At 42.2% G+C, this 144,179-nt stretch overlaps 1 protein-coding gene across 1 annotated transcript; it reads left to right on the forward strand.

Annotated features, from left to right (window-relative positions):
* Positions 1–14,462: 14,462 nt before the first annotated feature.
* TIM (triosephosphate isomerase) lies at positions 14,463–90,343 on the forward strand. Its single transcript, XM_086814327.1, has 10 exons — positions 14,463–14,510; positions 14,593–14,822; positions 15,478–15,504; positions 53,628–53,697; positions 53,918–54,041; positions 54,212–54,296; positions 54,429–54,561; positions 54,696–54,869; positions 55,011–55,093; positions 89,974–90,343. The coding sequence occupies exons 2-10, from the start codon at positions 14,625–14,627 to the stop codon at positions 90,028–90,030; spliced, it is 951 nt and encodes a 316-aa protein (XP_086670453.1). The 5' UTR covers positions 14,463–14,510; positions 14,593–14,624; the 3' UTR covers positions 90,031–90,343.
* Positions 90,344–144,179: the final 53,836 nt, after the last annotated feature.

Here is a 144,179-nt window from a genome sequence, read left to right on the forward strand (position 1 = left end):
TCCAGATCTTCCCCTGTAAATCAATCCCCTTTTCAGAATAATAAAAGATCTTGTTTCTACCTGTTTTGGCCTAGAGAGAGAAAATGTTCTAGAGAGAGATAACTCAATTTTTAGATATCTTTGGATGGAAAAATATCCTTTCTTATTAAAATAAATTCCTTCAAAATAGAAGTTTAAAAAGAATTTCCTAAGGTGCATTAGAAATAAAGTATAGCCTAAGGATCCAGATTTTCTGAAAATTTTAGATTAAGGTTCTGAGGGGCCAATCATATTAATCCAAATGTAGGGAGGAGATAAATTGAAGAAATAAAGAAAAACTTCCCAAAAAAATGAGTAAATACTCACATAAGATGAAGAGTGGACTAAGGACCAAACAAAATACTAAAAAAATAAATTTTTGACACCTCAAAGTGGGGATTTTCCCTCATGAAGGAGGCGCCTATTTCACATGTGTGGAGGAGTTTTAAACTCTCAAATAATGAGATATTTCATCTCTCCTCTCTCCTAATTCAATTCTAGTTCCAAAAAGTAAGCTGAACTGACCCAAAAATGGTCAAAAATTGACCAAACTGATCTAGAAAATTCTAGAATCAGTTTGCTTGGTTAGAGGCTCACTTTTTCCTATAAATAGAAGCCTCCCTCTTTGTAAAAGCTTAATAGTGTTTATGCACTGTTACTCTACTCCTCCCCAAAGCCAAAAACATTGAATTCACTTGATAATTCACTTGTTTTTTACTAGCTCCTCTACAAAGAATTGGTGGCCACTCTTGATCCAAACAAGAGTAGAACCCTCAATCCCTCAAGCCAAAGGAAAGCTCACAAAACTCCATGTAAGTTAATAATTGTACTTTTTTTTAATTCTAATCTATGGTTTTTTGAATTCTTTGCTTTTTAATGTGAATATGGATGCTAAGCCTTAATGAGAAGACTTCCCCCTTCTCTTCATTAAGAATTGTAACCTTTCTTTATCCTAAAATGAGAAACAAATAAACTAAGTTAAACTTTTCCTATTGATTACTCTTTAGAAGTGAAAATTGATTAGATTAGCATTAGGAATTTTTTGGACCCAAAGAGGGCCTCTTGGATTAACTTTTGATTAGGAATAGACCAATAGGAAGAGGGCTAGGTGCACATTTTTGACTTCTTTGACCCTAGGGGGCCTAGGCTTTGGTTTGCTAATGGGACCTAATTACTACTCTTGTCCCCCTACCTCTTGGGCCCAAACTTAGAGGTCCCCCCACCTAGAATCGTGGATATGAAAAACCCTAAAAATTGAAAATTTTTAATTTTTTTCCCAAAAGTGTGTTTTCCCTCTCAAACTTCCCCCCAACATACTCTAGGTTTGGAAAGCTCATTTTGAACCTCTTTCTTCCTCTTCTAAGCTCTCCATTGCTCTGCAGAAACTCCATACCTCTCAAGCTCTCCCTCCTTGTCAAGCTCCCTCAGTCTCAAGCTCCCTCTCCCTCTTTCTTCCTTTTCTAAGCTCTCCATTACTGTAGAAACTCCATCCCTCTCAATTTCTCCCTCCTTCTCAAGCTCCCTCCCTCTCAATCTCCCTCTCTCTCTCTCTCTCTCTCAAGCTCCCTCCCTCTCCATTGCTACAGAAACTCTATCCCTCTTTAGTCTACCCTAGGTTCAGGAAGCCTATTCTCAAACTCTAACCCTCTTTTAAGCTTTCCATTGCTGCACTGAAAACCCTGAACTTTCTCTCCTCTCCACTCTTCTGTTGTAACACAAGCTTTTCTTTTCCCTTCTTCTCTTTTCTTACCACCATGGCCTCTTCCAGTAATGTGAGAAGACCTAGGGAGAAGGTGGAAGAGCTTGTGCTGCATAACACAAGAGATGAGAATGGAGTTTGGGCTCCAACAAGATTCAAGGTTGGGGCTTGGGTCTACATGGAGCCAAGCTCTAAGGGACCACATTGATGAGTGCGTCAACTGGGGAATATGCTACATCATTGGAAGGGGCGGCTACAAGGCTTCAAGCATACTAAGAAACATGTGTATACCCTTGGAGACCTGTACATTCAACGCCAACGACCAAGGTTTCCTTCAAATTGTCAGTGTAACATAAACACAGCTTTAACAACATACTAATATTGGATTTTTTGTTTCAAATTTTCTTATAATTCTCCATTTTCTTATGTCTCTCTGCACATATTTTCCCCTCTAATTATGTTGAGGAACAACCACTACAAAGCCTCATTGGAGTTTTCTATGCTATGCATGCATTCCTTGGAGAGGCAATTTTGTATCTCAAAGCCCAAGTGATCTTGTACAGAACAATATCTTTTTCTTTTCTCACTCATATTTTGTAGATAAAAAACCAGGTTTATTTTGGCAAGCTAGAAGAGATCCCCAACCCCCCTCTTAACAATCCTGAATGGCCTAAACCTGATGCTTGGACCATCTTATGCTTAAAGTTTAAGATGGTAAGTGATATCAAGACATCACTCAAGTTTTCAAAGGCATCTAGGTCAGTATGGATAAATTGGTTTTGTCCTTTACATGTTTTTGTGCACATGTTCAATTCCATGCCAATGCACCAAACAAAAATAATGTATATTTGTAAGGAGGTACGGTCTGACCTCATTCAAGGATTACTAGGAGAGGATTGGGAGGTTAATGAGGGGTCACATCAAGGTGATGTGTATAAGTGCAAAGTAGTAGATTCTACAGTGTCTTTCAGGTTCTTGAAGGCACGCTCTATTTTGTACATGCGTCTGCACTACCAAAGATGGATGCAAAAGCATAGGACATGGATCCCACTTCAAGCCTCAGAAGAAGAAATTATACCTATTGAGGTAGCTGTGATGATGCAAAATGGATGGATTGAGCGAGTGGCAAGAGCAAGCAAGCATTGGAGCCTAGCAGACCTGCATCAACACTTTAGCATCATGGGCTTTGAAAATGTGGAAGAGTCAAGTTTCAAGTTGATGAGAAGAAAGGTATATCTGATTCCACTACATGTCTAGAGTTAACCCTTACACTTTCTGATTATTGTGCCACTTTCTATATTTTTACAGATTTGGAAGCGTAAGGAGGGGACAACCATGGTCTCAAAATCATGGCAAATAGGGGACCTTGAATTTTCAGCAGCAGCAGCAAGGTGCATAGCCCTACCAACACATAGTAGGCATGTGGAAGAGCTTGAAGATGAACTGAGTATATGGGAAAATAGCCTCTATTCTGATGCACATGAGGGGCAAGAGTTTCAAGATCGAGGTGAAGGCAATGACAAGCTTTCAAGTCAACAAGGAGATGGATATCAACATGAAGTAAATGTCACAAGAGGGGCAAAAAATGAAGACATTATAACAATTTTAGATTAGATGACATGCTTGTAATTTTGTAGCAGGCTCTTTTTTAACCAATCTTTATTTAATTGAAATCTGAATATTTTTGCAAACTATAATTTTTTTGTCTAGCGATCTAGTGTGAAAAAGCCAAACTTTAAATTTTAACTATAAATAGCCAAAGGTGCCTTCTTTCTCATTTTCACACGATAGAAACCAAGCACGAGCTCACAATATCTCTTTGCATTCACATGGCTACCCACTTTGACAACTTCTGTGAGTTCCTCTCCACCACCCCGTGGGCGGGCAAGAGCGAGCTCTTTGTCATGTTCTCTCGTGAAATCGACTTTGAAAAGTCGCTCGCCCTTGCGTCCCAACATTATGAGACGCAGATTGCATACATGGAGCAATACTTGGCTCCCCACTCCATCTCCTTTCCCCATTGCCCCAATGATCGATGGGTGCCTGTTGAGCTGCTTAAGTACATTCAACAATATGCCTGCCCCTACATCCAGCGCCTTGAACGCTTCATCGACATCTGCATCCCCGCAGGAGCTTACTGTACCTTCAATAAGCAGGAGGTGAAGAGGTTGGGGAAGGGCAATTTAGGAACTAGGTTCCTCTCGTGGCTCACCACTTTTGCGTTCCTCATCAGCGACATGAGGATTCGGATGAGGAGGTAGAGATGCCTACATTGCAATTGGCAGGGTATTTGAGGGATGACAAGGAAGTGAAGGCAGTAGGAATGAGTGCTGGTATCGAAGAGTAGCTTGCATCAGAGCACTTTCCAGAGGGTGCACAATCTGCAGCTGAAGAGCCCACTGTAGTAGAAGATGCGGGGCTATCTCCCCCACACCAGGAGAGCAAGGTGCTGCCAAAGCTTGAGATCAATCTCTTAAGCACCATTGTGGTGGAAGGTGAAGAATACTTATTTCTTCATGACCTTGAAAAGACAGCTCGCTTGAGAATGGATGAATGCCTGGGAATTATATGCATGCGATGTGAGGTGAACCTTGATACGTCCAACCTCGGTCCTCACCTAGATAGTGCTATATTACCCCTTGGAGAATCTATTGCAGAGACAATTGCTTTGGTCAAGGAAACTGTGGTTGAGACCGTGGAGCAAGCCCTAGTTCCAGAGGAGGAATTCACAACCTTACAAGCTAGAGGCTGAAAAGGATACCCCTGCTGGAACAATGGAGGAGACCAAAGCACCAAAAAAGGATGAGGCTAAGTCCTCGATTGACCTCTCCACCCCCACCAACACTTTGGCAAAAGAAGACATTGAGCAAGAGGTAATAATCGACCTTTTACAACCTAGAAACATTTGTAATTATGTATAGGAAAATATTTTGATTTTTCCTTTGATTGCAGAGGGTGGTTGAAATTGATGCATTTGCTAGGAGAGGCGGTGGCCGCAGAGACCAGGCCAAGGTCCATGGACATGATGCTGCATTGGCGCATTATCTTGGTCGACTTCCTGTGGATGGCATTGCCATTATCCATAGGGACTACACCCCTCTCACTCTCTTCTTTTTGAAAGCCCTCTCTAAGGTGCTCTGTGTAGCCTCTATGGCACAGAGCACCAAATGTATAGTTCTAATTTAAAAATCCCTTGCCTTCAATGTTTTTGGTTCTGGATTTAGGGGTAAGCTTCTTGCTCGTATAGGTATAGCCAAAAGCATAGGCATAGAGGATCCTCAAGAAATAGCCCATTCACTCCTTGAGCACACTCTGCCCAATAACAAGAGAAGGAAGCTCAATATTGTAAGAAAGCTTTTGTAAAGATGATGTATCATTTCTTATTATGAATACAACACAATTTTTGCAAACTTATTTTCATCAAGTATATCATTGTTTTTTTTAGTTTGTACCATCGATATTTTTGTGAATGCATCAAAAATGACCTTGGGAGCCTGGGGGAGTAGTGCTAGAATAACTTTCCCAGCCCTTCAGGAGCAATTCTGATGCATTCTATGATAAATAATGTATTTTTACACATGATTAAAGGTATTTTTATCTTGTAAATTACTGTTTCTCATAATCAATGTACTCAACTTGATTATAAATGCATCAAAAATGATTCTGAGTGGCTGGGGGAATAGTGCGAATTTTGAGCCTGCACCGTTGCTGTAGAGCCCAAATTCGCACTATTTTGGCATAGCTTCCCTAGGCCTCTAGGAGCAATTCTGATGCATTGGATGATGACAAATAATGTATTTTTATACATGATTTTTTTATTTTATAAATTACTATTTTTATAATTAATGTACTCAACTTCATTATGCATCAGAAATGATCCTAAGTGGATGGGAAAGCAGAGCCAGAACAGTGCGAATTTTAAATGCATCAGAAATGATCCTGAGTGGCTGGGGGAGTAGTGCCAAAACAGTGGGAATTTTGAGCTTGCACCGCCATTGCAGAGCCTAAATTCGCACTGTTCTGGCATAGCTTCCCCAATCCTCCCCAGGAGCAATTCTGATGCATTGGATGACAAACAATATAATTTTACACATGATTAAAGCTGTTTTTATCTTATAAACTATTATTTCTCACAATTAATATACTCAACTTCATAATAAATGCATCAGAAATGATCCTGAGTGGCTGGGGGAGCAGTGCCAGAACAGTGCAAATTTTGAGCTTGCACTACCGATGCAGAGCCTAAATTCGCACTGTTCTGGCACAAGTCCTCTAGGAGCAATTCTGATGCATTGGATGATAAACATTATATTTTTACACATGATTAAAGGTGTTTTTATCTTATAAACTAATATTTCTCACAATAAGTGTGCTCAACTTCATTATAAATGCATCAGAAATGATCCTGAGTGGCTGGGAGAGTAGTGCCAGAACAGTGCGAATTTTGAGCTGCACCGCCGCTGCAGAGCCTAAATTCGCAATGTTGTGGCATAGCTTCCCCAGTCCTCCAGGAGCAGTTCTGATGCATTGGATGACAAACAATGTTTTTATCTTATAAACTGCTATTTCTCACAATTAGTGTGCTCAACTTTATTATAAATGCATCCGAAATGATCCTGAGTGGCTGGGGGAGCAGTGCCAGAACAATGCGAATTTTCAGCCTGCACCGCCGTTGTAGAGTCTAAATTCGCACTGTTCTGGCATAGCTTCCCCAGTCCTCCAGGAGCAATTCTGATGCATTAGATGATAAATACTATATTTTTACACATGATTAAAGGTGTTTTTATCTTATAAACTACTATTTCTCACATTTAGTATGCTCAACTTCATTATAAATGCATCAAAAATGATCTTGAGTGGCTGGGGGGAGCAGTGCCAGAACAGTGCGAATTTTCAGCCTGCACCATCGTTACAGAGCCTAAATTTGCACTGTTCTGGCATAGCTTCCCCAGTCCTCCAGGAGCAATTCTGATGTATTAGACGATAAATACTATATTTTTACACATGATTTAAGATGTTTTTATCTCATAAACTGCTATTTCTCACAATTAGTGTGCTCAACTTCATTATAAATGCATCAGAAATGTCCTGAGTGGCTGGGGGAGCAGTGCTAGAATAGTGCGAATTTTGAGCCTGCACCGCCGTTGTAGAGTCTAAATTCGCACTATTCTGGCATAGCTTCCCCAGTCCTCCAGGAGCAATTCTGATGCATTAGATGATAAATCCTATATTTTTACACATGATTTAAGATGTTTGCTAATCTCATGTCTCAATCTCCCTGACCATGGACTCACATTGTCACTACTAGATGTCTCATGCAGGCCAAACATACTAGTGGACTCCTCCAAAGGTAAGTGCCCATCCTCATTTGCATCAATGTCATCAATCTGACTCTCCTTTTGCTTAGTCCTAACCATCATCCTCAAAGACAAAAGAAGATTCATCCCAAGACAACTAGTACCCAAGAAAAATGTAAGATTCAAACAAAGCTTCAGTTGAGCAGCCCCTAGGAGCCTGTTTTTCCAATACATCACCCTTCACCTCCCCTTTTTGAAACCATATTTTGACTGTTGGTCTATTCCCTCTATTGGTCAAGGCAACAAAAATGTAACTTGCTTGCTTGACCTACTTAAACCATCTCTTTGTTTTAGGTCCATATCTAACTAGCTTAGCATTCACCCTGCAAACTAGCACACCACATCATTAGACACAGCCCAGTGTGTCACCAAATGACCCCTAGAGGAGAAGGATCAAATGATAGTAGATTGCAGAGTCTGAATCAACTGAAATAGTTCATCCCCACTCAACCTATTACCAAGCATATAGACCAGCACATACATATACATTTATGAATCAATACAGTAACGTCAATTCTTGTATCACAAGCTTTCTGAAACACAATGCAATTTCTAGAATTCCAGATCTCCCAGAAGCAACGGAACCCAATAATATTAAAGATCAAATGAACATGTCCACCATTTGTTGCCCATCTGCCAATCAACCACTCCCCTAATTGACCTTGCACCCCTAAGAAAGATCTGGAGCCATTTCCCAATCTTAACCCAGGCACCTCTAATAACAGGGTAGTCCCAAAATGCATGCTTCCCATCTTCCAAGGCAGTCCTACATCTAGGGCAACATCCACTTGTGAAATTCCTCTAAACCAATTTAGAACCCATGGGCAGAGCTCCCATACACACTCTCCACAGAAAAACCTGAGATTTAGTAGGTATTTCCATCTCCCATATTGCCTTCCACTTCCTTCTCCAAAGCTGGAGCTCCAACTCACTTTCCAGATTCTGTTACAGTAAATGACATTTTCCTCACTTACTCTCAAAGTATTGTACATAACTCTGGTTATGCCTCTATCCAGCTTAGATCCATTAAACCAGGACCAATCCCTAATCCAATTCATCCACTGCAGTCCTTTCTGCACCTCCTCCAACACATGTCTGACCAGTTGTGCTTCCCTATTAGATAAAGCAAGATCCATCTCCAATTGCTCAGGCTCCTTCCACCCCACTTATACTTCATCCCAACAGTCCTCAAATCTCCTCAAACCCTTATTATTCAATCTTTTGGCTATTATGGGGTCCTGTAGGGCTAAAGGGGGGTTGAACTTATGAGTCCACCAGATCCCTAAACACATTAAAGAGTTCCCTTATGATTGCTCTACCACAGCCATCCCAGGCCATGAATTCCAACACCTCTTTCCATTTAGTACACAACATCCTGCATAGTGGGGACCCTGTTATTTTGAGAGGGTCATGAGAGAACACTTAATCTTTCTAGCTTAGACCTTGCCACACTCCATCAAGATAGACAATTAAATAATCTACAAGTTCCTGTAACATTTTTGACTAGATCTCCTTCTGATGAAGACATTTGGGTAGGAGCCTCGCTAACAATAGTATGGGAAGGAAGATGGAGAATGCCTAACCCACATTCACTCTTAGGCAAGCTAATTCTGTCCCAAGCCAGCCAAGCCAAAGCCTTTTTGTTGGATCTAGAATTCCTCCACACAAAATCTCACGTCTGATTATCTTCTGCCAGTTCCCTTTACCAAAGTCTAGCACATGGCATAGAAACATTATATAGGCATTCAGAACTGTGTTGCATATTGCCACCTTATCATGAAAGGGGACCCTAATACCTTCCCATTTCTTCAGTTTCACAAAGAATATGTCTAATGCCTAATCTGTCAATAGTTTCTTATTGATCACATCCACCCCAAATGGAACTTATCTAACAATCTGACCTCTCCTCACCACTTCACACCCCCATCTCTCCAATTCAAAGTCATTGTCTTCATACAGAGTGATTAATTTAGACTTGTGAATATTACATTTAGGAGTAAAGAGTCATCAGCAAAACATCAGATAACCAATTGCTCCCCATTGCTTCACTTTAAAGCAATCACCCTCTCTCCAGAGGAGGCCATCTCTAGGGTCCTAATCAGAGGGTGAGAAGCAATAGCAAAAAGTAGGGGAGCAAGGGGAAATCCCTATCTCACTGATCTATTAACCTCAAATCCCCGAACTACTCTTCCATTCAAGGTGAGATGTATATGTAGAAAGACATTCTGGAGCCAAACCCCATTTTTTCCATTACACTGGCCACAATGACCAATGCACCCTATCATATGCCTTTTCCAAGTCTAACTGCATGAGAAGACATTTTTGCTTAGTCCTGAGAGCGACATCCCTACCCAGCATAGCAGCATAAATATTGTCATATATGGATCTCTCCTTTATAAAGCCATAATGCTTTTCTGAAATAATCTCCTGAAGAGTAGGGGTGATTCTAATGGCAATGACTATGGCCAAAATTTTGTATATAATAGTCAACAAAGTAATAGGCCTCTAGTGATTAAACGTGTGACAAGCATTCTCTTTAGGGATAAGTTTTACTAGCCCTTAAGTCCCTATCCAGGTTGCCTGATTCAAAGGCTTCACTGCACATTCTCCAAACAAACTCCTTAAGAGAGGGCTAGAAGCTCTTCTTCTGTGAAGAGATTCCAAAAGATCTCCCCATCTCTTTCTTTCTTGTCTACCTTCCTCAACTCTTAGTTTCCCAACCCTCCTAATTATTCCCTGCATTTCATTGGCGAACAATCTCCAAGAACCATGCACATTGCCTCTCCCTTTGAGTCTCTCTATGGCTTACTTAGTTTGATTGATAAATAAATCATCCTTTAGAAGCAAATTGTTAACCCTTAGTTTCCTAGTGGGAAACCTATTTAATTTAGCTTCTCCCCATCCTAGCCATCCTAGCACATGCCAACCCCATTTAAGGGGCATGTGGTCTGACAAAGCAGTGCTGGAATCAATAGACAATTTAAGAGTATGAGGTGCCCATGTAGCTTGTTGTGGCTAAAAAACACCCTATCTATCCTGGAAGAAGAGGACCCAAAATATTGCAGAGACTGATATATGTATGTCCAAGATCTGAGCCCTAGTCACCCATCTCCCAACCATCCCTTAAGCCTAAGTTTCCTCTTAGTCCTTCCCGCTTCATCTTTTCATGTCCCATCAACACAGTGCTCCCCCCACACCTATCCATCTGTTTCTCAACCATAGTGAAGTCCCCCGTAAGAATTCAATGCCCATGACAGTCTAAGCTAGCTATCCATTCCCACATCCCACTCCTCACCTTATGGTTGTGAGCCTCATACAAATTAATTACCCAAATCTTCTCCCCTTCAAAAAAAATCTCCACTACTAAAATTCTCCCATTGGGGTGCCTAGCTATAACATTGGGACATATACTCTTAGCAATGGTCATAACACCACTAAACCCTCCATTCACACCCCCATACATAACCACCCAGTCCTTAAACTTGTCCTTTCTCAAAAATTTTGACCCAAAAAGATTATGTTCCTGTAGCTATAATAGATAAATCCCAATCCTTGATCAGAATTGAAAAAACAGCACTCTTATTTTTATCTTTAATTCCCTTAATATTCCACGAATAACCACTAATTTTGATAGTAGAACTCATGAGAGTGCGGTCTTAGATTAATTAGAAAATTAGTGTATATTAGTATTTTCTTGTTTTTTGCCAAGAGTAGCATAATTTAAGGCATTAATCTTTGTAGTTATTGTTTTTAGAAAATTTGATTACAAAATCAATTGCATTAGAGTGTTGCTAAACATCATTATCATGTCAAAAAACCCCCCAAAAAAAATCAAGAAAAACCCTGAAAAGTATGTTTTTGGTTCTTTGAAATTTTTAGTGATTGTCAACCAAGATTCGGATCATCCACCAGCTTTCATATCACCGATCCAAAATCTAGATTGTTGAAACTGGGCAATAAGGGACTATAGTGATAAATGATCTTCATTTCCACACGCTTTAGCTGTAAAACAAAGGGTTTGTCAAGGTACTAATAAAATTTTCTCTTGTAAGAGGGTATAAAGTTTTGTAAAGACCCTTTCTATACCTAGAAAGTATATAGAAACGAATACCAGGCACCCTTTTTAATGTACTTTTGGGATCGCCTATCCCAAATCTGGATTGCTGACCCCAAAATCGTTAGATTTTAATCGTTGATCTTAGCTTACTAGTGTTTCAAATCGTTAGTTATCCATATCACTTCTAAATTTAGATCGTTTAGAATCCGGACCACTTCTCTTTTCATCTTCTCACCTTTTTTATCATCTAATTCCAAATCCAGATCGTAGTCTCCCCAATCCTAAATTTTGATTGTCCGTGATCTATATTGTTGCCAATATTCAGATCACCAATCTAATTCTCGGATTGGCTACCAAATTTTAGATTGTTCAAGATCCAATCGTCCCACTTTTCAGATAGTCATGTTTTTTGGATCGTTTGATTTTTAGGTTTCTACTAGTCTAGGTTTGTTTTAATATTTAGATCATCCATGATTATTTCAATATTTAGATCATCAATGATCTAGATCCTCAGTGTTCGAAATCTAAATTGTTGAGTTGAAAGTCTCAAATTTGGATCGCTTATTTTTTTAGAAAGAAAAATAAAATAAAATATAAAAAGTCATATTTGGATTGTTCATATGTATCGTGTTTATATGCATCTTACATATTTTCATTCATTTACCTATCAAGCTTACTCTTTCACTATAGAAAACACCTTGAAAAAATATTTTTAAAAAATTAAAATTTAAAAAAAAACTATTAAAAAACTTCAAAAATACGTAAAATACTCATAAAAAGAAAGTGATTCTGGTGTTGGATCAAGTGCTTATGTATTTGCAATCAGGTAGAATTATTGTTCAATCCTATTCTAACCCAACCTTCACATCATCTCACACATCAACTTCAGGGAGTGGTACTAGACCACGAGTTGAGTTAAGCTACCTAATTGACCATGAGTTGAGTTGACCTCCCTAATTGACCACAAGTAGAGTTGACCTCCCTAATTACACCACACTCAAGCTTAGAAGTAGACCAAGAGTTCTTCACAATGGAATAGACTAGATCTGTATTGTGGGATATAGATCCTAAAGAGCTTCCATTAACCTAACCTTTGAGTCGAGAGTGATATTAGTCCACAAGTTGAGTTGACCTCTCTAATTGACCACGAGTAGAGTTGTTTTGGCCTCCGACTAGCAACCTCAAAATTTGACCCAAAAATGGACCTTAAAGCATAAATCGCCCAAAATAGTGTGAAAAAGATCACGCACCACATTTGGGCTACTTTTTGAGTGTTTAACGACATAATCACAAAAAAATCAAAGAGACAAAGTTGTAGTACTCCAAAAATACTACAACGTTTTTCCAAATTCCTTTTGGAACGCATTAAAAAACGGGCTACGAAGCAGGGAAAACCTTTTCGGATTACACACGGCCTCAGTGACTTCCAAAATCATGGGTAAGTACAATGGAATGACCGATCCTATTAATTTCATGTAAATGTTTGAACAAAGATATGAAGCCTTTGCAAATCCAAACTGTCCCACCAAGGTACATGCGTTGAACCTTTGCTTAGTGGGAAAGGCTAGTCGATGGTTCATCACATTGATGCCTGATCAAAGTAAACTTTAAAACCTTGAAAACGGCCTTTAGAGAATTCTATTCGATTGAGCGTTTATTCGATTGAGCGAAAACAAAACAAAATTTATCCTTTGGATAAAACTCTTGGACTCGCGATGTGAGACATGGGAGAAACTAAATGATGCTCAATTGAAGAGATGTTTCACAATGGGCATAAAGAAAAACAGCTTACACAACTTGATCATTGTATCTAATCTAGAAACATTTGATCAATGTTGTAAAGAAGCAATTCGTTTAGATGACAACATGGTGGAGGATAATCACAATATGAGATGTTTCTCATCTAAACCAAGTGAAGCAAAGGCTAAGGAGAAGTTGATCTTGGAATTGTCATTCACTGAATTCTACACAACCTTGCTTTAAATCCTTAAACCAAACTATCAGAGAGAGGATGAGCCCCATCAAAACCAAACATCCTTAATGCCTCTCAAAGTGATGGGCGAAATGCCTTGTGTTCATTGCCATCACTACGTCCATCACAATCCCCAATGTGCGTATCCTAGGCCTATCTTTATGTACTACATACATTGCAAAACCTTTGGTCAATGACACACCCTAATGTCCCTATTTGCCTATAATTACCTCAAAACCTCAACTTCCCATGCCCCCAAAAAACACAATTCAAAGGGTTGAAACTACTTAAGAAACAGTTCATCCATGGTTCCATTGGAAGATTCTATCATGGTATGGTTAGATTTCCCTGTGTGGGAAGTAAGGTTAAGCACAAGCATCCTCGAGCAAGTCATAACATCATGAAAATAGACACTTGGGTATCGTTAGGCCAACCTAAAATCATCCCTAATGAAAACGGTATTACGATAGGTGCCAATGGACAAAACATTGATGTTTCAAGTTGCTTCAGGCATTCTACTCCAACCATCGATGGAAATGTGGAATTTAGATCCTATGTCACTCTAGATTCCCTCTAATATGATGTCATTCTTGGCGAAGTTGCTCTGAGGATGAATTGGACCTTAGTTGAAAAAGCATGTAGCATGCTTAAGGCTAAAAATTTATGCAATATTATGCTATGGGTAAAAGCTATGGCAACAACTATGTATATCCAAATCGAACGCGGCAAGAGGAGCACTTCCTAATAATATAACCCTTGAAGAGGCTTTCACGGATATAGAGAATGATGTTCTCATCTAAGATATTCTTGATGTTAAAAGGAAGAAGCTAGACAACAAATCCAATGTGTGTCTTGAAATTGAGAAGGGTTGTGCCAAATTAGCTGAATTTGTGTCAAGAGATTAGCAAGTTGGGATGCAACATGATTTTGGGAGGAAGGGGGATTTCCTAAACCAAACCATAACGTGACCATGCACATTGAATTCAGTTCTTATTTGGAGGAGGAAGTTGCTTCCCACGCTTATGGTGCTCGAGAACTGGGATAATTACCCTTGCCTTTGCTCATTGCCTTTCTTACTGATCTTTAGTGCCTTGGTGCTTAAAGTGCTTTATAAAGTGGAGGCAAATGGGAGAGCGACACGTTGCCAGCTGACAGGGACGGGTCATCCGATACATGCGGCGATACGTTCTCTCAGACCAGGAGCCCTATGCCTAATCAGACAACGCCATGTCAGAAATCGAGGTTCCAACTCCCAAGCGAAAGGAATAGTTTATAGTCACCAACAGGTGGCGCCACGTGCGGAGCCAACAGGGCGATCTACACGAGGCCACTGGCCATCGCCTTGAATTTCGCAGAAGAACGAAAGCTCTAGGGCTGCTGCTTCATCCCCTGTTGCCTGTTGCCCCGGTAGGGTTTTTTTCCTTCAGCACCTTTCTTTAGGGTTTCTACAGTATCGTCTGCTGAGAACAAGGGTTTTCTGCCTGCTTAGGTTTTTTCCTTCAACCTCCACCAGCTTTGGCGATGGCTTCCCCTGCCTGCATCTCGGCGTCTGCACAGCCCGCCAGCCTCAAATCGACCCCTGCCTGCCCCCAGTTCAGTGGCCTCCGTCGCCGTGGCCTCGATCAGTGCGTGCGCGTCCCCTCTTCCTTTGCAGATCTGCAACGTTTCGTGAGCGCCCGCTCCTCCAGAGGCGTCGTCACCATGGCCGGCACTGGCAAGGTATGTTCGATCCCGGCCATCTTAATCTTACCATCGCTGGATAATAATATATTCTGTGTGTTTGCTCGAGGCATTCTAATGCATGTGCGGTCGAATTGATGCTTCCTTATGCACGTAGGGTCTAAATCGATGCAGAAACCTTATCCTTTACTCATCCTCCTGAAAATCATTCACGGCTAGCACAGTTTCAACTTCAATCAACAACCCCCCTCCCTCTCTTCTCCTTCCTTTCCAGCATTGGGGAATTGGATGGGTAAGATTATCTGTCCATTCCCAAAAGTCGCCCAGGACAGGCGAGTGTTCTTCAGGTTGCTTGTGCTGTGATGTTTGTGGGTGCTTCCTAGCCAAAGGTTAAGCATCCTTTTCTACGTGGCTCCCACTGAGATCTTATAATCTGTACGGTATGGTGAAATTCGAGTTGTGTGAGTGCGCCATTTTTTCTAGTGGATCTTACGAAGAGTAGTATGCCCTCACTTGGAACCTGTGTTACGTGCAATAACTTTATTTGGCCGTTACAGACAAGTTATTTAATTGATTTTCTTTTTTCACTCATTGTAGGCCCCTATTGACATCTGAAATATTAAGCTTAATTCAACCAACCCAACTTTCAAAGGCACTAACAAATTTGTTGTTGTTGTTGTTGCTGGTTTTGCAGTTTTTTGTTGGCGGCAATTGGAAGTGTGTATGTTTTTTTCTATTCCTATAGTTCTATCTGTAAAGTCAACATTGCTGAGCAATTTTTCCAATGGACACACTTAGTTAAAGGTTCCTATTATAGCAATTAATTGGTATTTGCCTAATGAGAGTTCTTTCAAGTTTAGTGAGAGGTTAGTTGCTAGCATCACTGAGATGTGCTCAAATTGAATTGAGGGCCAGAGTGCAGCTAAGGACGTGCCAGGTATGATAGGGAAGAAACATCATCAGAGTGCCCATTGCATCGCTAGTGAACAAAGGCTGTTTCTCTAGCATTTATAACAAAATGAGTTCTGTGCATTGAGGGTAGGCAGACAAGCGACATCACGCCAACTTTGGGTCTTAGTTGCGTATCTCTATTTGATGCATACCTCTACCTCCCGTGGTGTGCCTTCTACACCTCAAGTCTCGCAAGACACTCTCGACTGACCAATGGCAATCCTCATGAGATGGGACTGCATAAGTAGCCTGGTTTCACAATGAAAGCTGCGGCTCTCAGTAAATGATTTCTAGAAGCTTTGTAGGAAGCTCTGAGGGGGACAACCATGTCTGGCTTGTGTGAAGCTGAGCCAAGTGCATACCAATAATGATGCGGTTGATCTCGTGCTGAGAGGGATAAGTGCATCTAGATTGAACTCAAACAGGGGGAGACGATCCAAGTAGTGATAGGGGAGTACCATGTAGGGTGTCTTTTTTGTGCAAGATCCAATGTGTACACATGGTGAATGTAGGTGATGGTGTGGAAAAGAGCATCAATGACCAGCGGGCATTAGCAAGTACAATCTCATGTGGCATTGATGACTTGCTTTTGATCATGGGTGAGAACATCATCAGCAATAATCTCTCTGTTCTCTTCTAGTCTACCTCTTCCAAGGAGAGAGAGAGAGAGAGAGAGAGAGAGAGAGAGAGAGAGAGAGAGAATCTACTAAGATTCAATGGGCCTATGAGACCAAAGTGATACACTAATGTCCATGGCATATCTCATCATGGAATAGAAAATAAAATAGAACAGAACGAAACTATCTCATTGGAATGATACAAAAATGTCCATGGAAATCTCATCATGGGATACAAGGAACATGAAATGTGAAACATGAGAGGAGCATCAGCCATCCAATAGATGGTATATCACTCTCCAATATATCAAGCATGGGACTAATGAGTATGGCCAAGAGGTCTCCCTCAGCTATGTCACGTGGAAAGGTAGCTCGATGGTGGTGGAGCATGTCCTGGATTTGGAGCTGATGAGTGGATCTTGGTTGTCGTCTGAGGGGCCATGGGTGCTGGGCATGTTGAAGTGCTCATGCCTAGTTTGAGGTAACTCCTCTCAGTCGAGGTGGGTCCGGAAGAGCTTGAGGTGAGTCCACGAGATCCAATGTATGGGTGTCCTTCTTGGGTCCGGAAGAAGCTGGTGATGGATGGTTGGCGAGGGAGGGGGCAGGGTGGTTGGGGCCTAAGCTCTCTCAAGAATGTGTTCTCGTGTTTGCCGAGCTCGAGTAAGAAGAGCCCTAGGTAGGGGAGGTCCGGGAAGTCAATGATATGGAAAGTGGGCCAAACTCATCATGATACAGATAGTGAAATCTCCTCGGATCTCATAGTATACTGGGCAGCGGCGACATATGTAATGCTCCTCTGTCTCAGCCTTTGTGGCATAATTGGTAGATCCTTTCCTCCCTTGTGTCTTTGTATGTGTCACGTGCATCCCGCACTTGGATGCCATGTAGACATATCTGTACAGAAGGTGTAGGACCTGGGGTGGAAAACTGGTCCCATGTGAGCCTAGTCCGGGACGAGTCAGCCAGGATTCCCGATTTTTGATGAGACTAAACCACCTTAGCTTGACTAGGAGGGCAAGGAGTTGAAACCAGTTTTAAATATTCCAATGAGCAATGTCCATGTTTGCTCATTACATGCAAGGCTTAGAATCCTTGATAAGCTATTCAAGTTGCATGTGAATAATGCTTGGAATATGGAGCCTACAAAAATATGGGAAGAATGGTTCTATTAGGTTTGGGACAAGGAGCCACCACTGCCGCTCTACCGCCTCGCCGTCGTCGTGCCGCTACGCAATGCTTGATCGCTACTCTCTCTCTCTCTCTCTCTCTCTCTCACACACACACACACACACACACACACACACACACACGTGCGCGCGCGCTGGAGAAGGAGATGGAGAAGATGAAGCAAGAGCACTCCTTGTATTCAACACTCAGAGAATGAGAGGTTTTAGGTTACATTTGACTTTTATATGTGACCTGGCCATTCACACATGGGTGCACACATGGTCGGTCGATCCTAACCCTCTCCAGTCGTCCAGGGTCAGGTGTGCATTGTCCTACACATGCGTCCAAGGCCAGGTGTGGGGCAGCCCACACAAGCTGCCTAGCAGCCCATAACAAAAGTGCATGCTGCACAGACAGCATAGGTGTGAATGCGCATGGTTTTCCAGCATTTAATGCTATTTGATTCAGTCATGAGGCTTTTTTCAGTCAACTGACTGGAGTAAAACCAACCGACCAGCATAAGAGAAGGGTATAAATACCCATTGCATAAATCAGTCCCACTCATCTCATATTTCATCAAGGTGCTGAAGCTAACTCAAGGGCCAGGACAGCCAAGGAGAAGCTAACACAAGGTGAAGGATTGAAGGTCAAGGGTAGAGGATTCTCCTCAGCCAAGAAGGTTCAGGTTCAGTCTTTTATTTTTCAGTTTTGCATCATTCTAATAAAAGCAAATTCACCATTTGTGGTGGGGGCCCTACAGAGGGTATTCAGGACCCAATACTGTGTCCTTTTCTCCCTCCCTCCCTCCCTCCCTCCCTCCCTCCCTCCCTCTCTCTCTCTCTCTCTCTCTCTCTCTCTCTCTCTCTCTCTCTGTGCTCGCCGTCCTTCCTCTTGCTCGCCGCCGCCCTGTTCGTGTCCGCCGCCTTCCCTCCAGCCTGTTGTTCCCCCTGCTCGCCGCCGCTGCCCTGTTCGCTTCCGCCGCCTGCTGTTCGCCCTGCTTGCCGCCCCCTCTCTGTTCGAACTTGCTGTCACTCCCTCCCGCCTGCTGCCCTGTTCGCTGTTCGCCGCACAGTTTTGCTGGCAATATGCTGGCCAGCCTATCTATCCGTTAGGCTGTGCGCTGCCCTTTCCCCACCCACCCTTGCGCAGGCCCCCAAGGCAGCAACATAACTCTCTCTCTCTCGCTTCTTCCATGGCTTCCCCCTTGCGCAACCCGATGAAGGCGACCTTTATGGTCACAAACAAGAGGATAACAAATGTGGAAAAGGAGATGAAGGAATGGAAGGCAGAGATGGAGGGATGGTGGAAGGAGAAAGCCAACTTTCTCCAAATGGTATTCAATGAGGGTAAGCGGTGGAAAGAGGAGAAGGAGGACCTCATAGCAGAAGTCAAAGACCTTCACGGGGAAGTCAATACGCTCAAAGGCGTAATTTCAGCTCTTCAGAGGGAGCTTGCAGAGGCTAAGGCAAATGGTGGACTTGAAGAAGGTGAAATTCAGCCATCCATGATAGAAGAGCTCAAGGTTATCAAGGAACAAGTACGGGCAATTAAGGAAGAAGAGAAGCAACACAAAGCAAAGACTTCCTGGATGAAGCGGAGAAGTAGATAGAGGTCGCCAAGAAGGGTAAAGGTAAGGAGATAACAACCCCTACACCTACAATCATTAACATGACTTTGGAAGAGGAACAACGAAGACGTACACGTGCTTTGCATGTGAGGATTACCGGCCTTAAAGACGGGGATGAAGTTGAAGAGGAGGTGAAAGAGCTTATGTTATTGAGGGGGATTGACAGTCCGGCACACGCAAAAGCCTGAAGAGTGGGCAAAAAAAGCGGAAGCAACGGGGAAACATCAAAGGAAAGAGCTCTCATACTTTGCTTCCCCTCTATTGAGGCAAAGAAGGAGTTCTTGAAGAGACGACCCACTTTAAAGAATACAGGCATTTTTCTTGGTGATGATCTTACTCTTTCACAGCTTGCACATATGAAGTCATGCCAGAGATTAGGGCGGCAAGAGAAAAGGGAAAGATAGCATTTTATAGAGAAGGGAGGGTGGTCATCGTGGAGCGACGCTCTACATGACGGTGCGAGACCTATGGGACCAAATTAAAGCTGGCAGCCTGGAACTGCAATGGATCCCTCAGACTTGATGTAGGTGCCTTTGAGGACAGCTTTAGAGATAGAGATATAGTCTTCTACTCGGAGACTCACCAGGCCCCTGGTCAGATGATGCCATAGGTGACAGGATACAGATGGGAGACAGCTTGCAGAGTAGGGACGAGATCGGTACACAGTAGTAGAGGATTAGGGGGGGTGGCAGTTCTTTTCAGGGAGGAGCTGCAACCGCTTCTACACATCGTTCGGAGAGATGATCAGGCCAGATATATGTGGGTGAGACTGAGGACCGACACAGGCAGATTCCTGTATATTGCCATATGCTATTTTGCTCCTAGTACATCGACATATGCAGCACCTAGAGGGCAGTCTCCTTTCTCTGTGCTAGATGATGACATATGGGAGTTCTCTAGGGATGGAGACATCATCCTGTTAGGGGACTTTAATGCCCAAACGGGCAACCGCCAGACAGCCTTTTATGATACCTCGGAGGAGATGCTGAGAGAGCTGGACACTCTGGATATGGGATTAGACAGACGCTCACAGGATGTGGAGTGCACAGAGTATGGGAGATATTTGGTAGATATGGGGACTGCACATGGGTTGGCCATACTTAATGGCTTGCAGAGGTTTCCGTCAGCAGCTGGATTTACTTGCTTTCCACATAGACATGGTGCTAGCACAGTGGATTATGTTATGGCTATGCCGAGCTTTGTTTCATGCATATTGAGGACTTCACAGTTGGATCTCGGCCCATTGGGGTAGTAGTGGATCATGCATTGTTGACATTGACTATCTCTTTTCAGTTTACCACAGCTCAGAGGACACGAGGGGCAGATCACACTCGATATACTTTTACCTCAGAGACTGATGCTGTCTACAGAGATGGGATTTATAGACGTCTGTACACAGAGGAGCCAGGGAGACCTTTGGAGGAGTTGACCCATATACTGACAGAGACTTTACAGGATGTAGCGAGAGAGGCATATCCACATACTCAGCCTGGACAGAGACAGCGTTCTGGATGTGTGTCCAGGCAGCTGGTATGATGAGGAGTGCAGAGAGACCAGAGCTCGACTGCAACGGGAGGTTGCTACTCACCGACAGTCACGTATTGCCTTCCGATGCCTTGTGCGAAGGAAGAAGTGGGCCTTCCTTGCTCAGCTAGAGCAGGAATTATACCAGCTGTTCTTGAGCCAGAATTCGAGGGAGGCTTGGCGTCTGTTTCATGAGTCCTCCCCTGCTTTGGCCATCACTTCTACAGAGGTCTGGGGTAGTTATGCAACATCTCTATATACAGTTCCAGGACAGACACCTTTTTCTGACCCGCCAGCACCATGCCCACAGACATGTACTTTCTTTACCGCAGAGATGGTAAGGAAGGCCATTGATAGGATGAAGACTGGGAGAGCATATGATCATGATGGATTGGTCGCTGAGCACTTTATTCATGCGAGAGAGATGCTGGCAGAGCTTCTAGCAGTGATGTTCAATCGTGCTATGTGCGAAGGCTTACCCGAGACTTGGAGTAGGTCCACCATCGTGCCTATCTTCAAGTCAGGGGACCCTATGGAGCCAGGAAATTATCGCACTATTATGATTGGTCACACACTAGCACGATTGTATGCATCCATTCTTGAGCAGCAGTTGAGTAGATGGGCAGAGAGAGGGCATTCGAGCAGAGGGACAGGCAGGGTTCAGGAGAGGTTTCTCTACTCTTGACCACATCTTGACTCTGCGGGCCATTATTGAGGAGGGCAGGTCGCATGGGCGACGGATTTATTGTAGCTTTGTGGACTTCCGCAAAGCATTTGATACAGTGCCCAGAGCCAGATTGATGAGGCGATTACAGGAGATGGGGGTACCCACAGAGCTCATATATTATGGCTTTATATAGATCAGTTGTTGCAGGACAGGTACGCACCCCAGAGGGGGTCTCTACTTTGGTTCACTCCACTATAGGAGTGAAGCAAGGTTGCCCGTTATCTCCATTGTTTGGTATGTATGTGGATGAGGCTTCTGACTACATTGAGAGATTGGGGGACAAGGAGCCCAGCTAGCAGGTACATGGATCCCACTATTGTTATATGCTGATGATATTGTGTTGATCTCTGACTCCCCTGAGGGTATGCAGCGTCATCTGGATGCTTTACATGAGTTTGCACATGATAGTGGATTGTCTGTCAACCTTGGCAAAACCAAGGTTATGGTGTTTAACACCACGCCACAGTGGGTTAGGCGATTAGCTTCCACATTTACATATGGGCAGGAGATCGTGGAGTATACAGATGCATATACGCATCTTGGGGTAGTATTCAGTGGCCAGTGTTTTTGATGAGGAGAGCAGCAGAGACTAGATTGACTAGAGCACATGCAGCCCGGGGTGGTTTGGAGAGGATGTGTTCGCAAGTTCAGTTTCAGGAACCTCGAACGAAACTTTGGCTTTTTGACACTCTAGTGACATCAGCTATGCTTTATGGAGTGTAGATATGGGGACCTTCAATGGGCCATCACAGCGCAGGCGGGTGGAGAGGTATGGAGAGGCCTTTGGTATCTATGATTGCTAGGATTATTAGAGCCAAGGCCGTGGTACCTCATGAGATTATTCGAGCAGAGCTGGCGGTTGCCCCTCTGGTGATTGAGGCTCTTACGAGATCAGTCTCCTACATACATGGCTTGTGGGATCTCCCCCGAGACAGATATGTACGCCTCGCCCTGGAGTCCTCCCGACAGTTAGCTTTACAGGGAGACACGGCTTGTTGGTATTGACAGATGACATCTTGGTTCCAGGCACATGGTTTTAGCATGGACAGATTGCCTCCCTTCCAGTATTCTCTGGAGGCACCCTCTCTCACTCTCACACGGACAGAGATTACCAGACTCATCCGTCAGGATTTAGTTCAGCTGGACATTAGGAGGACATGGATACAGCTGACTGAGGAGCTGGGCACGAAGATGGCTTTCTACAGAGAGCATTTTCTTCAGCTCACAGCAGATGGTTTTGTGATGAGACCCAGTTACATGGATGTACACTTGTCTCATGCAGTACGATGTGCTATTGGTGAGATTCGCACATCCTCACACTAGCTTGAGATTGAGATTGGCCGATATTGAGGTATACCAGCTGAGGCTAGGATATGCCGAGTATGCCATGGGGAGCCAGAGACAGAGCTGCATTATATATGCCATTGTACTGCATACTATGAGATACGTGGTCGTTTCCACTGTTTATTTAGAGAGGGTTTTGGACCACTTTCCAGAGTCATGGGGTACCAGGACCAGAGGTTTTTGGGATTGTTCTTGCTTGAGCTGCGGAGACATAGAGATAGCTTGCTTAGGCGCACAGAGAGCCAGACTCAGAGGCACATTACAGACTTCTTTAGTCCAGCCATCACTGCGCCAGATGGACCACAGCAGCAGCAGGACATGGATACCGCCCACACCAGAGGTACACTGATTGATCGTGCGATTGAGCTTGGGTGGTCCAGACAGCCACGACTACGGAGGAGGGCATCCCAGCATAGACGGAGGTTGCAGCGGCGGATTCGGATTATTCTTGCGAGGCATGCGGGACACCCAGTTAGGGTGCTGACCACAGAGGATATTGAGGAGATCCGCCAGCGTCCGATGCGGCACATTATGAGATGGAGGCACCTCCATAGTGTACCACATGATATTGTATCCCCTCATTATATTCCACTCACCTCCATAGCGTACCCCCCCTCACTATATTCACACCCTATAAGGGTTTCTGTTTACCTTCCAGTTCTAGTTTCATTTTCTAGGTGCCTGTAGTATCATCTTTATTTTTCATTTTCTGGGTTTTTTAATCCAGACATTGTATCAGATCCACCATGATGTAACTTTTGGTCTCATAGGTCATTATGGCCTTTTGAAGACGTTAATATAACATTTCATTTCATTTCTCTCTCTATTTTTCTCCATATCTACATTTAGTTTTGTGCGTTAATTTCGTCGCGACAAGTGGGCTGATTTTTTGCGCATTGAAGTTGCCAATCTCCCCTGAAGCTTCCGCATGTCACAGTGATATTAGAGCCTACTTCGAGTGTAAAGATTCAGTAAGAAACCATAAAAATTATCTCGCTTGTGGTTGGTTTTCAGACTCCGGTGGACCACCCCTTTCGGAGTGACTCCTATCCCTTGAAGGATGGTTGGTTTTCAGCCTCCGGAAGCCTCTCGTACACATAATGGATGATCAGATTGCGCTCCGAAAAGGAGGTGCATTTTCCTGCTATGGCGAGCTTCGACGACAAGAGAGACCAAGAACCTTGGGACCAAAGCGCACCAGGCGGCCTAGCTAGGGCATTAGGCATGAGTGTTAAAGAGATGTTTCAACAAATGATGCGAGCAATCGTAGACCAGAGTACCAAGTTGAAAGAGAGAAGGTGCAGCTACTGGCTCTGGAAGAGCGCACCTGTTCTCCAGCTCCGCGTTTTCCGTCTCCTCCTCCCTCTCCTTCCGTTTCCCAGATTCCAAATCCTCTACATAGGGACCCTCTCGAAGGGTCACGATCGCAGCCAAGTTCGATGCTTGAGTTGTAGATGCGCGCATTGGAGATCCGACAACGTGAAGACGAAGCCATGCGACGCGTGGAACATGAGCGATACCTTGCGGCTTTGGACGCAAGACTGACACCAGTAGCTTCCTCGAATCATTTTTTCGAGAAAATGAATTTCAGTAAGTATAATGGTAAACTCAACCCCACAACTCTTTATTCATGGTTGCATTAATTTGAAGCTTACTTTGGTGCAATCAGAAAGAATGGTACTGACAAGGTGATTTTAGCCAGTTCGTACTTGGAAGGTGAGGCCATTCCTTGGTGGACCCATTATGCTCATGCCCACACCAGATTAGGTATGGCAGCTTATGTTTGGGACGACTTTGTTTGTTGCGACCTTAAGTAGGGGTTTCTACCATCCCATTGCCTTGACCAGAAAGCGGAGGCAGGCAACACTGGTGGTGGCAAGTTGAGTGTTGAGGAGATTGCTCAGTACAAGGAGGAGGGTAGGTGTTTCTTTTGTCATACAAAAGGACACATTTCTCGGGAGTGTCCTAAGAAGACTACTCTTCGAAGACCGCCGCCTCAGTCTCCACGGCTTCAGTGGTGAGCCCAGCTCCCACACAGACCTTGAGTTCTTTAAATCCCAATGCTTCAGTTGGAGCAATCATTAGCCGGGAGCTTGAAGATAAGCAGAACGGCACTCATGACTAGGAGTATGAGTGCAACAAATTGCTTAAGACCTTTGGTTACATAGGTGGCTAGAGAGTCGTCTTGTTTGACAACGGTAGCACGGAGGACGTGGTCACGGAACAAGCCGCTCGGCGTGCTCGTTTCGTCCTGACTTCGGTGGACAAGCAAGTTGAGGGTTTTATCACAGGCATGACAACGAGTGTCAAGTATGAAGCTCTAGGTGCTAAATTAGTGGTTGTCGCGTGATTTTATGGTTGCTCCTCTTGTAGGCATTTAGTGGTTTCACAAGTTTCTTCTTGATGTCAGGTGGGACAAGCACACTTTCCAGATTAGTTGAAATGTGTCAGACGTCCCAGTGACCATTAAGTGTGAGCCAAGAATTTCGAACTTTCCACTCATAAGCCACTTGCAGGCTAAACGAGCAATCAGGAAAGGCGCACATTGTGCGATGATATACATCGAGATTGCCCAGACGGTGGCCAGTGCTTCTGAGAAGTATTTGGCTCTCCATGAAAAGTTTCAGAAGATTTTTCTTTGGGACAATCTACCTTCCCAGCTCCCCCTGTCCAGACCGGAGGACCACAAGATCGATCTCCTCCCAGGCTCGGAACTCCCGAGCAAGTTTCCATATCGTCTTTCCAAGGCAATGGAATCGGAGTTGGACCGCCAACTCCAAGAATTGTTGCAATTTGGCTTCATCCGTCCTAGCGTGTCGCCATTTGTAGCACCGATCTTGTTTGTCAAGAAAAAAAATGGGTTTATTCGTTTGTGTCGATTATCGTGCACTCAATAAGATGACTATCAAGAGTAGATTGTCGATGCCTCGAATAGGTTACATTCTTGAGAGGCTGAATGGGGCTAAGGTGTTCTCAAAACTCGATTTAAAGAGTGGGTACCGCCAGGTAAGAATTGTGGAGGGGGACATCCCCAAGACAGCCTGCCGTACGGAATGATCCCACTATGAATTTGCGGTCATGCGTTTTGGTTTGATGAACGTTCCAACAACATTCAACCACATGATGATGCGTGTGTTTCGAGAATTGATTGGAAAGTGTGTGTTCATATTTCTAGACGACATACTAGTATTTTTAGCTTCGGTTGAGCAGAATGACATTGATGTGGAGAAAGTCCTGAAGTTGCTGGAAAGCAACGAGCTCCACGTCAATGAGAAGAAGTCGGAATTTTGTTTGTTCGAGGTTCATTACCTTGGATATATAATTAGTGCAGAAGGCATTCGACTTGATCCGGCCAAGGTGGCCGAGATTGTCAATTTGGAAGTACCACAGATTGCTTATGACATCAGATCCTTTGTGGATATATGCCAGGCATACTCCACCCACATAGATAAGTTTTCTGACCTCTTGGCGGATCTCACCGATCTGCGAAAGGGTGTCAAGACAAGACGGCAACGGATTCGAATGACTCCACAAGCGTTGGAGGCATTCAAGAACCTCAAGGTAGCTTTGTCAGCGGCGCCTTGTTTAGCACTTGCCTTGTGGGACGAGCCATTCCAGGTAATCACCGATGCGAGTAACATCGCAATTGGAGAAGAGAATGGTCATTCAGTAGCTTACATGTCTCGTAAGTTAGAACCTGCAGAAAAGAATTACTCGGTCTACGATCGGGAACTCCTTGCAGTTATACAGGCCTTGAAACATTGGAATCATTTTCTTTATGGCTGTGACTTTGAGGTTTGCATTGACCATCAGGCATTACGCTGGATTCAGACAATGTCAAGTGCACAATGGAGTGACTGACAGCAGCTGGAGCCAGATATTCCAACAATTTGGTGGTATGATTGCGTATCTTCCAAGAAAGACCAATCCAGTGGCTGATGCTTAAGAGCAAGAAGGGACAAGTGACTTTGATTCAGACCACTAGACTCGACCTTGTTGGTATGGGACTAGACGACATGAAGCACACGTACGTGGATTCCGAGGAATTCGGTACATAGTGGGAACGTGCATTGGATGCACAGGACCATGCCACTTTTTGATACGCGATGGTTGGCTTTTTTACAAAGGTCGACTGTGTCATGAAGTCGTTCAGGGAAACTCTTCTCTATGACGCCATTACTGGTGGTCATAGAGGCATGAATTCGACTTTGGAGAAGTTGGAACGGCAATATTATTAGCCAAAGACGAGGCGAGATGTGTTTTCATATGTACATCACTGGGATATTTGTCAAAAGGTGAAAGCCCCTCGTGGGAAGAAGATAGGGTTGTTACAGTCCTTGCCAATTCTCGAGGGATCTTTCCAAGATATTTCGATGGATTTTGTCACGAATTCGCCTTCCAGTCTGGGTAAGCGTAATACTCAGTGCTTAACTATAGTTGATAGATTTAGCAAATTTGTTATGCTTATTCGATGTAGGGCCAATGTGACCGTTAAAGATGTTGCCCATTTGTTCATTCGGCATTGGTACCCGATTGGCGGGATCCCTAGGACCATAGTGTCAGATCGAGATGCCAAGTTTACCAGTCATTTTTGGAGGGTATTGTTTGATAACTTTGGTACTAAATTGAAATTTTTCAGTGCATTTCACCCACAGACGGACGGCTAGACAGAAATCTACAATCAATGGGTCTTTGATGTGCTGAAGTGTTATGTCCACGATCAGCAAGGTAAGTGGGAATTTTATTTGCCGTTAGTTCAAGCTGTTTTGAATGATTCTTTTTCTTCAGCCATTGGCAGGACTCCATATGAGGCAGCGTTTGGAAGACCATTCCAGTCGCTACTGAACAATATCTCGTCTTCAGTACCTGAAGCGAATAGATTGATGGAGTCTTACTAGGAGATTTTGGAGTCAGTAAAGGACAGGTTGACTAAAGTGCAAGAGGCCTACACTCGACAGGCCAATAAAGACCGAAGGGACATGTAGTTTTCGGTCTTCGGATTATGAAGCAAAGGTTGAAACAGGTGGACAAGCGATGCCCAAAGTTGTCATTCAAGAGCTTCGGACCTTTTCCCATCTAGGAACTAGATATCATTGATGAAGCTGAAGTTATGGTTCCAGAACAGATTCTTTTGCACCGCTTCAAGCATGGCTTAGGCCGAAGACAAAGACAGTTCCTCACAAAGTTTTAGGACCGAGGGACCCACGAAGCGGTATGGCTTGACAGAGAGTTTTTCGACGACTATCCGGCGTTATTGACGGATTATTTGGAGGCTATGTAGCTTCCGTCAAATTAAGCAGAAGCGGATATCACGTGCATCCTGCACTTGGATGCCACGTAGACATATCTGTACAGAAGGTGTAGGACCTGGGGTGGAAAACTGGTCCCATGTGAGCCCAGTCTGGGACGAGTCAGCGAGGGTTCCACTCCAGTCATTCGAGGTCAGGTGTGCATTGTCCTGCACATGCGTCCAAGACTAGGTGTGGGGCAGCCTAGTAGCCCATAACAAAAGCACATGTTGGATAGACAGCCCAGGTGTGAATGCGCATGGTTTTCCAGTATTTAATGCTATTTGATGCAGTTGTAAGGCTTTTTTCAGTCAGCCGACTGGAGTAAAACCAACCGACCAACATAAGAGAAGGGTATAAATACATGCCTTGTAGTTTCTTCCTTCTTGCCTTTAGCTTCATTTTTCTCATCTCTCTTCTTCTTATAGCAATCCTTGATTACATAGCCCTTCTTTTTGCATTAGAAATAAGACCTTGGAGTCCTAAACTTTTTCTTTTAACCATCCATCACAAAAGCTATCTCTCTTGTGTTTTGAGGGGTTGTTGTATCATTGACAGGAGAAGTAGTTGAAGTAGAGGCTTTCCTTCCTTCCAATCTTGTATACTCTATAATGAGTGAAGACGACACTGTGACAAGGGTTAGATTGGGTTGATTTGCAATGACACTAACACATTGCTCATATGCTACAAGCATACTTAAAAGCAAAATGAAAACAACTGCTACACTGACACATTGCTCATATGCTATTGCATAAATGAGTCCCATCACAATACTGTGTCCTCTTCTTCCTCTCGCTGTCTCTATTTTCTTACGCATCTACATTCAGTTTTGTGCGTTAATTTCGTCGCGACAAGTGTGCTGATTTTCCGAGCATTGAAGTTACCGATCTCCCCGGAAGCTTCCGCATGTTATAGTATGAGCTCCTTGGCTTTGAAGACATGCTCAGCTTCACTTTGAGGCGGTGGGATGAAATCCGTATACAACCAATTGGAATTTGCCTGGCATGGAGTTGATATATTTTTTTGTTTGTTTGTTTTTTTTTTGGGTAATGTCTTAATTAAAAGTCTTCGTTTGATATTATCTTTTGATTTCCTCTCATTAGTAGCTAGGTTTGTTAGTTTATTTATTTTTGATCTTTCAAATGCTTTGTTTTTGTCTTTGTCCTTCTTCACTACTATTTCTTTCTCAAATCTCTCAATTCGTAAGGTCAGATTTTTTCTGACCTTATGAAGGTATATATATATATATATATAACATGCACGTTCCTAAAAGGTGAATTTGGGCATGTTCCTGGATTCATCTAGGTATATAATTCAGTCGTATTAGCGGACATGCAGATTTCACATTGCGAAGTTTTCGTTCGAGTTGCGGCCAATTGATATTGTGCTTATTCTTTCTATCTTTAGCGGTGCATTTGCCCTATCAACTACTTACTTGTTGTACTAATTCTTTCTATTTGTTACTTCCCTTAGTGCTAGGCTTCATCATGGCTGGGTCTGCCTTGCATCTACGGAGGTTTGACAGAAACTTAGCACGAAGGGCTTTGTGTGAATATATGCTCTTATATGTGTGTGTGTGTGTGTGTGTGTGTGTGTGTGTGTGTGGAGTGCATGTGCGAGAGCATATCCTGATACAGAGTTCTACACCTACTATTGGACACTGATGACGTTAGTGGGGATGTCATAGTATCTAGTCCATACTATGCATAATGGAGTCGATAGTTATATAGTCTTGTGGGTTGACTACCATGAGTATATAACATGCACGTTCCTAAAAGGTGAATTTGGGCATGGTCTTGGATTCATCTAGGTATATATATGAACACGTCGGCAGTCCGGTTGCTGGTCAATGAGCTTGAGGAAGTGATCTTTGTAGAAGTGTATCTTTGGTGGAAGCTCCGAAGGTGTGATACATGTGCGATGGGTGTAGAGATTGAGAAGATCTAATCGGGTAACCTGGCTGGTGTCTTCGTGAGTGTAACTATTTGGCCCTCCTAGCTCTATTTCACATGATGAAACCAATGCCTGGACATCAGATAGGTCAAAGAAGACATGGGGACAGGGTCCATAAGATTTGATTAAGAAAAAGCACCATTCTTGGTCAAAAAAGCAAAAAGTCAAACAGGGTTGACCGCGAGCCAAGGGAACCATTGGAAAGAGGAGATCAAGCCGGACCAAAAATCTAAAAGGCGCTTTCTCAAAAAGCAGCTCTAAGGCCAAAAAGCAAGGCCTTAAAGCAAGAAAAGCAAAGCACCAAAAGTTGAGTAATATTTTATTAATAAAAGCAAAGGCAAAAAGAAAAAAAGCAAAGCATAAAAAGGCAAAGCAAAAGCATGGACAAGGTTTTGGCAAAAAGTAGAGCCCTTTTCAAGTATAAAAAGGCTTGAACCTCTCTTGTAGCATCATGAAGGAGATTGTGGAGTGTGTGTGGGCATCATTATGATCATGGAGGGCTTCTTCTTCGTCATCAACACCTTCTCCAACTTGCTTTTCAAATGTACAGTCAGCCCTAGACTTGTATGGGCATATGCATGGGTGATATGGACGCGTGTACGGAGCTGTACGAACAGAAATTTCAAAAACCCTAAAACTACACCAAAAACCCTAAAAACTGCTTTTTGGATGTTTTTAGCGCCCAAAAACCATTAAAACAGGTTTTATATTAGTTTTCGTGCCAGAAAGAGCTTTTCCATGGTTTTCTTCATCGAGAAGGTTGTAGGAGTTGTGGAGATTACTCGTGGGAACTTGGACTACTTGAATTTGGACATAGAGCTTGGATATGGAACATAGAGCTTGGACATGGAGCATAGACGTGAAGAACTTGGACATAGAGCTTGGGCATGGAACTTGGACATGAACATGGAACTTAGACATATAGCTTGGACACGGATTTGGACTTGGACTTGATCTGGACTTGGACTTGGATTCATTGGATTTGGATTTGGATATTGGATTTGGTACTAGCCCGGTGAGAGATGGTCTGCTCGGCATCAAAGATCTTGTGCCTAGACATCGACATCGACTTGGATATCCTACATCGGCATATCTGTTTGTTATGTTCGTGGATTGTTCCTGAATAAATTCCTAAAAGGGGGCGGGGCCTGTTTCCCGCTCAATGTGTACTGTGCAAGATCCCTATTCCCTTCTCTCTCCCCTCTCTATATCTTTATCTCTTGGACACGTGGTTGAGTCTATCATTGCACGCCCCGCTGGGCTTACAGTGAGAGAGTTGGAGAAAAGGGGAGTCCAAACTGTAGTAAAGGGGTGGGAGGTGGTCCATGTGGAGCCCATATCGTGAGAACCAACTGAAAACTTGGGCATACCATACTCCACGAGTTCTAGTTGTCTCAAGGACTCTAGGGCAAGCCTTGGGGCTTGGTTTCATAGATTGAAACCTATTTGTGGAGTCCTCACGCTCAAGTACCGAAGACTTTTGATCTCCAATACTTGTATTTTTCTTTGGTTTGTCTACCATGTAGACCCTGGCAGCAACTGAAGTTGAATGCATCAAATCTTGGATGGTATCATTCGGGCATACGTTCACAAAATCTCGATGTTGTCATGAAACCGGCATGATACTTTCTTAACTTGAAGTTCTCAGAAATCTCCTTAAAAGGAGTAATCTTGAGATATGCATCCCAAAATTTCTTGTTGTAGTGATCGACTGTCTCACCTGTTTCCATCTACTATCTTTCCCATGCAAGGTGCCATAGTTGTTACGGTATGAAAATACGATACCGTATGGGAATTTTCGGTACGATATGAAATTTTCGGATATCGTACGATAAAACACGGTTTTTTTTTTTAACACTTACAAACTATGGAGCTTCAAGCTTGAATGTGAGGGAAGGTTGGGGGGGGGGGGGGGGGGGGGGGGGAGGGGGGGGTTCTACAGTGCTTGAGGAACGAGAACATGGAGATGTGTCTCTCTCGGTTCGATCTCCCAATTGTCTCCAAAAAGGAACCTGTATGGGTAATAATACCAAAGGTCTCCCAGTGTAGCGTTTATGGCCAAGGGATCGTCATAGTCACAAGGGACGGAGGGGACGGAGCCTTGGAACGCCGGGATCTCGAAACGGGACGGTGCAGGGATGGGGACGGACGAACGTCCCTCGACGGATGTTTCTCACTGGGGACGGCGACGGGGACGGCGTAGGGACGGGGATGCCTGTCGGGGACGGCGCTGTGCGGGGACGGCAGAGAGCCGTTGCGCCTGCCGTTGCTGCGTTTTTGGCCGTTGCGCTTGCCTGCCCTTTCGAGCCGTTTATGGCTGTTGGGCCTTGGCTCTTCTAGCCGTTTATGGTTGTTGGGCCTTGGCTCTTTGAGGCTTGGCCCTCTCTCTCTTGCTTATCTATATAAGAACAAGCCTCTACAAGGCTACAAGCACACACAAGTTCACATGAACAACTCTCAAGGCTCATTGCCCAAGCTTTCAAGGCTCATTGCTCAAGCTTCTTGAATCTTCTCTCTTCCAACTTCCAAGTTCCAAGCTCTAGGGCCTAGGCTCTCACCTCTCCCTCAAGCCTCTTGAGTCTTGACTCTTCGAGTCTTCCAACTTCCAAGCCTCTAGGCTCTCTCTCTCTCTCTCTCTCATTCCTCAAGGCTCTCTCTCTCTCTCTCTCTCTCTCTCTCTCTCTCTCATTCCTCAAGGCTCAAGAGTCAAGCCATCTTCAACCATGGCATCCTCCTCACGTGCCGGGGCTTCTCGTAGAAGGACAACGGGATGGACATGGTGGGAGGAGGTTAACTACACCACATCCATTCATGGAGGCGGTTCTCGGCCATGGGTATGCAAGCTTTGCCCGTACCGGCAAACGGGTGGCGCTGACAAAGTGCGAGCCCACCTCTTGCATGAGAGTGGGCATTAGGTAGGTTTTGCACGAATGTCACGCCCGAGAAGAGACGGGAACTTCTTGACAAGCTTAGCGTCTACGAAGTGGTCGAAGCGACAAGAAGGACACCACGAGTGGCCGTGGATCCCGCGACGATGGGGAGAGGAACTCAAGCCTCTACAATGGAGTCACGTGGTGGATCGGGATCATGCACACCATCACCTTCACCATCAAGTCGGAATGTTACTCCATCCACGACACCAGCACGCTCCATCTCCACGGCCTCTCAATCATTACGTGGCCCACGGCGACAATCTAAACTTGGGGAGAATTGGAACCCCAAGTTGAAGGAGGAGGTGGATATGGCGGTGGCCCGCTTCTTCTTCCACGACCACATAATACATTGCCTTTCAAGCGGCTAGGTAAGTGCAATCGATCATTGCCAATTCATCATTCATGTTTTCATCATCCTAGTCCCCTTCTCATTAGTAAATTACTTTCTTGAATAGGTCGGAATACTTCAAGGTCATGGTTAAGAAGATTGGGGAGTATGGCTCAACCTATACACCCCCCTCATCCGAGAGCTTGCGCACTACATTGCTCGACAAGGAGAAGCGCATTGTAGAGCAAGCGGCCGACAACACAAAGCGGCAATGGGAGAGGAATGGAGTCTCCCTCATTGTGGATGGATGGAGTGACACCCGCAAGAGGAGTATTCACGGCATGGTTGCATATTCCCGCGGAGAGATGTACTTCATCTCATCTCATGATGCATCCGGCACTGGGAAGAGCGCGGATGTGCTTGTGGCGGAGTGGGCTACCACCATGGAGATCGTTGGTCCCGAGCATGTAGTGGGCTTTGTTGCGGATGGGGAGCCTTCCAATAGGGCGGTGGGAGCTATTCTCCCAAGTATGTATGGACATGTCACGGTGTCCTTTTGTATGGCTCATTGCCTAAACAACCTCCTCAAGGACATCGGGGCATTACCATGGATCAGCCCGCTCGTTGAGGAGGCCAACACCATGGTCTCCTTTGTCCTCAACCACCAAAGACTTCGGCATGAGTTCAACAAGAGGTCTTGTCTCTCTCTCCTCAAATAGTCCGACGCTCGGTTTGCCTACAACTTTCTCATGTTGGGCCGGTTGAAGGATTGTAGCGGTGCTTTGAGGGGGCTTTTCCTTAGTGACGAGTTTGTCGCCATGCAAGAGTCCCATACAAACATTGGCCAAGAGTGTAGGCTACGGGAGGATGACGCCTCTTGGTGGGAGCGTGTGAAGACCACAGATGCTATGGTGAGGCCCGTAGTCCACCTATTGAGGATTGTAGACGCTATGCAACCATGCATAGGCAAGGTCTACGAGGCCATGGATCGCATGTTGAAAGACTTCGTGCCTGACGAAGACAGATACGAGGAGATCCATGGGAATTCCTACTACTCTCCATTGCATGCAGTAGCTTATGTGGTGGACCCAGAACTCCAAGGCAACAAGCAGGAGAGCGACCGGGAGGTGAGCGCTGGATGGAGGATCATCTTGGATCGTCTTGTGCCTGATGCATCGGTTAGGCGCAAGATCAGGGACCAGCTTTCGATGTTCAGGTCATTTCATGGCTCCTATGGCTGTCATGATGCACAGGTTGACCGCTCCAAAGTTGGTGCTGCTCTATGGTGGGAGGACTTTGGTTCAAATGGACCGGAGCTGCAGCAGCTTGCCATCCGCATACTTAGCTAGGCCGTCAGCTCCTCTTGCTTGGAGCAACTTTGGAGTATCTACAGCCACATTGCCTTTAGGAAGAGGAACCGACTTGGGGTAGAGCGTGCCAATGACCTTGTCTTCGTCAGCGCGAACTTGCGAATGCTTTGCAAGAGCGTGACCAAGAAGGCAGATTCCTTCACCGAGTGGGAGATGAGTCAACAAGAAGAGCAACAAGAGGATGAGGTGCAGGAGCAGCATGCCAGTGAGGATGAGACTGAGGATGAGCTTGATGCTTCTTTGGCACAAGCTACCCATGACCATGAGGCGAGCACTTCACGTGGATGATCATTCATGGATCATGATTCATGGGCCTTACTACTTAGCTCTAGCCTCTAGCCTCTAGTCTTCAGCACTTTTTTGTCATTGACTCATTTGAGTCCGTCCATGTATTTTGCCTCCTTAAGGCTTAGTCCTGACTCTTGAGTCATGACTCATTTTGTATCTACTTAATTATTAATATGACTCAAAAGCTTACCATTTTAGTGTAAATTTGTGCTCATTTTGATGTACTTCCAAAGTAGAATAAGTGTAGAGTAGAAAAATTTAAAAAAAAGTATTTTTTGAGTGCTGTTCCCTCCCCCGTCCCCGTTCCCTACTTATGGCCGTCCCCCGTCCCGTCCCCGTCCCCGTCCCCGTCCCCCGTCCCTTGTGACTATGGGGACCGTCCTTGCACAAATACGAGTAGTGCATCTAGGGTGATAAGGTTTAGGGACTTCTCTCTAGATCAAAATGACCATGTCCAAATCTTCTCCCTCGTACATAACTTGAGGATCTGACTGTCTAGCCTACCTATACCAGGGATCTCCAAGTGATGTAGCAAGATTCTCTCATCCTACCAGTCATGTGTACACTACCAATCTACCTTGCGAGATTTTTTAGGTCTCTCAGCAATCCCATATGGAATACTAAGTGGACACAAAAGTTGCGGAGTATTGCGGGCATTTGGGATCTTCGATAAGCAAGATTTCTATATTTTTTTAGCATTTGGAATTTTTTTCTCAAGGGGGAGGGGGAACATGTACCGTACGATATCATACGGTATTGAATCGTACGGTACGAATGGGTTCGTACTGGTACGAGAAACAACTATGCAAGGTGCACATCATCTTCTGAGGTAAAAACTGATCATAAAACTGCGCCTTAAGAGGCCTTGCATGGGAAAGATTCCATTGTGATCAGTATCATAAAAAATTGATCATAAAACTAGCCATGGGAATTTTGGATGACTCCGAATTGTTTTTGGAACCAAAAACAATATCAAATTAGTGGATAAAAGTGAGGGCTTTGTCTGTGTAACGATAAGCTCCATCATATGGTGTAATGTCATGGCCCTGTGAAAATGGAACAGCACAATTGTGGGCATGGTGGTTGCAGAGTCAGAATATTGAATGATTCACATGGGGGGTGCCCGGACAGAGTTAAAGATGTGTGGACATCCCTAGGTGTGAAGGGGGGAACTAGAACATTAAACTTTTAATGTTTATAAAAGTTGCCCCTAGGCCTTAGTGGCCCTAGGGAACTTTTAAAGTTTGGGGGCCCTAGGATTTTTATGGGGAGGAGGCCACTCCACTTTTGGAGTGAGTGCTTCTCTCTCCTCCCCCTCTCTCTAGCTTTTGGGAAAAGGAGTGGTGGAGCCTTCATGCGCATGTACTCAAGCGTGGAAAAGCTGAGAAGGAGGCGGCGGCTGCTGAAGACTGTTTTGCTGCTGTTTTCTCTGTGCAAACCAGCCGTACAGCCTTGTACGGACAGGCTGCAGGTTTTCTCTTGGTCCACGCTACACTCAGGAACTGCTGCGGGTCTATCTCCCTGCTGGACAGGCTGCGCACAGACTCTGTACAGGCTGTGCAGACAAGCACACAGCAAGTACAACACTGTATGACTGCCGTACAGTGTACGGACAGTCAGGTACAGCAAGTACTGCTGCAGGCGGCGCAGGACAGGTGCTGGACAGATCTGATTACGCAGGTTCAGGTGAGTACAAGTGTGGACAGCAGGCTGCGTGCGCAAGTACAACTCCTGGCACGTATCCCGAGGTAGTGCAGACGGGTACGGGGCTGTTTTTCAGATCTGTACATTCAAAGACAGCATAGAAGTGAACACAAGGAGAAGGGTACAGACACGTACGTGCATGCGTGTGAAGCACGGTTGTGGAAACAAGTGCCTGCAAGTACAGATTGGTACCGTTGCTTCCTCCGGTGCTAATTCATGAGCTGAATTTGGTAAGCTCCGCTTCTGTTCATCTATCTCTCTTTCTACTGCTTGATGTCTGTTGCAGATATGAGTTATCTGGCCCCTTGTGAGAGGAGGGGTATGGCAGATTGACAAGGGTTGAGACAGAGTTTGGACAGCATATGTATGTATGAGCTGAGATGTTGTATCATGCATTTGAGTTATGCCAGATGTATGCTCATGGCTGCCCTGCTTAGTGGTCTTGGCTGATCAGAGGGAGGCACAGTGTGTTATTGTGAAACACAGATCTGTGTGCATAGATCCTCTGTGCTAAGAGGGAATTGTGGGCCGTCAGATTGGACATACAGGTGTAATCTCTTGGCTGATTTTTGTTGTACTCAGCCATTCATATTTTTTGGAATTGAATAAAGAAATACCTCAAGGGGCGCCAAGCTTTGGGGCCAACAGGTGTCGCTTTGTTTTCAGATTTGGGCACTCTTGCTCCAATCTGTTTTGTTTTCATATCTAGACTACAAGTGGACGGGTGACTGCTAGTCTACCGCACTCTGGTTTCTATCAGAGGCCGGTTTCAAGGTTCCGTCCCCGGGACCAATCAACTTTCTGAAGGGGGTGAGCTCGTGGTTGCTTTGAAGAAAGCCATCGTTGAAAATTTAGCAAACATGTCTGATACAGAGGCTGCAGATGTCGAGCCTTATGAGGATGTAACACAGCTAGAGGATGTACATGGTAAAGAGGATGATGATGCTCGGTTCAAAGATCGCTTGGCTAGTGCTATGGATACTTTTATGCAGCTCACACAGAGTGAGAGATTTGCTGAATTTATGAGATCTCGCACAGAGCCCCGCACAGAGCCCGAGAAAAAGAAGAAGAAGGTTCGTTCAAAGAATCTTCCTTAGGGTCATAGTGGTCCCATCCCACAGGAACCATCTTTTGGCCAGTTTCCGAATATGCAGCATGCTTATGGTGTAAACTCTCAGAGTTCCTTCTATGGACAGCCACCTATTCCTCAGCAGAATATGCATCCAGGTTATTTTGGTGGTGGCTTGGTGTTCCAATCTATGACGGGGGGTTACCCTCAGGGAGGCATGGGTATGTACGGGCCTTTTGGAGCCAATTTTCAGCCTAGCATGCAAGGGAATATGTATGGTGGTATGCAGTCCGGTATGCAAGGAAATATGTTTGGAGGCATGCAACCTAGGATGCAAGGCAATATGTTTGGTGGTATGCAGCCAGGTATGCATAATGGAATGTTTGGAAACATGGCTGGAATGTATGGTATGCCTGGTGTGGGAATGGGAAATGTTGACCCAATGATGGGTATGAATGTTGGGGGTGAATGTTGGGGGCAACAATCTTGCGAAACCACTTCCATATGATAATCTAATGCCTATGGGAAAGGCGAAGGATTACAAGGAAGGGGGAGCTGCAGTAAAGTTTGACACATTCAATGGGGCCAAGGATAAACTTAAAGCACTTACCTTTTTACAGCAGTTTGATGCTGCTTTTTTGGGTGGGAATTACACAGAGTCCTCTAAGGTGAGGAAAGCCGCCACTTTTCTCAAGGGCAATCCTTTGCAGTGGTGGTCTACTCTTCTTTTGCAGGGCATAGCACCCACTACATGGGTCCAATTCAAATAGGTTTTCTCTTCTGTATGGCTCACATCTACATTTGAGGTGGATATTATGACCGCATGGCACAAGTTGGATGCTTCAAAGTGTGATAATTTGGAGGATTATAACAAGAAGTTTTGGGAAGCTTTACTCCCAGTGACTTCTTATCGTGCGGTGCCACTGTCTGAGCAGGTAGAGAAGTATTGTTGTGGGCTGCCCAAAGAGGTACGAGATTATTGTATAAAGACAAGAGTAATGAACATGTCATAGATGATTGAAAATGCTATGACAGCTAATGCGTTACTCATTGGTGGCTCATCTGGGTTTAAAGGTAGTAAGAAATTGAGCAAGAAAGCTGAAAAATTTGGGCATGCTTCTCGTGATGCTAAAGGGTCTTCAGAGACAAAGTATAAGAAGTTGCCAATGCCCAAGAGGACTTCTGAGGAAAGACAGGCTTTGAGAGATGCTCAAAAGTGTATTTACTGTACTGAAGAGGGGCATATGTCATTCAATTGTCCCAAAAGAAAGTCCCAAAAGGACTCTGACAATAAAGGAGAGCCCAAGCCAAAGAAACCAAAGCCTTCTGCAGGCTTAGTTCCTGATCTTGTGGGGGAGGAGCCAGGTGGTGAAGCTACAGAGTTGTGCAGGGCATGGGGCAAAGTGAGAGATCAGAATGCTTTGATCTTCTTTGACATAGGTGCTAGAGCCAACTTCATTTCACCAAATTTGGCTGGCCGATTGGGGATTCGCGCAGAGGAGATGGGGCCGTTACATGAGGCTAATATGGCTTGTCCAGGGTATGCAGAACCCGTTACTCCTATCATTGGGAAGCTTCGGCTTCATTTGCAGGGTTATGTGGACAGCGAAGAGTTCTTCATCATGCCTTTGGATGGCTGTGATGTTTTGTTGGGGATGCCATGGTGCCACAGGGTACATGCGGTGGTGGATACTTACAATAGGAAAATCACTCTGACTCATAGAGGGAAAGAGCATGATTGGATGTAAAACTCAAAGGGAAATTTGTTCCTATTGTATCCGCTTCGGCGATTTCATCAGTAATGAAAAAGCATCTTTCCGCGTACTTGATTTATGTAAAGGATGCACAGGATGATGAGTCTAAGTCTAATTTGTCTATGTTAGATAAGGACAGGAGTGATTTCTTATGTGGGTTTCAAGACTGTTTTTCCGAGTCATTGCCAGGAGAACTTCCTCCTGAGAGGCCAGAAGATCATGCCATTGATCTGATTCCTGGTAGTACTCCACCGAATAGACCGCCGTACCGTGTTAGTGCAGCCCAACAGGAAGAGATTATGAGTCAGGTGTAGGAGCTTTTGAATAAAGGGTTGATACAGCCTAGCTCATCACCCTTTTGCTCACCTGTGCTCTTAGTGCAGAAGAAGGATGGTTCTTGGCGCATGTGTATTGATTACAGGGCGCTGAATAAGAATACCGATTCCCCATACCGAGGATCGATGACATATTGGACCGCTTACAGGGCTCCACAGTCTTTAGTCGTATTGACTTGAAAAGCGGGTATCATCAGATACGAATTAGACCCGAGGATGTGCATAAGACAGCATTCCGAACCACGTTTGGGTTGTATGAGTACTTGGTTATGCCCTTTGGTTTGACAAATGCGCCTGCCACATTTAACAGAATGATGGACAGGATTTTCAGGCCTCATAGAGAGTTTGTGGGCACATTCTTTGATGATATGATTGTGCATTCACAAACTGAGGAAGAGCATAGAAGGCATTTGGCCATTGTGTTTGCAGAACTCAGAAACCATAGGTTGGTGGTTAATGGCAAGAAGAGTGAGTTCTTTTTGCAAGAGATACATTTCTTGGGGCATATTGTGTCTGCGCATGGAGTCCGTATGGATCCAGCAAAGGTGGAAGCAATACTTAATTGGCCAGCTTTGAGGACCGTGCATGATGTACGCAGTTTTCTAGGATTGTGTTTATTACAGGCGTTACATATGGCACTTTGCTGAAATTGCTTCGCCTCTTCATGCTTTGACGAAGAAGGCAACTCTGTTTAGATGGGCTGATCGGGAAATTTCAGTGACCGGTAGAGCAGAGCATCCCAAAATTTCTTGTTATATTCTTCCAGATTGTTACAATCTCTGGAATCTAATCGATGCCAAGCTGTCATAACATCCACCTCAAAAGTCGGTGTCAACCATAAGGAAGAGAAGATTTGCTTGAACTCCACGCAAGTGCTAGGTGCTATTCCTTGATGAAGAAGTGTCGACCACCACTGAAGAGCATTACCCTTTAGAAAAGAAGCTGTCTTTCGTACCTTAGATGCCTCTGTGAAGTTACCACCAGAAAATGCCGCATCAAACTGTTGAATGAAGGTGAGAGCCTTCAAACAGTCCTTTGCACCACTAAAAGTATCAAACTTTACTGCAGCACCACCCTCTTTATAATCTTTTGGCTTCTCGCCTTGAACAAGATTATTATAGGGATGTGGTTTGAGAAGAGAGTTGCCCATAGCATTAGGTCCTATTCCCATCATACCACCTCCCATACCAGGCATACCAAAAGCACTTCCACCACCGCCATTGTAAGTTCCATACATACTTCCTGGCATACCTCCATACATACCTCCATGCATACCTGGTTGCATGCCATAGCTCCCAGTCATGCCCATGTTGGGTACACCCGTCATGGAATGAAAGATAGAGTCTCCGCCAAAGTAACCAGGATGAGAAGCATTGAAAGGGTTTCCATGGATAGGTGGGGGAAAAGAAGAAGAAGAATCAGGGTATGGCTGAAAATTTGGGTGGATGGGAATCGAATGTTGAGGCTTAGCTTCCTTCTCAGACCCTTGCCTCCGTGGTTTGGAATCAGCTTTGAAGTTTCGTGGAAAAAGTGAGTCCTTCGCGAGTTCCATTAATTCCTCCATCAAACTCTGCATCTTTGCTTCATAGGTGGCATCATCATCTTCAAGTTCTGGCATATCAGAAGGTATTTCTTGCTCGCTTTCCTCGTCTTCATCGAAATAGTAGTCGTCCTCTTCTGAAGATAGATCCTTCATCTCCGCACTAGTTCCATCCATAGAATTAAATGTGTCGACCACAGGCTCGCCCTCTTGAAAAAGTTGACGATGAAATCCCGGCAATGGAACCTTGAAACCGGCCTTCAGAAACTTGACAGGCGGTGAACACACTTAATCACACTTTAATCACTTTATGAACTGGAATAATAAATTTGGAAGAAAAAGAAAATATTTAAGTGGAGCTAGAGTGCTCTTGCACAAGAGACCAATTGGCCCCAAAGTGTGGCGCCCCCCGCAAGTATTTATTTATAGTTCAAAGTCGGCGTAGCCCTTGTACAACTCCCGAGAAAATTCCTCCTTGATCCACGGGGAGGAGATCTCCTACTAACTTTCACCCAAGATGTGTTGTGTTGAAACAAGAGCCTTGGCCCCCTTTTTATACAAATTTGGGGGGAAAAGCATAGTCCCCTTAGAAAAATCTACTAGGGAGGCTTTTACCCAAAAACCATCGAGTAGCTTTTCTCTTTCTTTTTTTTTCTTTTTTTAATTAAAATAAAATAAAATAAAATAAAAAATAAAATAAAAATCCTTGCTGCGCTTTAGGCTGTCCGGCGCTTTTTTCATGCGCTCTGTCCGTCGCCTTGCGTTTTGCTGCTCGGCACCTTCGCTCTTGCACATGCTTTGTTGCTGTGCCTGCGCTTGGCTGCTGTTGCCTGCGCTTGGCGCGCTGCTGCTGCCCACGCTTGGCGCCTTTTAGAAGCTAGCCACAAGTACATGTGTCATCGCCTACAGCCATCCAGTTGACAGCGCCTGCATCAGCCACGTGTGCCATGAGTCAGCTGTACCTGTACATGTGCCACGTGTCAGCTGTTGACGGGGTCACGTGTCACTACTAATTGGGCTGTCCCACAAGGTGCCTCAGCTGCTTCTCTTGCATCAAGGTAAGAGAAACACACATATACATGCATATGTACATACAAATGGGCATGAACAAACATGTACTCACACACACACACACACACACATGTATGTGTATCCTCACATGTGTACATGGTTCCAGGGTTCTGTGGAAACACTGCCTCTTCAGACGGGTTAGTGCTGCATAGCCTTGCACACAAAACCTCTGCAATGCATCAAGATGTCTTTGTAACCCCTTTGCAGAGTGAGATCAAGTCTATGTCATCTGCGTATAGCGACATGGGCACACTGTCTCAGCCAATCGTGAACGTGTTACACCAAACCTCTCTACAAATGATGGGATCTTGTCTATATACGGCCCAAATAATGTATAAGACAGTGGACACCTCAATTTGACCCCAATAGAACTTACTGGTAGAGCCTGAGAGAGAGAGAGAAAGAAAGAAAGAAAGAAAGAAAGATTTTATTAACGTCTTCCAAAAGACCGAACTCGGCCTATGAGACAAATCGGAGTACATGTATGGGGTATCCTCTGTCATCCCAACAAAATGAAAAAGTACTGAATAAAAAAGCTGAATCTGGGTGTGTAGGGGATGGAGCTCTATTACTAGGAGAATGCAAAGCTATATGCATGGAGTATACAATCATGATATGCAACCTAGCTAGCTCCATCCTGTACCATACTGGGGGTATAAAATGGTATACATCAGTGAAGGGGGTGTCCACAGCTCTCTGAAGAACATGCCTGGGTGTGCTCTGAAGCGAGCCAGTCGCTCCTCACCCTCTCTATGAAACTGAGCTCTGATCTCTGTCATCTCTCTCTGGTATAGGCGTGGTGTCCGAAAGCCAGGTGTCCTCTGTCTCCTGCGGGCTCTAAGTGTCTCTGCTCTCTGGAGAGTAATTCCCTGCCGTGTAGGGGCTGGGAGGGGTATGGATCTCTGAAAAAATGTAGTAATCTGTGTCTGTCGTCCCCCCTCTGGAGCTGTCTGAGCCTGTAATAATGTCTCTCTGTGGCGCTGTATGTCTAGAATGTATCTCCCCAATATGCGCTGGTCTGCTGCCTCAAAGATCTGGCGTAGGGAATGTGGCTCTCTGAATAAAATGGGATATCTCTCTCTGATGGCTGTATATGCTCTGCATCTGCATACATAATGCTCCTCACTCTCCACCTCCTCTCTGCACAATCTGCATACCCTCTCCTCTCGGGGGATCCGTGCTGCTCTGCCAGTCTCAATCTCCAATCGGTGTGATGAAACTCTGAGCTGACCAATAGCCACTCGGGAGCCGTGTGGTAAAAAGCCCTCCATGTATCTAGGCCTCTCTATAAATCCATCATCAGTGATACTCATGAAGTGATCTCTGTAGTATAGCATCTTCGGTGGAAGAGGCTGTGTAGGCGATATCCATGTCTCTCGTGTATAGAGCTGCCATAGATCCTGTCTCAATACTCTGTTCCTCTCACTATGAGAGAGACGGATATGTGGTGCATCCCTGTCATACTGGAATGGTGGTAGATGATCCATGTCTAGGCCATGCTGTGAGAACCAATGTGTGACCTGTGCATACCATGATCCTCTGTCTCCTGCCTCAGCCAACTGTCTAGATGCCTGAAAAGCTCTGTATGATAATCTGTCCTGTGGCATCTCTCTGAATCTGTCTAGCAGGCATATAGTCTGAAATATGGCCTCTACCATCATAGGAGGCGCAGCAAACTCTGCTCGGATAATGTCATGAGGTACTGACGGTTTGCTGCGTATCATGCGTGCCATCATGAGGGCCTGTGGTCTCTCTATCTGTGTCCACCAATGTGTAGCAAGGCCTGGCGCCCATACTGCTGCTCCATACATCAATGCCGGTGTGACTAATGTGTCAAATAGCCACCCCTTCGTCCGGGGCTCCTGAAAATGCGCCTGGTGGCACTGTCTCTCTAGCATAGCCAATGCTGCATATCCCCGTGTCAATCTAGCTCTGGCTGCTGAACCCATGGTAAAGCGTGTGGCTGCTGCAGAGAAGGCAACCCCTAGGTACACGTATGATGTCACCACCTCCACCTGGCATCCTGCGAGAGTGAATGTCAGCTGACTCCTGCCCTGTCTCGATGTATGAAAGACCATAACCTTGGTTTTCCCAAGGTTCACAGTAAGACCCCTCTGTGTGCAGAAATCATGGAGTGCATGTAGATGCTGCTGTAGACCACCGGGGGACTCAGACACTAATACAATATCATCAGCATAGAGCATAATATGTACTGAGGTACCTGCTAAATCAACTCCATCTCCGCCTCCCCGTGTAATGAAGTCAGCCACCTCATCAATGTATAACCCAAATAGCGTGGGGGAAAGTGGGCATCCTTGCTTCACACCAATGGTGCTAGCAATAGTCTCGGACATACCTCCTGGACATCTGACTCGCCCAAAAACCTGCTCATATAATGCATAGATGCCCCATGTCATATCTGCTGGTATGCCAAGAGACTGCAGGCGCTGAAAGAGCCTCTCTCGTGGTACTGTGTCAAATGCCTTGCGGAAATCCACAAAGCAGCAATAGAGCTTTCTCTTCCTCACTCTGGCCTGATCAATCATACATCTCAAAGTGAATACATGGTCAGTGGTAGAGAAAGCTCTCCTGAAGCCTGCCTGCCCTGATGAGCGTAAACCTGCTCGCTCAGCATATAAGCTAAGCTCCTGCTCCAGCACTGCACCATAGAGTTTGGCCAGCACGTGGCCAACCATAACCGTCCTGTAGTTGCTCGGATCGAGCATATCCCCTGTTTTGTGAATCGGCACAATGGTGTGCATCGTCCACTCCGCAGGCAAACCCTCTGCTAGTGCCCTGTTAAACAGGTGTGCAAGAAAAGGAGCTAAAGAATCTACTGCATATATGAGATGCTCACCCTGCAGGCCCATATGGTCGGCAGCCCGTCCATGCTGTAGGCGGCGGATAGCTTCCTGTACCATCGAGTGGGTAAAGAAGCTAGCTGTGGTAGGTCGAGGCTCCTGTGGCTGAGGTATAGGTGGCTGCTGTGGGGCATGGTATAGACCCTCTGCATATGTGTGCCATGTCTGTGGGTCTGCAATAGGTGTCGGGGTCCGGGGCTCTCTGAAGTGCCGCCATGAGACAGGGCTATCTCTACTCATGAAGAAATGAAAGATCTCTAGCTCCTGTATCTCTGCGAAGGCCCGCCTTTTGCGGCGAGTAAGTCTCCTCATCTCTCTCCTCGACTCCTGCTCTGTGATGGCTCCCAAGGCTCTCTGTATGTGGAGTCGTGAGTATAGGGCTCTGCACTCGTCATCATACCATCTGTTCTGGGGCATAGTCCCAGGTCTCGCAGGCTCTCCTGAGTGTACACGATGTGGGAAGCTCTGTAATGCAGCCGTGTGTAGGAGTGATGCGAGCTGGGCTGTAATGGTATCCATAGATGCCAGGGGATCCATGAGTAGGAGCCCATCCTCTACTCTGCCAGTGTATATGTCTGCCATGTCATGTGTGAAGTAGATGGTAGTGTGTGGCGTCGGTATGTGGGGGGCTGGTGATACTGGTGATCCGGCTAGTGAAAATGCCAAGTATGTATGATCTGCCCCAATAGGACGAGGTGGAATGGAGAATGAGGTGACAAGCTGTGATGCCTCCAAAGACCCCATAATGTAGTCTACCACCGTGCCTCCGGTCCGTGTATGACCCCCATGTGGGAAGCATGTCAGCCCTCCTGATCCCGGCCACTGTAGCATCCCGTTATAAATAACGAGACGATGCCTGGCTCCCAACTCTAGTAAGTGGTCCCCATAATGTCCTCTGTCTGGTCCAGTGTCCTCTGATGCCCGACTAGCCCCTATCTCCTCTGGATCCACAGGGTGGAGGATCTCCATGTCATCATAGTCATACACCTCACACTGTCTGCTCTGTGTGTGGGCATTGAAGTCGCCCGTAAGAAATACTTCCCCTAGTGTAGAATAATGCATAATCTCCTCTGACAGACAAGTGTATGGCGAGGCTCCTATCTCCTCCTCCTGTGGCATGTCCTCTGTAATGACATAGGAGGATCCTGATGGAGAAAAGTAACATAGAGCTATGTATATAACCCTGTCCTGTGAGAGCTGTAAGCTGATCCACATGTATCTGGCCTCTGGATCCTGTGCTACCACTCTCAGTCTCCCCTGTAGCTCTCGTCTGAATAGGACTGCTACTCCCCCCGACCCTCTCGAGGTACCCTGGCGTGTGGTCCTCCTGTATGCTGACTCCCACTGGAATCCCTCTACTCGAGGTAGCCCTCTCTCTGGGCTCTGATGTGTCTCTGTCAGAAGTATGATGTCTCTCCCCACCATAACATGCTCCAGTCGTCCAGGCTGCACCCATAGTGAACCATTACAGTTCCATACTGCTATGTGTATCTCTGTCAGTGGCCTGGTCTGTGTCCCATAGGCCCCAAACCGCTAATCCATGGGCCGGCCATCAATGATGACCCGACCATCTCGATAGAAGGCCTTCTTGCCTTCTCTCCTCGCGTGTAAGACTCGTGGCATGCAAGTTCTCCTATGCTCAAGCTGCATCCTCGTGAGATCATCATCCAAGAAAATAGGAGCTCCCTCTAAACCCCGTAGTATAACCCTCTTCCTCATGAAGGTGACCCTCTCCGTCTCTCCTGCAAACTGTAGGATGAGGGCTCGCTTGCGTGTTGAGTCTTTCCCGGCTCTCCATGCTTTGGTGAAGGGGAGAGGGTGCTCTTCCTTGTAGCCGAGCTTCATGCATAGAAGCTGTCCATCTTTCTCGGGAGTGGAGTCGGGTGTCTCGGCTATACCTGTGACTCGAATGTTGAGGCGGCGGGCATGCCTCATCTTCTCCTCCTCAATGGTAGTGTGAATGATTTGGTTTTCTTCCCTTTGAGTTTCCTCTCTCACTTCTTTACGGATGTTCTTCTTCACCACCTCGACCCATCCTGACTGCTTGGCTTCGAGCTTTCCTTCCATGTCCTTTGTGATCTCCTTGGAGATCTCTTCTTTGATGGCCGTGAGAGTGTTGTCATTGATCTCCCCTTCTTCCTTCTCAGCATTCTTGATGGCTACCATTTCCACTTTCAATGCACTCACCTCCTCCTTGAGTGCCGTGTTCTCTTGTTCGAGGTTCGTGACCCGTGCTTCGAGAGCTATGATGTGCTTGTGTAGTTTGTTTTCCACCTCATTGAGGTTGGAATCGGATGTCTTCTTGTTCTCCTTGATTAATGCCTTCATTGCCATCTCGAGGGCCTCGAGTTTCTCTTGGAGACTCGGGGCCATTCCTCCAAATCACTCTGCAGTCCTTCCCACAGGCAGGGAGGAGAGAGAGAGAGAGAGTGAGTTCTATTAACGTCTACAAAAGGCCAAAGGATCTATGAGACTGAAAGTGTTACGATGTGTCCATGAAGTGACAACGTCTTGGTAAAATATGGTAAAAGAGCCTAGCTAGAGCTGAAAGAAGAAACAACAGTCCTGTAAGTGCCACTGGTACAATGTTAGCATATTCATCCCCAGATTCTGCTCTTTTATGGTGCCCATTTGGTCCCTTCTGCATGGCCCTTGCTTGTGGGATGGCCACCCATTTTTCTACTATTTCTCTAGGATTTTTCCCAGCCTTTCTAGCATTTACCAGTCAGCCATGTCCAGTAGCTCCAGTCGGCCTGTTTTGCAGCTCCAGTCGGCCAGCCTTCCCTTACTGTAAATAGTGGGTGCTGGCCTCTCTTTTCCTATTCAGTCTTGTACATATTTTGCTCCCTCACTTATGAGACTATCTGTGTCTCTTGCTTGGGACTGTTTTGCTTCAATATATTCAGCATAGTTCTCTCTCTCTTGCACTCTGTTCAGCACATTCTAGTGCCACTTTGCTTCCACTCTGTGCACTCTTTCATGGTATCATCGCTCCCGGTTTAGCAACCTCCTTGCTGCCCCAGATTCAGCCCTGTTTTCAGCACCTTCTTCTCCTCTGCGTTTTCTCTCAGATCTACAGCCCTTGCTGCTGCGTTTTCTGGACAGCACCTTCTGGTCACTTCTCTTCCAGTTTGGCTTCTCCAATTGCAGCCATCAGGCGTTTTCTGATTAGCGTTTTTCTTCCCACTTGGAGATTGGACATAGGTGGCCTGTTTTCTTCAGGACAGCAGCCTTTTGTGCTGCGTTTTTCTCTCCAGTGGCCGTTCCCCTTTGCAGAGGGGGTTTGTGGTGTTTTAGGCTTTGGTGGCACTCTTGGTACCTATGGAGGACACTTCTTCTTCAGAGTTTGTGCTTTTTTTGAGATTGAGCCCAAGCTTCTGTGATGGCTGCACCGACTTCTCTTCATATGTTTGCTGAGTCTGCCAAGTTGGATGGTTCCAACTACACCCTATGGAAGGTGAAGGTGAAATCGGCCTTGCGTGGATCGCGTGGATCTTTGGGATTGGCTTGTTACACCAACCAATGCCACCCCTCCCACCCTTGCTTCCGGTGGTGCGACTCAGTCACAGATTGATATTTGGCAGTCGAATGATCGACCCGTTTTCTCCTTTCTGATGTTGAACTGTCAGGATGCTGTTCTCTCTCATGTGCGTACAACAGATGTTGCACATGAAGTTTGGAAGGCTTTTGCAGATCTCTATGAGATTAAGTCTCCAGGTCAGATTTTGGCGTTGGAAAAGCAACTTATGAACTTATCAGTTTCTGCCTTTCCATCTTTATCTGCTTTCATCTCGAAGATGAAAGATCTCCAAGAGGAGCTTGCTGTTTGTGGCAAGGACATCTCCACAGAGGATATTGCTATTCGGCTGCTCTCCAAACTTCCAAAGAGGTTTGATGCATACTTTCAGTCTCTTGTTTCTTCTCCTCGTCCTATTCCAGTTACTTGGGAGGAAGTTCTCCCCGTTATGCAGATTGAGTCTCGCTTTGAGAAGCGGACTGGCACCTCTGGTGGCCCTGATGGAGCTTTGGCAGCACGAGATAAAGGGAAGACTCAACAAAAGAAAGGAAAAGGGGGTTCTGACAAGAACTCCAAGGATTCCGACAAGGATAAAGACAACAAATCTTCAAAGAATAAGGACATTGAATGTCATTATTGTGGCAAGGAGGGTCACAAGTCACCCCAATGTCACAAGAAGAAGCGTGATGAAGCAGCAAAGAACTCTTCCTCAACGGCGGTGTCTCAACCCAAGAAGGATGATGGCATTCTTCTCTTAGCAGGTACTCGGTGTATACTTGCTCTTGTGACTTCTCAGTCACGGTCTTGGATTGTTGATAGCGGTGCTACTGCTCATATGACACCCCATCGAGATTGGTTCGAGGACTTCATTGCCAGATCAGGCGAGATCACTTTGGGTGATTCTTCTTCTGTGCCAGTGCATGGACATGGCACTATTCCCATCTTCCGTTCTGACGAGGACAAGAGGTACTTCTCCGACGTTTTGTATATTCCAGATTTGGCTTTTAACCTTTTGTCAGTGAGTGCTCTTACAGCTGAGGGTGCGGAGGTGATATTTTCTCGTTATGAGATTACCATTCGTGAGATAAGGTGACTGGTAGCATCTTGGCTCAGGGAGTCCAAGATAGTGGTCTCTACAAGTTGACCGCTCTGCTTTCTTCTGGTGCTTCTGCTGCTCTTTGGCATGCTCGGTTTGGCCATTTGAGCTATCAGCTTTTGCAGCGAGCTTCGAAGGATGGGTTGGTTGAGGGATTACCGACCATCAAGGCTCCATTGTCTGCTTGTTCCTCTTGTTTATAGGGGAAGCAACACTGAGCCACCTTTCCGAAGGAGGCGACACACAGATCTTCGACATCACTTTCTCTTATTCATGCAGACTTATGTGGTCCTATGAGTACCGCGTCTTTGAGTAAGGCGTTGTACATGCTTGTGATGGTGGATGATTTTTCCAGATATACTTGGGTTTTCATTCTGAAGACCAGGGATGAGACTTTTCAGCACTTCTGTGATTGGAAAGCTGAGGTGGAAAAAGAGACCGGTCACTCAGTCAAGGCTCTCAGGACTGATGGAGGGGGTGAGTTCACATCCTAAGAGTTTGAGCAATATTGCAAGACACATGGCATTCGGAGACAGCTTACTACATCATATCAAACAATGCCCTCCAAAAATGACTGGTAAACTTGGCATCTCGGTCTGACACTATGGTCCTAGGAATCCCGCCAATCGGGTACCAATGCCGAATGAATAGCTGGGCAACATCCTCGGCGGTCACATTGGCCCTGCAAGGAATAAGCATAACAAATTTGCTGAACCTATCAACAATAGTTAAACACTGCGTATTACGCTTACTCGGACTCGGAGGCAAATTTGTGACAAAGTCCATCGAAATGTCCTGGAAAGGACCCTTAGGAATTGGCAAAGGCTGTAACAACCCTATCTTCTTTTCACGAGGAGCTTTCACCTTTTGACAAATGTCACAGTGTTGTACATATGTAAACACATCACGCCTCATCTTTGGCCAATAGTATTGCCGTTCTAATTTCTCCAGAGTCGAATTCATGCCCCTATGACCACCTGTAATGGCGTCATGGGCATCATGGAGAAGTGCTGCCCGGAATGATTTCATGACACATAGTCGGTCTTTGTAGAAAAGCCAACTATCGCGTATCAGAAAACGGCATGGTCCTGTGGCATCCAATGCCTGTTCCCACTGAGTACCGAATTCCTCGGAATCCGCGTAGTCTTTGCACACGACTTTTCTCGGATACAGCACTGTGTCCAAGGCATATCGTCTTAATGATCCTCAGGCCGGTAAAGTTGTTGTGAGCCGTGATGTGGTGTTCGACGAGACTCCTACATCTTCAGAGGGGGGTGGTGAGCTTCTTCTTCCTTCACCTCCGTCTCCGTCTCCTCCTCCTCCTCCTCCTCCTGCTCCCGTTGCTTGTGTTACACCTCCCGGTGATGATGACCTTGCTCCTCCTCTGGCGAGTTCGAGCAGATCTATGCTTGGTTGGTATTATCAGACAGTTCGTGATTCTGGGTTACGTGAGCTTCCTTCTGCTCCTCCGCCTGGTTCTCTTCGGCATTCTTCCAGAGTTACAAGGAAACAAATTCATGAGGGCAACATGTTTGTTAATTATGCTCTTATGTCTACTATCATTAATGGTCCTTCTGATCCCACTTCTGTAGACGAGGCTCTTTCACATGAGCCTTGGCGTCGTGCTATCCAGGCAGAGCTGGATGCTATTGAATGGAATGGCACTTGGATTTTGGTGCCTCGGCCACTGCAGCGTAAGGTGATTGGTGTGCGTTGGATCTTCAAATCGAAGGTCCGAGCTGATGGCAGCTTGGACAAGCACAAGGCGAGGTTGGTTGCCAAGGGTGATGCTCAGCGCCCTGGTGTCGACTTCGATGAGACCTTCACTCCGACGGCCCGGATGACTACCATTCGTACCGTTCTTACACTTGCAGGACATCATAGATGGCCCGTTTTCCAAATGGATGTCAAGTCGGCTTTCCTGAATGGAGAGCTTACAGAGGAGGTTTATATTGATCAGCCGCTAGGATTTGTTGTTCCTTACGGACAAACAGGATCATGTGTATCGGCTGAAGAAGGCTTTATATGGTTTGAAGCAGGCTCCGCGGGCTTGGTACTAGCGGATTGATGAGTTCTTTCACAAGCTCGGCTTGCGTCGTTCTCATGCAAATTTGAACCTTTATATCCTCCTTGAGAGGGGGTTGATTGTTATCATTGTGGTCTATGTTGATGACCTCATCTTTACAGCTTCTTATTCTGTGCGGATCCGTTCTGTTATGGATGCTTTGGAGACAGAGTTTGAGATGATGGATCTTGGCCTCTTGCATTATTTTCTTGGCTTTGAGATTTGGCAGACCTCGAAGGGCATTTTCTTCTCTCAGCAGAAGTACACTCGGGAGATTCTCGATAGATTTCAGATGATTTGCAAACCAGTATCTTCTCCTATGGATATTGGTGCGAAGATTTCTTCACTTGATGCTTCTCCGGGGACTGATCAGGGACAGTATCGGGTTCTGGACAGTATCGGGTTCTTGTCGGTTGTTTGGTATGGTTGACCTACTCTCGATTGGACATATGCTTCGCAGTCAGTTTATTGAGTTCCTTCTTATCCAAACCCCGTCAGCAGCATTGGCGGTGTGCTCTCAGAGTTCTTCGGTACTTGTGTGGCACTCTGGATTTTGGCATCTTTTATGGCCAAGGACGCACTCTTGTTGGATGACTCAGACTGGGATGGAGATCCGGATACACGGCGTTCAACCACGGGTTGTGTTTTTTCACTTGGGTCTGGAGCCATTTCTTGGAGCAGTAAAAAGCAGCCTACTGTGGCGCTTTCCTCTACCGAGGCGGAGTACCGTGCAGTTTGTTATGCTGCATGTGAGGGGATATGGTTGCGGAGATTATTGGAGGAGCTCGGTTGTCCTCCTACCGGATCTACTCTTCTTTGGTGTGACAATTAGAGTTGCATCGCCATCGCCAAGAACCCTGTGTTTCATGCTCGTACGAAACACATTGAGATTCACTATCACTATGTTCGTGAACAGGTTCTTGGTGGAGATTTGCGTTTGGAGTATTGTCCTTCTGCGGAGAATGCTGCAGATTTGTTCACCAAGCCGGTTTCTCATACTTCCTTGGCTCCTCATCTTCGGATTCTCGGAGTTTGTTTAGCATCTGGTGCTGAGAGGGGGTGTTAGCATATTCATCCCCAGATACTGCTCTTTTATGGTGCCCATTTGGTCCCTTCTGCATGGCCCTTGCTTGTGGGCTGGCCACCCCTTTTTCTACTATTTTTCTGCGATTTTTCCCAGCCTTTCTGGCATTTACCAGTCGGCCATGTCCAGTAGCTCCAGTCGGCCCGCCTTCCCTTACTATAAATAGTGGGTGCTGGCCTCTCTTTTCCTATTCAGTCTTGTACATATTTTGCTCCCTCACTTATGAGACTATCTGTGTCTCTTGCTTGGGACTGTTTTGCTTCAATATATTCAGCATAGTTCTCTCTCTCTTGCACTCTCTGTTCAGCACATTCTAGTGCCACTTTGCTTCCGCTCTGTGCACTCTTTCATACAATGCTTCAATGATATGATGTGAGGAGATCAAAGTGGGTCATCTACATCTATGACTGGATAGAGGCTCTCCACATCCTTGTCTATGGAGGGGCACTCTTGTATCTCTAGAGGATCTCTTGGATCTGAAGCTGTTGGGTGGAGCATCTCCTTAGACCAGTGGGTCTCGGGCGTGTACTAGCTCGCTGCACCTGAATTGTTTGGGGAGGCGGAGAGAGAGAGAGAGAGAGAGAGAGAGAGAGATAGAGAGATCAAAGGAGTAACATGTTGGAACTTGCAGAATGGCACAAAGGATTCCATTGCAAAGCTGGTGGGAGATTTGAATGCAGCAAAGTTGGAGGATGGAGTTGGTGAGGACTGGGTCTCTCGCCTGCTACATGTCTACATCTGTGATTTTTTTGCGTCTGGGGACTTGCATGAACTTACAACACAAGCACGTATAATATTTTGCTCGACTTAGGTTCACTAATAGGTTTGCTGATTTAGTTCATGGGTTTTATTGATAAATGATGTTCTGGTCCTAGTTTGCCACTGCTCAGTTTCTCAGCCATCTTGATTTTTTCCAAACAGAGATTATTGTGGCCCCACCGTTTGTATACATCAGCCAAGTCAAAGAGTCCCTCACTGTTCCCATTCAGATTTCTGCACAAAACTCATGGGTTGGAAAAGGCGGAGCTTTCACTGGAGAAATCAGGCAGGCTTCTATTTCACTTGCCACTTTGATAGTATCAGCACCCAAGTCACCGTACTTTTGCTGAAATATTTTCTTTAAACTGATATGTTGCCCATTTTAGTTTTACTTTTACCACATCTGAAAAATACATCACAAATTATCAAGCTTAGCTTGCATTCTATCTTTTCCAGTGTTGAACAGCTGAAGGACGTTGGCTGTGATTGGGTAATTCTTGGCCATTCTGAGCGCAGACACATCATTGGGGAAACAAATGAGGTATTTGCATGAGCAGAAAAGGAGGATTTTTGGCAAAATACAAACAAACACGCATCTTTTTGCTTTCAACTCATTTGACATTAGGAGGTATGCTATGGGATACTGATATTGCTGGTGCATTTATTACCTCAGTTCACTGGTAAGAAGGCTGCATATGCATTGGGGCAGAATGTGAAGGTCATTGCATGTGTGGGCGAGAAACTGGAAGAGCGCGAAGCTGGAAAGACCTTTGATGTGTGCTTCAAGCAATTGAAGGCATTTGCAGGTGACAAGGAACTTCGGTTTCCCATATGTTTGTAGAAACCCCTGGTCTTTCCAAGGTTTTCGATGTTGACGTGTTGTTAAGGGGCTTTTGCATGTGTACATTTTGCAATACGTTGGCTTTTGGCTTGTCTGCAGATGAAGTTTCTAGTTGGGCAGATATAGTGATTGCATATGAGCCTGTGTGGGCTATTGGTACTGGCAAGGTAGCAACACCTCAGCAAGCTCAGGAAGTGCACGCAGCCATTCGAGACTGGATGAGTAAAAATGTCTCTGCTGAAGTTGCTTCACAGATTCGCATCATCTATGGCGGTAAATGGGTTTTTGCATTACTGCATGACATGAACGGCTCTAGATTCATTCCTCGTTAATTAAACTTAGGCATGCACGTACACACGGGTGATAACACTATAAATGCTTACACATGCTCATGATGGGTTCGCCTTGCTACAGGTTCTGTGAATGGGGCTAACTGTGCAGAGCTAGCCAAGCAAGAAGACATTGATGGGTTTCTTGTCGGAGGAGCCTCTTTGAAGGTTAGTCATGTAACCTGCCAGTTATTTTTTTTCTTCGAGAAATAGATCCTTCTATTAGTTAATGAAAAAAAGCCACAATGGGCTAAATACAACCACGAAGGGCTAAATATAACCTTGCTTCATGTAAAGGGCGGGGATCAAATAATCAAAAGGGGTGGAGAAAGATCTCTATGAGGAGAAAGCTATCTCATATAGGGGGAGGGAGGGAACAACCACACGGGTGGCGAGGCGACGGTGCCCCAAGTCTAGGGCAAGGCCCTATCCATCATGAAAATGCGGAGAATCCGTTGCCAAATATACTGAGCCTTTGGGCAATCCCAAAGACAATGTCACTGAGACGCTTGAGGGTGACCGCACCTCGTGCAAGCTGCTGGTCGACCTCCAATGGCCAACCACGTGCCCACCGCTAAGCTTCTGTGTGCCATTAGCCAGAGAAAGAGGGTGATCTTTCGAGGCCGTAAACTGTCCCAGAGCCTCTTCTAGAAATCTGAGAGGAAGCGCTATGAGAGGCCCTGTGATTGCCAATGTTCTGCTACCGAGGTGCCGTCAATCTCTGGCATTTGGATCCTGTGGCCAAGCCGCGCTGTACACGCAAAGAAGGGGGCATCCAGAGTCTCCTCCCGATCAGTAGGATCATGCCAAGCCCACTCGCCCGGGTCCCACTGGAGACTCGTGAGAGGTCGGCACTCCCATATCCATAGCCGCTCGAATCTCTCCCTGGCCATCTTGGCGGGTGGTGGGTCTATGTGCCACTCTCGTGCGTGAAATCCTATCACCCTTGCCCTCTATAAGGTGCAGCCACTGAAATCCTTCAAGGGGGGCTTGGATCTCTCTAATCTGCCATGGGATCCAATAGAAAAGGTGAGCAAACCACTGTTCTCATCTGCTCTGTGGACTGCCACAAGGATATCATGCTTGGTAAACACGCCTTGCCACATTGGGGGAGTCGGGTTTGGGATAGGAGTTAGCCAATCCTGAGGAATAGTAGAGTTGATGTCGATGCTAAGTTTCTCTCTACCTCGCATCCCTGTCAGGCCTCTCTCTTGCACCTCTAGGGGTAACTACTTGTGTGCAAGCCAATCTCCAAGGGACTAGGGAGATCCTATGCTCAACAAACCTCATGATACATGAGGTTGGGTCCCCAACATGTCCACTGGGTAAATGGATCACGGGTTCTAGACGAGTGGTTGTCAAAGCCGTTTCTCTGAGGCTATCGGAGCAATCTGTCTAAGGGCCGGTCTGAGGTGATCCCAAGCTCGAAGTAAACTGGCTGCAAATCTGTCCTCAAAAGCTATGCTAAAACCATGGGCCCGCATCTCTGTGAAGATCCATCCGGTACTTTGCAGCCAAGGGCCCCCTGGACTCGGGGTGGTGCGGGCTGAAATACAGGCCAAGAGGAAGTCCTTCCAAGGCTCACCACCGAGGAGTCCTCTAACAATCAGCTTGCCCAACAGGGCGTGGCTCTGAATAGTAGGGCCAATGATGCCTAGTCCCCCTCCGTGTCGTTGCTAAATGATCACTCTCCATGCCACCTTGGCCTTGGCAGGCCTCTCGTCATTGTTGGCCCATAAGAAGTTCTGGATCAATGTTCTCTAATGTCAGAATAACCGGAGCGTGATCCAAAAAAGTAGTGCCCACAAGGATGCTGATCATGCTCCCACGACTGCAAGCCCACTCATCCACAAAATCTATCAAGTCGACAGAGGTTGGGGCCGGTGCTCCTCCGATCAGACTGCGAGAAGCACATGCTCTCGTGGTTGCGCCCAAACTTTGGAAGATGCCAAGGATCCTGTCTCTTGAGTGCTAGTATCAACTCTTCCCATGTAGAGTACTGTGCACCTGAGAGTGTGGCCTTGCCTCCTCCAAGTCATTCCTCTGTTGCCTCAATCATGTTGAGGTCTCTCCCAATGCAGCCTGAGGAAGGGCCTGACGAACTGTGCTCCAAAATATGGATCTACCTGCTGCGGCGTTCGGAGGATAGACATTGAGGAAGTCCACACAATTCTCTCCAATTGCAATGGTGACTCACTGTGCACGCCTTGAGACTATGATACTTGAGCGTGTCACTGTCGGTAAGAGCTCTTGACAGAGGGAGATATAAACTCCTCCTTGTGTCCCCGAAGGGCCAAAGTGAGGGGGACCAAAAAGTTTGGCTCTTGCCTGGTAAAATCTTCTTGCAGTGGGTGGGTATTGTTAGCAGTCATCTCCTCTCTGTACATTACACCAGGGCCTCTATTGTGGGTGTGCCCGCCCAGTTTTGGTGTTTTTCCATTTTTCCTCTCTTCATGTATTTTTTCCCAATTTTTTGGGTGTGGGAGGGTTGTCGGTTGTCTACTTGTGCTGGCCGACTACTGGTCTGCTACCCGACTTGTCTTGTGCAGCACTGGCCGATTGATCTATACTTGGCCTACTGTTTTGTGCTGGTCGTGGGCTACCATTGCTGGTCATGAGCATATGTGCTGCTGTGGGCTTGTTTTGGACTGGCCGACCAGTCGCTTCCGCCGCCCTCCCTCCCGCCTGCTGCTGACCTGTCGCCTCCCTCTCTCTCTTCGAACCTGTCGCCTCCCTCCCAACTTTCTCTCTCTTCGAACCTGCTGCCCTGTTCACTATTCGCCGCTTTCTCTCTCGTAGCCGCCCTCTGTGTTCGCCGCTCTGTTCTGCTGGCAATATGTTGGCCCGCCTCTCTCCCTGCTAGGGTGTGTGCCCCCCTTTCCCCACCCACCCTTGCTCAGGCCCCCAAGGCAGCAACATAACTCTCTCTCTCTCTCTCGCTTCTTCCATGGCTTCCCCCTTGCGCAACCCGACGAAGGTGACCTTTATGGTCACAAACAAGAGGATAACAAATGTGGAAAAGGAGATGAAGGAATGGAAGGCGGAGATGGAGGGATGGTGGAAGGAGAAAGCCAGCTTTCTCCAAATGGTATTCAATGAGGGTAAGCGGTGGAAAGAGGAGAAGGAGGACCTCATAGCAGAAGTCAAAGACCTTCACGGGGAAGTCAACACGCTCAAAGGCGTAATTTCAGCTCTTCAGAGGGAGCTTGCAGAGGCTAAGGCAAATGGTGGACTTGAAGAAGGTGAAATTCAGCCATCCATGATAGAAGAGCTCAAGGTTATCAAGGAACAAGTACGGGCAATTAAGGAAGAAGAGAAGCAACACGAAGCAAAGACTTCCTCATGGGTGGAAGTCATCACCAAGACTCAAAAGAAGATGGATGAAGCGGAGAAGTGGATAGAGGTCGCCAAGAAGGGTAAAGGTAAGGAGATAACAACCCCTACACCTACAATCATTAACATGACTTTGGAAGAGGAACAACGAAGACGTACACGTGCTTTGCATGTGAGGATTACCGGCCTTAAAGACGGGGATAAAGTTGAAGAGGAGGTGAAAGAGCTTATGGTGTTGATGGGGATTGACTGTCCGGCACACGCAAAAGCCTGGAGGGTGGGCAAAAAAAGCGGAGGCAACGGGGAAACATCAAAGGAAAGAGCTCTCATACTTCGCTTCCCCTCTATTGAGGCGAAGGAGTTCTTGAAGAGACGACCCACTTTAAAGAATACAGGCATTTTTCTTGGTGACGATCTTACTCTTTCATAGCTTGCACATATGAAGGAAGTCATGCCAGAGATTAGGGTGGCAAGAGAAAAGAGTGATGTTCAATCGTGCTATGTGCGAAGGCTTACCCGAGACTTGGAGTATCTCCACCATCGTGCCTATCTTCAAGTCAGGGGACCCTATGGAGCCAGGGAATTATCGCACTAATATGATTGGTCACACACTAGCACGATTGTATGCATTCATTCTTGAGCAGCAGTTGAGTAGATGGGCAGAGAGAGAGGGCATTCGAGCAGAGGGACAGGTAGGGTTCAGGAGAGGTTTCTCTTCTCTTGACCACATCTTGACTCTGCGGGCCATTATTGATATTTATTTTAGCTTTGTGGACTTCCGCAAAGCATTTGATATAGTGCCCAGAGCCAGATTGATGAGGCGATTACAGGAGATGGGGGTACCCACAGAGCTCATATATTATGGCTTTATATAGATCAGTTGCAGGACAGGTACGCACCCCAGAGGGGGTCTCTACTTTGGTTCACTCCACTATAGGAGTGAAGCAAGGTTGCCCGTTATCTCCTTCATTGTTTGGTATGTATGTGGATGAGGCTTCTGACTACATTGAGAGATTGGGGGACAGAGGAGCCCAGCTAGCAGGTACATGGATCCCACTATTGTTATATGCTGATGATATTGTGTTGATCTCTGACTCCCCTGAGGGTATGCAGCGTCATCTGGATGCTTTACATGAGTTTGCACATGATAGTGGATTGTCTGTCAACCTTGGCAAAACCAAGGTTATGGTGTTTAACACCACGCCACAGTGGGTTAGGCGATCAGCTCCCACATTTACATATGGGCAGGAGATTGTGGAGTATACAGATGCATATACATATCTTGGGGTAGTATTCAGTGGGCCAATGTTTTCGATGAGGAGAGCAGCAAAGACTAGATTGACTAGAGCACATGCAGCCCGGGGTGGTTTGGAGAGGATGTGTTCGCAGGTTCAGTTTCAGGAACCTCGAACGAAACTTTGGCTTTTTGACACTCTAGTGACATCAGCTATGCTTTATGGAGTGCAGATATGGGGACCTTTAGTGGGCCATCACAGCGCAGGTGGGTGGAGAGGTATGGGGAGGCCTTTGGTATCTATGATTGCTAGGATTATTAGAGCCAAGGCCGTGGTACCTCATGAGATTATTCGAGCAGAGCTGGCGGCTGCCCCTCTGCCCCTCTGGTGATTGAGGCTCTTACGAGATCAGTCTCCTACATACATGGTTTGTGGGATCTCCCCCGAGACAGATATGCACGCCTTGCCCTGGAGTCCTCCCGACAGTTAGCTTTACAGGGAGACACGGGTTGTTGGTATGGACAGATGACATCTTGGTTCCAGGCACATGGTTTTAGCATGGACAGATTGCCTCCCTTCCAATATTCTCTGGAGGCACCCTCTCTCACTCTCACACGGACAAAGATTACCAGACTCATCCGTGAGGATTTAGTTCAATTGGACATTAGGAGGACATGGATACAGCCGACCGAGGAGCTGGGCACGAAGATGGCTTTCTATACAGAGAGCATTTTCTTCAGCTCACAGCAGATGGTTTTGTGATGAGACCCAGTTACATGGATGTACACTTGTCTCATGCAGTATGATGTGCTATTGGTGAGATTCGCACATCCTCATACCAGCTTGAGATTGAGATTGGCTGATATAGAGGTATACCAGCTGAGGCCAGGATATGCCGAGTATGCCATGGGGAGCCAGAGACAGAGCTGCATTATATATGCCATTGTACTGCATACTATGAGATACGTGGTCGTTTCCACTGTTTATTCAGAGAGGGTTTTGGACCACTTTCCAGAGTCATGGGGTACCAGGACCAGAGGTGTTTGGGATTGTTCTTGCTTGAGCTGCGGAGATATAGAGATAGCCTGCTTAGGCGCACAGAGAGCCAGACTCAGAGGCACATTACAGACTTCTTTAGTCCAGCCATCACTACGCCAGACGGACCATAGCAGCAGCAGGACATGGATACCGCCCACACCAGCGGTACAGTGATTGATCGTGCGATTGAGCTTGGGCGGTCCAGACGGCCACGACTACGGAGGAGGGCATCCCAGCATAGACGGAGGTTGCAGCGGCGGATTCGGATAATTTTTGCGAGACATGCGGGGCACCCAGTCAGGGTGCTGACCACAGAGGATATTGAGGAGATCCGCTAGCGTCCGAAGCGGCACATATTATGAGATGGAGGCACCTCCATAGTGTACCCCCCCGTCCCACATGATATTGTATCCCCTCGCTGAACTCCACTCACCTCCATAGCGTACCCCCTCTCACTATATTCACACCGTATAAGGGTTTCTGTTTACCTTCTAGTTCCAGTTTCATTTTCTAGGTGCCAGTAGTATCATCTTTATTTTTCATTTTTTGGTTTTTTATCCAGACATTGTATCAGATCCACCATGATGTAACTTTTTGGTCTCATAGGTCATTATGGCCTTTTGAAGACGTTAATATAACATTTCATTTCATTTCATTTCTCTCTCTCTCTCTCTCTCTCTCTCTCTCTCTCTCTCTCTCTCTGCGGAGTGGACGATGCACACCATTGTGCTGATTCACAAAAGAGGGGATATGCTCGATCCGAGCAACTACAGGACGGTAATGGTTGGCCACGTGTTGGCCAAACTCTATGGTGCAATGTTGGAGCAAGAGCCTAGCTTATATGCTGAGCGAGTAGGTTTACGCTCATCAGGGCAGGCAGGCTTCAGGAGAGCTTTCTCTACCACTGACCATGTATTCACTTTGAGACGTATGATTGATCAAGCCAAAGTGAGGAAGAGAAAGCTCTATTATTGCTTTGTAGATTTCCGCAAGGCATTTGATGTACCACGAGAGAGGCTCTTTCAGCGCCTGCAGTCTCTTGGCATACCAGAAGATATGACATGGGGCATCTATGCATTATATAAGCAGGTTTTTGGGCGAGTCAGATGTCCAGGGGGTATGTCCGAGACTATTGCTAGCACCATTGGTGTGAAGCAAGGATGCCCACTTTCCCCCATGCTATTTGGGTTATACATTGATGAGGTGGCTGACTTCATTACACGGGGAGGCAGGGATGGAGTTGATTTAGCAGGTACCTCAGTACATATTATGCTTTATGCTGATGATATTGTATTAGTGTTTGAGTCTCCAGGAGGTCTACAGCAGCATCTACATGCACTCCATGATTTCTGCACGCAGAGAGGTCTTACTGTGAACCTTGGGAAAACCAAGGTTATGGTCTTTCATACATCGAGACAGGGCAGGAGACAGCTGACATTCACTCTCACAGGACGCCAGGTGGATGTGGTGACATCATACGTGTACCTAGGGGTTACCTTCTCTGCAGCAGCCACACACAGGTCACACATTGGTTCTCACAGCATGGCCTAGACATGGATCATCTACCACCATTCCAGTATGACAGGGATGCACCACATATCCGTCTCTCTCATAGTGAGAGGAACAGAGTATTGAGACAGGACCTATGGCAGCTCTATACACGAGAGACATGGATATCGCCTACACAGCCTCTTCCACCGAAGATGCTATACTACAGAGATCACTTCATGAGTATCACTGATGATGGATTTATAGAGAGGCCTAGATACATGGAGGGCTTTTTACCACACGGCTCCCGAGTGGCTATTGGTCAGCTTAGAGTTTCATCACATCGATTGGAGATCGAGATTGGCAGAGCAGCACGGATTCCTCGAGAGGAGAGGGTATGCAGATTGTGCAGAGAGGACGTGGAGAGTGAGGAGCATTATGTATGCAGATGCAGAGCATATACAGCCATCAGAGAGAGATATCCCATTTTATTTAGAGAGCCACATTCCCTATGCCATATCTTTGAGGTAGCAGACAAACGCATACTGGGGAGATTCATTCTAGACATACAGCGTCACCGAGAGACATCATTACAGGCTCAGACAGCTCCAAAGGGTGGACGACAGACACAGATTACTACATTTTTTCAGAGATCCATCCCACTCCCAGCCCCTACACGACAGGGAATTACTCTCTAGAGAGCAGAGACACTCAGAGCTGCAGGAGACAGAGGACACCTGGCTTTCGGACACCACGCCTATACGAGAGAGAGATGATAGAGATCAGAGCTCAGATTCACAGAGAGGGTGCGGAGCGACTGGCTCGCTTTAGAGCAGACCCAGGTATGTTCTTCAGGGAGTTGTGGACACCCCCTTCATTGATGTATACCATTTTATATCCCCAGTATGGTACAGGATGGAGCTAGCTAGGTTGCATATCATGATTGTATACTCCATGCATATAGCTTTGCATTCTCCTAGTAGTAGAGCTCCATCCCCTCCCCCACTCATTGTACTTATTGCACACCCAGATTCAGCTTTTTAGTTCAGTACTTTTTCATTTTGTTGGGATGACAGAGGATACCCCATACAGGTACACCGATTTGTCTCATAGGCCGAGTTCGGTCTTTTTGAAGACGTTAATAAAATCTCTCTCTCTCTCTCTCTCTCTCTCTCTCTCTCTCTCATTTGTGTTTTTGAAACCGATCCCGTCAAGTGGGAAGACTCCGTTGGACATCCACACGTGTAATAGCACAACTTTAAAACCACAATTTGAAATGGACAACTTAATACAACTTGAAATTGAAATGAAATGAAATGGAAAGATGGACACCAGCACTGGGGCCGGAACGGGCCGACCCCCTCCTCAATATATGATATATTTATTGGGAGTATTTAACAAATACAATGCTCCATGGGTTCCAAGAACCAGATGATGTCCATGTACATATGAATACAGTACCAAACAAATAGGTTCGAAGTCGACGATCGAAGTAGATGCTCAAAGCAGAACGACCACTAGCATGGTCCAATCTCTACGGTCCTGTGCTTCACTGGACTCCACGGAGAGCGCCTCACTGGTGTTCCGAGATCACGCACAAACAGGCGCTCTCGTACTAACGCATGGCTCTCCCGATCTCAGCACCTTTGGACCGAGGTTCTCCAATAGAGCTTGGACTACCCGGCACCGAACGGGTGTTACCGTGGGGAATGAATCCCTTATCAGATTTAACACAAAGTACTTTATTTAAATCTGAAAATTCACTTACTTGTGGATGGCAGAAGGAAATCCAATACCCATGTGTGCAGTTACTTGAGAGAAACACCGGTTGTACACTCGAAGACGGAAGACGCCGCCTATGGAAAGGAGATGTAACCTTGTGGATAGCTGCCTGTTGGAGCACAACCCGCTGGTGGTGGACAACGATCTGGATGCAAAGCACCACTTGTTGGTGATGTACACGCAGCCTGCTGGTGTTGGACACACAGCCGGCTGGTTTGGTAGGCCGTGTAGGAGGATGGAGAAGACACTGGCGCCTGCAGGAGATGGACAGCAGCGACCGCCTGGCTGCTTCAGGTGGGGGCAGCCGCCTGTAGATAGTGGGCAGCCGCCAGCAGCGAGTACAGAAGTGCAACTGGTACAGCAGCTGCCTGTAGATGTACAGCCGCCTGAGTGAACATGCGCAGCCTGCAGGGGATTCAACGTGGCTTGCTGGTCAGAGAAAAGTAGCCGACTGCAGCACAGCCTCTATGGACAGGAAGCGTCAGACTGGCTGCAGCTTGTACAGCCTGTAGCGCAGGGAGAGCAGCCGCCTCTGAGAGAACCAACGCAGCAGCCCTGAGCCCGTAGAGTCGCCTGTAGAACTGGTGGAGCTGGCGCCGTTAGAAATCCCAGGAGGTGATCGCCCGTCTGTCCTTCATGGAAGTCGTGGCTTCTTTTTTTATAAAAAAATAAAGTGGAGTTGTACTATTGATGCTGGCTGGTTCCCCACGCTTGCATGTGGGCGGCCAGCTCTTTGGGGGTGTGGGTAGGTGACCATGCACCCACCCCCACACACTCACTTAAGTGGGGCTCCCCACCTTGGCCCCTAAGTGGGTGCCCACTTTTAAGTGAGTGTGAACAAATGACCTTATAAAATGAAGGGTTAAAATATGAAATATTAAAACAACATGTGCAATATACTTACCACCTGTTCACATGCACCAAAACTCGTCAGAAGACAAGAGCAGACTTCACGACTCACTGGCAGACGTCCCCGCTCAGTAAGTAACACGTCAAGTAGGCAAACACAAAAATACAAGTCATGCGAAAACAGTTTCAAACATGCAGAACATGAGTGCATGTGCAAATAGTATCATGGACATATCTCCCGTTCATGGAACAAGTACAAAATATCTGTCGGCACAAAAATGGCACGACGTAAAATATAAAACCTGGTCTTCCTATGGAGTGACAGTCCCATAGGTAAGACACAGTTCCAGGCACGAGCCTCCCTATGGAGTGACAGTCCCATAGGTAAGACACGGCACAAATACTGGCTCTTCCATGGCGTGACAATCCCATGGGTTGAACACCGTCCAGGTCATACACGGGTGGCACTAGTCTGGCTCCCGTCCTCCTGCTAACACACGGGTGGCACCAGTCTGGCTCCCATCCATGTCAACAAAATACTGGCCTCTTCACATGAGACACCGGCCTGGCCTCAAGTGAACGAGACTCAAAATCTGGAGATGGACCAAATGTTCGGCCAATTGGTGACAGTTTTGCTCTCTACAGCAGTTGTCTTCATTTCCGCTGTGTATTTTGACATGTTATTAGAGCTGCAGGTGGCTTGAAGCTTTGAGATAGTGGGACCTCGAGGGTTTGCTGATTTAAGGTACTGATTGGAGATTGCTTGGGCTGTTCGGGACTTGGAGATTGGGTAGAAGGCGGCCATCACCGTTGGATAGCCACCTTGCATATTATTTGCAGCCTCTTCTTCTTTTTTCCCTCCCACCCTCCCTTCATAAGAATTTGTGAACCCTTGAGATGGCAGACTTGCTTGAGATGGCTGAGAAGCACGTGAAGGTCCCTCCACTCTGTTCCACTTTCAGATTGTGCATGTGGAAGGCAAAAAGAATGTTGTGGCAGATGCTTTGTCACGCAAGCCACAGGTCTCAACAGTTTCACTTGCTTATCATCATGAACTTGATGAGATGAAAGAGCAGTATGCCCATGATGAGGACTTCGGAAGGATGTATGATCAGATGTCTGAGGGTCAGCGGCATGATCATTATACTCTCAGAGATGGTTTTTTGTTGATGCATGGTAGACTGTGTGTTACCAGGCAATTACAACTCAAGGTTATGATTGAAAGTCATGCTCCACCGTATGCGGGTCATAGAGGTATTGATGCCACGGTAAAAGCAGTTGAGACTTTCTTTTATTGGCCAACCTTGAGAAGAGATGTTGATGCTTTTGTTAGGCAATGCATCGTATGTTAGAAGGTGAAGTTTGACCGTCAAAAGACACGAGGGTTACTTCAGCCTTTACCTATTCCAGATAGACCATGGGAGAGCATTGCCATGGATTTTATATTTGATCTTCCACGGACACAAATGGGAAATGATGGCATTTGGACTATCATATGCAGGTTCAGTAAGCAGGCTCATTTCATTCTCGTGCGTAAGACAATCAAAGTTGATCATATGGTGAAGTTGTTCATGGCGAACATCTTCAAGTATCATGGCTTGCCTTCGTCTATCATCAGTGACCGTGATCCACGGATGACGAGTTTATTCTGGAGAGGGTTGTTTGACAACATGGGTACAACTCTCAAGTTTTCGTCTTCGTTTCATCCACAAACAGATGGTCAATCAGAAGAGGCTAATTCTACAGTGTTAGATCTTCTTAAGTGTTATGTGTCAGAGCACAAGCAACAATGGGAAACATATCTTCCTTTGGTGGAGTTTTCTTATAACAACACAGTCCATACCTCGACGAGCAAGGCGCCTTTTGAGATTGTGGAAGGAGGGAAGAAGGTACCACCTATTTTGCACACAAAGGATAAGATCTTTGAGACTGACCAGTATGTGGAGAACATGGATGAAGCTTATCGAAGAGTTAAGTTGGCACTCCAGAAAACTCAGCAAAAGCAAAAGAAAGCAGCAGATCGTCACATACGTGCATTAGAGTTTGCATTGGGTGATTGGGTTCTTTTGCGATTTGAAAAAGCTAGTGAAGGGTAAAGAGCGCTTATTCCCTAAGTTGAGCATGCGCTATTATGGACCTTTTCAGGTATTGGAAAAGATCGGTGAGGTGGCCTATCGCTTGAAGCTTTCAGATCACCGGAGGATTCACAATGCATTTCATGTGAGTCTACTTAGACCTTTCCATGGGGATGTGCCTGAGGATGTATCAGATGAGGCTGAGCCGGAAGTTGAGGAACTTGATGAGGTCTTATTCCAGAGTAGATACTGGCACATAAGGAAAGAAAGGTACGAGGTAAAGTTTCCCGTCGCTATCTAGTGAAGTTCAAGAACTATTCACCGATGGATGCGAAGTGGATGGAGGAAGGTGACTTAACAAATTCACCTCAGGTTTTGCAGCTTTATCTCGATGCCTTTGAGTTGGAGCTGACTCTTGTTACGGCTCATTCAGGTTCAGCAGAGCATGGGTCTGGAGCATTGCCTGATGCTCAAGAGGAAAGTAGCACCTCCACTCCCTTGATACAGACATGCTCAGATGACATCTAGAGGTCGCTTGGTGCAGCTTTTGTATCACCCGAAGGTACTGATGGTTGACAGTACATCTGTTTATGGGACTTCTATGATGTGTGTACTAGTCACATTGGATGTTGTGGGCAGTGAATGTTACTACATATGCATGGCTTAGAGAGATTGGGACGCTGATCTTGCCATATTGTACATTTTACTTTGGATATTTTGCTGTATCACCAGATTGCAATCGAGGTCGCTTGCCATTTTTCAAGAGGGGGGTATGCTATGACCCTGTGAAAGTGGAACAGCATGAGTGTCAGCATGGTGGTTGGTGAGCAAGATAAATATTTAATGATTCATATTTGGGTGCCCGGACAAATGGAAATATGTGTGGACATCCCTAAGTGTGAAGGGAGACCAAGGGATTTTTTACTTATAATGTTTTAACCTTGGGTGGTCCCTAGGCATAAGTGGCCCTTAGGAACTTGAATGAACATTAAAAAAGGGGCCTAGGATATTATTAGAAGGGGGCCACTCCACTTTTGGAGGTACACGTCTCTCTCTTCTCTCTCTCTCTCTCTCGCTTTTGGAGAGAAGTCGTGCAAGATGGCTGCGTCGAGGAGAAGGGAAACACAGCTGCGTGGAGAGTAGCCGTACAGAACTGCAGGCCGTACAGAACAGGTGGCTGAAGGTTTACTGACGGCTGGTACAGGCGGTGTTGGCGACCATGGTACGGACAACAAGTACAGTCTGTGCAGTTGGTACAGGCGGCGGCTGTTGTACAACAGCTGGCACAGGCGGCAGCTGCATACTATTTGGAACAGGCGGCTGCAGGTTCAGGCGACTACTGTGCAGGTGCAGACCTGTACGGTATAGCAGGCGGGTATTGTACGGACAGAATAATACAGTCGCTGCAGGCCATCTGACGCAGACTGGTACAGGTTGGTACGGTTGCGGCAGATTTTCTGACGCAGGCGGCTGCACGTACAGTTCTGTACGGATAGGTACATGCGGGTATAGTCCGGTTCAGTCGAGCAGTTCAAGTGGTGCATCATTCAGGCGGTTGCAGGGAGAAAAGTACAGACAGGTACACACATGTGCTGCAAGTACAGATCCGTACAGACAAGTGCACACGTGTGATGCAGAGTTGCTGATGTAGGCAGCTACAAGTACAGACTGGTACGGTCAATCCCTCTGGTGCAGAACTGTGCATAAAAATTGGTAAGCTCTGAACATATCTGTCTATCTTTCTTTCCACTGGCTTATGTCTGCTACAGAGTTGTTTCATCTGGCCCTTTGTGAGAGGAAGGGTATAGCAGTTTGAAGGGTGGAAATAGAGATTGGACAGTGGATTTGTATTTAGGCTGAGTTTGAAGCCATGCTCATGGAACAGCTAGATGTATGCTCAAGGCTGCCTTGTTGAATTGTCTTGGTTGATCAGAGGAAAACACAGTGTGTTGCTTTTGTGGGACACAGATTTGTATGTGAATCCTCTATGCTAAGAGGTCTTGAGGGGTGCCAGATTGGACATGCAAGTTTACTTTCTTTGACTGGCTTTGTTGTACTCAGTTATACATTTCATTGAATTTGAATAAAGAAATACCAAAAGGGGCGCCAAGCTTTGGGGCCAACAGGTGTCGATTTCCTTTCAGTTCTGGAGTATTCTAGCTCCTGTTATTTTGTTATTTGTTTGGACTACAATTGGAAGGGTGACTGCTAGTCTACCGCACTTTGGTTTCTACCAGAGGCCGGTTTTAGTTACTCTCTATACAGAAGGAACGAGAGGCTCAGGCACAATTGTGGGATCGTGTCAATGCCCGTGTGCGTTCTTTCATCTTCCTTAATTGCACACCACATGTGATCAACCATATAAAGCATATGACGCTGTCAAGAGGGATTCGGCAGCATTTGGCTTCTGTGTATAACAGGGTATCACCCATGAAGTGTATCTCCTTGGAAATTCAGATGCGGGTGATGAATCCTGCAAAGTCGTCGACGATGTGGGAGCACATCAACAAGCTGCAAGCTGGTTCTTTAGGTATGGAAAGATATATCTTTAGAGGATATGGCCATCACGTTGTTGTCTCATTTGCCCTCTCAGTACTCAGTATTTTACTCCTCTTTGATCACCAGTGGGCAGGCTCAGCACCATCACTTGGGAGGAGCTTGTGTCAATGGTCTTGGACCAGGAAGAGCGTTTTACGAACCCTCCACAGGGTGTAGGTTCTGAGGCCTTGACTGGCCAGCGGTTGAAAGGCCGTAACAACAACAATAAAGACAAAGGGAAGTCTTCTGAGAAGAAGCCTGATTTAGATTGTGAGAAACTGAAGGCTGAGCGGACCTGTAACGATTGTGGTGAGAAAGGCCACTATTGGAGGAAGTGTCCCAAGCGGAATACCGGAAAGAGTGCTGATTCTTTAGCATCAGCTGCTAAGGTTTCAGTCTTTGTGCACTTGGAGATTCTGGACACAGATGCTTCATCTTCTTTGAGCAAGGAGGCAGTTGGCTTCACCGCCAAGGATACTCGAGAGTGGATTCTTGATAGTGGTGCTTCCAGGCACATTACTCCTTCCTGTGAGTTCTTACAGGATCTTAAACGGCAGTCAGGTCGCATTTTCATTGGCGACAATTCCACTATACCGATTCATAGTGAGGGTAGGATGGAGATCATTCCCGATGGCAGAGGGGGGAAGCATTCCTCTCTTGTTCTTTACGTCCCCGCACTTGGTTTTTATCTATTGTCAGTGCATGAGGTTTGCAAGACTGGCTTCCGGGTGGAGAGTTTGAGGAGCATTCTGTTGCTCTACGGGACAGAGAAACAGGCCAGATTGTATGGGAAGGCGGAGTGGAGAACGGTATCTACAAACTCTCAGCATTCTCCTCTCTTATAGGCACTCAAATTGGTGAGTTGTGGCATTTTTGGTTTGGCCACTTGAATGTGGATGCGCTGCGGCGGGCTTTCCGGGACCAGATGGTGGTTGGCTTGCTAGATGTTGGCAGTAGGCAGGGACGCTATAGTTCTTGCATTCGTGGTAAGCAGCACAGGGAATCTTTTCCGAAGCAAGCTTCCAGGCAGGCTTCGAAACCCTTGGAGTTGGTACACATTGGCTTGTGTGGACCTATGTAGACCCCATCCTTGGGAGGTTCTTTGTATTTCATGTTGCTTCTTGATGATTGTAGCATATTCACATGGGTTTATTTCCTTTCCCATAAGGACCAAGCTTTTGCTTGATTCAAGGAGTGGCATGTGATGGTGGAGAAAGAGTCTGGATTGCAGATAAAGACACTTCGGGCTGACAAAGGAGGAGAGTTTTCTTCCAATGCTGTAAGATTCCTCTCCCAACCCCTTTTTGATGTCTAGTATATTCCCCTGTAATCAATTCCTTTTCTGACATATAAGAAATCTTGTTTGTGACTGTTTTAACCTAGAGAGAGAAAATATTCTAGAGAGAGAATATTCAGATTTTGAATATTTCAGGATAGAAAAATATCTCTTATAATTCAGATGAGTTCCCCTGAAACAAAAATTTAAAAAGAATTTTCCAATGTGCAATTGGAATTAATTGGAAAGAGGTATAAAGAACCTTAGCCTAAGAGTCTAGATTTTCATAAATCTTTAGACTATGGTCCAATTAAGGTTCCTATGGGCCAATAGCATCAATCCATGTGTAGGGAGGAGATAAATCCAAATTGTAAAAAGAAAATACCCAAAAATGAGTAAATGCTCACATGAGGTGAAGAGTTGAAAATGTACAAGGTTTATTAGTAAAAAACTATGAGCAATATTAAAATGATTCCATTATGACTCATATGTAAGGAAGGAGAGTTCTTTAAAGGAGGTGCACATTTCACATAAGATGAAGAGTTGAAAATGTACAAGGTTTATTAGTAAATAAACACATATGTAAGGAAGGGGAGTTCTTTAAAGGAGGTGCATATTTCACATAAGATGAAGAGTTGAAAATGTACAAGGTTTATTAGTAAATAAACACATATGTAAGGAAGGGGAGTTCTTTAAAGGAGGTGCATATTTCACATAAGATGAAGAGTTGAAAATGTACAAGGTTTATTAGTAAAAAAACTATGACACATATGTAAGGAAGAGGAGTTCTTTAAAGGAGGTGCATATTTCACATAAGATGAAGAGTTGAAAATGTACAAGGTTTATTAGTAAAAAACTATGAGCAATAAAATTTTGACACATATGTAAGGAAGGGGAATTCTTTAAAGGAGGTACATATTTCACATGCTTGAATGAGTTTTAAACTCAAAAATAATGTGATATTTTTATCTCTCATCTCTCTTGAACCAAACCAAATCAAAATGGAACCAAACCAAATCAAAAAGTAACCAAACTAGGTCCAAATCTAGTCCAAATTCAACCAAACTGACTTGGAAAATTCTAGAATCAGTTTGTTTGGTTAGGAGCTCAAATTTTCCTATAAATAGAAGCCTCCCCTTGTTGAAAAAAATATAATGTCTTATGCATTGTTACTCTACTCCACCTAAGCCAAAATATAGTCTCTTATGCTTTGTTACTCTACTCCACCTAAGCTAAAATATATAGTGTCTTATGCCTTGTTACTCTACTCCACCTAAGCCAAATTAGATAGAGTCTTATGCCTTGTTACTCTACTCCACCTAATGCCAAATTAGATAGTGTCTTATGCTTTGTTACTCTACTCCATCTAAGCCAAAATATATAGTGTCTTATGCTATGTTACTCCACCTAAGCCAAGAACTGTGAATTCTTTAATAATTCACTAGTTTTTGACACTTCTCTCTTTCTTCAATCCCCATTGGTGGCTCCATCAACATACTAAACCAATTGATTGGTTGGGGGCCTCTACCGTGAATAAAGAATCAAGCAAATCATAAGGTAAGTATATTGAATTTCGATCTTTTCTATGATTTCTCAATGATTCTCTCTTCTCAACCCCTCTCAAGCTTGAGAAGTTTAATTGGTATGGTTTTTTAAATGCTATTGAAGTTAATTGGTGAATAGTAGTGAAGAGTTACATAATTTAATAAATGCTATAGAAGTTAAATTCCATTTATGTTTAAATTCTAATGGTTTTTATGTAATTTCTCTCTCTCACTCAAGAAATGGTCATACTCATGAACCATTCTCAATCCAAATGAAGCTTTTCATAAAGCCTTTCCTTAATCCAAGATTAAGCTATGCTTGAGGCCAAATTAATGGCTTTTTGCCATGCTTTTAGTTTATGCACATTGATGATTCAATCCATTATGGATTGATGACCCAATTAGAGACCATTCTAATTGTTTTCTTAATGATCCAATTAGAGACCATTATGGATTGATGATCCAATTAGAGACCATTATGGATTGATGATCCAATTAGAGACCATTCTAATTATTTCTTTAATAATGAGCTTTATCCCTTAGAAAAAAAAAATTGAGATTTATCAGTCATAGTAGCGGAGCTATGGCAAAATTTTTATAGAAATCACGCATAAAATAAATTCATTCAAAGCATAAAAAGAGGACTTCCTACCATATCCTAGGAACTATCATCCTAGATTAATTAAAAGAATATTATTATGCATGGAGATATGGATGTTTGCATGTAGATGTAGATGTAGATGTGGAGGTGGGTGGATGCATGTAGATGTAGATGTATAGGTGTAGGTGAGAATGGAGATGTGGATGTATACATGTAGATGTAGATGTATAGATGTAGATGTGAATAGAGATGTGAATGTATACATGTAGATGTAGATGTATAGATGTAGATGTGGATGTGGAGGTGGGTGGATGCATGAAGATGTAGATGTATAGATGTAGATGAGAATGGAGATGTGGATGTATATATGTAGATGTAGATGTATAGATGTAGATGTGAATAGAGATATGGATGTATACATGTAGATGTAGATGTATAGATGTAGATGGGAATGGAGATGTGGATGTATACGTAGATGTAGATGTATAGATGTAGATGTGAATGGAGATGTGGATGTATGCATGTAGATGTAGGTGTATAGACGTAGATGTGGATGTAGAGGTGGATGTATGCATGTAGATGTAGATGTATAGATGTGGATGTGAATGTGGAGTGGATGTATGCATGTAGATGTAGATGTATGGAGGTGAATGTGAATGTGGATGTGGATGTATGCATAGGGATGTAGATGTATGCATGTAGATGTGAATGCACGCATATAGTTGTGGATGTATGGATGTGAATATACGATTGTGATGTGAGGGAATCTGAAGTGATGAGATGAAATGAGGTGATGGGATGAGTATACATATAAATGGAATATGGAATAAGTAATGTAGATTGAGGAGGGATAATGTGGAAAAATGAAAGTTAAAATAGAAATTGTATTGTAAACTGTTTGTAAATGCTGTTTGTAAATGCTGTTTGTAAATGATTGTTTTATGTCAAGAATGCTGGGGGGAGCATTTTGACCGTCTTGTGATTAAGGTCGTGATGAGAAAGTTGCAACTGCTGACGGGGAGTCAATGAAGGACGTCTCGCGTAGCAAGGTCGGCCGAGGTCTTGACCAGCCTCGGTGCGATTAAAATGGTGAGCTTCCGGTACGGTGGATGAGGGGCCAAGGAAGCGGCCTATGCGTGAAGCGCTAGGTTACCTGCGAAGGATCCTAGAGGGTGCTGACCATACGGTGCTCGGGCTCTGGGTTGCCTAGGATACCCACGCGTGCGTCGAGGAAGATATTGGAACAGAGTTGGAGTTGTTTTCTGAAATTGAGCATGGATCTGGTTGATTGACCTTGCTGGTCTTCAATGGATGAGTCCATGGCTCCTTATATGGATCTGTTGGTTGATCTTGCTGATCTTCAACGAGAGTCCATCATGTTAAGTGATTATATTGCCAAGTATTATGGGCTAGGAACTATCGAAACGGCTCCTGAGCGTTCTAGTTGCCAATGATGCCATAGATACTCTGATGAAGGAATGATGGAAAATTAAGAATCAATTGGATAAATTGGAAGATGGTGATCAATGATACTATGGTTTTATTAAAGGATTGTTTTAAACTGGTTGAATTTGGTTGAAAAAAAGGCAATTTCATATTGGGTGTGTGAGTGGTGTGACTAGTTTTATTTTGCATGAACATCCGGCTAGGGGGCCTTGGAACTCTTTTCCTTGGTACCCGGGACAAAACCTAACCAAATTTTTTAATTGGATCCCATCACTACAGTGGTTGGGCGGTTGGCTAACCCATGGGATCGGATGGGGTTAGGCTGGACTGATGGATCCGTAAATCGAGACTCAAACTTTTGTTTTTACGATAGAAAAAAAAAAATCCCGGACAGAAACTGTTCTATGGATAGGAATCAACGGCTGTGCCTCTTGAATGGGGAAAAAAGCGTTGATCTCAATGATCCAAGTGCAAGTTTTTTCCTTGAACTGACTAAGTATCTTATAGATGTAATCGGATCATCTCGATCAGAAATGATCTTGGCTACGTTAGAGTAAAAAGTTATCCTGGTGGAATCGCCCGTGCTTTCCGGTAAAGGAAGTTTTTCCGGGTTCGGTTTTGGAACAACCGACGGATTAGTCTCTTATCCGGATATCCGTGGGCGAGGCCCCGAGTGTGGGACCCCTGTCCCGCGCGAGAAGCGCTACTTCCGCTGCCAATACCCCGAATCCGTTGCTCGGTGGGAACAGGGATCTTACAGTGGGTATCAGAGCCTTTGGTTAATAAAGATCACCTGAGAAGACAAATATGTCAAAAATTTATCAAGAAACACAAAAAGGTTATAATTGTGTGATATAACTCATACAATTTGATATTCAAACTGAAATTCATAATTTGGTAATTGGTTCTTCAGATGGAAGTACCGCAATTATATAGAAACCCTGACTTGCTTGAGGCCTAGACATGATAGTATTTACCTTATAATTCCAAGGGCCGTGACTACCCGTATATACCGAGAGTATACTGCAGCTCTTTACTGACAGTATATACGAGTAAATCTAAGACTTGAAATTATAAGCGTTAATGCTATCCAGATGATGATTTCGAATGTGATTGATATGATTTTTAATTCTGTTTGAGAATGGATGAATTGATTTGGATTCTGATTGAAAATGCTGATTGAAAAATGTTGATTTTTAAAAATTAGTTGAAATATAATGAAACCACAATGAGGGGGAATGGGACGAGTCCCTGTGATGATATTCATAACTAGAATGATGATAACGAATTCAGCAAATCACTATGAGATTAGTGGGTTGTGCTGTCAGATTGCTACTGTTAATACTTGACCGGTAGATCAAGTTAAGGGATGTCAAATTGAGAACTTACTTGACTGAAATTTCCGTGTGGAGGAATGTTCCGAAGGAAACTTTTCGGTCTAATGGACCATTATCATGTTAAAGATATGAATGATATAATCTGAATGAATTGTTATTTAATGATGAGTTCTATATAAGGGATATTTATCCCAGTGTTCTGTTGGGTTGACCAGAATATAAGCAACCCCAGAATAAAAATTGGATCTTAAGAATAAGAGCTGTCCTCTACCTTGCGAGATGAGGACATCTCGCACTTTTTAAGTGGGGTAGGATGTAAGATTCCTCCCCAGCCTTCGAGGTATATAGGAGTAAGAATCTCCCTTTCGGATCTTATAATTATTCCCTCTCTAAAATAAAAGAAAGTTTCTGTTTAAAAAAGGAATACCCTTTTCCTAAAATACTTCTCAGGAGTCACGCCTATTTTAAGGATTTAGAACAATGAGTTTAGAAGTGAGAATCGGTGTTTTGGATACCAAGGTTTTGGTTTTCATTCGAGTATGGCCCAAAAGAAGTTCTTTATCTCTTAGGGAGTATAAGAAGTTATCCCCCAGATATTGTGATCCTTATATTTGAATTCAATGAAAGTAGGTGACTTAGCCTACAAGTTTCTTTTATCTCCTCATCTCAAAATTCTTAATGCCTTCTATAGAGAAATGTGTCAAACGTAAATCATGGAAAGACGGTAAAACTTCAGTGGCAAGTTACCGTTGGCTTCTAGGTTACGCTAGCTCCTTCCTTTATATAAGTCGTAACTTTTACTTGTCGCTCACAGTAATCTTACTCCCATCAATCTCCTTTCTTTCTTAATCTCCTTCATGGCGGCTTGGCAACAGGAATTAGTTTTATCCCTGATGATTTCTCACCTTCAAGACGCAAGAGAGTCTGTGAAGAAAGACTTTATAGAACAGTATGAGCGCTCACTTTTTCCTCACCTAGGAACTTCTGTAGCGCAGACCAAATGGCGGACCTATCAAAACATAACTAGGGTAACACCTTGGGGTCAGCAACACTTTCGTAACAATGTCCGCTTGGCCATGGTTATTGAAGCTTTGGGTTTGGGTCCCCGATACTACTGTGTCATGAGATCAAGGCATCTTGGGTTTTCTGAGCGGGTCTTTTTACTGGCATGTTTTCTTCCTCGTGAGAAGATATGCCTTTACCCCGTTTTTGGCTTGCCTCTCAGAGGTCCTTTTGTTAGATCACCTCATACCACTGAGATAGGTGCGGCAATAACCAGTAGAATCATTCCCATAGATGAGTTACCCTATACTTGTGCAGCTTGTGAGGACTGCTTTTGTGACCATATGATGGATGGGCTTATGGAAGTGTAAAGAGTTCTTCTATCTTTACTGTATAAGTCCCGTGAATGAGTAAAGTTTAAATCTTGTTCTTATTTTGAATCTTGCTCTCTTTAAGACTTTTCTTGGTGGTTAATCTTGATTAAAAATTTTCTCTAAGTCTCATATTCGTGCATCTTGCGAAATTATCCCAAGTTGCGAGATGAGGACATCTCGCGTTTTTTAAGTGGGGTAGAATGTAAGATTCCTCTCCCAACCCCTTTTTGATGTCTAGTATATTCCCCTGTAATCAATTCCTTTTCTGACATATAAGAAATCTTGTTTGTGACTGTTTTAACCTAGAGAGAGAAAATATTCTAGAGAGAGAATATTCAGATTTTGAATATTTCAGGATAGAAAAATATCTCTTATAATTCAGATGAGTTCCCCTGAAACAAAAATTTAAAAAGAATTTTCCAATGTGCAATTGGAATTAATTGGAAAGAGGTATAAAGAACCTTAGCCTAAGAGTCTAGATTTTCATAAATCTTTAGACTATGGTCCAATTAAGGTTCCTATGGGCCAATAGCATCAATCCATGTGTAGGGAGGAGATAAATCCAAATTGTAAAAAGAAAATACCCAAAAATGAGTAAATGCTCACATGAGGTGAAGAGTTGAAAATGTACAAGGTTTATTAGTAAAAAACTATGAGCAATATTAAAATGATTCCATTATGACTCATATGTAAGGAAGGAGAGTTCTTTAAAGGAGGTGCACATTTCACATAAGATGAAGAGTTGAAAATGTACAAGGTTTATTAGTAAATAAACACATATGTAAGGAAGGGGAGTTCTTTAAAGGAGGTGCATATTTCACATAAGATGAAGAGTTGAAAATGTACAAGGTTTATTAGTAAATAAACACATATGTAAGGAAGGGGAGTTCTTTAAAGGAGGTGCATATTTCACATAAGATGAAGAGTTGAAAATGTACAAGGTTTATTAGTAAAAAAACTATGACACATATGTAAGGAAGAGGAGTTCTTTAAAGGAGGTGCATATTTCACATAAGATGAAGAGTTGAAAATGTACAAGGTTTATTAGTAAAAAACTATGAGCAATAAAATTTTGACACATATGTAAGGAAGGGGAATTCTTTAAAGGAGGTACATATTTCACATGCTTGAATGAGTTTTAAACTCAAAAATAATGTGATATTTTTATCTCTCATCTCTCTTGAACCAAACCAAATCAAAATGGAACCAAACCAAATCAAAAAGTAACCAAACTAGGTCCAAATCTAGTCCAAATTCAACCAAACTGACTTGGAAAATTCTAGAATCAGTTTGTTTGGTTAGGAGCTCAAATTTTCCTATAAATAGAAGCCTCCCCTTGTTGAAAAAAATATAATGTCTTATGCATTGTTACTCTACTCCACCTAAGCCAAAATATAGTCTCTTATGCTTTGTTACTCTACTCCACCTAAGCTAAAATATATAGTGTCTTATGCCTTGTTACTCTACTCCACCTAAGCCAAATTAGATAGAGTCTTATGCCTTGTTACTCTACTCCACCTAATGCCAAATTAGATAGTGTCTTATGCTTTGTTACTCTACTCCATCTAAGCCAAAATATATAGTGTCTTATGCTATGTTACTCCACCTAAGCCAAGAACTGTGAATTCTTTAATAATTCACTAGTTTTTGACACTTCTCTCTTTCTTCAATCCCCATTGGTGGCTCCATCAACATACTAAACCAATTGATTGGTTGGGGGCCTCTACCGTGAATAAAGAATCAAGCAAATCATAAGGTAAGTATATTGAATTTCGATCTTTTCTATGATTTCTCAATGATTCTCTCTTCTCAATCCCTCTCAAGCTTGAGAAGTTTAATTGGTATGGTTTTTTAAATGCTATTGAAGTTAATTGGTGAATAGTAGTGAAGAGTTACATAATTTAATAAATGCTATAGAAGTTAAATTCCATTTATGTTTAAATTCTAATGGTTTTTATGTAATTTCTCTCTCTCACTCAAGAAATGGTCATACTCATGAACCATTCTCAATCCAAATGAAGCTTTTCATAAAGCCTTTCCTTAATCCAAGATTAAGCTATGCTTGAGGCCAAATTAATGGCTTTTTGCCATGCTTTTAGTTTATGCACATTGATGATTCAATCCATTATGGATTGATGACCCAATTAGAGACCATTCTAATTGTTTTCTTAATGATCCAATTAGAGACCATTATGGATTGATGATCCAATTAGAGACCATTATGGATTGATGATCCAATTAGAGACCATTCTAATTATTTCTTTAATAATGAGCTTTATCCCTTAGAAAAAAAAAATTGAGATTTATCAGTCATAGTAGCGGAGCTATGGCAAAATTTTTATAGAAATCACGCATAAAATAAATTCATTCAAAGCATAAAAAGAGGACTTCCTACCATATCCTAGGAACTATCATCCTAGATTAATTAAAAGAATATTATTATGCATGGAGATATGGATGTTTGCATGTAGATGTAGATGTAGATGTGGAGGTGGGTGGATGCATGTAGATGTAGATGTATAGGTGTAGGTGAGAATGGAGATGTGGATGTATACATGTAGATGTAGATGTATAGATGTAGATGTGAATAGAGATGTGAATGTATACATGTAGATGTAGATGTATAGATGTAGATGTGGATGTGGAGGTGGGTGGATGCATGAAGATGTAGATGTATAGATGTAGATGAGAATGGAGATGTGGATGTATATATGTAGATGTAGATGTATAGATGTAGATGTGAATAGAGATATGGATGTATACATGTAGATGTAGATGTATAGATGTAGATGGGAATGGAGATGTGGATGTATACGTAGATGTAGATGTATAGATGTAGATGTGAATGGAGATGTGGATGTATGCATGTAGATGTAGGTGTATAGACGTAGATGTGGATGTAGAGGTGGATGTATGCATGTAGATGTAGATGTATAGATGTGGATGTGAATGTGGAGTGGATGTATGCATGTAGATGTAGATGTATGGAGGTGAATGTGAATGTGGATGTGGATGTATGCATAGGGATGTAGATGTATGCATGTAGATGTGAATGCACGCATATAGTTGTGGATGTATGGATGTGAATATACGATTGTGATGTGAGGGAATCTGAAGTGATGAGATGAAATGAGGTGATGGGATGAGTATACATATAAATGGAATATGGAATAAGTAATGTAGATTGAGGAGGGATAATGTGGAAAAATGAAAGTTAAAATAGAAATTGTATTGTAAACTGTTTGTAAATGCTGTTTGTAAATGCTGTTTGTAAATGATTGTTTTATGTCAAGAATGCTGGGGGGAGCATTTTGACCGTCTTGTGATTAAGGTCGTGATGAGAAAGTTGCAACTGCTGACGGGGAGTCAATGAAGGACGTCTCGCGTAGCAAGGTCGGCCGAGGTCTTGACCAGCCTCGGTGCGATTAAAATGGTGAGCTTCCGGTACGGTGGATGAGGGGCCAAGGAAGCGGCCTATGCGTGAAGCGCTAGGTTACCTGCGAAGGATCCTAGAGGGTGCTGACCATACGGTGCTCGGGCTCTGGGTTGCCTAGGATACCCACGCGTGCGTCGAGGAAGATATTGGAACAGAGTTGGAGTTGTTTTCTGAAATTGAGCATGGATCTGGTTGATTGACCTTGCTGGTCTTCAATGGATGAGTCCATGGCTCCTTATATGGATCTGTTGGTTGATCTTGCTGATCTTCAACGAGAGTCCATCATGTTAAGTGATTATATTGCCAAGTATTATGGGCTAGGAACTATCGAAACGGCTCCTGAGCGTTCTAGTTGCCAATGATGCCATAGATACTCTGATGAAGGAATGATGGAAAATTAAGAATCAATTGGATAAATTGGAAGATGGTGATCAATGATACTATGGTTTTATTAAAGGATTGTTTTAAACTGGTTGAATTTGGTTGGAAAAAAGGCAATTTCATATTGGGTGTGTGAGTGGTGTGACTAGTTTTATTTTGCATGAACATCCGGCTAGGGGGCCTTGGAACTCTTTTCCTTGGTACCCGGGACAAAACCTAACCAAATTTTTTAATTGGATCCCATCACTACAGTGGTTGGGCGGTTGGCTAACCCATGGGATCGGATGGGGTTAGGCTGGACTGATGGATCCGTAAATCGAGACTCAAACTTTTGTTTTTACGATAGAAAAAAAAAAATCCCGGACAGAAACTGTTCTATGGATAGGAATCAACGGCTGTGCCTCTTGAATGGGGAAAAAAGCGTTGATCTCAATGATCCAAGTGCAAGTTTTTTCCTTGAACTGACTAAGTATCTTATAGATGTAATCGGATCATCTCGATCAGAAATGATCTTGGCTACGTTAGAGTAAAAAGTTATCCTGGTGGAATCGCCCGTGCTTTCCGGTAAAGGAAGTTTTTCCGGGTTCGGTTTTGGAACAACCGACGGATTAGTCTCTTATCCGGATATCCGTGGGCGAGGCCCCGAGTGTGGGACCCCTGTCCCGCGCGAGAAGCGCTACTTCCGCTGCCAATACCCCGAATCCGTTGCTCGGTGGGAACAGGGATCTTACAAATGCGGTTTTGTGCGGAACGTGGGAGCTGGCCAATACATGTTCGCCTTTAGAGAATGGAGTAGTTGAGCGTAAGAACCGGATTGTGGTGGAGATGGAGGACAATGTTGGAGCATTGTGATCTTCCTCGTTCACTTTGGCGAGAGGTTGTGGCTACGACTGTCCATATTCTCAACCGATCTCCGACGACTTTAGTACCAAAGATGACTCCCTTTGAGGCTTATTTTGGCAAGAAACCAGACGTCTCTCATTTCCGTGTGTTTGGCAGTGATGCCTATGTTCACATTCCAAAGAAACAGAGGGGGGAGCTTGACTCGAAGTCCCAGAATCTTGTCTTTGTGGGATATAACTCTCTTTCAAAAGAATACAGGTTGTATGACCCGGAGCGGATGACCCGAAGCGGAACGAGGTTGTTGTCAACAGAGATGTTGTTTTTGATGAGCATGTTCCAGCTTCCACTGTTGATGAGCTACCACTTCATGGAGACCTAGATGAGTCTGATGATGATTCCCAGTTGATTGTTCCAGCTGGACAGCCTCAGTCAGTTGAGGAGGTTGAACCCGCGGCTGGAGATGAGCCCCCGCAGCAACAGCAAGCTCCGCGTTGTGTTCGAGTACCCATGTGGTTGTTAGACACCCTTCGTGAGTCAGGTGTCACGGAACTTCCATCCGAGTGGGATCACAGAGGACGGACCTCAAAGATCGCATAGAGTTCGTGACAAAAGTCATTCAACGAACCGTTTTGACGGCCTCAGAACCAACGCCCAAGTTTTATTCTTCTGTATGGCATCCAGTTTCACTTGCATGGCTTTCCTCCAAGTATCTTGTGAAAGGGCTACCTTTACGGAAGTGGGCTCTTTGGCCTGCATGATATGAGACATCAAAGCATAGTTTACTTGTAAGAGCTCCATTGGTGTCAAGTAGGTCTTGAAGACTAAGTATAGGTCCAATGGGTCGGTGGACAAACACAAAGCTAGACTTGTGGCTAAGGGTTATGCTCAACGGCTTGGCATCGACATGAGGATACCTTTGCACTGACAGTGAGGATGACCACGATTCCGACCATTCTTACCCTTGCCTCTTCTCAGCGGTGGCCCGTATATCAAATGGATGTGAAATCCGCGTTCCTTAATGGTGACTTGAGGAGGAGGTGTATGTTGAGCAGCCTCCAGGCTTTGAGGTTCTAGGATCAAAGGGAATGGTTTACAGGTTGTGGAAGGCCTTGTATGGTCTTAAGCAGGCTCCTAGGGCTTGGAATCAGAAGACTGATTCCTTCTTTCTACGGACTGGATTTCAGAGATCAGTTGCAAACCCTAAGTTGTATCTCTTTCGGGAACGCGGCTTGGTCGCGTCGATCATCCTTTATGTGGATGAGCTCATTCTCACTGGTGGTCATGTGGAGCACACTGCAGTGACGAAGGCTGCCTTGTCAAAGGAGTTTGAGATGACCGACTTAGGCTTACTCCACTTCTTCTTGGGATTGGAGATTTGGCAAACCTAGAGGGGGTTCTTTGTCTCTCAGTAGCGGTATGTTCATGAGTTGCTTGAGGCCTTTGGGATGGAGAACTGCAAGCCTATCATGTCACCGATGGACCCGAACATGAAGCTTACGATGAACGATCCTTGTGAGCCACTTGATACCTCTTTGTATCGGAAGCTGGTTGGTTCATTGATCTGGTTGCTGAACACTAGATTGGACTTGAGCTTTCCTGTGGGCTGTTGAGCTTGTTCATGCAGACGCCTTTGAAATCTCATTGGGACGCAGGATTGCGGATCTTGCGGTATCTCCGGGGTACAAAGGATCTTGGACTCTTCTACGACACTCTGAGGGGAAACGAAGGACCGAGTCCGATTCCAAGGTTGGAGTGACTCAGATTGGGGAGGAGATCCAGACATAAGGAGATCTACATCAGGCTACAGTTTTACCCTCGGCTCAGGAGGCGAGGTAGTGGTTGCGGAGGTTGCTTGGCGAGATTGGGTTTCCATAGGAGCCCACGGTCATCCAATGTGATGACCAGAGTTGTATCGCTATTGCTTGGAACCCGGTCTTCCATGCCCGGACCAAGCACATAGAGATACAATATCACTTTGTTCGTGAGAAGATTTTGGTTGGTGACATCTTACTTCTTTATTGTTCGACGGAGGACAATGAGACGGACCTCTTCACGAAGTCTCTACCTCAGGCTATGCTCCGGCGGCACTCCAGCTCACTGGGGTTGGTTGCACATCTAGGAGCTGAGAGGGGGTGTTAGCAGTCATCTCCTGTCTGTACATTACACCATGGCCTTTGTTGTGGGTGTGCCTGCCCAGTTTTGGTGTTTCCCCATTTTTCCTCACTTCCATGTATTTTTTCCCATTTTTTTGGGTGTGGGAGGGCTGTCGGTTGTCTCCTTTTGTTGGCCGACTATTGGTCTGCTACCCGACTTGTCCTGTGCAGCACTGGCCGATTGATGTATACCTAGCCGACTTGTTTTGTGCTGGTCGTGGGCTACTGCTGCCTGCTGGTCGTGAGCATATGTGCTGCTGTCGGCCTGTTTTGGACTGGCCGACCAGCAGCCTGGAGGCATATAAAATGGCCCCTTGCTCCCCACACTTTCCATTGTAGATTCTAGGATTTTCTTGTGTATATAGTAGAGTTACACAGCTTCTCTCTATCTCTCTCCATGCATATAGCTTGGCATTCTCCTAGTAGTAGAGCTCCATCCCCTCCCCCACTCATTGTACTTATTGCACACCCAGATTTAGCTTTTTAGTTCAGTACTTTTTCATTTTGTTGGGATGACAGAGGATACCCCATACAGGTACACCGATTTGTCTCATAGGCCGAGTTCGGTCTTTTGGAAGACGTTAATAAAATCTTTCTTTCTTTCTTTCTTTCTCTCTCTCTCTTCGTTGTTCACTGTTCGTGCTGCTGCTTGCTTCTTGCCCACCCTCCTGACCCTCCCCTCTCACCCACCCTTTCTCCCTCGCCCTCCCCTCTTGCCCACCCTTTCGCCCTTCGCTGCCCCCCCCCCCCCCCCCCCCCTTCCCTTTGCCCCTAGTCGCTAGCCCTCTCTCCTCTCTCACACAAGCACTCCTGCCTCGCTTGCTGTGCCCAACCCACCCCGCCATCTCTCTCTCTCTCTCTCTCTCTCTCTCTTGGAGCAGCCAATGTTGAGGAAGTAACAACATGGATGAAGAGGAGATTGCCGCCGAACTCGAAGGAGCCGCTGATGCTGCATTTCATACACCGGTAAAGTCCCCTTCTGTTAAGAAGTTTTATGTGAGAAAAGGTAAGGAATGGACACTCTCCGCGGGGTCAAAGCGACTGGGGAAGACATCCAAGAGAATTGATGAAGCAACGTATGATGAGATACACAAATTGGTTAGGATAGAGATACGCCTCCTGCGTGAGGAAGTTAAGCAAGAAATGCAGCAAGAAACACATGTGTGTTTGTCTGAAACGTATGCAGACATGTATGCAAAGATGGAGGGCGAGATGCAAGCCCAAGTACGGGCAGAACTGCAGGTTGTACAAACTCTCATGCAGGCTGAAATCAGAAAAGAATTGCAAGAGGAAATGCATGCAATGATTGCAGAGAAAGACAGTATGATCTTGGAATTAAGGGCAGAGCTGAATGCATGCAAGGAAAAGTTAGACCATCAAAATGAGGGACAAGGCATGGCTGCAGCACCTCAAATGCAAGAGGAAATAAAAGAACTAAAAATACAGATGGAGAAGGAGATCAAAACCTTCGCCGAGGTTGCACAACGCACCAAGGCGGAGGTGGAAGAAAATGCTAAGTGGATTGATGTGGTAAAAAAGCACAAGGGAATACTTGACAGTAAAGTGGAGGTGATAAATGCAACAATCGAAGAAGAGGCTAAACGGCAAGCTAGAGCCCTACATGTATGGGTTACAGGGTGGGGGGAGAAAGGTACTCCTCAAGAAGATGCTAAGACACCGAGTCATAGTCACAGGGGACGGAGGGGACGGACCCTTGGAATGGGGGGACGCCGTCCCAGGAACACTGTGGGACGGGGACGGACAGACGTCCCCCGCTGGGCGTCCCTCACAAGGGATGGCATTCCGGGGACGGATCCAGGAGGGGACGGTTGTGGGGGACGGCTGCATGGGAACGCCTGCGGGTTACTGTTTGGGCAATGGTCACATTTTTGACCTTTTTTTTTTGGCCGTTTGGGAGGGGCTTTTCATAGGCCTTTAGCCTTGGCCCATAGGCCTTGAGCCTTTGAGGCTTTGGGCCTTGGCCTCTCTCTTGCATCCCTCCCTATAAGAAAACACACACACACTCCCTCTCACACTTCAAGCTTTAGCTTCACACACACACACCCCCCCACCCATCCTCACACTCAAGTTCTCCCTCAACTTTCAAGGCTCAAGCCTCACTCACTCACACTCTCTCTCTCTCTCTCAAGCTATCAAGTGACAAGGAGGCATCCATCATCCATGATATATAGAGATGGAGTGCGGCCTTTGGGACCTTGAAGTTATCGGTGTGGAACTGCAATGGAGCCCTACGAGTAGATGCAGGGTACTTCGAGGACACTTTCAAAGGCTAGGATATGGCCATGTATACAGAGACACACCAATGTGCAGGGAGTAAATTACCAGAGGTTCCTTGGTATAGATGGGAATTAGTATGTCAACCCCAACCACGCATAGGAGGGGGGCACTAGAGGAAGGGGGGGGGGGGTAGCAGTATTGTTAAGGGAGGACTTACGGGAGGTGTCATGTGCACAGTGGGTATCTACCGTGTGCTATACGCATGCAAGACTAGTTTCGAGGCTTGGGGAAGCTTGGAACTAGGCAGGCTGATTGACGAGCTGAGTTAGGGATATACTAACGGGCGGGCACCCAAGTATGGCCGGTCATCGGGCGTCCAACACTTGGCCGCCCGCCCGTCCATACTTGGGTGCCCGCCCGTTAGTATATCCCTAACTCAGCTCGTCAATCAGCCTGCCTAGTTCAAAGCTTCCCCAAGCCTCGAAACTAGTCTTGCATGCGTATAGCACACGGTAGATACCCACTGTGCACATGACAGGAGGCAGTAGGCAGTACATGTGATGCATAGAGGTGCAGACACACGCTACATGTGGATCAAAGTGAGCACAAATAGACCTCGGGACATTTACATTGCAGTATGCTACTTCCCACCGGCACATTCCAGATACACTACAGGAGAATCACCATATATGCCGCTGTATGAGGACATCATGAGATTTGCGAGCTTGGGAGATGTACTACTAATGGGGGACTTTAATGCACGTACATGCCGGGAACAATCAGCTCTCTATGCTATGGATGAGCCCGTGTACCGCGAGCTAGTTGCAGATGAGATAGGGATGCAGAGATCTGCCCTGGACACAGGAGAGGTGACATAATATGGGAGACACTTCCTAGCTTTGGGGAGTGCACATGGGCTAGTTATCTATAATGGCCTATCCCGTTGGCCAGGTTAAAATGCTCTCACATGCTGGAACAAAAAGGGAGGAGCTAGTACAGTGGATTACCTGATGGTCTCACCTACATTGATACATGATATACAGGATCTCTCCATTTCGGGCAGACCCATTGGGATAGCAGCAGACCATGCATATTTGACATTTTCTGTGACTTGTGGATATGTTAGGCACACCACCCTCTAGTCATACCAGATACCCAAGATATCACTTTACTTCGGAGGCCTCTAGGGTATATGGCAGTGCAGTATATGATGGTCTGTTCGCTCTTGCCCCAAGCAGTCCACTTGATGAGCTTACGAAAGAGTTGGCAGATGTATTACATGGTTTAGCAGCATATGTTTTCCCGTATACCCCCCCCTCTTTCTACCCCTCCTCGCCATATGGCCCCATAGAATGGTTGGTACGATGATGAATGTCGCGAGACTCGTGACCATTTGCAGCGGGAGATCACCCTTGGCATCCACACACATAGACAGGCCAGAATGCTCTTCAAACGCCTTGTGCAGAAGAAGAAGAAGCGGGATTACCTGGCCAAGCTTGAGATGGAGATATACCAACTATTTTTGGGGTAGGACAACAAGAGGGCGTGGAAGATGTTCCATGAGCGACAACCACCCACACCTATCACAGCACCTGAGGCATGGCATGAATATGCAAGAACTTTATATGAAGTCATCCCTCAGATCGAGAGCTGAGTAGATGGGCTGAGACACATGGACTCAGAGCACCTGGGCAGGCAGGTTTCAGATGAGGTTTCACGACTTTAGATCACATATTTACCCTCAGGGCTCTCATTGAGGAGGGACAAGCACGGGGGAAGAGGATATATTGCTGCTTTGTGGACTTCCACAAAGCCTTTGACACGGTGCCACGTGCCAGACTCTGAGGACATTGCATGACATTGGTGTTCCCGAGGAGATGCAGTGGGGCATTTATGCATTATATGAGGCGGTGATAGGCAGAGTACGGACTCTTTAAGGCATGTTGGATACAGTGACTAGCACCATTGGGGTGAAGCAGGGATGCCCACTGTCACCCACCCTTTTTGGACTTTACATTGATGAGATATCCGACTACATTGACAGGATGGGGGGACAGGGGGCAGTTTGGCAGGGGTTTGGATACCCATATTGCTATATGCCGATGACATGGTACTTATTGCAGACTCCCCTGAGGGTTTGCAATAGCATTTGGATGCTTTGCAGTCGTTTTGTGCAGATAGTGACCTCACAGTAAACCTTGGGAAGACTAAGATTATGGTCTGTGACTATATCTGACCATCAGTTCACTTTTAGAGGTGAATTAGTGGAGTACACCAGATCATATGTGTACCTAGGAGTCACATTCAGCGGACCACAGTTCTCTATAAGGCAGGCAACAGAGGCTAGATTGGCACGTGGATATGCAGCCCTAGGGGCACTAGAGAGACAATGTGCCTACATTCAGTTTCAGGAGTTGCGCACCAAACTTTGGTTGTTTGACACATTGGTCACACCTACACTCTTATATGGCTCACCCATATGGGGACCCAGCCTCTACCACACAGAGAGGGAGCCGCTTGTCGGCCAAGTCGGATCAGAGAGATGTCTATGATGGATGGCATGTACTAGAGAAACTACTGGTGACTATGATCGCACGCATGATTCGGAGCAAACCATCGGTACCTCATGAGATTGTCAGAGCAGAGATAGGAGCCGCACTAGTGGTTACCGAAGTCCTGTTCTAGTCAGTGACATTTTTGTAGAGGATATGGGAGCTCCCCAGACAGAGATACCCACACCTAGCACTTATCTCTTCCAGGCAGTTAGCAGTAGACGGCGATACACGATGTTGGTACACCCAGATGTGTACCTGGCTGAGATTACATGGCATGACGATTGATGCACTCCCTCCATTTGATTACAACCTGGACTGCCCCTTCGTGGACCTTAGTTGCTCTGAGTAGAATAGGGTGATCAGGATGGACATCGTGAGGCTAGATGCAGAAAGGACATGGTCCAGCCCCCCCTCCCACTAGGCACGAAGATGGCCCACTATCGGGACCATTTTCTACATCTCTCCCCAGATGGCTTTGTGACACGGTCTACATACATGGACACCCATCTCTCACATGGCATTCGCAGTGCCATTGGACAGATCCGCACTTCATCACATCAGCTGAGGGTAGAGACTGGCAGATACGAGGGGATGAAGCCAAAAGACCGCATTTGTCAGCTATGTCACCGGGAAGTGGAGTCAGAGGAGCACTACATATGCCGATGTACTGTGCACTATGAGATACGAGGAAGATACTGGTGTCTCTACCGAGAGGGTTTTGGACCATTACGACATGTGATGGAGTTTGAGGATCAGAGGTGTTTGGGGCTTTTCTTATTAGAGCTCAGATGCCATCGAGAGGCTCTCCTATGAGCCAGGACATCACACCAGGATCCACCCCGCCAGCGAGCCATGACAGATTTTTTCAGGGCCAGGACCACCCCGGCAGATACAACCAGGGCCTCCACTACCCCCTTGGAGAGCCAGACGTCCCATAGATGTCCTTCAGGAGGAGTCACCCTTGACAGAGCCATAGCACTATGTTGAGCGAGATGCCCACGCTTACCAGGACCTCGTCCACGGCAGCTTCATCACCGGTGGATTAGAGCCATCATCACCCGCCACAGGAGATGACTGCCCTGCCACTTTAGTTTATGTGGCGGGGGCGTCTCCTGTGGGAGGGATGTGCAGGCAGATCTGCAGGAGGGGGGAGAGCAGGTTATGCTACGCTGATAGATTGAGATCTTTTGTAACCTTCCAGTTATTATGTTAATATTGTCTTCTTATTGACTTGGTGTGCTAGCTATGCTTACATGGCCAAGCTTGATGGATAATAACTCATAAAAGTGGTGCAATTCTGTGAGCCCATGACTATGATCTCAACCCTCGTATCTTCATGATCATCCTGGGTGTTGTGCATTCTTGAATGCTCCTATGATTTGGTGGGTGTGTCGTGGTTGATCTTTGAAGATGATTGCCATGGTGGCAAATAATGATCCCAATAGAAAATTTATCTACTATTGTCTTTATAATATCAAATGTGGTTTTCAGTTTTAACGTGTATGGTTTGTCATTTGTTATCAGGGTTTGGAATTTGCCACCATTTGCAACTCAGTGACGTCCAAAAAGGCTGTGGTTTGAGTAATGCTGCTGCACTGCTTATCCAAATTTTGTGACATGGCAAGGTTTAGAGTGGATCATACATTAGGATCATCATCAATAATTTTTCATTTTCTCAAGGGTAAGCTACCAGTGATGCATGTGGTGTGATCAGCTCAGAACGTGGACTTCTCTTGTCATTGAAACCAATGCCAAGGCTTAAGTTGAGTTTTGAAAATAAATTGTCAGGTTTCAGGTAAAGAGTTAGTGGTGACTTCAATGATAATTGAGCACAACTTGAATAAGGCTGTTGATGTTTTTTTTGGGTTCAAGAAGCACAGTACTATAATTCTAGTCTCTTGTTTAGTCACTTGTTTTGTCACGTATACACTGTCCGGAAGTGAGCTCTGCACACAAGAGGCTCAGAGTAACTGCCGAAAGGGCAGCTTACGAGTCTTCAGAAGTCTTGTTGTATTCTTGATGGGGGTGGTGATTTTTGTGTTGGGAAGTATTTCTGTGTTTGCTTTGGTGGTCCTACATCTATAAGGGCCATTCCATGGGGACTGTGTTTACTACCTCTTCTAGCCATCTGTTAAAAATAACTATTTTGGAGAGGAGAGGAGGCATGTAGGCTCCTGTCTTAGTTCTTGCAAAACTAGCTTTTGGGAAATGTAGGAGTCGGTTTCAAGATCAAAAGCTTAGCACTTGGTAACTGTAGCCTGGAATGTGCCTTCGTCCCTCCCTTGTCGAGGTCATCTGTGATCATGATTTATGTTATTGCTTGCTTTGGTTATCAGCTGGATCCAATCTTATTGTGTGGACGTTGATCCTTGTGGGCAAGGGTCAAATGTGGGGGCCAGGCTGGTGTAGGGTTCCTGTTCTCCCTTTCATGGTTGGTCCTGCAGTCTAGGTAGTCTTGTGGCAAGGTGGGGCTTCCACTCTCCTACTCTGCTGGTTGAGGACTCCCGCTGCTGATCATTGTTTGGAACATCCTGGGGCTGATCGAAGATGCTGGGGTCAAGGGGGTTGCAAGAGAAGAAAAGGGCTATGTGGTAGCCATTCTGGTAGATTCTTCTGTTGGGTGTTTAGTGGCCTCCCAAAATCCATGGCACTGGTTGGGGGCTCCACAGCATGCTTGTAAAAATTGATAGCATTAGAAGGCATGCCTTGGGCCGCTGCACATCATGCTTGGCTTCGCTTGGAGGGTGGCCTGATGCTCTACTTGAGCCCTCCATTTTCAGGGACTGGGGGCGCAAGTAGAGCATCATCGTGTACTAGCCAGGTGGTTCTAGAAGCCAGCCCTTCTTTTCCGAATTGCCTAGGAAGAGCTCAGCCGCACCTAATGAAGTGATGTTTAAGCCAAAACCAAGGAAGAATCTTAGAAGAAATAGAAAAAACCTAAAGAAGTAATCCTCGTTGCTATCTTCATTTCACCACCAATAACCAAGGGTAAAATTTAACGACTATGGGTACCAAAAATCCTAGTTGTTATACCCCTTACTTCTCGGGAAGTTGAGGTCAAGTAACTAAAATGGGTGTGGAACTCGAAAGTTGATACACGAAACTTGTAAATGAACAACATATGATAAGCTGGTATGGATCCCAAGGAGAGTGAGAAACACCAAACGGAGAAATGATCTAGCCACCCAAGGATGGATAACCACCGAACGTTCCCTGGAGGCCCAAGGATATTACCAAGGATAGAACATTGTGTTCAAGTCGTCTTGAGCATGTACATTGGTTTACCATAAAAAAGTTGCTCAATTGAGAATGGAAAACTAGTAATTACTCTTGGGAGCACATCCTTATCATCATTGCGATTGTGATAGGAATTTTTTACTCGGGTTTTTTTACGCACGTTTGGTTGTTTGTCTATATCGACTCTGTTATGCTCTATTTGAGTTGTCACGTTGGCATTGGATTGGGGGGTGTTGGTTTTTTTTGGATCTCAGTGGAATCCTGTTGCACAATCTTTTTTCCCGGTTTCTACATTGGATGTAGTCTTTGTTATCTTGTATGGGATTAAGTCTTCTAGAGGGTTAGGATTTAGTTTTTTAAAAAGAGCCATGTAAAACCATACTTAGGATAAAGTTTAGAAGTGCTTTTTTTAGTTACCTTTTAGAAAGCTAAGGAGTTGGTTTGTAAGGCTATTTAAGCGTCATGGCTACTATTTGTAAAGGGAGAACAATTGTTGAAGAATCGGGATGAAGAAGCATGGTAGACAATAGAGAGGCCTTAAAAGCTTAAGAAAAGCTTGTTTGGTTCAGTCGTGTGTGTGTGTGTGTGAGAGAGAGAGAGAGAGAGTTTTGCTGCACATAAACTAAGTGGTCGGGAGAAGGGGGGCAGATTTCGTATATATCACTGTTGTGGTTGCCTTTCCTCAACACGCACTATGGGTGAAGCTTCGTGGCTAGTGGAAAAGCTTAGTGTTCTTGTGCCTTGCCTAGGTTGGTTTGAGTTTGGTAGTGCCGACTATTTTGGGTGTGGTGCTCACATTGTGGTGGCTGTTGGCGCCCATCGGTATGGCTTGGTTGGTTAGCGGAAGCCGAGTTGTTATAAAAGCTGGAACAACACTAATATTCTCTATACCATGCCTCTCCTCTCTCAACAGTGCGCCCATAAGATTAAAGACACTTGCTACTTAATTCAACCAGACCTCAATTGTATTGAACACGCAACACATGCACAAATTTTTACTGCATGCCAGAGGTTTCCTTTCCTTCGTGTGGATGCGGTAAACATGCCATGCCATCGCCATGCTATTGCCTCTTCTTCACTGCTTTGGTCGACTGCAACAAAGCTAATGATTGCCTCCACTCGATGATGCACAAGTTTTTGAGCTTTTTCATGCGTTGGCTGCACCACCCAAGCCTTTCTCTATTTTTATCATTTCCTTTTTTAAAAGCTTAACACCAAGGCTGTTAGTTTAAGCTTAACACCAAGGTTGTTAGGTTAAGCTCTTAAAAAAAAAGTGATTTTTTCACATGGCGCATATACTAGGTGCATTAGTCCATGTGCTCATATATGAAGACGAAAAAATGGCCACCAAAGGTTTGGCATCTTATCTTGATGACGTAAGTGCCCTTCACAATGAAGACCCTCAACACATTAGCTGCCAATACATTAGCCACCACTAGCATTAGCATATTGCCGCAGTATCAACATTATTATGTTACTAGTGTGCATTGGACTATTGCAAGTCAAACTCTCCTGAGAGGTACCGGTAAAAAAAAACCATCTTGTTTTCTCATGTCCCTAATAATGCAGTCACACCATGGTATATGTACAAAGATGATGATAACACAGTAAAAGAATGCATCCCAGCTAAGACACCACAACAACTGGTTGGCTATTAAAAAAAAACATGACATTAACTAAACCCTAAGACTATCTACATTAAATCCCAGTATTATTTTATCCATTTTGGGCTTCTTAAAATCCACTTAACATATTTTGCCCACCCCTTAGCTTGCGGACATTCATGTTCTGCAGCCTTCAAATAGCTGATGCATTGGATATATGGAATCATCCTCTTCTTGGTTGCCTTCATATGAACTTGATCCACCCTTCTCCTTGTTTGTTTGACTGGCGGTAATCATCATCATCCTTGGTACATACTTCTTTAGTTGATACCCATTGACTTTTCTCTGGTGCAAGGTTCCGTCCAAATCCTCTAGTTGGTATGAGCCATTAGAGAATCTTTGTTGTACTTTTAAAGGACCTTCCCATCTTGTTTGGAACTTAGTTTGGAAAGTATTATCCATCTTGCTATTATATAAAAGCACGAGATCACCCTTACCAACGACTTTATCTTTGATCTTCTCGTTGGTTCTCCATTGATTTTGCTCTTGATTCTTTTGCTAGTGTTCCAAAGCATGCATCTTGTCCAAATCTACTACTTGTTGTACAAGGAGCGTGCTCCTGAAATAGTGTTGTGGTTCCTCACTTTCCTTTAATAAGAATTTTAAAGCTGGTACTTCCACCTCAATAGGTAACAATGCTTTAATGCCATAAAGAAGATGAAAAGGAGAGAAGCGAGTGTCCTCTTTGATTGCAATCCTATAAGCCCAAAGCGTACAAGGGAGCTCCAAGTCCCAAGTCCTTTCATGAGACTCTGTCATTTTGCTTAACATGCGTATCAATTTTCCATTGAATCTTTCATTCATCTCGTTGCAGTATGGTGTAGCATACCTATGCTGAATTTTTAGCTTCACATAAAGGGTCCATCAATTCACTTCTAAATCTTGGTCCCCTGTCAGAGAGGAGCTCTAGTGGTATTCCATAATGACAACAAATCCCTTCATGCACAAACTTGGATACCTCTTTTGCATTGACTGCTCCTGTAGCTTTGGCTTCTGCCCACCTTGAGAGGTAATCTATGGCTGTGAGTATATAACATTTTCCACGTGCAGTCATGGGTAATGGTCCAATTGCATCAATCCCCCACTGCTCAAAAATGTTAAAAGCCAATATGACATTCTTGGGTTCAACACTTTTCTTTCCATCCTTTGGTATTGGAAACACGACTTACACCAGTGATGTATATCCCTCTGGATAGAGGGCCATACATAACCTTCTAATAGTATCTCTGTAATGTGATCTTGAACGCGAAATGCCCTCCGCAGCCTCCTTCGTGATTCATTTCCAAGATATGATAGATTTCCTCTCTCCATGGGATTCTTCTTAGCACTAAATCGGGCCCTTTCATAAACAAAGCATCATTAATAAGACAACTTTTGACATCTTTTAACAAAATGATACCTCTGTTTTGGCACATCCTGAGATACTTTTCCTGTCATGACCAATGCTTGCTCCTTATGAATGCATTTTGAGCAGCTTCATGTGCTTCATGATTTTGTTCCTTGTCTATATGGTGGATGCTCCATGCTTTAAAATGTTCAAGTAATCTCTTCACTTGTCCTACCCAAGCCTTGAGATGAACGTGTTTGGTTTTCCATACTCCCAATAGCTGCTTAACTACCACAAAGCATCTCCTTTAATTACAATCCTTTTTATTCCAAGGTTAAGGCATACCTTTAAGCTTTGACATAAGGCTAAGTATTGTGCCTCATTGTTTCTTTTGGCCTCTAACTGAAGCCCTTCTCTTTGTACTTCCTTCCCTTGTGGATCAAAAATCACCATCCCTCCATTGGCTTGGTTTAAGCTCTTCTTGAAAGAACCATAAAAAAAAGTACATGAGCATTAACAAGTTGTTGGTCTTCCATTCTTTTGCTTTGTTTCTCTACCTCTTTTACCAAGATTGGTCCCTCTTTGTATGTGAGTAGACTGGCTAAAGATGCTCATGTGGATTCCTCGATCAAGAATGTGAACTCAAATTCCTGTAACTCAACTATCCACTTCATCATACTTCTTGATAAGTTAGTGTTGTTGATAAGCTGCGGCAAGAGGGTATAACTGGTCTTCACTACAAAGGGTTTGGGTAGAAAGTATGTTCTGAGCCTCTTGCAAGCATAAACTAAGCTTTGACAACATAAGCTCTGCCTATGTATACCTCCTCTCCACTTCATTCTTCACTCTACTTGCATAATAAACCGGTCTCATATACCTAGACTCATTTCCTTGTTGCAAAAGATTGCATTCGGCCCAATAGAAGGATTCACATAAAATGGCTTGTGGAACTCAGGAGCTTTTATATTTGAAATCTCTCTCAATACATCTTTTGACCTTACCAAACACTTCTTCACATTCCTTATCCCATTGAAGAGGATCCGTTTTTACCGCTTGTTGCAGTGGATATAACAGTTGAGTTAACAAAGGAATGAACCTTGACATATATTTTACTTTTTGAATGAAAGTGTGTAACTACATTGTAGAAGTAAGAGAAGATAATAGAATGAGAGACTTGACCTTATCTGGATCTGGGTCTATCCCATTTTGGGATACCACATGCTTGAGAAGCTTGATTCTTGGCTGTCCAATAAAGCACTGTTTGGGATTCAGCTGCCCACCCCTTGCCAATCCAATTTGTAGAATACTTGCTCCATTTTACTGTAATGTTCGTTGCTTCAACTAAAAATACAAATGTCATCCAAGAAAACTTTAACAAAGTGATCTAAGAATGGTGCAAGTACTTCACCCGCTCTTTGTTAGTACCAGGAAGGAGCATTTGTTAAACCAAATGGCATAACCGTGTAACAAAAATAACCCTAGGGTGTGATGAAGGTTGTCTTCTCTTGATCTTCAGGTGCAATGGCTATCTGGAAGTACCCAGAATATCCATCACAAATTCTATCTCTCTCATGCCCTGCACCTTTATCCAAAATATCATCAAGAAAAGGCAAAGGGTGATGATTTCTTTTTGTAGCTGTATTCAATGGTTTGTAATCCACACACACTCGCCACCTTCCATCCTTCTTGGATCTGATCACATTCGGGTTACCCCAATCTGAGTTTTTAACTTGATAGATAAAATCGGCTTTCAGAAGTTTATGTACTTTTTCCTTTAGTACTTGAATCTGTTCTTATCTCAAACTTTTCAACTTTTGGAACACTGGTTTTACACCCTCCTTTAGTTTAATCTTGAGTGGTTCCACTCCAAATCCCCTTATCTCTTCATAAGAAGTGATAAAAAGATTAGAAAATTTGGCAAATATAGTAAGATACTATTGTCTCTCCTTTTGACGTATGATTGGTACTCAACATCTTGTCTACTAGCTCCTGCAATTGAGGTGTGGAAGCTTTTGGTTGCATTAGGTTCTCCTTGGTTTCAAATCTTCCCTCTTCTTTAGCTTCATACATGGCCGCGTGAGTTGAACTTCTTGTGGATCTTCCTCTCCAAGTATGAAGGATGCTTGTCCATTTCCTGCCTCAAAATCATCACTCTCCTCTTCTTCACTTTCACTTTATGTATCTTCCCCTTCAACACTCTCTTCCTCTTCTTCGTTCAACTCCATGTGACTTACCATATTGAAGCTCATCCTTTTTCCAGTACCGATATGCACAGTTATTACCCCTCTTTCCCAATTCTGAATGGCATTCACTTTTCTCAACCAGGGCCACCCCAAGATGAGAGGATAAGCTCCCAATCTTGGAAAATCTTGAGCCAGTTCTTGGACAACTTACAACACACACTTGACTTGAGTACTTTTTCCCAATCACCTCAATTCCCAAGAAGGATCCTTAGTGGGGGAACCAAAATAGATGTTATAAAAAATGGGACAACACTAATATTCTCTATAGCATGCCTCTCCTCTCTCAATAGTGCATTCACAAGATTAAAGATACTTGCTACTTAATTCAGCCAGACCTCAATTGTATTGAAGACGCAACACATGTATACAATACTGGAGTGATTTAAGAGGGAGAATTTATTATATAAATGGATTATGAGACTAGATTATTACAATAGGAAGAGATTTAGATCCTCCTCATCACAGATTTCTATGTGATAAATGACCTCGAGCAAGCTGGACTCGATTTGGGTGATTTGCACCATATCAGGCACACGCAATAAGATAAATCACTCATAGTTAGTATGATATGACAACACCATCGAGAACGGGAAACCAAGACATATGACTTGTGTGATTTCAACACCCAGCACTAAGGATAGAATCATGATGCAATCACATCACACAAGGGAACAAATAGGGGATGGTAACTACACAAAGATCTTTTTGAATGACACAATTTAGTAGCCTTGGAATTCCTTCTTCTGGAAAATGGTCATGCATTGGTTGCATAGCCATCTTCAAAGTATGTAAGAGTCTCTTAATGGTGTGAGAGAGACTCTCCCAATAATAGCTGCAATCTTTGAATTATCTCGGCACACCTAGCTCTCTCTCAGCCAATAATAGCTGCAATCTTTGAATTATCTCGGCACACCTAGCACCTTTCTTTATAAACAAATCTCAGAATTTCAATGATGAAAGAAATGAGTAGCAGTAGCCCGTACTTCACAACACACATGAAAGAAATTTGATAACTCTCCGGTTTGTCTTTTGCAGATGTGTGTGGAACTCTCAAATATGAGAGAGAGAGAGATTTACTCAATAACACACTGATCTTTAGCACACATGACCACTGACCCAATGTCTTCCTTACAAACACACACACACACAAGAAACATTTTGCAGGCCACTGGTCCATCTCTTCAGTTTGTATGAGGATCGTTCAAGTATGAGAGAGGGATTCTCTTAGCAACAATTATAATCACTGAGGTGGCCAATCTCCCTCAACAATCACTGTGTGAAAACTAAAGCGATCTCAAGACACACACAACAAGCCTCTTAGCGCACACGGCACAGGCTCTCAAAAAACATAAAAGAAGATCTTTGCAGTACACTCTCTTCCACGCATGTACTCAAAGTTTGAATTTTACCTATAGTTAGTACACTCGGTGCTTCACTTACAAACACACAAGAGAGTTTCTGCAGTGCCCCCCTTTATAGTACACGTGAGATCTTCTTATATATTTTCAGTCAGCCTGTAGTTGTTAATTTTCATTTCTTTTTTCCCCTAGTTAATCGCATCCCTTCATGCTTTACATGTATCCAATTTTTAATGCATGCCAGAGGTTTCTTTTCCTTCGTGTGGTTGTGGTAAACATGCCATGCTATTGCTGCCTCTTCTTCACTGCTTTGGTCGACTGCATCAAAGCTACCTCCACTCTTTTTCATGCGCCACCCAAGCCTCTCTCTATTTTTATCAATTCCTTTTTTTAAAAGACTAATGCCAAGGCTTTTAGCTTAAGCTCTTTGAAAAAAAAAAAGAGCAATTTTTTCACATGGCCCATATACTAGGCGCATTAGTCCATGTCCGCATATATGAAAAGGAAAAAATAGCCACCAAAGGTTTGGTATCTTGTCTTTATGATGTAAGTGTCCTTCACAAATGAAAACCCTCAACACGTTAGTTGCCAATACATTAGCCACCACTAGCATTGGCATGTTGCCACCGTATCAACATCATTATGTTACTAGTGTACTATTGCAAGCCAAACCCTCCTGATAGATACCAACCATCCTGTTTTCTCATGTCCCTAATAATGCAGTCACACCATGCTATATGTACAAAGATGATGATAACACAACAAAAGAATGCATCCTAGCTAAGACATAGCAACTGGCTGGCTATATAAGAAAAACATGACATTAATTATACCCTAAGACTATCTACATTAAATCCCAATATTATTGTATCCATTTTGGGGTTCTTAAAATCCAATTAACAATGTGTCGGTTGACTTCTTGTGGCCGTTTCTGGCAGCAGTTGTTTGTTGACATGCACAATAAGACTGTGGGCTCCTTGGTCTTGGTCAGGCCCTAGCGAACATTCGCATGATCATTTGATTTTAAAAATCATATAGAAAAAGCATTATTTTTTCAAAAAGCAAAAACATCGATAGTGACATCCGTGCCTGGGCAATCCAAAGTTGAATGCTTCTTCTATCTCCTAATGTAATTCTTGAGAAGAGGGTGAGAAATCTCCTATATAAAGATCCTCTTGCTCACTTGTAAGGCGTATTGGAAATATTAAGATACATTGGATATTTTGTAATATATAGTAGCATATTAGCATATTGAACCATAGGATTTCCCTAGATGCTATAGCTACCCTCACTCTTGTAGCTTAGTGTTTTCCTACTTAAGGTGTGTTAGTAGTGGGATTCTAGTTTCCTTGGATCTTGGTGGTGATATTCTAATTTAGTAAGCTTGTCTACATATATATGTGAAGTGACTCATGCTTGTGTTTGGGTTCTCTCTTATTGTGTCTCCTCACCTCTTCTAGCATGTATCTAATTGAGTCTTATTCCTCACTTCTCATTATACTTCAACAATTGTGCACCCAAAAAGGTCAGAAATGAGGAGCCCTAACATTTAGACTAGTGATAGTGTACAATTCCATCAACTAGTTAACAAACTTTCTCGACGGAGTCATCTATCTCACCAAATAAGACATAGAGACTGAAGTAGTGAAAACCATAAAATGCTTAGAAAGAAGTATGGACGAAGCTTTCGTACCACAATGAGAAAAACCAAACCAAGCTTCTCCATATCCGTATGCTTCATCTCTATCTTTGTCTCCTTGTCCTCGAGATACGAATTGCATCTTGAAGAGTGCCCCTGGACTTTGTCCTTGAACCTTCATAGCATGGGATCCAAATAATCAATAAAGCGATTTAGCTCCACAAAAGTAGCCTCAGGGCTAGGAGCAGCTAGTTGGGCCTTGCTGCTTGTTGTCCTTGAGCCACCGCTCGCTCAAAACGGCCATATTTGCAATTAAACTTTACCATGAACTCTTTCACAGATTCTATAGGAGCTTTTGACTAATTTTGAATTTCCACCCACAACTTTGTGGGGCTCTCAATCAGCCTAAACCTTATATGAAAAGTAAGTACCAATACATCCCAGTCCTGTCGAATGTCATGGGGAAAAGAAAAGTGCCAATCTTGAGCATCATCCTCAAGCTAAAATTTGAAGTTCTATATGCATTCTTGAAGACCCCATCTGTCTTTGACACTCATACACATATACTTTACAAGAACCTCATCCACGAACAAAGGACCATTGTGGTAAAACACATCACCATCCATGTTGAATAAAAGATTGAGATCACTAGAAAATGATTCTAGTTTGGCAATCTACATTGAAGAGTCTTCCATGCGGATCGAGGATCTGTGTGTAATGCATCAATTTGTTTTCTTTGGAAGCATCAAGAGAGTATTACCTTGACTAGTTGGCACACACACCACTGGTAATAATGTCCCATTCTTCAATAAGTGATGTTGAGAAGCTCGCACATAAGAGAACCAAGCGTCCGTGCACACTTCAAAAGAAAGTCACCGTTGGGGAGCTTAACTTCTTGAAACAAAAAACTGTCCCCTCTCACAGGAGGAATTATGAGATTTTGGAAAACACGATTCTTGGCTAATTTAGACATGTGTCTTCTTGATTTCTTAATTCAAAGATTTGTTGACTTGGAAGTTAAGCTTAATCCCACCTTGATCCCACCCTCGAGTGCTTAGTCTACATAGGACTTCTAGAAGTACTTTTGCATACTTCCACACTCCTCCAGATTCTCTCCACAAGCTTGGCATGTGTTATGTATCTTATTTCACTAGAATTACCATCCCATGTAGACATAAGGTTCACTCCTATTTTATGACTATAATATATATATATATATATATATATATATATATATATATATATATAGCACTATAACTCATCACTCATTTTATATACATTTAGTAATTTAATCCATACCAATGTAGTTATATATTTTATGACTGTATATATATTTATAGCACTATAACTCATCACTTGTTTTATATACACTAGTACTCAACCCGTGCGTTGCTGCGGTATGTAAAAGAAATTAAGAACCGAAATGCAGGAATGGAAGCTGGAATACAAAGGGTCAATTGGAATACAAAGGGTCAATCGAATACAAAGGGTCAATGAAAGGGATTTTTTCCTCTTATTTTTTAGAAACCCAGGATTTCTTTTTTTCTCTCCTCTCCTTGTGCCTTGGTTGTCCATGGTTAATATGTAATAGATTTATTACTATAATCCATACCAATGCATTTATAAATCATATACATGATATTTACAATGAACACTCCACTCATCCTCACACCGAATACATAATATTATAACCCATACAAAGTATTTATAAATCATATACATGGTATTTACAATGAACACTCCACTCATTTTTCACACCCAGTACATAATATTATATAGAAACCCTATGTGAAACTAAATATTTAGAGCCAAATCATCATAAAGTTGTTGCACATGATTCGCCATGCCGCACGCCAAGCTACTAGCTTCTCATACAAGCTTCCCAAGTTTCCATCAAAACCTCATGAGAAAGTATTCACATAAGCTTAGCTTCTTATTTAGAGCCGAATCATCATAAAGTTGTTGCAAATGATTCGCTATGTCGCATGCCAAGCTGCTAGCTTCTCATACAAGCTTCCCAAGTTTCCATCATGAGAAAGTATTCACATAAGCTTAGCTTCTTATACAACCCCCCTTCTCGGTGTGAGCATTACTGGTATACCAAATGTCGGGTCCCACATGGATAATCATCACATAAATATATTATACATTTTGATAAATGTATAATATACATTGGCATACCAAATGCCGTGTCCCACATGGATAATCATCACACATACATACATTTCAATAAAGAAGCCTCAACAAAAGCAAATTTCTCGTATTACATCTCTCCACATGGCATACCAAATGCCCGGTCTCCCACATGGATAATCATCACATATGGTGCTAAGCGACTCTATGGTGCTAAGCGACTCTACAGTGCTAGCGGCAAGGTGGAGCTTGGAGGATTGGAGCTTCTCAAGTGAGCTTGGAGGCCTCAAGGGACTCAAGTTCAAAGCATTGGTAAGTGCCCTATGATAGTTGTGTTCTATTGCTCTTCCATTAGGTGAATGCATTGAGTTCCCTCTTGGAGGTGTGGACCCCATAACAGAAGAAAACGTTTATGGCTATGTATGGTTGAAAGAAGGCTTGTTTTTAACCATTGGATAACAAATCTCCATCAATCTATTGTCCAAAGGGTAAAGCAAGGTGGAAAACCATAAGTGGGTTTGTGAAAACCGCAAAACCACCTTTGCTCTTCATAATCCGTCCGTACGGATCGAATTAGCAAGGAAAGAAGCAGAGAGAGAAAAAGCAAGATTGCTAAGCTAGTGGAAGTGTCAAAAATCTATCATGGATGACTATGGAAATCTCTCAAGTCAATTTGTTGATTTTTCCCAAATCTTTTTTGCTTAACAAAGGATAATTTGATTGATTATTTGATAAATTGGAGCAAGAAAGGGTTGATTTGATGCAAATATAGCAAGGAAATTGTTTTTTTCAACCTCTCCACCTCCCAATTGATGGGGCGACCACTTTCATGATGCATTATCTTGTAATTTCTAGACGGCTACTGTATTTCTAGCCCCATGGCTATAGCTACAACTTTATCAAGCTTTTAAAGCTTCCAAAAGGTTTAAAAATAGCCCAAAAATAGTTTCTTTGCTCCAATAATTCTACAAAAATCTAGTCAGTTATAAATTAGGTTTCTACAACTCATATCAAATTTCTAAAAATTTTAGATGTATTTTTGGTCTAGAAATTTGATTTTTTGGGTAAAAATTACTATTTTTGAGCTTCCATAGCCCTAAAAATTGTCAAAAAAATCCAAAAATTTTCCACTTCTTCTACAACTTGCATAGAGACAATTCCTAGGTATATTTAATCAAGTGGATAAAGGTATTTTCTTCTTTGACAAATTTTTAACTTTTTTTTGAAGACCTTTTAAACGAGTTATTATTTGGAATTATTTTGGTGTCAACAAATTATTTTGGTGTCAACAAATTATCTTCTACATTGGATGTGTTTCTTGGGAAATATTTTCAAGGTTTTCAAGATTATCGAAATCATAGCTTTTTCTTGATTATACGACATCAGCAAAAATCTTTCTACGATTTATTTTTCAACATACGAGCTTCGACTTCTTACAAATTGCGAGTGAAAGCTAATTCAAGCTAAGTAATAAGTACACTTTCTAAATTTTATAAATTAACAATTGAAGTTTGATATTATATTATGAACTGAAACTAAATGGTCCCAATCCTCTGTATTTCAATTTTCCTTTACTATTTTTTAAGCTGTAAAAGAGGACCAAACATCCTATGGATATGTCTTTATCCTAAAGATTGTTCTCAAACCACTGTTTATGTCGTAGTTTTTCTGCCATCATGCCATAAGCTACATTGAGTCGTTGTTCCTCTAGTTTTTCGATGTTAATGTGTCGCTCTGGTAAATTAACAAGAGGATGGCCATGCAACTCATGTCTTACTACAATTTTAAGGCTCGGAACAAGGTATTCCATTGGCATGACTACCTCAAGACCATAAGTGAGCTAAAAGGGTGTGTTGTTAGTGGACCACGTTGTATGCTGTTCTGTAAGCCCAAAGTGTGGATGGTAATTTTTGTTCCCAATCATTCCTTTTGGCATTTACTATCTTAGTCAATATAGCACACAAGATTTTGTTGGTGCTTTCAACTTGACTGTTTGCTTATGGGTAGTAAGGAGTTGATTTACGATGTGCCACAAGAAATTCTTCCATTAGGATGTTAATAGTCGCATTAATGAAATGAGTTCCTCAGTCGCTCACTATCTCTAGAGTGGACATCCAAAGTGAGTAATGATGTTTTCATACAAAAACTTGGTAGTTGATTTAACATCGACTTCACGTGTGGCTTTAGCTTTCGCTCACTTGGTGCAATAATCCATGCTGCAATAATATATCTAGCTTGGGTTCCTCTGGCTATAGGACTGATGGGACCAATAAAGTCAATACCCCATTTTTCAAATGGTTGCTTGATATAATGAGTGTCAATGGCATCCTATCTCTATCTTGCACAATGGCAAAGCATTGGCATTCAGCACAACCTTTGACAAATTGTATAGAATCTCCAAATAAGGTAGGCCACCAAAGGCCTACTTGAAGAACTTTGCAAGAGTAGTAAGCTCACCTGCAAAGTGTCCTCCAGCAATGCCTAAGTGTGCTCGCTCTAGAATAGCAGCAAATTCATTTTCATGTAAATAATATCAAAGGATTCCATATTTTCCCATTTGATAAAGCAAGGCTTGCCTATTAATTAATAGGGAGCGGCTTTTTTATTAATCATCTTACTTCACTTTATTGGGGAGAAACACTCTCCGATCGACCGAAAGCGAGCAGGGAACACCTCTGAGTGAGTGCAAAAAATCCAGTAATCAGATTTTCTAATGATAATTTTAAAACATGCATTTTTTGTGTTAAATTCAAAGAAGCCAGTAGAGCACAACTTTCTCAACCAACAAACAAAATAGCTCTTTATCATTGCAAGTTTTAAGCATATATAGGACAAAGAAAATACCAAATTATCTAATTTTATGAGATCGCATAAAAACAAAAGGTACTATGTAAGGTGTTATTAAACTAGAGAGCTACAATCTTAACAATGACATAAATTGAATTTTGAGGTATGGAATGTTAGAGATGCATGAAATAGACATTACTTCTATTAGGGTAGGTGGATTTGCATCTTAGTGATCTTAAGATAGGAGGTTGGTCGAGATCTTTTTGGATCTCTTGAGGGATGTTTATGCCTCAAGCCTTAGGAATGAATGATCCTATATAGCAAACTTATCTTGTGTGGCACGTGATTGTGTCGTTATTATGTTGATGTGTCTTTAAAAGTTGTAAGATAATAAAGGGTCTTATTTAGGACTTTACTAAAAGTTAGGGTTTTGAATATAACTAAAAATAAATGACTAAGGTTAGAAGGCTTGGGTTGCCACCCTTCGTCACGTCCGAAAGAGTTTTCAACAGAAGGGATAACTTCTAATAAAGCATCCTAATAGAGGACACTACTAGTGACAAAATTAAAATCATTCAATTAATTGAAGGGCATCATTCAATTAATCAAAGGTATTTGAAAACTAAGGTTAGTAAAGGGGCTGACGATGATGATTATCTAGCGAAGCATAAAAGAATGTGATGACTTGACTCTCTCTCTCTCTCTCTCTCTCTCTCTCTCTCTCTCTCTCTCTCTCTCTCTCTCTCTCTCTCTCTCTCTCTCTCTCTCTCTCTCTCTCTCTGGTCGATAAGCAATAAAATCAACATTGAATTATATCTTGTTCAAAACACTAAGCGACATGCAAAGCATGTCAAAGATCTTCACATACACACACACACACTCCGTGTGATGTGTATACAATCTATATGATTAGCACACAATATGTGATTAGCACTTCTTTACATGTGACTAGCACTTTTCGTGTGAGCCCATAACATCATTCATAATGATCTATGGATTCTCTATACATTCTCACCATCTTACATTCACTAAACTCATAAACAATCTTACGCTTTGCACACATGTAACAAACTCAATCACTATAGTTTCTAACACTGGAAGCTACACTTACACTAGATGAATGCTTTGAGAGAGCAATGATAATAAAAGATAACAAAAACAAAAACAATGATTCAAATTTGTCTTTATCCAAGTCTTGTGACAAGAACTAAGTGTAATGGAGGAATCAAGGTCCTAAAGATATAATGGTAAGTTCACAAAAGAGTTGGTAACCATATTATAGAAGCAAACAAAGATAAGTAATAATTGTAAAAAACTTGGGGTATTTCTTTCAGAAGCCTCAACCCTATGCTATTCGGCTAGAGTGGGGTAGAGCTCTCAAATGCCAAAAAATGAAGGGTTTCCTCTTGGTCATTGTGGTTGGCGATCATGCTCTCGGCCTGCTGAAGCATGGTGATGGTGGCAAAACAAGTGAAGAATTACAAATCTTGGAGATTCGAGGTAAAATTTTAGTCATTGGGACAATGTTGATCATGGCATGTGGCTTTGCATTGACCTACAGGAAAGCTGATGCTACTGGATGCCATTAAGAATGGCAACCAGGACCCAACCAAGCCGTTCATTGCTTAATGCACCTGAAAGCACCCCAGCCCACCAACTAGCTAGGTAACCAAACAATCAAAACGTAGTGAAAAGGTGTGTAAACATAGTCATAGTAGTAAAGTTTGACAGTCGTCGAAAGGCACCAGAGTGAACACCAGGAGATCAATGAATTCTCTCTTGGGGGCCTCTACTACTGCGATGGGGCATATTTTCTTCAAAAAAAATGCTTGGAAGGAGGCCACACTGGCATGGCCTCCTTCAAAAATGCTTGGAAGGAGGCCACACTGGCATGGCCTCCTTCAAAAATGCTTGGAAGGAGGCCACACTGGCATGGCCTCCTTCAAATAATTTTTAAAATTGAATAGTTACCTATGGTACTTTCCCATCAGATATTTTGACAAATGACATGCATATAATTACTATTCACAAGTTCTTTTAAAAAATGCCCAAAAGGAACCCGCACTGGCGTGGCCTTCTTCTAGGTTTTTTTTAAAAGCCTCCTTTTGGGAATCCTTTTCGGTCTCATTGTGGCTATCTTGTGATCACCCTCTGATCTTGATGCACTTCTTGACGCGATATTTATGCCCTGAAGTATAATTATCTGCTTTAAGGAACCAGTCCTATTTGCTCTAAGAAAGAGTCCATGTGTATGGTGCATCGACATAGTTGAGAGCACATGGGTGTGAATTCTAGCTTACCTTTGTTTTATGGGATGGATCATTTTTTTTTGTGTGTGACAGAGAGAGAGTGGATGGATGTGATAGTAACACGATTTTGATGGCTAATTCTGCTATGAAAACTATGTATACTTCTAATTCATTGTAAACTACGTGGCTAATTCTACTAGGACTGGGATCTGGTTTGTCGTTGTGTCTCATGCTATCATTAATTTCATACTAAACTTGATGTGTGGATTTCCACAATCGGATGTTTTGGACACCCCCCAGGATTCAAGATGATGGTGAGGGATGCAGGATAAGGATGTCCTCCAAGATGGGATCAAAAGGGTGTCCTACAAGGTGAGATAAGGATGTCCTCCAAGAAGATGAGTGAGAGATGAAGAATGAAGTATGTCAGATATCCTTCAGGATGAGTCAAGGAACCATATATGCCTGAGGTCCAATCGGTGGCATCTCCTATCTTTGGTGGATTCCATGAGGTGAAAGCATTATTGGAAAAATTGATGTACTTGGGATTTATGTATGTAGAGTATAAGTGTTAGGTCATTTGTCAAAGGTTAGAATCTCGCAGTAGTTATAAAATATGCTAGTAATAAAGGAGAAAGAATGTAAGATTTCTCCCTCCAGCTTTTGAGGTGTAAAGGTGTAAGAACCTCCCCTTCTGTTCTTGAAATTATTCCCCTCTGTGAAATAGAAGAAAGATCTTGTTTTACCCCCTAGAGAGAGAAAATGCCTAGAGAGAGACAATCCAAAATTTAGATATCTTTGGATATAAAAATCCTCCTAGTGTCTAAAATGGATTCCCCTGAAACAAAAGTTCAAAATGAACTTTCCAATGTGCATTAGGAATTAATTGAAAATGATATAAGGGACCTTAGCCGAAGGGTCTACATTTTCAAAAATTTTTAGATTATGGTCCAATTAAGGTTCCAATGAGCTAATTGGATTAATCCAAGTGTTGGGATGAGATAAATCCAAAGAATAAAAGAAAATATCCAAAAATGAGTAAATGCTCACATAAGATGAAGAGTTAACTAAGTACAAGGTTTATTAGTTAAAAATTATGAGATATTACTAAAAAAAATGAGATATTTTGGAATAATGATGCATTTTTGACACCTTGGTAAGGACATGGGGACTCTTGAGGTAGGCACCTTTTTCACATGTGTGGAAGAGTTTTTAATTCAAAGAAATTATGATATTTTTATCTCTCCTCTCTCCTGGATCAAACCAAATCAAAAAGGGAGCCAAACTGGTCCAAATCTTGTCCAAATTGAGTCAAACTAAACCTAGAAAATTCTAGAACCAAGTTGGACTTGGTTAGTGGCCTCCCTCACCTATAAATAGACCCTCAATCATTTGTTTTAAAAAATATTGGAGCTATACCATGCCAGTATTATATTAAAATAATCATATTTTCTATTATCCCTTAAATTTTCCTCTATCTTGGGAGCTTGGAGCTCCCTCTCTCCACAACAACTCTTGGAGTTGCTCTTCTCTTCTTGGTGGACCAATTGATTGGTCGGGGGCTTCACTGCTAATAGAGAGTCAAGCCAAACTTAGAGGTAAAATCAATTTTTATGATTTTTTTCAATTTATCTCAATGACTTTCTTCTTCTCAACCCCTCTCAAGCTTGAGAACCTTTCTAAATAATTATTTTAATTCAAATCAAGTTTTCCCTTAAAGTTTTAATGCTTAATTAAGAGAAAGTTAATATTTATGCTTAATTAAGAGAAAGTTAATATTTATGCTTATTTGTAATGCTTTCTTTAAGTAATTCTCTCTCTCTCTAAAAGAATAGCCATCTTTATGGCTAAATCCTTTGAAAAAGGATGCTTCTCAATGATAGTCTCTTAATTCAAAGCTAAACTCTAGGCTTGATAAGCTAGAGATTTTAAGAAAATGGTATTTTTATGATTTTGTGTTACCAAAATAATGTTTATTTCTTTTAGATTATTTATAAGTAGTTAAAAACTACTTTGATTAATTCTAAATGAGAAATAGATTATCCTATCAATTTGGGAAAAGAGAAATAATGAAATTAGCTTAATCTAGTGGGATAATCATAATTACGTTTATGACTATGGTTAAAATTATGATTTAAATTCATAATTTGATTTTAAGCATAAAAGAGGAACTACTATCATATTTCCATTACAAGTTTTTATTCTTTAGAAAAATTTAAGAATTATTAGTAATAGCAACGAAGCTATGGTAAACTTTTTAGAAAATAATACATATCTTATTTTTATGCATAATGCTAAAAGAGGACTTCCTACCATATTCTAGGATTGGACATCGTATGCAAAAATAATGATTTTCATCATATTCATGAGAAATAATATTTTTTGTAATTATGCATAATTAATTGATTATGAGAAAAGAGTTAATTTTGGTAAATTTATTTTTATGCAAAAAGAGAAATTCCTATGATATTTGATATCCAAGTAATTAAATGGTAAAAGAGTAATTTTTGACATAATTCAAATTATGAGTATTTATCAAAAGTGGAAGTTTAGTCATTATTAATTTTATTGAGAAATATGGGTAGAATTTATTTTTATAAATCCCATGAATCTTTTACTAAAAAAAAGAAGAATATTGAATATATTTCACTTGAGAAATTTGAGAAAGAATATGAAAAAGAAAGAAAAAGTACCTTTAACTAGGCCAAACAATTGGCAGAAACTTAGAAAAGTCCCATCAGTATCGAAACTAGAAATGGGTACTAAATGTGAATGCGATGTGAATAGATGTGAATGCGATGTGAATAAGATGTGAATGCGATGTGATAAGATGTGAGTGGATGTGATGAGATGTGGATGAGATGCGATGTGATGTAAATGGATGTGGATGTGAATGTGAGGAGATGTGATGTGATGAAAATGGATGTGGATGTGGATGTGAATGTGATGAGATATGGATGAGATGTGATGTGATGTGATGTAAATGGATGTGGATGTGGATGTGATCAAATGTGGATGAGATGTGATGTGATGTAAATGCATGTGGATGTGAATGTGATGAGATGCGGATGAGATGTGATGTAATGTAAATGGATGTGGATGTAAATGGATGTGGATGTGAATGTGATGAGATGTGGATGAGATGTGATGTGATGTAAATAGATGTGGATGTGAATGTTATGAGATGTGTATGTGAATGTGATGAGATGTGCATGGATGCGATGAGATGTGAATTGATGTGAATGTGATGAGATGTGAATAAGATGCGATGAGATGTGAATGGATGTGAATGTGATGAGATGTGAATAAGATGTGATGATATGTGAAAGGATGTGATGTGATATAAATGGATGAGAATGAGATGTGACGTGATAGATATGCATGTGAATGAATGGATGGATGTGGATAGATGTGAATGAATGGATGGATGTGGATAGATGTGAATGTGAATGAATGGATGGATGTGGATAGATGTGCATATGAATGAATGGATGGATGTGGATAGATGTGATGAGATGTGAATGGATGTGATGCGATATGGATAGATGTGATGAGATGTGAATGGATGTGATGTAATTTGGATGGAATGAATGAGATGTGATGTGGATAGATGTGAACGTGATGTAATGTGGATGGAATGAATGTGATGTGATATGGATGGAATGAATGGGATGTGATAAGGATAGATGTGGATGGAATGTATGTGATGTGATATGGATGCAATAAATGTGATGGATATGAATGGGTGTGATGGATGTGAATGGGTGTGATGAGATGTGAGTGGATGTGATGAGATGTGAATGGATGAGATGAGATTGAATGGATGTGAATGTGATGTGATGATATCTAAATGGATGCGATGAGATGTGAATGGATGTGAATGTGATGTGATGATATCTGAATGGATGCGATGAGATGTGAATGGATGTGAATGTGATGTGATGATATCTGAATGGATGTGATGTGATGTGAATATGATGTGATGAGACGTGAATGGATGAGATGTGATGTGAACGGATGTGATGAAATGTGATGTGAATCGGGGAAGATGTGAATGGATGAGATGTGATGTGAATGGATATGATGTGATGTGATATGGATATGGGTAGATGTGAATGGATGAGATATGATGAGGATAGATGTGGTAGATGTGAATGGATGAGATATGATGAAGATAGATGAGGATAGATGTGGATATGGGTAGATGTGAATGGATGAGATATGATGAGGATAGATGAGGATAGATGTGGATAGATGTGATGAGATGTAATATGATGTGATTGGATGAGAATGGATGAAGGACGATGAGGATACATATAATTGGATGTGGAATAAGAAATGTGAATTAATGTAGAAGAATGTGGAATAACGAGAAATGATGTGGAATAATGTGGAAAGATGAGAGTTCGTTAGAAACTATATTTATGAAACCTGTTTTTAAATGACTATTTTATGTCAAAAATGCTAGGGAAGCATTTTGACCATCTTGTGAATGAGATTGTGGAGACCTAAGTGATAAAGTTACAACAACTAACGGAGAGTCAATGGAGGACGTCTCATGTAGCAAGGTCGACCAAGGTCTTGACCAGCCTCGGTTTGATTTAAATGGTGAGCTTCCAGTATGGTGGATTAGGGACCAAGGAAGTGGCCTATGAGTGAAGCGCTAGGTGACCTGTGAAGGAGCCTAGAGGGTGCTGACCATACGGTGCTCGGGGTCGTCGAAGATACCCACGCGTGCGTCAAGGAAGAAAATGGAACAAGGTGTTAGAGTTGTTTTCTGAACTCGGGCATGGATCTGGTTGATTGGCCTTGCTGGTCCTCAACGGATGAGTCCATGGCTCTTTTATATGGATCTGTTGGTTGATCTTGCTGATCTTCAACAATGGAGAGTCCATATGGATTTTCTTAAGTGAATATATTTCTGGGTACTATGAGCTAGAAACTATTGAAAAGGTCCCTGAGTGAACAGGTGGTGAGCGTTCTGGTTGCTTGCCAATGATGCCATAGGTACACCGATGAAGGAATGATTGGAAATTAGAATTCAAGCTGGATATTTTGGAGGATTATGATCAGTGATACTATGGTTTCATTAGAAGATTGTTTTAAAGACAACTGAATCTGTGAAACATGCAATTTGTTTTAAAAGATTGTTTTAAAGACAACTGAATCTGTGAAACATGTAATTTCATATTGGGTGTGTAAGTGGTGTGACTATCTTGAAGTTTGCTTGAAGCGCCGGCTACTACGGGGCCTGGGAACTCTTTTCCCTGGTATGCGGGGCAAAACATAACCAAATTCCTAAATGGATCCTATCACTACAATGGTTGGCTAACCCGTGGGATTGGATGGGGTTAGGCTGGACTGATGGATCCCTGAAATGAGACTCAATTCTGTTATGTTACGATAGATGAAGTAAATCTCGGATAGTCTGTTCTATGAAAAAGATTCAACGGCTATGCTCTTGAGGAAAAAAGCGTTGATCTCTATGATCCAAGTGCAAGACTCTTCCTTGATCTGACCATGTGACTTACGGGTTCGGTCGAATCAGTTTGGTTAGATAAGGCTCTTGACTACGTTAGAGTAAAAATATCCTAGAGGAATCGCCTATGTCTGCTGGGCAAGGGATATTTTTTCGGGTTCGGTTTTGGAAGAACCGAGGGATTAGTCTCTTGTCCGGATATCCGTGGGTGAGGCCCCGAGTGAGAGGTTCTGCCTTGTGCAAGAAGTGTTACTTCTGCTACTAGCACCTTGGAATTCGTTGCGCGGAGGAGGCACGGATCTTTCAAAGAATCCATGAGTTGTACTACAAGCCAGGAGCATTAAAGGTAGCATCTTTTGTTGACTTTGGAACCTAGAATTGAGGGCATGCGAAGGCTAGAATCATGGAGAGATTTGTGGAGAGCATCATTGACTTCGTTAAGCTACTAAGCATGATTAACATTTACTAATTCATCTTGTACTCAACCTATTTAAGAGGCACACATCTAATAGAAATGTACACACTCCCACTCTCCCATCTTGGTGTCATTATGCTCATCATTACCTCAATCATATTGTGATTAGGCTAAGCATCTAGATTAGCATGTTCATAATGTCAAAACCATGAAATTTATCATCATCTATGAGCCACCATGATGCCAACATTTGGTATCAAAGCTTAGATCCATACCCATTATGCTTGCATTAATCACCGTTAATAATAATTAAGCTATCTATTATCATTTGATCAAATCTAGCCATTCTAGTCATTTTTCCCTCTTTACCCCTGCTAGTTTTTTGCTCATTGCTCTCACCACACAACCATTTCAAGAAATTCAACTTGGGCCCTCTTCCTCACATCTAGGTGCTCCAGCACGAAGGCTCCATAGCTAAGCAGAGGAAGAAGCTAAAGCAGAGAGAGAGAGAGAGAGAGAGAGAGAGAGAGAGAGAGAGAGAGAGAGAGATTGTTAAAACTTTGCTGTTGTTGCAGGTTTAACACAAATCCGTTTTTCTAAGTAGAAAATGATCTTTTTGATATACAAATATACTAACATGGAGTTTTTCATCAATAAATTACATTTATGAGAAAAATTAAAAAATAATAATTTTTGGGGTCCCCACAATTTCGGGATTTGACAATTAGTTATGTTTATGGGGTTGTGGGGATCTGACAGTTAGTTATAGATATGGGGTTGTGGGGACCTGACAGTTAGTTATTATGGATGTACTGGCTTCTGATAGGCTTCTGATGTGACCCTTGAATTACAAGCTTTTTGGAGGGAAAATTTTATTTTCATCATACATATTGGTTGGGTGGTGTTTTTTCCACCTCAAAATGTTAAAAAAATAAAAAATAAAAAATTTTCACTTTTTGGGGCCCACCTAAATACGAGAATGTTTTGCTGATGTGGAAGGGAGATATGGTGGGAGTTAATGAGAAAGGAGATTTCAAACTGACAAGAAAGATTCAATTTATAGAGAGTGAAGATAAAAAATTCAAAAAGTAAGAGAAAGTATGAGAAAAGTCAAAAAGTAAGGGAGAGAGTATGAGAATATTCCCTTTAAAAAGTAAACTAGGGGGTATGGCTGATGTGGCAAGGCAAAAAATAGGGGTCATCATACCCTTTGTCGCCCTTACGCCCAGCTTTTTAAGCTCTAATCTCTTAAAATTAGGAATCCTAAGGAGGCCCTTTTTGGGTCCAAAAAATTCCTAATGAGAGTGCTTTATTTCATCTTGGAATAAATTTTAAAGTAAATTTAGAATGTAAAAATTGAGAAATGGTCAGTCATACAAAGGAGGTTATGGCAAATTTTTCTTAAATTTTATGGATATAAGTTTTATCTTTATGTTATTCTAAAAGAATAATCTCCACCGTTTGTGCATTCTAAAAGAAATTCTTTTATTTTAAAAAGTGTTATTTTCATTCGATTCAATTTCTATGCATAGAAAGATACATATTGGATATTTTTATTATAAAAGTGTTATTTTCATTAGATTCAATTTCTATGCATAGAAAGATGCATATTGGATATTTTTTTATTATAAAAGTGTTATTTTCATTAGATTCAATTTCTATCCATAAAAAGATGCATATTGGATATTTTTTTATTATAAAAGTGTTATTTTCATTAGATTCAATTTCTATGCATAAAAAGATGCATATTGGATATTTTTATATTATAAAAGTATTATTTTCATTAGATTCAATTTCTATGCATAGAAAGATGCATATTGGATATTTTTATATTATAAAAGTGTTATTTTCATTAGATTCAATTTCTATGCATAGAAAGATGCATATTGGATATTTTTTTATTATAAAAGTGTTATTTTCATTAGATTCACTTTCTATGCATGGAAAGATGCATAATATAAATTTTTTATTATGAAAGTGTTATTTTCATTGAATTCAATTTTTATGCATGGAAGGATGCATAACATAAATTCTTCTTATTTTAAAAGTGTTATTCTTATTAAATTGATTTTATGCACAAATAGATGCATAAAGAATTTTTATATCAAAATTAGAGTTCTCTTAATTCTATGTTTAAATTACATGAATATTGATAAATGAATAAGTAAATACTCTGAGAGAGAAATGTCTATCGTTTCATATTCACTCGGATTATAATGAGAAAATTTAGAAAGTTTATTGAAAATCGAAAATACAGATAAATGATTAATTTATTCTTCATCAAAATTCGTAATTAGTTTAGAAATTAATTAAGTGAATATTAAATGAATGAAATTCAGTATAATAGTAATTGAAATATCACCCCCTTTCGAGAAAGATAGTTCAGGAAGAACCTTACCAGACTCGAACCTAGAATCAGACTATGACCAACACCAAACTCTTTCATCAATTTCAAGGAAAGATGATGTGACCTGTTCAGGAAAATTCACTCAAATCTCCCACCAGCGAAACAATAGAGTGATAAATCTGGTAAACTAACTAAGATTTAGACTCAAGTTTGAAAGATTGAGACTTGTACTCACAAAGAGGCTTGAGAGCTTGCTTGTTTTCTTTGCTTGAAATGGCTCCCTTTTATATGAGGAGAGTACAATAAAGCTATGATAGCTCATGTGGGATAACTTTGTAAGAATATGGCACAACGAAAAAAGATACAATAAGAGCAAGCACACTAGACCATGCAATAGAGAGAATGGAGAGAATTTTAAAATTTTGATTATACCAAATAAGAGATAGGTACAATATGATGGTGTTATCCACCCGTGCGCTCTAGTGTAGACCTTAGATGGCGATCTAGATAAACTTTGGATGGAGGGTGTACTGAGAGTATAGGGAATATATGCTCACAAGCATATATTCCCTAGACTCTCGATACATGCTTACAAGCATGTACTAAGAGTATAGGGAATACATGCTCACAAGCATTGGATACCTCTGCTTGTGCCAGCTATGTCCATTTATAGTACTGCAAGTAGTGCAGCGAATGCGTTCAAGACGTGGGCAGCTACATTCTGCATTGATGCAACTCACCTCCCGCATATTCATAATGCGTCCCAACTGACCACCGCCCACTAATGATGAAATTAGTCTCTGAGAGAATATTCCCTATACCTTTTTAGGCTAGACTAATGCTTGTATCCCTCGCCATCTCCTAACCATCCATGGTCATAACTACAACCCCTTCTAGCATCTAAGCTAGGGTTCCCAGTAAAGATATGTGCATCAATTGCTTCTCCTTATAATGGGGACCGTACAAATGTGTACCATACATCAATGTGAGATACATGCTGAGAGGCGAGCATTGAACATATACTAACAAACTTGACTAGGTGACTTGGCACTCTAGCATCACTCATTTCAACACCTCCACTTGATGCTAGATTGGGTACAATTTTTAGGCTTTCACTCTTCCTCTCTCTCCCCTTATGTTACTTTATCCCTTATGCTACTTTGGCATTATAGCTACTCTGGCTATGAATTTAAGCTTGAGTGCATCATATGGCCTCAGAGGCTGATTACATCACACTTTTTGTAGAGACAAGGGAGGTTTTAAAAAAATACAATGATTCTTTCTCTAGAAGAGTGCTTCTTCTGTTTTGGAGTAGCTTTGACCTTGATGTAGTTTACCTACTTCTTTTTGTGATAGCAATTGTCTTCTAGATGACCAATTTTTCCACATTAGTCACACAACAAGCTTTGGTTTATCTTTATTGCAACATTCATTCTTGGTATGACCAAGCTTTCCATAGTGATAACATCTTGGAAGTTGAGATGTTGATTGATTTGTCCTTTAAAATCTCCCACCCTTTGCATACAGTACTTGCTCACTTGAATGTGACTTGAACGGTTCTTTATCCTTAAATTTTGATTCATGTTTAAGTAGAGATGATTCTATATCTTGAATTTTAGTGTTGGGCACATTTTTAAGTGTAGCAATAAGTGATTTATAAGGTTTTTCATCAACACTTTTTAATAATACAGAAATATATTCATCTTCCTTAATGACTTTCTTTAATACACTAAGTTACTACTTGGTACCTTTGAACTTGCTGATGTGTTGTGCCATAGTCTCGGTGTCCTTTTTATTGAGCTTGTAAAACTGCATGAAGAGGTTGGTCTTTGAGCTCTTTGAGTCAGTGCCAAAAATCTTGTTGAGTTCATGTCATGCCAACTTGGCATCCTTGATGCAAGCAATGTGACTAATCATATCATCACCAAGATTTTAAGCGATAAGGCCCAATGCTTTGTTGTTTTGAAGTGGCTCAACCTCCACTTTTTTATTCTCAATTAGGTTCCAAAGCCCCTTGAGCATAATCAAGTACATGGTCTTGCTTTTCCATGTGTAAAACCCATCACCATTAAATCTTGAAACAACTTCTACATGCTCCATAATGAGAAGGCCTTACTAACAAGATTTTGTTTTGCTTTGTTAGTAGTATCTAATCTCGTACAAAATTTGTAATTCAAACCTTTTGATTTTCTTACAATGATTTTATGAGAGGGTATTACCATTTGTTTGTGTGACAAATCTCATGGCCAGTGTCTTTTGCTCTCTTATAATTGAGGGCTTGAATGCATTAGAGTGGTTAAGATTCAATGCAAGAGAGTGGAATGGTTTTGAATGGTAATAAAAAAATCCCCAAGGCTTAAATTAATCTCGATGTTTCAGACTTGAAGCTCTAATTTGTTAAACATTTGCTAATCATAGTTAATGATATTAATTAGTGCTTAATCCTTGTGATTAGATAGAGTAAGCACTTGGAGGTTGAAATTGTGCTTATGGGAAGAAATTTTGATAAGGCTTTTATGATAGATAAGCTTTCCTTAGTGATAATCAAAGGCCCAACCAAAGAAACACCTCCATTTGAAGCAAAAAACATGGATTTAACGATTTTCTTCACGACTGGTTTTTTCCAGATCCCATCTCATGTCATGCACCATTTGACATGGGATTTGAACTGTAGAGAGCTTGTACCAAGTAATAACTAGCCCTAGAAGGGCTTGACCTAGTTTTTCTCATAAGCGTCGACTCATAAGCGTCGAATAAGGCAAAACAGTGGTGGCGGTACAGTAAAATTCGAGCGATGGAGAGAAAATCACTCTAATTCGTTTGGTAGAGTTCTTAGCAATGAGCTAAGGGATCTCCTTTCAAGAGGAATTTGGAAATGGTGGTTGATGGAGTGAGTAATGCCAAGCTTGACAAGTTTGAGCCACTAGTTGAGTGAGTAGATAAGATGAGATTAGTGAGCTTAATTATGACTAATGGCTAGGATTAAACTAAAGAACGATTAGAGAAAGCTTAGAGCTAAGATAATGGAGAGCTTCAACCAATCTCTGATACCATGATGAAACTTGTGGATCCAAGCTCCCATGGAGATAATGATGATGTGAAGACTTAATCCTATTCTAATTAACAATATAATTAGTGCTAATCTAAGATAGGGTGGATGATACCTAAATACAAACATGATGAATGTACTAAACTAACTAAGCTTTAGACTCAAGCATAATTAAGGCTACAATATTGAGACCTATACTCATAAAAGAGGCTTGAGAGCGTTCTTGTTTTCATTGCTTGAAATGGCCCCATATGAGGAGAGTACAACAAAGCTATGATAGATCATGTGGGATAACTTGACTAGATGACTTGGCACTCTAGCATCACTCATTTCAACAAGAGATGGGGGGTCCATAGAAACATAGACACAATCACATCAGAATGAGATAGTGAATCTCAGTTTCTCATTTGATACATTAAAGAAATGTAAGATTTTATTTTATTTTTGTTATGCTCCTTGTTGTATTATAGGACTCTTGTCAAATAGCTTTGAGGAGAGGACCTTTAATTCTTCATTCCATGTGATTTTTTATTTTTTTAAGTGCTCTTGCAAGCAAATATATAATGAAGTTTATGAAGGTAAGTCATTCAGACTCGTGATGTAATTGTTATTGAAGTGAAACCATTGGAAAGACTAATGAAAGAATTTAATCAAATTATGGCTCATGGAGGACTTCTTCACTATTCTTGAGAGTGAGATGTGGGATTCTATGGTGAATATATTTTGGTGAGGTTAGCCCGTTTGTTGGCAAGGTTTTAGGTTATCGAATAGAGTAGAAAATAGTGGTAACAATAAAGACAGCTTGTTAGTTCACATTGTTCAAGGAAAATTTAGACGATGGGATATACCATGGACGAGGCTTTCACCCACCATGGCCCCCCATCCAGAGATGAACCTGGAAAAGATGTCGATGGGGTGAGGCTACGGTGCTTATAAACTTTGATGTCTTTGTGTAAGTGGGTGAGTAACTGAATACTATGCTTCCTCACAGTGCAACTGCTATTGTAATTAGCCATTTAAAATGAAGAATGGCAAGCTAATTAGCTCACCCATTGATATGACTCATTGTTGATAATTTAAGAGCTTGATAGATTATTGATAAGTATTTAACCTACTTTTACTTGTGGACTTGTAGTTTAAGTGACTTCTCCATGGGCATGTGGCAAGATATTATTCTTCTCACTACATGATATATTGTTCTTCTCACATTGGACATGACTTGTGGAGGTTTCTTAATAATGTTAATACTCACTTTTCTCAGTATATGTTGATTTTGTGGAAGATCCTTAATGGCGTGAAAAATTAGTTGAATTTTTCATGACATGAAAAACTAAGGTTTTTCATGGTGTCTAAGATTATTTTCACTTATTTGAAAATATGATGAAGTTAGATAACCTCCTTTGTGCAATATGGTAATTTTCTAGTGGGTGACCCTTTCTGACATGAAAAACTAGTCAAGCTTTTCACAATTGTAATGAAAAACCTAAGTGTTTCACGGTGTTGAAGGCAAGCTTATTTGGGTTTTTTGGTACCCATGATGAAGTAAGGTAGCCATGTAGATACACTTTTGATGCTTAATGTGCACCACCTTCTTGTGAGATGATGAGAAAAACCAAAGTTAAGTTTTTCACGGTGTGAAAACATGAGATTTTCATGGTGAACATACTCTTGCCTTTTTCATGATATTTTGATGATGTTAAAACACACATTTGTGATAATTTACAAGTGTCTGGAGATCAGTGCACATCCCTTACACATTGGCACATCCTAGCCCACCTCAGAGTGAGTATCACCCGTGGGACACCACTAACACATTCTTGTCCTCCAAAGTTTGAGTTTCGATAAGCTCTCTTTTTTAAGGAAATTTACAACTTTCAAGAAACTTATCCAACTAAATTAATGGGAACTTAAGAGTCCACAGTTGAACTTAAGATCCCACATAGCTGAATCTGAACCTAAAGAGGAGGAGGTTGAGCCATGCCCCATTGATCATCCTCCCTCCATAGCCAAAACCAAAGGGATAACCAAAAGTTCCCATGAATAAGCTACGACACTATTTTGAAAGCAACAAAGTTACTTGTCATGTACAAGGGCCTTATGGACCTTCTGGTCAGCAAAAATCACCAAGGATTACTGTGAGACCTAGGGTACCCCACTAGTCATAGGCACAACAAGCCTCGTGGTAAATCTTATTGGGGACACATCCAAACCCTACAGCTAAACTCTTTGGTGTTCTGTAAGATGCAAAAATCAAGACCTTCAAGTTAAGATTCCACCACACATTCGTGGTGATGGATTTTCAAAAGGAATTTTGGTTATTAAATGACCTTGACATCTAGAATTGGTAGATTAGTGTTCTTAGTGTATCTTTCATGAGATTAATGTTGACATGAAAAGCCAAGGTAGTTGGCATGAAAAATCAGAGTTTTTCATAGTGCTTAGTTCTTGGGGAAATGGTCAATTGAGATATATAATAACTTCCCTAACATAACAACTTTTTTAAATCACCATTATTATATTTTTCTTGATAATGTGAAAGGATAAGTTGAGTTTTTTTACTGTCATGGAAAACATAGGTGATTTTCATGATGTGAAAATCTCATTAGGTCACTTTGGGTGGAGTTGAGTTGGTGAAGAGATTGAGGAGAAGTAAGATTTCGATATATCCATCAATTTTATCTTCCTTTTTATGGTGATTTTCATGGACCTAAAAACCAATAGTTTTTCACAACATGATTCATGGTGGTGAAAATGCTCATGTTGGTGGCTTAACATTTTTCCATTCAACCTTTGTACATTTCAAGTTCTCTTCCATCCACCAATGTTTCAAAATATCATAGACACTTTCATAGGTTCTTATGTGCACACTTGAATTTTATGGCTATCCTCCTTTTTGAAAGAGTGGATTCTTCTCTGTATTGCTAAGCTTCTATAGTTGGCTCAAAAAGTGGGTTCATGTACATTATTTGTGTGGTGAAATCCATTATGGATGGTATAGGTGAGGATGTTGAAGCTTGGAGTTGCCCCTCAAAGGTAGTAGGCAAGTTTAACTATTAGTTTCCCTTGTTGAGCTGAGTGCAAGCAAGTTCTTGTGGTTCCATTGTTTTTGGGAGAGAGTTCTTGTGGAATACTTGCTCTTAAGTTCAGTGCAAGTAGGTTCTTATGGTTTCTCAATTTTTGGGAGAAAGTTCTTGTGGACTGCTTGCCCTTTTTGAGTTAAGTTCAAGTGTTCTTGTGGTTCCATTGTTTTTGGGAGAGAGTTCTTGTGGAATACTTGCTCTTAAGTTCAGTGCAAGTAGGTTCTTATGGTTTCTCAATTTTTGGGAGAAAGTTCTTGTGGACTGCTTGCCCTTTTTGAGTTAAGTTCAAGTGTTCTTGTGGTTCCTCTCTTCTTGGGAGAGAGTTCTTATGTGGAGAACTACTTGTTTCTACTTCTTTGGCCTCCACACCATGTGGACTGCTTGCCTTTTTAAGTTGAGTGCAAGTAGGTTCTTGTGGTTCCTATGTTTTCTGGAGAGAGTTCTTATTTTCTGGAGAGAGAGTTCTTGTGTGGAGGACTGCTTGTTACTACTTCTTTGGCCTCCACACCATCATGCGATATTTTGGTGCTCTTGTCACTAAGGTTGGTGATGAGGCTTTGTTTTTGTTAATTTCTTTAGGTAGGCATTTAAAGGAATTACGTTCATGATACATGTGTGGTAACCTTTCAAGGTTGGTTTAATGAATGGAGGCTTAGAAAGGAGTATTGGTTACAGGTTTTACCTATTGGAATATGGTTCACCCATGGCCGTATCCACACTCATTTAAGAACATGTATGTGGTAAATTTAATAGCTTGACCTTAGACATGGGATGGTATTTGGAACATTTATTGTATTTGGGATATTTGATAGATTTATCATTAGAGGAGTATGGTTTTATGGATATTCAACTAGCAAGATTCTCTAGGAAGAAGAGAGTTCCTCAACAAGTGGGCATAGAAGAGATTCTCATGCCTATATTCTAGCAAGAAGTGTTGACCAAACACATGGGCTAGGTGACATCATTGATTATGTACTTGATGTAGAACTTGTGCCTATTTAAGCAGCCCCTCATCAATGGAAGAACACATGAGTTTCTAATAATTATATATTTTATCTATTCATGTGATTAGGTTAATTACTTTGAGCTCAACTCATGCTTAACACCATGATTATTATTATCATCTTGCATCCACCATAGCTTGTGCTTAGCAAGCCATTGCCTTGCCAGTTAGAATCTCTCTTGGCATAGCCCATGATCCTTTAGTGGTATAAGAGCTTGATTACCCTAATTGACTCCTTTCTCACCATAACCCCCAGTATCATTAACCCATAATTAGCATAATCACTAATTCTTCTGCTCTTAGAACCACTTGACAGTGGAGCTTCCAAAGCTCAAGATCTAGAGCCATATTGGGCAAATCTCCCCATCAGAAGCCTTCTCCTAACACAAGGGCGCATTGGCGAGATGGGTCAATGCTTCAGAATCGCTTCGCAACAAACACCGCCGAAAGCTGCATCAACAGTCATCTTTTTATTTGGGGGAAACCCTAAATTCTCTGCCTACAGAGCATTAAGCTCTAGGGGTTTTGGGTAGTCACAAACACAGAAGTGGCATCCATTTTGGGAGACAGCAATCGAGATAACTCTGTGTGCTTCACAAAAATCTACATTGGTAAAATATAGATTAAGAAGTGATTAATTTGATTAATAGAATGTTTATGGGCTCAAGACTCAAGCTGACACATTGTTCTAATAGCACTTTGAATCCTTTTTTAAAAAGGTTAGTGCAAGGGTAATTAGGCTCAAAAATCAGATGAATCCTAAGCTTGACTCTGATAACATGTTAAATTTACAGCAATGTGATGAGCTATGGTGGATCAAATGCAAGAATCAACATAATTAGCAAGTGATTAGATGATGTTTAAGATGAGATTAGTGAGCAATTAATCTAATAGCTTAATGTAGGCATGGATACTCAAAAATCAGCAAATTCTCATTAGGCCAATGCCTCAATTTATAGGTTGTACATCTAGAAGATGCCAAACATCTAATCCCATTGTTTTCTCCTTGATTTGTGCCACCTCCCCTACATCTGGGGGCACCTTTTCCTAGAATCATTCCACACCCCTATATTCACTCATGCTACCCTTGATTCTCCCATCAGTAGACTCCTCTCAACCTTTCACTACTACCCACTGAATTACAAACTCCCTTTTATAGTCTCTTGCTAAGGGCTTGTTCCTACACACACCCATTCACTTGCATATTTCAACATATACATCATATAGCTAATTCCAAGGATGTTGCTGATGCATGGAACACACTAGATAAAATATTTGGGGCCAAGGGTAATCACTCTAAGATTGGGTTGAAGATCAAATTTTTTGGGTTGAAAATGAAGCCTATAGATACTTTTGCCTATAGATACTTTTCCTACATACCTCAATTAATGAAAAGTTGTATGGCATAATTAGCAACAGTTGAAGCTCCTATGAAAGAAGATGCTATTGCAGTGCTTCTCAAGAGCATGCACAGTGAGGAATATGGTCACCTTGTTTTAATCGTGCAAAATCTTCCAAAACCTAACTTGGAGGCCATTGAAGTTTCCTTATTTGAAGAATTCAAGAAAAAGCAAGAGAACCATGGTCTTAAAGAAGGAGCTTACTTGATCAACAACAACAAAGGTGATAAAAAACACTAGCTGCACTCATTATGGTAAAATTGGTCACGTAATAAAATATTTCATGTACAAAAATAAGCCCAAGCTACAATGCAAATACTGTGGAAAACTAGGACACTTGGAAGATAGGTGCTTCACCAAAGCCAAAGCTAATGAAGCCAACATTGTCTCTAAAGATTCACCTTAGAGTGCCCCAAAATGAAGGCAATTTTTGTTGATGTAGAATGGGCCTTTTAAGGCTTGGCCACTTTGCCCTTATTTGTTTATTGGCCATCATTGACCCATAAGGAGGTGTTGGAAGATGGTTCATCACCCATGGCCATATACACACTCATTAGAAGCACATGTATATGGTTCATCACCCATGGCCATATACACACTCATTAGAAGCACATGTATATGGTGCATTTGATAGCTTGACCTTAGACATGGGATGGTATTTGGGACATTTATTGTATTTGGGATGTTTGTTATATTTAGCATTAGAAGAGTATGGTTTTATGGATGTTCAACTAGCAAGATTCTCTAGGAAGAAATGAGTTCCTCAAATGGGCATAGAAGAGATTCTCAATCCTATATTCTAGGAAGAAGAGTTGACCAAACACATTAGCTAGGTGACATCATTGATTATGTACTTGATGTAGAGCTTATGCATTTATAAGGCCCCTCATCAATGGAAGAACACATGAGTTTTTTATTATTCTATGCTTCATCTATTCATGTGATTAAGTTAATTACTTTGAGCTCAACTCATGCTTAATACCATGATTATTATTATCATCTTGCATCCACCCTAGCTTGTGCTTAGCAAGTCATTGCCTTGTCATTAGAATCTCTCTTGCCATAGCCCATGATCCTTCACTACCAATGTGTAGATTTCAAAGAGAACTGATAATGTATCCATGTGTTTTGGAGATGCTTACTCCAAGAATATACTTCAAAAGGACCCATGTGATACTTAAAAAAGGAAATGTCTTATGAGGGCTCTTGATGCTCATTGAAAAAGGATTCAGTGCATGGTCTTATAGTCAAACTTTGAGGATAGAATTCCATTTTGGTCTAGGGGAGATGTAATACCAAAAAAATTCTTTTTTCGAGACTTGTTCATTGAAATGTATAAAAAGTAGAATTATTAACTTACATGGAGTTTTGTGAGCTTTCCTTTGGCTTGAGGGATTGAGGGTTCTACTCTTGTTTGGATCAAGAGTGGCCACCAATTCTTTGTAGAGGAGCTAGTCAAAAACAAGTGAATTATCAAGTGAATTCAATGTTTTTGGCTTTGGGGAGGAGTAGAGTAACAGTGCATAAACACTATTAAGCTTTTACAAAGAGGGAGGCTTCTATTTATAGGAAAAAGTGAGCCTCTAACCAAGCAAACTGATTCTAGAATTTTCTAGATCAGTTTGGTCAATTTTTGACCATTTTTGGGTCAGTTTACCTTACTTTTTGGAACTAGACTTGAATTAGGAGAGAGGAGAGATGAAATATCTCATTATTTGAGAGTTTAAAACTCCTCCACACATGTGAAATAGGCGCCTCCTTCATGAGGGGAAATCCCCACTCTGAGAGAGGTATCAAAAATTAAATTTTTAAGTATTTCCTTTGGTCCTTAGTCCACTCTTCATCTTATGTGAGTATTTACTCATTTTTTTAGGGGGTTTTTCTTTATTTCTTCAATTTATCTCCTCCCTACATTTGGATTAATCTGATTGGTCCCTCAGAACCTTAATCTAAAATTTTCAAAAAATCTGGACCGTTAGACTAAGATCTTTTTAGTAGATTATAATTTATTTCTAATGCACCTTAGGAAATTCTTTTTAAACTTCTATTTCGGGGGCATTTATTTTAATAAGAAAGGATATTTTTCCATCCAAAGATATCTAAAACCTGAGTTATCTCTCTCTAGAATATTTTCTCTCTCTAGGCCAAAATAGGTTCATCTTATGTGAGTATTTACTCATTTTTTGGGGGGTTTTTTTTATTTCTTCAATTTATCTCCTCCCTACATTTGGATTAATTTGATTGGCCCCTCAGAACCTTAATCTAAAATTTTCAAAAAATCTGGACCCTTAGGCTAAGGTCTTTTTAGTAGATTATAATTAATTTCTAATGCACCTTAGGAAATTCTTTTTAAACTTCTATTTCGGGAGAATTTATTTTAATAAGAAATGATATTTTTCCATCCAAAGATATCTGAAAACTGAGTTATCTCTCTCTAGAATATTTTCTCTCTCTAGGCCAAAACAGGTAGAAACAAGATCTTTTATTATTCTGAAAAGGGGATTGATCACAGGGGAAGATACTAGACATCTTGGGGGGTTGGGGAGGAATCTTATATTCTCTCCCACTTGAAAAACGGGAGATGTCCTCATCTCACAAACTAGGGGTAATCCCGCATCAGTTCAGTTTCTTTCTCCCAGGTGGCGTCTTCAAAAGGATAGAACTTCCATTTGACTAAGAATTCTCTCAGAATTCTGTTCCTGAGAACCTTCTCTCGAACATCAAGGATTTCTTCACGTTGGAGTTCCATCAGTCGTCGTTGGGTTGAAGAAGTTAAGAGTTCATCATTAAGCACATGATTCGGGCTCGATACATACTTCTTAAGTAGGCTGACATGAAATACATTATGTACTTTGAGATGAGAAGGTAGAAGAAGTTCATAGGCTAAGTCACCTACTTTCTTTGTAATCAGATATGGCCCACAGTATCTGGGGGATAACTTCTTATACTTTCTAAGAGATAGAGAACTTCTTTTGGGGTGTACACGAATGAAGACCATATCTGCTTCTTCAAACTTTCTGTTTGACCTCTTCCTTATCGACATACTGCTTCTGTCTATCTTGGGTAGCTCTTAAATCTTTGCAGATTGAGTGCATCTGCTACTCCATGTCGTCAAGGATTTGTCTGAACATCTCGTCCCTAGTCAATGGGTCGGACCAAGTTAATGGTGTTAGGCAGTCTTGTCCATACAGAGCTTTGAAAGGGCTCGTCCCAATGCTTCGGTGATGATAAGAGGCATTGTAGGCGAACTCGACTAGGTGCAGATAGCTTAACCACTTTTAGGGTTCCCTGCCACAGCATGACCAAAGTATATCTTCGATTACTTGGTATTAGGTAATCTTGTCCATACAGAGCTTTGAAAGGGCTCATCCTGATGCTTCGATGATAAGAGGCATTTTGTAGGCGAACTCGACTAGGTGCAGATAGCTTAGCCACTTATAGGGTTCCATAGCATGACCGAAGTATATCTTTGATTACTTGGTTCACCCTTTCTGTTTGACCATCGGTCTCGGGGTGGTAAGCTGTGCTGAGATCCAAGAAAGTTCCTACTGCTTCAAAAAATGCAGTCTAGAATCTTGATGTGAACTTGGGATCTCGATCACTTACTATTCTCATGGGTAAGCCATGCAATCTGACATCAAAGTGAATCTTTGACCTAGTAGGTAATGTCTCCACAACTTCAGTGCATAGACTACCAAAAGTAGCTCCAGGTCGTGGACAACATAATTTCTCTCATGCGTTCTGAGTTTTCGCGATTCATAGGCCACTGCATGACCTTCCTGCATGAGTGTACCTCCGAGGGCAAAACCATTGGCATCAGTTACTATCTCAAAGAATACAGAGAAATGTGACAATTTCAGAACAGGATTGGTTACCAAGGTGGTCTTCAGCTTATCAAAAGCGCTCTAACACCTGGTAGACCATTGAAATGAGAAGATTAGTCAGGGGAAGCTATGAGAGCATACTTAGGTATAAAATTATATACCAACCAGTTAGTCCCAAGAATCCTCTGACTTCTTTCACTATCTTTGGTTCTGCCAATCTATGACTGCTTGGACTTTTGCGAAATCTGGAGAATGAAAAGATGCAGGGGAGGAGAGCTTGAGCTCTCGCAAGCACACACACACTCACAAAACCCTAAAAGAGAACACACAAGGTGAGAGGCTGAAAATCTTCTTCTTCTTCTTCACACAACACTCAACATACCATATACAAAGATAAGAGCACACACATATAAAAAAGGTACTCAACTAAATACATACTAGGGTTCTCCTATAGTGTGAACCCAACTAAAATGAGCTGGCACTATAGCTATGCCAATCTCTAGAATGGCTATCACACAGCCTATCATCCCACTGGCTGCATATCACCCATGATCTCACCAACCATGCCAGTGGTGTAAGTGTGGCACCTATCCCCCAGGCGGGTCATCAGTGTGCACCGCCTCACTAGATGAGCTCGATATCTCAACACTCCCCCTCGAGCTCAACTCCATCTCATGTACACCAAGTGAAGCCCTGAATCTGCAGAGCTTCTCTGTACCTAATGCTTTGGTGAAGATGTCAACAACTTGATCTTGTGTGCTGACATAAACAATGTCACTGTCTCCTTCCAAAACCTTCTCTCTGACAAAATGGTAGTGGACCTCTATATGCTTTGTGCGAGCATGAAAAACTGGGTTCCTGGCCAACTGTATACTGCTAATGTTGTCACAGAAAATGACAACTTGTCTATCCACTGATAGACCCAAATCTGCAAGTAGCTTTCTCAACCAAGCTACCTCACATGCTGCCATAGCAATACCTTTGTACTCGGCCTCAATACTGGATAGAGCAACCGTAGGCTACTTCTTTGCTGCTCCAAGTCATAGTAGCACTCCCCAAGGAAAACATGAAGCCGCTAGTAAATCTTCTATCTGAGATACTACCAGCCCAATAAGCATTTGTGTACCCATGTTTACATATCTCTATCCCAGTTTCATAAAATAGTCCACAATGCAAAGTAGACCTCACATACCTCAGTATGCGTCTCAATGCATCCAAATGCGGCTTCCGAGGAACCTGCATAAACTGACTCACCAACCCAACAGCATATCTCAAATTTGGCCTGGTGATCGTCATGTAGATCAAGCTTCCTACTATGCGCCTATACATAGTAGGATCCTCCAAAATCTTTCCTGAATCTGCACTCAACTTGCCATTCTGATCCAATGGCACTGAGATAGGCTTACAGCCTGTCATACCATACTTGGACAACATGTCCAAGCCATACTGTCTCTGCAGTAATCCAATACCATGTGGTGACCTAATCACCTCAATGCCCAAGAAATATCTGAGCTCCCCCAGATCCTTTATCTTCTGTCTAAGAAAGATCTTTACATCAAAGATCTCTGCATCATGGTCCCCCGTAATGATCAAGTCATCTACATAGATGACAACAAGCACAACCCCTCTATCACTGTGTCTCACATACAGCGAAAAATCTGCATTGGCTACATGAAAGCCAATAGTGACAAGATATTCAGAAATCTTGTCAGACCATACTCTTGGTGCTTGTTTTAAGCCATACAAGGCTTTCTTCAACCTGCAAAAAATATGCTCGGGGTGACTCACATCCTCATAACCAGGTGGCTGTAACATATACACCTCTTCTTGCAAATCCCCATGTAAGAATGCATTCTTTACATCCATTTGATGTAAAGACCATTGCTTTGATGCAGCCACCACTACTATCACAACTCTCACTATTGCCATCTTGGCAATTGGGCTGAAAGTTTCCTCATAATCAATGCCATATGTCTATGCATATCCTTTGGCTACCAATCTAGCCTTGTACTTGCTTATGCTTCCATCACTATTATGTTTTACTTTGTACACCCACTTGCATCCAATAGCTTTCTTGCCTTCAGGCTTGCACTAAATCCCAAGTCTCATTTTCATATAGTGCATCCATCTTCTCATCCATAGCTTTCTCCCAACACACATTTCCAACAGCCTCATCAAATGGATGTGGGTTCTACAACCTGCACAACTTTTGCCATGTAATGATGTGCCACATAATCATCATAGGTAAACCTCTACATAGGATTCTTCACTCTCCCAGATCTTTGTAGCTTTGCATTCATGGCTTCCATAGCCTTCTTTACACCAGGTGTTCTCATAGCTGGTATCCCAAGATCCTCATCAAGGCTCATCTATGAGAAACTAGACTCTCCATCAACATGAGAATGCCCTGCAGAAATGTCAGGCATACTAAGGGGCTCAATCACTTTCTCTTTACCTTTATGTGATGTACTAATCATATTTGCAGGATTGATATTATGACGCAGCCTGCCACTCCATGGTCTATCAACTGAACCACTAGATGAGGACTCTCTTGGTCCACTCAAAGACTGTGATTGCTGACTTGCATTTTGTGCAACCACATTTCCACTCACATCAGCCCCAACAGCTTCTTTTTCAGCAGCAGGTTCCTACATGGCAAAGGGCACTTGCCATGCATGATATATGTCCTCATGGTACATAAATTTTTCAAGAATTAATCTTGCCCTTGTATCCTTATCTTTAGGGCAATCCTTGCCGATTCCGGCCCATGGGTTAGCCACTACCCAACCACTGGAATTGGTAGAACTAGACAAGACTCACCCACCCATAATTGAATGCCTTAACTTTTACTTTAGAATACAGATACACACACGCTCCTCTTTAAACTTTAACTTATAAAACAATCTATTGACAAACAATTATTGGTTACAGATGTCATAACTCAAAATTTCCATCCAATCCTTGTTTTTCAACAAAAACAATATCACTCTGGACTCTCCGTTGAGATTAGCTGGTCTCAGCAACAACGAGATCCAGTAACAGATTACAATAAACATTGGTCCATCGTACAATAACTTCCTCGACATATACATGGGTGTCCTCGGCACCGCGAGCCTGTGCATTACCTATAGTCAGAACCCTCCAGGATCCTCCTTAGGTGTCTGGCACTTCGCTCAGGGACCGCTTTGTCGACCCTCGTCCATCGTACCAGAAGTGCACCATTTTAACCATACCGAGGCTTGCGAAGACCTGGGCAGGCTTTGTTGCATGAGCTATCCTTTGAACACTTCCCACCAGCTGTTGCAACCGAACTTCCCTTAGAAAAACACATATACCAAATGCTCCCTCTAGCATTCTGGCATAAGATAGTCCTTTAAGAAAAGAGGGTTTCTATGCAAGTTACCAGTTTGATTTTCTTTTAAATACAATGAGTATATCTTAATTTCACGTCCCCAAAACTTCTTGATCGTAGGTCAGAATTCCAAAATAGAATTCCTCGAATTCTGTAACCTTGATCCTCAAATCAATTCAAAGGGTCTCAACTTAGTTTCAAATTTTGGTGGGAGATTTGAGTGAATTTTCTTAAACAGGTCACATCGTCTTTCCTTGAAACTGACGAAAGAGTTTGGTCTTGGTCATAGTCTAATTCTGGATTTGAGTCTAGTAAGGTTCTTCCTAAACTATCTTTCTTGAAAGGGGGTGATATTTCAATTACTATTTTACTAAATTTCATTCATTTAATATTCACTTAACTAATTTCTAAACTAATTACGAATTTCGATGAGGAATAAATTTATCATTTATCTGTATTTTCGATTTCGATAGATTTTCTGAATTTTCTCATTACGATCCGAGTGAATATGAAACGGTAGAAATTTCTCTCTCAGAGTATTTACTTATTCATTTATCAATAATCATGGAATTTAAACATAGAATTAAGAGAACTCTAATTTTGATATAGAAAAATCTTTATGCATCTATTTATGCATAAAATCAATTTAATAAGAATAACACTTTTAAAATAAAAAGAATTTACCTTATGCATCCTTCCATGCATAAAAATTGAATTCAATGAAAATAACACTTTCATAACAAAAAATTTCTATTATGCATCTTTCCATGCATAGAAATTGAATCTAATGAAAATAACACTTTTATATTAAAAAAATATCCAATATGCATCTTTCTATGCATAGAAATTGAATCTAATGAAAATAACACTTTTATAATAAAAAAATCCAATATGCATCTTTCTATGCATAGAAATTGAATCTAATGAAAATAACACTTTTATAATAAAAAAATATCCAATATGCATCTTTCCATGCATAGAAATTGAATCTAATGAAAATAACACTTTTATAATAAAAAATATCCAATATGCATCTTTCTATGCATAAGAAATTGAATCTAATAAAAATAACACTTTTATAATAAAAAATATCCAATATGCATCTTTCTATGCATAGAAATTGAATCTAATGAAAATAACACTTTTATAATAAAAAAATATCCAATATGCATATTTCTATGCATAGAAATTGAATCTAATGAAAATAACACTTTTATAATAAAAAAATATCTAATATGCATCTTTCTATGCATAGAAATTGAATGTAATGAAAATAACACTTTTTAAAATAAAAAGAATTTCTTTTAGAATGCACAAATGGTGGGGATTATTCTTTTAGAATAACATAAAGATAAAACTTATTTCCACAAAATTTAAGAAAATTTTACCATAACCTCCTTTGTATGGCTGACCATTTCTCAATTTTTACATTCTAAATTTACTTTAAAATTTATCCCAAGATGAAGCAAAGCACTCTAATCTAATCAAATATCACTTCTATAACAAGTAATCAATAGGAAAAGCGCAACTTAATTTATTTGTTTCTCATTTAGGATAAAGAAAGGTTGAAATTCTTAATGAAGAGAAGGGGGAAGCCTTTTCATCAAAGCTTAACATCCATATTCACATTAAAAAGCAAAGAATTCAAAAAACCATAGATTAGAATTAAAAAAACATAGAATTATTAACTTACATGGAGTTTTGTGAGCTTCCTTTGGCTTGAGGGATTGAGGGTTCTACTCTTGTTTGGATCAAGAGTGGCCACCAATTCTTTGTAGAGGAATTAGTCAAAAACAAGTGAATTATCAAGTGAATTCAATGTTTTTGCTTTGGGGAGGAGTACAGTAACAGTGCATAAACACTATTAAGCTTTTACAAAGGGGGAGGCTTCTATTTATAGGAAAAAGTGAGTCTCTAACCAAGCAAATTGATTCTAGAATTTTTCAGATCAATTTGGTCAATTTTTAACCATTTTTGGGTCAGTTTAGCTTACTTTTGGAACTAGACTTGAATTAGGAGAGACGAGAGGTGAAATATCTCATTATTTGAGAGTTTAAAACTCCTCCACACATGTGAAATAGGCGCCTCCTTCATGAGGGGGAATCCCCACTCTGAGAGGTGTCAAAAATTCATTTTTTTAGCATTTCCTTTATTCCTTAGTCCACTCTTCATCTTATGTGAGTATTTACTCATTTTTTGGGAGGGTTTTTCTTTATTTCTTCAATTTATCTCCTCCCTACATTTAGATTAATATGATTGGCCCCTCAGAACCTTAATCTAAAATTTTTAAAAAATCTGGACCCTTAGGCTAAGGTCTTTTTAGTACATTATAATTTATTTCTAATGCACCTTAGTACATTATAATTTATTTCTAATGCACCTTAGGAAATCTGCACTAAACTTTTGTTTTGAGGGAATTTATTTTAATAAGAAAGGATATTTTTCATCCAAAGATATCTAAAAACTGAGTTATCTCTCTCTAGAACATTTTCTCTCTCTAGGATAAAACATGTAGAAACAAGATCTTTTTTTATTTTGAAAAGGGGATTGATTACAGGGGAAGATACTGGACATCTTGAGGGGCTAGGGAGGAATCTTATAGGCAAGGCTAGAGAGAGAGAGAGAGAGAGAGAGAGAGAGAGAGAGAGAGAGAGAGGGTGGGTGGGGGAAAGAGCAAATTCTACTCCTCCACCCCCCAAAAATATATTAAAAAAAGTTCCCTCTCTCCCACCCTCATGGCAATTTGCCACTCAGGGAGTGGGGGAGGGGGGGTTCTCTCTCTCTCTCTCTCTCTCTCTCTCTCTCTCTCTCTCTCTCTCTCTCTCTCTCGTCACTTGGGTGGTGGAGGTGGGTCAAAGAGAGAGAGAGAGAGAGAGAGAGAGAGAGAGAGAGAGAGCGAGAGGAGAGTAGGTGGTAAAGAGAATGTTGGGGAGAAGAATAGCTTGGGTTCTTTGCAAGCAAACACACACACACACACACACACACACACACACACACACACACACACAAGAGAGAGAGAGAGAGGAAGACATAAGAGAGAGATGAATGGATAAATTTTCTATTATCCTCTTCTCTTCTTTACAACTATTAACATAAATAGATAAGAGTATATATACTATAAGTGAAAGTACTTTCTTACTATAACATACAATGGTTGGTCCATGATGTGAACTCGACTACATTAACTGGCACTATAACTATGCCATAACTCTAGTACTCCAAAGTGGCTATCACACGGCTTATCATCCATTTGGTAACACATAAACCATCATCTCACCAATCATGCTAGTGACATAAGCGTGGAAGCTATCACCCATGTGGATCATCAATGTCACTACTTGAGCTCGATATCTCAACATTCTCCCTCAAGCTCAACTCCACACATTGCACTCCAAGTAAGCTCCTAAAACATGTGGAGCATCTTCTCATTTTTTATTTCCAAGTGCCTACTCCAAGCAAGTGGGCTCCAACTCCTATATTGCTTTAATCATGTAAGCATAGTGAATGGGCTGTATATACATCATATCTCAATATATCAATAGGGTATCTAATCTTTGTAGACTTGTGTACACCTGCATTACTGGCATGTGTTCTCATCAAAACAACCCTAATCAGATCTCAAGGCTCTGCTTGGAGCCACTAGAGTCACCATCCACATATGAGTGATCTGCTGAGATAGATTAAGCATAAAAGATTGATTCACCTTTTCCTTTCCTTTGCATGATACATGTGTTCTCAACCCACTTGACCATGGACTAACCTTCGGTCCATTGCTAGGTCCACTAAGCATCTGTGAGTGATTGCTACTTTACATGTGGGGCAACATCATTACTTCTGCAACTGGAATCTTATTCTAGGAATTGATTGTGGAAAAGTAGAGAATTAATTCAATCATAAAAACCATTGCTTGTAAGCTTCAACTAAATCAAATCAATTGAAAAATTAAACACTTAAACAAAAATACTTAGCTCCAAAAAGACCATATTGGGTGCAATCTTCCCCCCTCGTGCGTGGCCTCTCCCCACACAAGAGTATTTCTTTATTAGCTTTCTTTTTCACCAAAATTAGGCCATAGCCCCCAAAATACAAGATGTGCTTTTTAGAGAGCACGGCACTCTTCTTTAACAAAAATAGAGTGTCAAATTGGGACTAGGGTAAAGCCATAGGCTTTAATAAATTCTACATAAATAAATGTATCTTTCCTAAAGTTCAAAATGGAAAAATCATTTGATAAGGTTACAAGCTACTATGCTTGCCAAAAATGAAATGTGATGATCCAAGACATTTCTTCCAAAGTAAACTCTTCAATTCCCGTAGTCTTCATCACCTGAAAATATAAGCCTAATTAATTATTAAATTAATCCCATAAATATTAAACAGGCACAAATCATCACCAACTCATGACTACTAGGCGTAAGTACCCCAGGAATCACCCTGCCATACAAACCTAACTGAAATAATCATAGGTGGCCTCAAACATACGTCATATACCGCACGTATTAATATTTATAGTGGTATCACCCACGATATTAACCTAGCCAGCATGACGCAAGAGTAATCTAGGCGTCCCCAAATTACTCAAGAGGGGATAAATAATATTTTTCTAGAGGACTTAAAATATATTCTCATGACATCCCTCTTGCTTGAGTTTGCAATTGTCCTCAATTGCGGATTTGCTGGGTTTGAAAAGAATGAAGAATTTCAGGGTAAACTCGAAAAAATTTCTCAGGCACCCATTTAGCATCTTTTTGTGGATGATTCTTAAAAGTCAAAAGATACTTGAAGTATTGATTACATGTCCTTGTTGTTGTTATCTCTTGGTCAATGATAGCATCAGGAACTAATACTTCTTCCTCTCCTTCAATAAGAGGTGGTTCCTCATATGTTGGGTGAGTAGGAAGTGTTCCTCGAAAAGGTTTCAAGAGATGGATATGAAAAGAATTGTGGATATTCCAATTAGATGGAAGCTCTATTCCAAATCATGTCATGGTGACTGGAAGTAGTAGGGAAGCCAGTAATGAAGTCCATAGACACTTGTTCCCATGGTCTATCAGGAATAGGTAGAGGCATAAGCAATCCTAAAGCTTTGCCTTTGTAGCTTTTAATTGTTTGGCAAATGTTACATTCAGCTACAAACTTAGCTACATCATTCTTCAAATGGGGCCAATAAAATTCTCGAGAAACTACTTGAAGTGTTGCGGAAACTCCTCTATATCCCACAAATGGTGGTTGGTGCATCTCTTCCAAGACAAGCTGTTTGTAAGGTTGAGTAACACACAATCTTTTCTCAAAGAAAAGATAGCCATCATTATGAGAATAGCTTTCTTGAGGTGTCCAATTGTTTTCACGCAATTTAATCCATATTTGAGAAAAATCTGGATCAACTTCATAAGTTTCTTTCATGAGGACAAATGGTTCACTTTCAATTATAGAAATGTTGTTGATATTTGGTCTTCGACTCAAAGCATCGGCAACAACATTTTCTTTTCCAGGTTGATATTGAATCATAGGTTGATATTGAATCATAGGTTGGAAACTTTGAATGATAGCTGCCCATTTGATATGCCTATCTGAAATAAGAGGTTGCGTAAGCAAATGCCTAATGCTTTGTTGGTCTGTCTTGATAAGAAATTCAGAGCCCATTAGGTAATGCTTCCAGATTTTCAAAGCATGCACTACTGCTGCTAATTCCTTGTCATAAGTGCTATAATTTTGCTCTGCAGGCTTAAGCTTTCTACTTTGATAAGCAATAGGATGGTTGTCTTGCATAAGAACAGCTCCAAATCCTTTGCCACTAGCATCAGTCACTACTATAAAGAATGGTCTTTGAAAATCAGGTAGTGTAAGAACTGGTGCTTGTGTTAAAGCATTCTTAAGTGTTGCAAAAGATTTATCTTGCTTATCAGTCCAATTGAAATTTATAGCTTTCTTAAGGAGTTCAGTCAAAGGATGAGCAATACAAGCAAAATTCTTGACGAACTTCCTATAATAACTACATAAGCCAAGAAAAGATCTAAGATCATGTATGTTTTTAGGCGTAGGCCAAGAAGCAATACACTCAATTTTCTTAGGATCTACACAAATCCCTTCGGCCGACACTATATGACCTAAGTATTCAATCTCCTCTTGAAAGAAAGAACTCTTTTCAGGATTGACATACAATTCATTTTCTCTCAAAAGGTTGAACACTTGTTCCAAGTGTTGTTCATGCTCTTGTCGATCCTTGCTGAAAACAAGAATGTCATCAAAGAACACTATAACAAAACTTTGAAACTTAAGGAATATACGATTCATCATACGGCTGAAAGTAGCTGGAGCATTGGTCAAACCAAATGGCATAACCAAAAACTCATAATGACGAGTTTGGGTTCTAAAAGCTGTCTTGAAAATGTCAGATTGAGTCATACGAACTTGATGATACCCAGACTTTAGGTCAATCTTGCTAAAGACCTTTGATCCTCTAAGCTTATCAAGAAGATCATCTACCCTAGGAATAGGATATCTGTTCTTGACAGTAATCTTATTCAATGCACGATAGTCTACACACATTCGGTAAGTTCCGTTCTTCTTCTTAACAAGAAGTACTGGAGCTCCAAAAGGTGAACTACTAGGTCGAATAAGACCTCTCTCTAGCAAGTCTTCTATTTGGCTTTGGATTTCTCTTTGCTCTAAATTGTTGACTCTATAGGGAGCTTTACAAGGTGGGAAATTTCCAGGCAATAAGTCAATACTATGATCCTCAGGCCTAGACTTAGGTAATCCTGGAGGCAGATCTTCCATGAAACAGTCACTAAATTTGGAGATAAAAGAATCAAACTTTGGTCTTTTGGATGTGTCCAACTCAGCATCAAGCTGGTTAACCCATATCATATAAGTCTTGTCTCTTTTTCTTAGAGCTCTCTTTGCTTGAGTGTGACTCAACAAAGGACTCATTTCTCCTTTGACTTGGAGGATAATATTTTCATTGTCCTTCCTTAGAGAAATACTATGAGTGTTATAGTCTATAATAGGATTGTATTTGTGTCTCCAAGGCATACCCAAAATTATATCTACCCCTTGTAAAGGTGCAACTAAGAAATCCCTCTTTTCTGTTAAAGGTTTGATGCATAAATCCAAATCTTTCACCACTTGCATGCAATTATACTTTGTTCCAGTAAATGCTGCTTTGACTTTATAGTGCGTAGGTGAAGAATGAAGATTTAGTGCTCTAAGTACCTTTTCAGAAATGAAATCATGTGTACTACCATCATCATGCAAAATAAGAACTTCATGTCCATTTATCGTTCCTTTTATTTTAAGCAAAGAATGAACATGAGGTTTACCTTCTTGTTCTGAGTAATCTGGATCGGAATTACCCTCTTGCTTGAATGATTCTTCTTCATTGTCGTCTTCTTCAATCATGTTGACTCGAGCTGCTGCTGTTGGTGTTGAATTCTTGGTACGCTCCGGACAATTCGGTGCTATGTGACCTTCTTTGTGGCACTTGAAACATTTGATAGGAGATGTCTTCGGTTTGCCACCATTGACTTTCTTATTAGTACTCATGTTGCCTTTAGTCTCGTCCTTGCCTTTGTCATAACCTGGTTTATACATCTTCTTTGAAGCATAAAAAGATTTAGTAAATGGTTTAGAAGAAGTACCCTCATGTGCTTTAATCTCTTTAGGAAAACCATTTTTACGTTCTGAATTAGTTGCCAAAGATATTGCAGAAGATAGTGAATGAGGTCGAAACATATTCACATCGGCCCTAATGGTAGATCTAAGGCCCGATATGAACTTCCTTTTTTGATCCTTCTCACTGACTCTATCCACAACCTGCACCTGTAATAAAGTATTCCAGAACTTTTCTACATACTGTGACATAGTTTCCTTTTCCAATTGATGCAAAGTATCCCATTGGTGCCTAACTTTGGACTTGAATTGTGAGGGTAAAAAGTGCTTTTTAACCAGCCGTTGAAATCTTTTCCAAGAATCTGGCTTGTCACAACCTTGCTTAATTACACTCCACCATAAAGCTGCACTGTCTACCAAATGATTGACTGCACATTTAATCTTATCATTCTCTGAAAATTTTTCTCCAGAAAAATAGTCATCTAGTTGACTAAGCCAAGCTAAAATGACCCTAGCATCCTTCTTTCCATCATAATTTTGAAATGTGAAAGCTTTCCGACTAATCTTGGATTTTTTTTTGTGACCTTTGTGCTTGCAATGTAGCATTTACAGCCCTTTGAATAGTGTCATCTTCGTCATCAAAAGATAGCGAAGAGTCACGCTTGCATCTACGATTCGAGAGCTGTCTCTCCAATTCAATACGCTTCTCTCTTTCTTCTACAATTTGATGTTGTAAAGAAAGGAGTTGCTCTTGAATTGATGGCGAGATAGGCAAATCTGCCATAGTGCTTGTGTAAATGATGTAGATAAATAAAATTTTACTTTATTTGATGTAAATAAATAAAGCAAAAATGAGTACTTATCTTGTTTTTCTCCCGTAATTCGATCTTGGTTGAAGCTGAACAAGACGTTGTTCAATGGCTAAATTGAATTCTCGTCGCCTCAAACAAATCCCGAACGATTTCGCGTGATTCAAGAGTCTTGGGCTAGTCGAATCGTTGATGAAATAATTTTTTTGCACTTTGAAGCCTGCTGAAACAGTCCTGTAAACCTTGCCCAAACTCTGTAATATTTTTTTGAAATTTTTAGAAATTTTCAGAAGCGATTTCGGAATTTTTTGGCCTTTTCTAGGCAATTTTGAAGCTTTTTAAAACCTGTAAATCACTTTTCTGCACCCAAAAATTTTCAGAATTGGAAACCTTTGAATTTCTCCTCAAATTTGAAAATAGGGAAAAGTAGAGGTTCAAAAAGGAGTGATGTGACTTGTATGGGGATTGGGAAAAGTGAGCTTGATAAGGATTAGGAGGTAATTAGCTTATGGAAATTAAGCATGGATTTTTTTTCTTCTCCACTCCACGCCGTTTTTGCGCCGGCAGGCTGCCGCCGTGCGCCTCCTTGTCCAAAAGCTTTTTGAGATTTATTTAATAGCTTTTTACATGCTTAATCTGCTCCATCCATTATAGGTTTGGTCAACCTTGAAGCTTTCTGATTTCTGAGAGATACTCGTGAGGTTTTTGGCTATGAGGATTTCATCCATACGGTTAGATTTTGATTTCACTGAGTATTTGGAAAAACCGCTTTTTGATAGAGAGGGATGGTTTTGCAGGGTGGCGAGTGGGTTTGAGAGTAGATCTAGTTTTGAATCTTTGACCTTTGGGTAAAGACCTGCAAAACACCCTTCTGTCCACTGGATAAATTCTTGCACTTTCTTGATTTTTGAGAAGTTGAAGCCCTTTCCTACCTTCTCCACAAATCTCCTAGCCCAAGCTCTGATACCACTGCAACCGGAATCTTATTCTAGGAATTGATTGTGGAAAAGTAGAGAATTAATTCAATCATAAAAACCATTGCTTGTAAGCTTCAACTAAATCAAATCAATTGAAAAATTAAACACTTAAACAAAAATACTTAGCTCCAAAAAGACCATATTGGGTGCAATCTTCCCCCCTCTTGTGCGTGGCCTCTCCCCACACAAGAGTATTTCTTTATTAGCTTTCTTTTTCACCAAAATTAGGCCATAGCCCCCAAAATACAAGATGTGCTTTTTAGAGAGCACGACACTCTTCTTTAACAAAAATAGAGTGTCAAATTGGGACTAGGGTAAAGCCATAGGCTTTAATAAATTCTACATAAATAAATGTATCTTTCCTAAAGTTCAAAATGGAAAAATCATTTGATAAGGTTACAAGCTACTATGCTTGCCAAAAATGAAATGTGATGATCCAAGACATTTCTTCCAAAGTAAACTCTTCAATTCCCATAGTCTTCATCACCTGAAAATATAAGCCCAATTAATTATTAAATTAATCCCACAAATATTAAACAAGCACAAATCATCACCAACTCATGACTACCAGGCGTAAGCACCCCAGGAATCACCCTGCCATACAAACCTAACTGAAATAATCATAGGTGGCCTCAAACATACGTCATATACCGCACGTATTAATATTTATAGTGGTATCACCCACGATATTAACCTAGCCGGCATGACGCAAGAGTAATCTAGGCGTCCCCAAATTACTCAAGAGGGGATAAATAATATTTTTCTAGAGGACTTAAAATATATTCTCATGACAACTTCTTACATCTGCAGCTTCTATTGTCTTCACTGGTGCATACAAGCTACTACTCTTATTAAAGGCAACATCTTTGCTTACTCATATCTCACGAGGGATAGGATTATAACATCTATAACCTTTTTGCTCCAAAACATAACCAATGAAGATGCATTTCTCTATCTTTGGATCCAACTTTGTTCTCACTTTGTCGGAAACACACATATGTAATACATTTGAACATTTTTAAGTGACACATTTGGTTTTATGTCTATAAAAGTTTATTCAGGTATCATACAATGGACAGCTATAGTGGAGATTCTATTCATAATGTAAACAAACGGTTGTTGCTATTTCTTCTGCCCAAAAAGAGTCTAGTATATTCTTTTCAAATATCAAGGTACGTGCCACTTTTGCAATGTGTATATTTTTCCTTTTTGTAACACCATTCTGTTGTGAAGTGTACATGTATGTAAATTTTCTAGATTTTTTAATTTCTCAAGAAATCACTAAACTCATTGGAAAAATACTCTCTCTAACATCTGATCTTAGGCATTTTATTTGTATGCATTTTTTCTTCTCAACCAACAAGGCTTTAAATCTGTGAAAGTTAGCAAACACCTCACTTTTTTCTTTTATTTTATTTGCATGCCTTTTTCCTTCTCGAAGGTTTTAAATCTTTGAAAGTGAGCACACACCTCATTTTTTTCTTCATCAAATAAACCCATACTTTCCTAGTGCGATCATTTATGAATGTAGCATGATATCTATAATTATTGCATAAATAAACCCATACTTTCCTAGTGCGATCATTTATGAATGTAGCATGATATCTATAATTATTGCAGTCTTGTGGATCCCCATACATTCGAATGTATAATAACATCTCATGGCCTTACACAAATATGATTTTTATGCAAGAAAGCATGTTTGGCATGCTTCACATACTTTGTGCATACTATCAACTTTAAACTTCGGCAAGCCTCCAACAATAGTTTGGGTCTGCATAGAATTTAGTCATTGTATATTCACATGATCAATATGCTTGTGTCATATGTTAATATCACATGTCCCAAGTACAAATATAGTTACCTCAGGTATGTTCACCACTCATTGGAAATCACCAAACTCATTGGAAAAATACTTTGCCTACAATATGATCTTAGGCATTTTATTTGTATGCATTTTTCCATCTTGACCAAGGCTTGAAATATTTGAAAGTGAGCAAACATCTCACTTTTGTTTCATGAAATAAACCCACACTTCTCTAGTGTGATCATTAATGAATGTAACATAATACCTTTAATTGTTATAGTCTTGGATCCAAATGTATAACATCCAATGGCCTTACACAAATGTGTTTTTTATACAGGAAAGCATGTTGGCATACTTATCAAGTTGGCATGCTTCACATACTTTGTGCATACTATCAAATTTAAACTTTGGTAAAATTACAACAAGAGTTTGGGCTTACATAGGATTCAATTATTATATATTTACATGACTAATGCACTTGTGCCATATGTAAATGACACATGTCCCAAGAATAGCTACCTTCACCTTAGGCATGTCACATCCAAAGTAAATGTCTTATCATTTCTGTTACCCCTTACAACTATGCAGTATTGATTTTTAAAGTCTTCCTCCATAAAAAACCCTTAAGGATTGAACCTCACTTACAGATCCTGCTCAAGCATCTGTTTAACAGAAACCAAGTTCTTCATAATATTTCAAACATAAAGAACATCTGCCAAGTAAGTCCTAAAAAAAATGCATAGGCAATGGCACTTTACTAACATGTGTGATGGGATACGCAGTATCATCACTTGTTTCCACATATCGTGATTTTTTTATTTTTTGTATATCTCCAAACTACTCGGCTTCATAATTGGTCATATGGTTAGAGGTGCCAAAATCCATATACTAAATATCTCTTAATCTTAATATATCCCCTATTATAGAGCTGATGTACTATATTACAAACAACTTCTTACTTCTATCATCACCCTGTTTACTTGATGATGCATAGTTGCCTTGTAACGTTTCACTTTTGGTATCATTCTGCTTTATATAGTAGTCCTTTGCCATGTGCCATAGTTTTTGACAGTATTAGCACTCTATGCTAATTGCATTTTGATTTCTTTTCCAATGTCAATGACACATGTCCCAAGAATAAACATAGCTACATTCACCTCAGGTATGTTAATATCCCAAGTAACCATTTTTGTTACCCCTTACAACTAAGAGATATTGATTTTTGAAGTCTTCCATACAAAAAACCTTAAGGATTGAACCTCACTTACAAATCCTACTCAAGCATCTATTTAATAGAAAACCAAGTTCTTCATAATATTTCAAACATTTTGAACATCTGCTAAGTAAGTCCTTAAAAAAAAATTATGCATAGACAATGGCACTTTACTAACATGTGTAATGGGATACGCAGTATCATCACTTGTTTTCACATATCGTGATTTTTTTTTTGTATATCTCCAAACTACTCGGCTTCATAACTGGTCATGTGGTTAGAGGTGCCAAAATCCATATACTAAATATCTCTTAATCTTAATATATCCCCTATTACGGAGCTGATGTACTATATTACAACTTCTTACTTCTATCATCACCATGTTTACTTGATGATGCATAGTTGCCTTGTAACATTTCACTTTTGCTATCATTCTGCTTTATATAGCAGTCCTTTGCCATGTGCCATAGTTTCTGATAGTATTAGCACTCTATGCTATTTGCATTTTGATTTCTTTTCCAATTGACACATGTCCCAAGAATAAACATAGCTACATTCACCTCAGGTATGTTAATATCCCAAGTAACCATTTCTGTTACCCCTTACAACAACTAAGAGGTATTGATTTTTGAAGTCTTCCATAAAAAACCCTTAAGGATTGAACCTCACTTACAGATCCTACTCAAGCATCTGACTTACAGATCCTACTCAAGCATCTGTTTAACAA

Source organism: Cibotium barometz, chromosome 20 (genome assembly GCF_041138505.1).
Source record: "Cibotium barometz isolate CiBa-2024 chromosome 20, ASM4113850v1, whole genome shotgun sequence".
Lineage (NCBI taxonomy): Eukaryota > Viridiplantae > Streptophyta > Polypodiopsida > Cyatheales > Cibotiaceae > Cibotium > Cibotium barometz.

Bases quoted from the DNA above. Each gene is read 5' to 3' on its own strand.
- TIM (XM_086814327.1), top strand. From the start codon at position 14,625: ATGGCTTCCCCTGCCTGCATCTCGGCGTCTGCACAGCCCGCCAGCCTC. The intron at 53,698-53,917 runs GTGAGGACTGGG...TTTTCCAAACAG, and splicing joins AAAGTTGGAGGATGGAGTTG to AGATTATTGTGGCCCCACCG. The intron at 54,042-54,211 runs GCAGGCTTCTAT...TATCTTTTCCAG, and splicing joins GCTTTCACTGGAGAAATCAG to TGTTGAACAGCTGAAGGACG.